The 121,896-nt window shown below is 51.2% G+C and overlaps 2 protein-coding genes and 2 long non-coding RNA genes across 8 annotated transcripts; 3 read left to right on the top strand and 1 right to left on the bottom strand.

Annotated features, from left to right (window-relative positions):
• Positions 1-4,383: 4,383 nt before the first annotated feature.
• NFIC (nuclear factor I C) lies at positions 4,384-95,809 on the top strand. 5 transcript variants are annotated; one of them, XM_083421676.1, is made up of 11 exons: positions 4,384-5,416; positions 35,394-35,925; positions 68,550-68,624; positions 70,306-70,380; positions 72,971-73,094; positions 73,945-74,069; positions 78,023-78,145; positions 79,103-79,287; positions 84,625-84,784; positions 88,090-88,169; positions 93,083-95,809. In XM_083421676.1, the coding sequence occupies exons 1-11, from the start codon at positions 5,414-5,416 to the stop codon at positions 93,098-93,100; spliced, it is 1,500 nt and encodes a 499-aa protein (XP_083277802.1). In that variant the 5' UTR covers positions 4,384-5,413; the 3' UTR covers positions 93,101-95,809. The 5 variants fall into 5 exon arrangements, with proteins under 5 accessions (XP_083277802.1, XP_083277804.1, XP_083277803.1 ...); XM_083421674.1 differs by lacking the exon at positions 4,384-5,416 and adding an exon at positions 11,903-12,106; XM_083421675.1 differs by lacking the exon at positions 4,384-5,416 and adding an exon at positions 25,831-25,981.
• Positions 10,114-11,660, bottom strand: LOC310668658. The gene is made up of 2 exons (XR_014506763.1): positions 11,583-11,660; positions 10,114-10,791 (listed from the first exon to the last, which is right to left on the bottom strand). It is a non-coding gene; the product is annotated as an uncharacterized lncRNA (long non-coding RNA).
• Positions 95,810-101,804: 5,995 nt separating the features above from the next.
• LOC310668646 lies at positions 101,805-105,447 on the top strand. The gene is made up of 2 exons (XR_014506749.1): positions 101,805-101,964; positions 101,996-105,447. It is a non-coding gene; the product is annotated as an uncharacterized lncRNA (long non-coding RNA).
• A 4,038-nt stretch (positions 105,448-109,485) lies between these two features.
• ABHD17A (abhydrolase domain containing 17A, depalmitoylase) lies at positions 109,486-120,547 on the top strand. Its single transcript, XM_083421872.1, has 5 exons — positions 109,486-109,866; positions 112,506-113,062; positions 115,681-115,875; positions 117,270-117,449; positions 119,375-120,547. The coding sequence occupies exons 2-5, from the start codon at positions 112,746-112,748 to the stop codon at positions 119,598-119,600; spliced, it is 918 nt and encodes a 305-aa protein (XP_083277998.1). The 5' UTR covers positions 109,486-109,866; positions 112,506-112,745; the 3' UTR covers positions 119,601-120,547.
• Positions 120,548-121,896: the final 1,349 nt, after the last annotated feature.

Genomic DNA, 121,896 nt, shown 5'->3' with positions numbered 1-121,896 from the left:
CAGATGACTTTGGGGTTGCGGCGCTCATCTCGCTCCATAGGCCGAGGGAGCTGGCGTTTGTCCGCAGACAGTTTTTCTGGGTCAAGTGGCCAGCATGACTAAGCCGCTTCTGGCGAACCAGAGCAGCTCACGGAAACACCATTTACCTTCCCGCCAGAGCGGTACCTATTTATCTACTTGTACTTGGAATCAGAAGAGCAGGCCTTTCAGGACCAGGGACAGCACCAAGATGACACTCACGTTGCTCTCTCTGAGAAGCTAAGTAGCCATTTTTTGGTGCTGATGGCTGTCAAGGTGGTGAGTCAAAACTGCTTAGGGACTCTATCTGGCCTGAAGCATCTGCTGCTAAGTAACCTCCAGCACACCTGCTTTCAGGTAGGGATTCAGGAGGGAACAGAAGCCCTTGTTGCAGAGTTCGGATTCCATCTCTCGGTGTGTCAAATGAGCGCAGCCCTAAGGCCACAGGTGAGCCTCGGTTGCTAAGGAACTCTGCACCTGTTGTGTTTGCTCTTCAACCTGTCTCTCCCCCCTGTTCCTCTCCTTTGTTCTCTTGCCTTCCCTTGTGTTCTGGTCCCAGCTGGCATCACGCCCCGTGACCTGCCTCTCTGCTCCTGCCCCTAGGAACTGCAAAAGAGAACATACCAGCTCTTACGAAGCTGGCCCCAGGCGAGCAGTGGCGTAGCGTGGGGGTGCAGGGGGGCCGGCCGCACCGGGCGCAACATCTGGGGGGGCGCGCTCGCAGCTCTCTGCCCCTACTAAAATCCACGGGTTAGGGGGCGCAAATTACTTGCCTTGCCCCGGGTGCTGACAACCCACGCTACGCCACTGCAGACGAGAGAACACAATCTGCCCGTTGCCCCTCTCTCCCCACACCTACAGAAACCAGGACAGTTATATAGGGGGTAGGGGGAGGCCTGACGGGGCTTTGGAGAGAGGGGTTTGCCACACAGACCGCAGCAAGGAGCAGTCAGAGGATGGGAGCACGGCGAGATTTCTGGACATCTTATTCTGATGGGTGAGGGCAGAGCATTCGAATGTTGACTTACGAAAACCAGAATGCCTCCATTGTTTTAATTGTTTAGGACAGTGCTTCAACTAAATCATAGAATTGTAGAGCTGGAAGGGCCCTCAGGGGTCATCCATCCCAACCCCCTTTGCAATGCAGGAATCTCAGCTAAAGCATCCATGAGAGATGGCCAATTCGCCCATAAGGCTGGGTTTCGCCAGCTGCTCTGGGTGGCTCCCAACAGAATATTAAAAACACGACAAATACATCAGACATTAAAAACTTCCCTAACACAGGGCTGCCTTCAGATGTCTCCTAAAGGTCAGGTAGTTGTTTATTTCCTTGACATCTGATGGGAGGGCGTTCCACAGGGCGGGAGCCACCACCAAGAAGGCCCTCTGCCTGGTTCACTGTAACTTGGCTTCTCGTAGTGAGGGAACCGCCAGAAGGCCCTCGGCGCTGGACCTCAGTGTCCGGGCAGAACGATTGGGGTGGAGACGCTCCTTCAGGGATACTAGGCCATTTAGGGCTTTTAAGGTCAGCACCAACACTTTGAATTGTGCTCCGAAACGTACTGGGAGCCAGTGTAGGTCTTTCAGGACCGGTGTTATGTGGTCCCGGCGGCCACTCCCAGTCACCAGTCTAGCTGCCGCATTCTGGATTAGTTACAGTTTTCGGGTCACCTTCAAAGGCAGCCCCACGGAGAGCGCATTGCAGTAGTCCAAGCGGGAGATAACTAGAGGATGCACCACTCTGGCCAGACAGTCTGCAGGCAGGGAGGGTCTCATCCTGCATACCAGATGGAGCTGGCCTGGGCACAGAACTGACCTGCGCCTCCATGGACAGCTGTGAGTCCAGAATGACTCCCAGGCTGCGCACCTGGTCCTTCAGGGGCACAGTCACCCCATTCAGGACCAGGGAGTCCCCCACACCTGCCCGCCTCCTGTCCCCCCAAAACAGTACTTCTGTCTTGTCAGGATTCAACCTCAATCTGTTAGCTGCCATCCATCCTCCAACCACCTCCAGACCGTCACACAGGACCTTCACCGCCTTCATGTACCACTGTAGTGGTCGCTCAGGGTGGGATGAGCTGTGGTCTCTGCGCCCGGATTTGCCAGCTTCCTGGAAGCTGCTTTTGGAAGACACACCTTGGCCCTTGTGTGCCGGGATAGATCACGTGTTGTCAACGAGTGCGTATTATAGAATCATAGAATCATAGAGTTGGAAGAGACCCCAAGGGCCATCGAGTCCAACCCCCTGCCAAGCAGGAAACACCATCAGAGCACTCCTGACATCTGGTTGTCAAGCCTCTGCTTAAAGACCTCCAAAGAAGGAGACTCCACCACACTCCTTGGCAGCAAATTCCACTGTCAAACAGCTCTTACTGTCAGGAAGTTCTTCCTAATGTTTAGGTGGAATCTTCTTTCTTGGAGTTTGGATCCATTGCTCCGTGTCCGCTTCTCTGGAGCAGCAGAAAACAACCTTTCTCCCTCCTCCATGTGACATCCTTTTATATATTTGAACATGGCTATCATATCACCCCTTAACCATATCGAGCCTAGGCGCTCTGCTTGTGTGTGTTTTTTAAACGGCGGACTCGCCAGAGGTGGTTTGAGGGTTGCAAAGGCCGGCTTGCTTGCGCTGTGGCCAGGCCAAAGATCTTCCACTTACCATTAAAATAAACCCATAGCCAAATGTGGGCAACCTTTGTGGTGTGGGTATGCGTGCCTAGACGTGTGTGTGTGTGTCTCTCTGTGTGTACATAAGTGAGAGAATGGGAGAGAGGGATTAAAATTAGCTTGTAAAAAAATCTAACGTGATTGTGTCGAGATTTCTGCTTCCCATGCGGCAGGGCGGGTGACGCTTTGAAGGATAACCACGTAGGTTTTTTAGCTGAGGCCAGCAATTTGAAAGTTCATGTTAAGTGGTTTGTGTCACCATAAATAAAACTGAAACTCTCCCTCCCTCCCTCCCTCCAGCCTTCCCTCCTCCTCCCTCTCTGCGTGGTTATTTTTTTAAATGAGGCTTTCCCCCCCAGACTGATCAGTGCGCAGGCCGTTTTAATCGAGATGCAAAATGGTTACCGAAACGATAAATATTTGCCCCTCTTGGTTTGCAAGGTTTTATTTATGTTGCCGCTACTGCAACGTTGCTCCTTTTGGGGGAGGGAAGAATTCATCTCCATAATTATTTTATTTTATTTTATTTATTATCTGTATAGGATGTGGCATAGTGGCTAGAGTGATTGACTAAGACCTCAGAGACCAGGGTTCGAATCTCCATAGGGCATGAAGTTTACTGGGTCCCCCCCCCCCCTTTGTTAATGGAGAAATCTGAGGACTCCCTTGGACAAAAAACAAGGACACCAGCCAGGAATACCAGAGCAAAACAGCAGCTAGTAGGCTTGGTCTTCATTGAAGACTGTCACAACAGGACTCCCACCTGCCACCAGGTGGAACAGGATGGAAGCCCCAAACAAAAGAGAACCCAAACTTTTATTAGCTGCTAATCCCCATGTTACACCCCCCAAACTACATCACTAATACATCACGGTTACATCATGAAAGGGGAGGTCTGGTGGCCGTAATCTGAGCATCCTGGACCCTGCCCCATGGTTCCCCTTGCCCTCCACCAAATACCCATCAAGTGGAGCAAAAGAGATATTTACATTTCCCTGTTTCATCTGGGTTTGTTATTTCTGGAATGGCTACCTGTCCGGCACTCAGGTATCAGGAGGCCAGGAATTATCCCTCAGGCAGAGGGGCTGCTGAGGAGCTGAGCTCACCTGTCTATAGGAATTTCTGAAGTTTTCTAGTGAGCCAGTACACAGATACATTGATCAGTGAATTCTTACATTTGGTATCGTGCAGCAAAGGCCCTTTGAATAGATAGTAAGAAACTGCGATGAAGTGTTTTGTGGGGACAAGTCACAAAAGCGATTGTGCTGATTTTGGTAGTGGGCTGCACGTGCGTGATATCTGCTGGAGGGGCAACCCCCCCAAAACCTATACATAACTTCCTGCAATACTTAAAATTTTTGCGGGGGGGGGGACAAGAGATTGGGGCCCTAAACTATAGCTTGTTTAGCATATTATGCGTAAATCCGGCCTTATCAAACCTCCTTGGTCCACCTTTGGGAACTAGAGGAAGAAATAGGGAGGGGGGGGTTAACTAGAGGGAGATTCTCTCAAATGCCATCTCCCTCTCTCGCATCCTGGCGCTGCCAGACTCCTCAAAGCCCCCCCTCCTCCTCCCCAGCCACGCGAGAAAGGGGCGGAGCCAGGGGCGGAGCCTAGCAGCCCAGGCAGGGAGGAGGGAGAGCGCGCGCGCAAGAGAGAAAAGGGAGGTCGGTCGTGGGTGCCGCCGCCGCCGCCGCTGCTGCTGGAGCCCTGCTCACCCAGGGAGGGAGCGGGTAGATAGATGTGAGGGTTCCCCTGCCCGCCTGCCAGCTGCCCATCCAGTCCCCCGCCCTCCTCACTCTCTCCGGATTTTCTTTGCAAAAAGCGAAAGGAATCTTGCTGATGCTGCGCCTGCTATTTTATTTCCCAACCCTGCCCCCAAATCTTGTTTTGATAAAAACACGAGGTTTGAACCAGGAAGCCAGCTATATATATAATCATAAGCAACAGAAAGAGAGAGCTTCTGATTCTATTATTATTATTATTATTATTATTAGCAGTAGTATTTTTAAATCTCCGCGCCCCCAGTGTGGCGTCCCATGAAAAGTGAGGTCTTTCTCCCCCACCCGCAAGACATTTTTGTTTTTACTGCTGCCCCGTCTCACCCGCTTCCACTGCGCCCCCCCCTTTATTAAGAACCCCCTCTGTGTGACTCTCTAGAGTTAACAACCACCAAGTCCTCAGCACCCCCCTCCCCTGTCTTCACAACCCAGGAAGGATTTTGGTGTGTGTGTGTGTCCCACCCTCGGCGATGTGACCTAGCAACTAAATAACACCCGGATTATTAATTTTTTAAAATTTATTTTACCAAAAAGAGAGAGTGAGAGAGTGAGGAGGGGGGAAGTGGGGCGAGAAACGATCACCTCCCCCACTTCACTGACATCTGGGAAGGGCCACGGCGCAGCGGGTTCGCCTGAGCTGGGACCTTAAAAGATGCTGCCGACCCAGCCGTTGAAGGCGCCTGGACAGAACTGACCCGACGTTGAAGGGAACGAAGATCCGTCCCCGCTTTTCGGGTTGTTGTTGTTATTATTTTTCCTCTCTCCAGGGAGGAGGTGAGGTTGTTCCCTTCCCTTCGCCCTCCGCAAATTAACAACAACAACAACAACAACTTGGTGGGACCTTAAAAATAAATAAATAAGCCCCTTCTCTCTCTGCCGCCGGCCGCCACCTTAGTTTCCTGTTGGCATTCAGCCGCTCTGCCGCCCTGGTCAATTTCGCTTGGGTGATGGTAAGTTTTTCGCGTCAGTTTCCAAATCCTTTATTTTTTTAAAAAATTATAATATTCCCCCCCCCCACACACACCCTGATTTCCTCGGTGGGGTGTGGCGGAGGAGCGGGTGGGTGGGCTGGAGAAGTTGATGGAGGTGGGGTTTGGGGGGGGGAGAGAGAGAAAGTGCAAGGCAGGTGGGCTTGGGGGGGGAATAGGGTGCTGGCGGTGGGGGGAGGGGAGAGCCTTGTTAGTATCAAAACAGAAAGGATCTTGGCACGATCAGGGTGGTTGGAAAAAGGGCATTACTCTGAGCTTTTGGGGATGCCCCGTTCCGGAAAGAGCGCGCCCCTATTCGGAAAGCCCCCGCCGCGTTTTGCCGTAGTGCCTTGCCTAGATGAAGACCACCCCCCCCCACCCCCATACCCGTCCTTGGTGCAAAGTGTCAGAGTTTAATGGGGGGGGGGGACTGGTGCGCAGAGGTGGAGAATGCAAAGCGCTATAAAGTCTGCGGAGTGTCCTACCTCTCCAAACCCGGTGCGCTTTTACGCATGGAATTGGGGAGGGGGGGAGAATGCGTAAGAATCTGCGATGGAGGAGGAGGAGGGGGGGAGAGAGACGGGGGAGTGTGTGTGGCAATCATCTCTCTCCCCCCCTCCCTTCCCTCCCCCCCCCACCCTCTCTCTTTCTCTTGGCAGCTAGCTCAGCAAACGGTAGATGTAGCGGAAAATGGCCGCTCTGGCGAAGGGGGCGGAGGAGGAAGGGAGCGGAGCTGAACTTGAACATGACGCCTAGCGGAGAGCAGGAGAGACCCGGAGAGAGGGAGAGGGAGACGCCGGGGCTTCTCTGGGCGCCGCTAACTGCTGCCTTTGGCCCCGATCCAGCTCTCGAGCTGAAGAGTGCCCCCTCCCTTTCCCCTCCAACCTTGGAAAGATCTCCCTCTCTCTCCAACGCCCTCTCTCCATCCTGCGAGTAAAAATTAACTGTCTCTCTCTCTCTCTCTCTCTCTGGCTAAGCGAGCTGGGCCCTGCGGCAGACTCGGCGAAGGCCGCTTCGTCAGCAGTAAGATCTTGAGCTCTGCGGAGCCCAAGGTGGACGGGAGAGCGAGAAAGGCGCGCGCGCGCGCGTGCACACACACACAGAGAGAGACACACACACACCGGCTGGGCTGCAGCCTTTGCAGCACCAGACCCGCTCCTCCGCCCGCCCCGCACGGGAAAAGAAAAGGAAAAAAATCCTCCTCGCTCTAACCTTTACCCTCCCCGGTCCATTTTCCTCCGCACACCCAACTCCAAGCCGGCTTCAGGTTCTAAAAATAGACCTCTTTCTTTTGAGTGCGGCGATCTAGCCTTGGGAAGCGAAGTCGCAGCGAGTTCAAAGGGGATTTCTCAAGCCTCTCCCCTCCCCACTTCGCGCCGCCTGGGTATTCCGCAGGGAGCCTTCGATCGAAGGCAACGATCGCTCGATTAATCGATGGCGATCGGTTTCTGTATCCCCGCGCTGCCCGCGCCTTCCTCGGATGAGCTCCGGGCTCCCCAGCCGACCCTCTCGCGCGTTTACTCTAAAGTAAAAGCTCTTTGGAACTCAAAGGGACTCACAACCCCCTAGGTAAAAGCGTGCCACCGCCGGCGGGCACTTCGTAGGAGTCTCGAGCTGTTTCGCTCAGGAGCAAAAGCTCCATTGCTGTCCGTGGGAGCTTACTCCCGAGTAAACACGTGCGAGTCGGATTTGCCCTGCAAAGCCAACTTTAAACTGGCTTTGCTCAACATTAAGCCGGCGGGCTGCTCAGAAGTCGACGGTCGTGCACCCATTTACCTGGAAGTAAGCCCCATGGGGCTTACTCGTGAGTAGGCACTATAGGGTTCCTTGTAGGGCCTACTCCCAGGCTAAAGTTCCAAACCAGCGGGGCTTCCTCGCGAGTAAATCTGCCTTTTGTCCCGAGTCAGGAAGTTTTTCCACGGGATGAGCCACGGTCTTGTAGAAGCTTGGAGGAATATTTATTTTTTTCAAAGGGCACGATCCTCATTCGCTTACCTGGAAACCTCATGGAACTGAATGGGGCTTGCTTCTGAGCAGACACGCTTAGGATCGGGGGGGGGGGAGCGCCGTGAAGTTTGCGAAGGGGAAAAGTGCCGCAGTTGGTCCGAATTCTTTCCTCCCGTCGCCTCCTCTTCCAATCGCACCTCATTCCTCCCCCCCCCAAAAAAAACCTCATCCCATATTCTTTGACTTTGAAGGAAATCTGGAATTTTACGTGGCTGTTCCCGACAGCCGCATAATAATATAATAATTCCCGTGCGGCAAGCGGGGAAACTCGCATGTCAACTCCCAAACTTTTCAGAATCCGGATTCCGTGTAACACCCTCCCCCCCCCAAAAAAAAAAATCGGAGTAAGAGAGAGGTGAAACGGGAGGGGGAGCAGAAGAAGGACGGAGGCCCCCATTAGTGATATAAAATTGGCTTTTGGAGTGGGGGCTAAACGCCAGCCGACGCCAAAAAAATAAAATACTTCGTCGTTTGCATTGTGGAGCAATAGTAATTGTAGGAGCTTATAACGGGAGGATGTAGGAAAATGTTGGAATGAACGTATGAATCACAGCCCTCTCGTTCCAAAGCACACACACCACTCAAACATTCCAGACAAACCACCCACATCAATTAACCGATATAGCGAATTATCGGCATGTTTGATAGTTCACGTGAACAGTGGTTGTCTGAATGCAAGTCTGCATCTCAGTAAATGGCGCATGAGGTGATAGGTCTCTGGTTGGAGGCCCTTACCTCTGCAAGACTGTAAAGCGGGGCTCCTCATACACGGCTGAAGGTCACCCATGCCCCAAAATAAAATGAATCCCTGCAGATAGAAATCTAGTTCCACAGGGACAGCCCTGTCTGTCAGTTGCAGCAAACGGGGGGGGGGGGGGACCTCAAAGACTGACAGTTTGACGGAGCCAGAGGCCTTGCAGCGGCCGGAGGCAGTGATTTCCTAGTCCCCCTCTTCCCCTTACCTTCCCCCGACCGCAGAATTATGGCTAAATTCTTAATGAAAGGCTACTATATAAATCATTCTCTCATATATGGCAGTCCTGTAAACAGAGTCGAAAGTCCAGCCCTGCGGATAAAACAACAACAACTCGATATTTCAGGGCTAGATGTCCCTTTTCATAATGAGAGAGAGAACTGTTTAAATTAACCAGGAATTTTTTTTTTACGCTTCTTCAGCGCAGCTATCCAATTGCGGCATTAGAAAGTTTCCCTCCGCTCCAGCAAGCCGCTAGCCCTCATTGTGAGCTCATTTTACGCTTCCTATTCACCCTCCTCCTTATTCTGCGCCGGTTTCAGAAGTAAACAGGGCCTGTGTTATTACCTCCAAGCGGATCCTTAACTTCCCAGGAGAGGCAGCGAACTCGCCACGCTTTGGGGAGTTCCCGAACCTCAGCCTTCCTTAAGAAGCCGACCTCAAGTCAGAAATCATGCGCCCTTTTCACGCGTAACGGAGAGCCGGGTTATGGTTCCATTTCTACAGAAACTCACACCCCTTTCTTAAAAAATAAAAACCCTTCCCCTTTCGCCCTTCTTTTTATTTTATTCGGCTTCCAACTGCCGACCATGTCCGGAACAAGAGTTCTTTTGTGGTTCGAGGAAAGTTTGGGAGCAGAGTTGATTTTTCTTCTCGAAACGCCAGGCAGAAAAGGAGCTGGGCCGCGTTTTATCTTTTCGGGGGATGGGGGAAGGAAATCTCAACCTCTATCCAGCCCTCCTCCAGGGTTTTTTTTTTTGAGGTGGTTTTGTTTTGTTTTTTGACACACCTCCCCTTTGCAAATAAGGAGGTGAAGTTGGCGTAGGAAACATATAGGTCTTGTGAAATCTGCAACTGGCGAAGGGAAATGAAGGAGATTGGAGGTGTGGGTTAAGTCAATCGCGCCTCTTTCGGGGATTGCGCCCTGGTGTGTGTGTTGTGTTGTGTTGTGTGTGTGTGTTGGTTTGGGACACACAGACTCTCTCTCTCTCTCTCTCTCTCTCTCTCTCTCACACACACACACACACACACACACAGAGATAGAATGAGTACCACCTTGGCCCTTCGACCCCGGGTGCCCTGCAGCGTGCATGGCTCTGGCACCGAAATTTGTGGGTACCTTGCCCCTTCGTGGGGAATTTTGTGGGCGCTCGGGGGTACCCGGAAGGTTAGCTCTTGCGCTGTGGTGAGCATTCCTAGCCGGTCTCTGAGAAATCTCTCTTTGTGATGTTCTCGACCCTTTGCAGACAGAACTCCCTTTCCAAAAGAATAGGGGGTCTCCTTGTTTGTTTATTTCTTTGCAGGGGGTGTCTCCCCTTGTCGTCCGACTTGCTCGCTTGCTCGGCCGCTTTGCAGCATCTACTAAAAGTGGTTTTCCAGGGAGCGAATCATTTCACTTTCTGTTGGGGTTGGGTCTCGACAGATCCCCAAAACTCATGGACGCCGCCTCCCACCCCACAGTCCCTAATTACATGGCCCGCCCCCCCTCCCAAAATCCACCAACAAGGGTGCCTACTCGGAAGTAAAGTCCCATTGAATTCAATTGGGGGGGGGGCTTACTCTTAAGCATATATGCAGCTGAAGGCCCCGTTGAACTGAATGCCCTTCTGAGCAGTTGGCCTGAAAGGCCGCGATCCTGCGCACATCTTCCTTACCTGGAAGTAAGGCCGGGGAGACTTCGGAGCAAACATGCCCAGGGTTATGTTGAGAAACATCCTGATTTTGTTGTTACTGTTACCAGAATCAAGAGCCTGCTGTTACATTATGATTTTTGTTGACGCTGGGGCGGGGGCAGAAGGGAATAGAGGTTAGGAGAGAGTTGTGACTTCTTTGCCGAGAGCTAAAAACTGGGCTGGGGGCGTTGGAGGAGAGAAAAACTACTTTAAGTTTGGAATTCCCTCCCCTTCAGATGATAGGTGTCTGTATATAAGCGCCCTTTCAGGAGGGAAGGCAATCGTGCGTTGCTCAGTCCTGACTTAGGAAACTTTGGGTACGCGCGCGCGTTTCGCTTCGCAAGGTGCGTGCGGAAGGTCGGTGGCAATAATGGGATTTTTTAAAAGGCGAGAGGGAGGGCGAGAGTGCTCCAGAATAGGAAGCGGCTTAGTTTATTCTTCTCGAATCCCATTTCCTCGCGAAAGGTGCGCGCGAGTGGGTAGTTTCCTGAGCTGAAAGCCTTGGAGACGCGATTCTTGCAGCGCGTCGTTCCCCTGTTCCGGCGATTCTCACCCGGATCTAGAGGGCTGCGGAGTCCAGCCAAGTTCTACTCGGAAGTAGAGCCTCTCAAAGGAATGGGGAGGTCCTCTTCTCTCGGTTGGAGGAACGCCGCGCACGCCTCACGCACCCCTTTCTCGGAGGACTTGATTCTGATTTCTAAACTCTCCAAAAAAACCCAAACCCAAACACTCGGAGAAACAACCGAGTTTCTTTTTGGGGAGTTTAGCTGTAAGGATCTATGCAAATCCAGATGATTTTAAAAAAGCAAACACCTTCTCTCATTCCAAAGTTTGCTCTTTTATTTCAAGACCCCTCCCAGAGGGATAATATGGGAGTTCTCTCCACCGCATCGAACTGAACATTTGGCTGATTATTATTATTATTATTATTATTATTATTATTATTATTAGCATCTCAGGCCTGTTTGCTTCACACCTTATGAAAATTCCCAAGTCTGCATCTCAGCCTTTTCTTTTCTTAAAAGTGGGTTTTTTTTGGGGGGGGGGGAAAGCTCCATCTCTTCCCCACGCTTCTTCCCTAGGATGCTAGTACAGCATTTATGGATTATTTTTTTTTAAAAAATCATATTATTTTAGCCCCCTCCCGGGTTGTGACCCTACCCCCCCCCTTTTAAAGCCGATAAATAAATATTTTTATTTTTTTAAAAAAACAAAAACTGTGGACTTTTCCTCTTTCCCCGGAGACGTTGCCGGAGTCGCATACGATCTCATTTCATTATATATATATTTTTAAATCGCCTGCGTAAAGGCGCGATCTTTGGGCACGTCTCCTCGCGAGGAGGAGGAGGAAGGCGCCCCCCCCCCGCGCGCGCCCCGGAGTTCGACACGACCTTTGCTCCTAGCTAAAACGTGGGTGCGGGATCGCAGCCTTCGGGTGTTTCCGTGGCGGCAGCTGCGATCCCCTACTTACCCACCCACCTACCTACCTACCTACCTATTATTATAGCTGTGAATTACCATTCCAGTTTTCCAGCTTTTTCTCAAAAAGCGGGAACGACGCCTTAACTTTTCACCAAAGCGCATTGCTGTGCGCGCTACGCGTAGGGTTGGGTACGATTGCCACCCCCTTCTAATTTATTTATTTTTTTTAAAAAAAGTTGGATTTATATATATATAATGCTTCTCTTTCGGGGCGTTAGGCGTGCTTTCCTCTCTCTCTCTCCCCCCCCCTCCACGCTCTCCCTGGTCCCACCCCCTCCCCTCGGACACCCTCCCCCTCGCCGTCTCCTCCCCTCCCCCCCCCCGCACCGATCTATCGCCGGGAAAGAGAGAGTGAGAGAGAGGGAGAGTGTGAGAGGGGGAAATTGTTCCAGCCTCCGAAATGACTCAGTAACTTTTACGCTTGGAGCTGCTTTCTCAAACCTCTCTCTTCTCCCCCCCCCCTCAAAAAAAACCCTCCTCAACGGTTTACTCCGCGACAGCTCTGAGATGTATTCTTCACCTCTCTGCCTCGCCCAGGTAATTAAGGCCTCTTTCCTCCCCCCCTTTTATCAGAGATCTCCTTTCCACCCCCCTCCTTCCTTCCTCCCTTCCTTCCTTTTTGCATTGCTAATTTGTATCGTTTGTAATTATTATTTTTTTTGGGGGGGGGGTTGGAATTGAAATCTGTTTCCTCTTCGCAGCTCGGTTCCTTTCACCCACCGTCCCCCTCTCAAAATCCTTTCTCTCCACCCCAACACCCCCCCACCGGAGAAAAGAGTTTTGTCCATTGCAGAAAATGCGCGGCGGGGCTGCGGGCTTGTGGCGCGCGCGCGCGCGGGGAGGGGGGGGGGGTTTGTTGGAGAGAGAGCGAGCGAAAGGCGCCCGATTTCTGTCAACCCCCCCCCTTCCCCACTTTGCAGGTCGATTGCAATAAGTTTCTATTTGCACCCTATCCTCCTAAACCACCCCCCCCCCCGGGAAGAAAAAACAACAACGCTCTCCTTCCCTCCTGGTTGTTGTGTTTTGATTAGAACTGCTGGCTTTTAGCAATGCGCGAGTCTGGGTCAGTATGAGATGTGGGGAGCGGGACACCCCCTAATCTGTACCCCATAGGCAGCATGGGCTAGTGGTCTGGTGACCGCAAGAACAGCCTCTCTTTCCACACTAGGGGGGTGGGATGGAGTGGGTGGCTAGGGTTTTTCGGTGTGGGAGAGGAGAAGCTTAATATCAACTGTTTCCCCAACTGTACACCAAGTTCTGATAAGTTGGCAAAGAGAGAGGGGTGTATGTGTGTCTGAGAGAGCATTTTTGCAAGAATGCCGAGGAGCGCATGAGTCCCAGTGTGCCGGAGTTTGCAAGGCTATTCCATGCCAGTGTGCGTAGGGGTTGATTCAGTGCGCGCACCGTGGGCTTGTAAGTGTCGGCGAGCCTTCGAGTGCCCCAGAGGTCTCGAAATCCACCCCAGTGCGCCGGAGCGAGTGTGCAAATGCGCCATGCGCTGCTGCCATAGCCCCCCCCCCGCATGGAAAGATGTGAACCTGCGCACATGGAAGTGAGAACACTCATGGGTGCCAGACGAGGCGGCGTGCAACAGCTCGGGCGTGCGAGTGTGCAAATGCGCCATGCGCTGGTGTCATAAGCCCCACATTCCTCCCTCCATAGAAGGATGTGCTCAGGAACCTGGGCACATGGAAGTGAGGATGCTTAAGTGTGCCAGACTAGAGAGAGGTGGCGTGGAAGAGCACGGCAGTCTGGCGCACGTGTCGCCCAGACGATAGTGTCCACGCAGGGCCCTCGTGCAAAGGCTGTGCTTCATGAAAGCGTGTGTGAGACAGCTGATTGCGCGCGAGGGGTGTGTGTTTGTTTGTGTGTGTGTGGCTTCCTTCCTGTGCCTACCCCCCACATGCCTGTGGCATCGATGTGCGCCGGCCACCGATCTGCAACGACACTGTTGCAGCACGAGGCATGAAATATTCACATGCCATGCTGTATATTTCATGGGAAAAGTCGCTGGTCGGGTTTTCCAGGCGTCATCAGAGCAAGCACAGTTTTTTACATTCCTGCTAATTTTTTGGGGGGGTCCCATTGCTTAGTTGTGAACACATTTCGGTGTCCCCACAAACCTGTCTTCCTGCAGTGCTCTCGTTGTGTTGCCAGTCATGGGATGTTGTGTGTTTTTTCTCGGCTGTTTGTTTTCCCTCTGTGTGTGTCAAAATCCACTGTGGAGTGCAGGTCTCCCTTTGCAAAGGACACAGTGTTCACCCTTCCCTCAACGTGGCCAGCTATAAAGTCTTTTTCCTGCATGCAAGTTTTCCTTAGCGGCAAAGCGTTGCCTTATGGGGGCCTGATATTATTGCGGGCTCCTTCCGACTTTTGCAGCGTACTCTCACGTCCCCTCCAGCGGGGCAGCCTCTCCCCCCTCCCTGATCGATTCTTGATATTTTATTTTAATTATTGAACACCTGGCCTCTCATGTAACGACTTCCTTGCTGCAAACTAAGGGTGATTCTTCTGATAAGTAACTCCTAAACAAAGCGGCGTCTCGCAAGAACCTTGGCATCCTTTTCTATCAAGGGCATGGATTTTATTTTATTTCTAAGTGCATTTGTTGTGTGTGTAGGAGGCGGACAAACTGATAGCAAACTCAAGGATTTTTCCTGCAGCGGGGAGCATTTTAATTAGGCTGCCCCCAAAACATAGAGAGGCGTTTAGAACAGACAAGGCCCATGTTGATACAAGCTGGCCTGAGCTTTTGATAGTAGATGTGCAAAGATGTGGCCCAGCCAAGTCAAAATTTGGCCCAGTTTCAATATTCCGTTATCAGAATTCTGGACTCCCTCTTTTTTTAAAAAAAATGTTTTCGAAAGCTTTGAGACTTAAATCTTGCCCATTGCTTGTAAATCCTTTTTGTTGGTTTTTTTAAAAAAAAACAGCTTGGTGTTCAAAGGCCTGTCCTTGAGATCGAATAAAATGCCTGGCTTTCCGAGTTTCAGAATAGAAAAAGTGAAAAATCTTGACTTCAATTTTCACCTTGGATCAAACACATGTGGGCCTGTGTAAAATATCAGCCAGTAGTTTCAAAACCCAGCCCTGTGAAGCGATTGCAGTCATGCTTCAAGATAGAGAGGTTCGTTCAGAGTTGTTGGTTTTTTAAGGGTTTTGTTAGTTCAAAACACCTATCCGTGTGGGAAGCTGCTCGCTGCAACCCTGTATGATGTAAAGCTCTCACTGGCGGAATGGGATGGGTAATTTTGCACCAGATATGGTTTGGTACATGGGACACGCTGTGGGTTAAACCACAGAGCCTAGGACTTGCTGATCAGAAGGTCAGCGGTTTGAATCCCCGCGACGGGGTGAGCTCCCGTTGCTCGGTCCCTGCTCCTGCCCACCTAGCAGTTCGAAAGCCCGTCAAAGTGCAAGTAGATAAATAGGTACCACTCCAGTGGGAAGGTAAACGGCGTTTCCATGCGCTGCTCTGGTTTGCCAGAAGCGGCTTAATCATGCTGGCCACATGACCCGGAAGCTGTACGCTGGCTCCCTCGGCCTGTAAAGCGAGATGAGCGCCGCAACCCCAGAGTCGGCCACGACTGGACCTAATGGTCAGGGGTCCCTTTACCCTTTACCTATCATGACGGATAACAGGGGCAGAGTAGGCTGCCCTGTGCAGAAGAGGGTACCCGTTGTATATCTGCATGAGTCTCTGCTCTAGATTGGCACTTCTTATTTTTAATCCAGGCAAAAACCAGCTCGCTGTGATGGTTAGGAAACAGCGAACCAAGCAGAACATTTTTTAAAAAATGAATATAACCGCCTTAAAGTCCCATATACATCGAATGATGTGGGGGCCATATTTGCAACGGAGGAATATTTACGTTTTTCAAGTTTGAAATGCGGAGATGCGCTGTGGATCACTTTCAGTTTCAACCGCGGGGGGTCCAAGGTGTGCGGTGTGGAGCCCAGGAGCCAATCGCCAAATAAAATATTTGAGGGGGCCAGCTCCCCCCAAAGTTGACCATAGCTGTCAACGTTTCCCTTTTTTAAGAGAAATTCCCTTATTCCAAATAGGATTCCTCGCAAGAAAAGGGAAAAGTTGACAGCTATGCAATTTCCCAGTACAGTGGTACCTCGGGTTAAGTACTTAATTTGTTCTGGAGGTCTGTTCTTAACCTGAAACTGTTCTTAACCTGAAGCACCACTTTAGCTAATGGGGCCTCCTGCTGCCGCCGCGTGATTTCTGTTCTCATCCTGAAGCAAAGTTCTTAACATGAGGTACTATTTCTGGGTTAGCGGAGTCTGTAACTTGAAGCGACTGTAACCCAAGGTACCACTGTAGTGATGTATGGAAGTGAGAGCTGGACCATGAAGAAGGCTGATGGCCGAAGAATGGATGCTTTTGAATTCTGGTGCTGGAGGAGACTCTTGAGAGTCCCATGGACTGCAAGAAGATCAAACCTCTCCATTCTGAAGGAAATCAGCCCTGAGTGCTCACTGGAAGGACAGATCCTGAAGCTGTGCAATAGCACAGTGTTTTGTGTTGTGTAGGCTCCTGTGATGTAAATAATGGGCCCCGTTTATTTCCTTGACGTCTGATGGGAGGGCGCCACCACCGAGAAGGCCCTCTGCCTGGTTCCCTGCAACCTCGCTTCTTGCAGGGAGGGAACCGCCAGAAGGCCCTCAGGAGATGGACCCAGGTGTCCGGGGTGGAGACGCTCCTTCAGGGATACTGGGCCGTTTAGGGCTTTCAAGGTCAGCACCAACACTTTGAATAGTGCTCGGAAACGTCCTGGGAGCCAATGTAGGTCTTTCAGGACCGGTGTTATGTGGTCTCGGAGGCCGCTCCCAGTCCCCAGTCTGGCTGCTGCATTCTGGATTAGTTGCAGTTTCGGGGTCACCTTCAAAGGGATCCCCACATAGAGCAAATTGTGGTAGTTATGAGCTTTAAAGACCTATACGGCTTAAGCCCAGGCTGTATGAAGAACTGTATTCTCCCGTATGAACCTGCCCTGGCTCTGAGATGTTTGGGGGTTCCCTTCTCTCGGTCCTGCCAACCTCACAGGCTCGCTTGGTTGGGGGTGCAAGACGGGGCCTTCTCTGTGGTGGCTCCTCCGAAACAACTTTGGAACTCGCTGCCGAGAGAAACCAGGCCAGCTCCCTCCTGGCTTTCCTCCCTCCGGCAAGCGAAGGCCTTCCTATTCCAACAGGTGCCGTTTTGAAAGGAAAGGGCTTTCAATAGTGTTCCCATGCTTCTATTACATGCATTTTAATAGATACTGTTTTAATTTTATTAGGGTTTAATGAATGACGTCCTTTTATAGGTTTGTAGCATTTCTGCATTTTTATCTGTGGCTGTTTTAACCTCCCTGAGTCCTGATCTGGGACGTGGAGGGGGAAGGCAGGATATAAATAAAATGATGATGGTGGTATTCATGTAATTAAATAGTAAAAAATGAAAATATTCCATGATGGTCAGTGAATGAGGGCACCTATTCTGAAGCCCATTGGAAGTTCAGGTGAGGTTCAGGTGATTTCCCGAGCCGATTTCTCTGTGTTTCATGCAGGAAGAGGAAGAGAGGGCCTCTGAGTGTGTACAGAGTGCATTGGCTCTGCCTCTCAAAGGAAAATGAATGCTGCTTTTAAAATCCCATTTTTCTAGGGAAACTCTCTTCTAAGACAGTGTTTATCTTAACAGCTGAATTTTTTTGAAGTACGTGCATTTTTGGATGTACACACACACACACACACACACACACACACACACACAGACCAACTCAATTTGGAGGCAATTTAAGGAATTCCCCCACCTCTGAGAATACCCAGAGAGCCACCTCCCCCTCCCACGCAACAGCCCAATAATTCCCAACTCAGGGTAACCAGGTCACAGGTATCCCTGAAGGAGCGTCTCCACCCGGGACACCGGGGTCCATCTCCCGAGGGCCTTCTGGGGGTTCCCTCCCTGCGAGAAGCGAGGTGGCAGGAAACCAGGCAGAGGGCCTTCTCGGTGGTGGCACCCTCCCATCAGATGTCAAGGAAACAAACAACTCTCTGACTTTTAGAAGACATCTGAAGGCAGCCCTGTACTGGTTTTAAATGTCTGACGTTTTTTGTTTTTAATCTGCTGGGAGCCGCCCAGAGTGGCTGGGGAAACCCGGCCAAATGGGTGGGGTATAAATAAACAATTATTATTATTTATTATTTTGCCGCTTTCTCTCTTTCCATCCCCGCTCCCCAACTTCCAATTGAGCGATTTTAAACCCTTGGCAAGGAGTTTGCGCAGGGAGATTTCTTGGGACGGGGACGTCTTCTCGCCTTCGGGAACGTCTGCCTTGCTGGCAAAGCCACAGCATCCAGGCCCCAAAATAGCCCTGGCACACTCGGTGCCACTCCTAGCCAGGACGACGCAGTGACCTGCTTGATTTCAGTCCAGGCTCTTGATGGCAAATTCTCTCTGTCTCTCTCTCTCTCCAGCAGTCTCTCAGCACCTTGGGACTTTCCCTTGCTCTCGTCTGGGCTCAGCCACCTCCTCCCTTGATGCCTCTTTTAGAAACCTAAGTCATGATTTTGCATTTCTTCCTGGCTTCCCCGACCTTCTGGTCTCCAAGTTCATTTGCTTGTTTACTCTCAGGGAAAAACAACAGCCCAGAGACACACATCCCCTCCAACGTTTCTCCCCTGAAAAGAGGGACGTCCAATTCCATCCCCTCCAACGTTTCTCCCCTGAAAATAGGGACGTCCTATTCCATCCCCTCCAACGTTTCTCCCGTGAAAATAGGGACGTCCTATTCCATCCCCTCCAACGTTTCTCCTCTGAAAATAGGGACGTCCTTTTCCATCCCCTCCAACGTTTCTCCCGTGAAAATAGGGACGTCCTATTCCATCCCCTCCAACGTTTCTCCTGTGAAAATAGGGACGTCCTATTCCATCCCCTCCAACGTTTCTCCCCTGAAAATTTTGTTGTTGTTTAGTTGTGTTCGACTCTTCGTGACCCCCTGGACCAGAGCACACCAGACCCTCCTGTCTTCCACTGCCTCCCGCAGTTTGGTCAAACTCATGTTGGCCACTTTGAGAACACTGTCCCACCATCTCGTCCTCCATGGTCCCCTTCTCCTTGTGCCCTCCATCTTTCCCAGCATCAGGGTCTTTTCCAGGGAGTCTTCTCTTCTCATGAGGTGGCCAAAGTCTTGGAGCCTCAGCTTCAGGATCTGTCCTTCCAGTGAGCACTCAGGGCTGATTTCCTTCCGAATGGAGAGGTTGGATCTTCTTGCAGTCCATGGGACTCTCAAGAGTCTCCTCCAGCACCAGAATTCAAAAGCATCCATTCTTCATGGATCACTGCCTTGCCATGGCGAAGGGGCTTGAATAACTCAGAGAAGCTATGAGCTACACCGTGCAGGGCTACCCAAGACGGACAGGTCATAGTGGAGAGTTTTGACCAAACGTGATCTACCTGGAGCAGGAACCGGTAAGCCACTCCAGTATCCCTGCCAAGGAAACTCCATGGAGAAAGACAACAGGCATATAAAAGTTATGACGCTGGAAGATGAGCCCCTCAGGTCGGAAGGCGTCCAACATGCTACTGAGGAAGAGCGGAGGACAAGTACAAGTAGATTCAGAGCTGATGAAGCGGCTGGGCCAAAGCCGAAAGGACGCTCAGTTGCGGATATGCCTGGAAGCAAAAGGAAAGTCCGATGCTGTAAAGAAAAATATTGCATAGGAAGCTACCAATATGAGTTTGACCAAACTGTGGGAGGCGGTGGAAGACAGGAGGGCCTGGTGTGCTCTGGTCCAGGGGGTCACGAAGAGGCGGACACGACTAAACGACGAAACAACAACAACATAACCAGAGTTCATTGAAGAACAGGAAACGGATGCGAATATTCGTTTCCTCCTTCCCCCTTGTTTTGCCCAATTTCGCTCTGTTTCCCCTCTCCATCCTCCCTAAAGGTAAAGGGACCCCTGACCATTAGGTCCAGTCGTGGCCGACTCTGGGGTTGTGGCCCTCATCTCGTGTTATTGGCCGAGGGAGCCGGCGTACAGCTTCCAGGACATGTGGCCAGCAGGACTCAGCCACTTCTGGCAAACCAGAGCAGCGCACGGAAACGCCGTTTACCTTCCCGCCAGAGTGGTACCTATTGATCTACTTGCACTTTGATGTGCTTTCGAACTGCTAGGTTGGCAGGAGCAGGGACCGAGCAACGGGAGCTCACCCCGTCATTGCGGGGATTCGAACCGCCGACCTTCTGATCGGCAAGTCCTAGGCTCTGTGGTTTAACCCACAGCGCCACCCGCGTCCCCTCCATCCTCCTTAGTAAGGGGTATTTAAGGTCAAGAGCAGGGCAGGCTGCTTTGAAGATCCTACCCCTCCCTTTCCTTTCCTAGTGAAAGTTGCGTCCAGGGCATCTGGTCAGCAGACGGGGAAGTCAGAAGAACGCAGTCCAAGCGGGAAGGAGCGAGGGAGGGAGAGAGAAGGGTATTTCCGAAGAAAGGGCCCAGTGTTTTCTTTGAACAATGCTCAGCAACAAGACTGGGGGAGGCTGGAAAGGAAAAAAAAGTTGTGCAATCTTATCTCTACCCTTCTCCTTTCTGCGCACACTCCCTCCCTCTCCATGCTTTGCAATCCCGCCCCGTAACTCCCGGGCCAAGTCAAGGATGCAATTATTTTTTATTTTCCTTTCGGCATGTGACGCTCTCCGAACAAATTGGGACTGCGAGAGGGAAGGGCCGAGGCAGCTCAAGAGGAAGAGGGGGGAAAACACGCCTTCAAAATCCAGAGGGGGTCTCTCCAGGTCATCCCTCTGCAGGGGAGCAGAGAATTTGGAAATTACGGAGGGGACACGGGTGGCGCTGTGGGTTAAACCACAGAGCCTAGAACTTGCCGATCAGAAGGTCGGTGGTTCAAATCCCCGCAATGACGGGGTGAGCTCCCGTTGCTCGGTCCCTGCTCCTGCCAACCTAGCAGTTCGAAAGCATGTCAAAGTGCAAGTAGATCAATAGGTACCACTCTGGCGGGGAGGTAAACGGCGTTTCCGTGCGCTGCTCTTGTTCGCCAGAAGTGGCTTAGTCCTGCTGGCCACATGACCCGGAAGCTGTACGCTGGCTCCCTCAGCCAGTAAAGCGAGATGAGCGCCGCAACCCCAGAGTCGGCCACGACTGGACCTAATGGTCAGCAGTCAGCGGTGGAGATCTCACTGTGCCATTGCACAACGGCTGTTGCTGATGTTTCCCCAAAATCTAGTCCCCTCCCTGTAACGTAAGACCCAGTTTTCTGCTGTAGTTTTGTCAGCGGGAATACCAGAAGCTGCCTTTTGTCCCGTGTCAGGTTGTCGGTTCCATCAAGTTTCAGGCAAGGAATCTCTCCCAGGATGCCGTTGGAGGTTGAATCCAGACATTCTGCCTGTAGAACACATGCTGTTCCGTTGAGCTAGGATCCTTGCTCTCCAGATAAAGTAAGATTAATAATAACAATAATTAACAAGACGAATAATTTATTATTTACACCCCGCCCATCTGGCTGGGTTTCCCCAGTCACTCTGGGCGGCTCCCAACAGAATATTAAAAACACGACGAAACATCCAACATTAAAAACTTCCCAATACAGGGCTGCCTTCAGATGTCTTCTTAAAGTCAGTTGTTTATTTCATTGACGTCTGATGGGCGGGCACCACCACCGAGAAGGCCCTCTGCCTGGTTCCCTGTAACCTCACTTCTCATAGGGAGGGAACCGCCAGAAGGCCCTCGGCGGTGGACTTCCGTGTCCGGGCTGAACGATGGGGGTGGAGACGCTCCTTCAGGGATACTGGGACGAGGCAGTGCAGGACGACAGAGGACGAGATGGTGGGACAGTGTTCTCAAAGCTACCAGCATGAGTTTGACCAAACTGCGGGAGGCAGTGGAAGACAGGAGTGCCTGGCGTGCTCTGGTCCAGGGGGTCACGAAGAGGTGGACACGACTAAACAACAAAATCCTGCCACCACTTGCTCGCCTCTTTCTCGTAAGTCCCAAATGCCTCTATCTTTCCTTGCAGGGGCGTCACTTTCAGTGTAGCCTGCCCTGCAGAGCTGTTGTGAGGTGGGCGATAAATACCGCAACAACTGGCTGGTTGGCAAGCTCACTGCCAGCATCTATGGACCAGCAGCAGTGCCAGGGTCAAGGATCCATAGTTTCTGGGATGTTTCTGTGCCACGAATCGATTTATTGGTTATCGAATTGCCCTCCCTCACCTTCTCATGATTCCTGCCCTTTCCGCCTCCTCCCGAAGACAGTCAGCATTCGAGAGGGAAACTGCTTGCGTCTGGGGTTTCTTTCTTGGTGCGTGCGGGTGTGGAGCGTGGGTAGAGGTTCGTAGAGCTGGAAGGGACCCTAGGGGTCATCTAGTCCAACCCCCGGAATACGCAGGGATATCCGCGAAAACGATTTACGAAAATGCAGGAATATGCTCTGTTCCGTACAGCTGAAACCTTGGCATTATCAGCACCTTGCTCTAACTGACTGAGCTATTTTTCCTCCCTCCAAACATACCGATAATAAAGTTATTATTCATGTAGGGAGCCGTGTTGGTCTGATGCAGTCAAAAGATATAAAAAATTTAAAAAGATTGCCCAGTAGCACCTTGTTGTCGTTGAGTCGTTTAGTGGTGTCCGCCTCTTTGTGACCCCCTGGACCAGAGCACGCCAGACACTCAGTGCTTTTGCGTTGCGGTTGCTGCAAACTGCAGGAGACGGTTTGCTTCAGCTGAGGTGTGCTGGTCTTGAGGGTTAACCGTGCAGCGAGGTCCGAGTCCAGTCCGAGGTCGAGGGTGCGGTATGGAGCCTGTCCGTCAAAGCTGAAGCTGGGAGTCAGGACAGCTCAGGAGCTCAGGCAGAAGAGCAGGACAGGGTGCAGGCAGGAACAAGCTACCAACAATGTTGCTCCCGCAACTTGGGACTGGGGCGGGCTGGCTTTTATCTGCCCCAAGGCATTAGGGCGGCCCCGATCCTCAGGTGACTTGCCTCTCCTGGCCTGGAGGCGAGCACTCCTCCTGCGAGAACCTAGTTCCCTCCGCCTCTCTGCCCTGAGCCTCTGCAGCTCAGGAGAGGCTGGAGGGTTACCGGACCCAGAGGCAACCTCCGCTTCCCCTGACGGGGCTGAGAGTGGAGCACCTGCAGGCAATGGGTCCTCCATCCCCTCAGGAGCCAGAGCAGACTCATCTGAGGATCCAGCACAGGTGAGGACCCTTCAGGCTCAAGCCCCAGCTCCGGCTCAGCTGGTTCTGGAGGCAGGGAATCCTGTGCAGGCTGGGATTCCTCAGGTTCAGCCTCCGAGTCCGAATCCCAGGCCATCACAGGAAGGCCCAGTTCTGAAGAAGCACTCCCCTTTCCCGGGAGAGAATGCCTCTTCGGAATAGAGGCATTCCTCCATCTCTTGCGTGCAGCCAGGAAATGTTCCTTAGAGCAGGGACAAGAGGTCCCCTCGCCCTGACCCTCCAGGGACACGCCAAGCTCCCTTCGCCCCCGACCGCCGGCGACGAGAACTTCCCCGTAGCGCCATTCGCACTGTGGACTCTGTGCGAGGAAGTCTACCTCCCCATGGAGGTTGGGGGAAGACAAGGGACCTGAGTGTACAGGCCGAAAGAAATCGAAAGATCCATCTGTCTCGAGACGGACTAATCTCTTTAGCAGGTCTGGGTTCTTATTTTTGGAAGGGAGTGGATTGAAAGAGACAAAGAGAGAGCTCTGACCTCATGGCTATAGATAGCCAATGTGTAGAAGGAGCTTTGCAGAAGTCCAGCTCCCTCCCTTTCCACCCGGATGCTTATGGGATGGAGTCACTGGACTGTGAGTGACGGCACAGGGCACCCACTCATGGGACGCAGCGTCAGAAACCCGGAATGGGAGGCGATAGACAAATAGAAGAGGAATGGAAGGGTTTGGAGGCAGCCGGGCCAAACGATGGCCACAAGCGTTGCCGGCTTGGGGGTTGTTAACGGGAAAATCCGAGGGCTCCCTTGGACAAAAAAACAAAGACACCAACCAGGATTGCTTGGAGCAAAACAGCAGCCTGTAGGCTTGGCCTTTATTGATCTGTTGCAACAGGGTGCTCCCCTCACCTGCAGGAGAGAGGAGGGACCCAGAAAAATGGCCCGCAAGGCCTTATAAAGACTTTTGAAATTGCCACCCTGTAGATCAAGACCACCCCCAGAAACATCAGACATACATCACAGAAGGGGTGTAACCTAAGACCACCCCTCAGATACATCACACCCACATCACAGAAAATGCGGTCTACAACAGAAAATTTGAATGTTGTTTTTCTCCTGTTGTTGTTTATCTTCTGTCTGGCAGGTTACTTGATTGGATTGCCTGGGGAGCCTGGCCAGTCTTTTGTAGTGATAAATACTTAGTTCCTGGGCCAGGTCACAGGCTCACACCCTATTCAAACACAGACATACCCTTAAGACAGGATTTGTGAGGAAAGAGACAATGGGGAGGCTTAACCACTTTGACTTTGCAGAGAAAAGATTTGGTCAGTTTAGGAATCAAATGGAGAGGTCTGATCTTCTTGCAGTCCATGGGACTCTCAAGAGTCTCCTCCAGCACCAGAATTCAAAAGCATCCATTCTTCGGCGATCAGCCTTCTTGATGGTCCAGCTCTCACTTCCATACATCGCTACTGGGAAAACCATAGCTTTGACTATACGGACCTTTGTTGGCAAGGTGATGTCTCTGCTTTTTAAGATGCTGTCCAGGTTTGTCATTGCTTTTCTCCCAAGAAGCAGGCATCTTTTAATTTCGGGACTGCTGTCACCATCTGCAGTGATCATGGAGCCCAAGAAAGTAATGGAGGCAGTGAGAGATTTTACTTTCTTGGGATGGACTAGACCATGTGGAAAATGAACATAATATTTCAGCTGCAGTTCATTCATTTTCAGCTTTGTAGTCTTGTTATTAAAAAAAGCACCTAGGCATTCCGTTGTTGCACCCATAACTTAGGTTCAAGGTGCCATTTAGCTCCTAGTTTTCATATCTCAGTTTCTAAGACTATCTCGGCCTCAGCCCAGTACACCTGAAAGAGCGTCTCCACCCCCATCATCCAGCACGGACACTGGGGTCCATCTCCCGAGGGCCTTCTGGCGGTTCCCTCCCTGCGAGAAGTGAGGTTACTGGGAACCAGGTGGAGGGCCTTCTTGGTGGTGGTGCCCTCTCATCAGATGTCAAGGAGATAAACAACTATCTGACTTTTAGAAGACATCTGAAGGCAGCCCTGTTTAGGGAAGTTTTTAATGTTTGATGTTTTAAAACTTTGTTGGAAGCCACCCAGAGTAGCTTGGGAGACCCAGCCAGATGGGTGGGGTATAAATAATAAATTATTATTATTATTAATTATTACAGTGGTACCTCGGGTTACAGACGCTTCAGGTTACAGACTCCACTAACCCGGAAATATTACCTCGGGTTAAGAACTTTGCTTCAGGATGAGAACAGAAATCGTGCGGCGGCGGCGGGAGGCCCCATTAGCCAAAGTGATGCTTCAGGTTAAGAACAATTTCAGGTTAAGAATGGACCTCCGGAACGAATTAAGTTCTTAACCCGAGGTACCACTGTATTTTCAATTTATATCCCCCCCCCTTTTTATTTCCCCTTCTCCCTCCGCTGTCTATTTGTCAGTATTTGTCGTATACTTTCTGATTCCCTTAAAATTAAGTTCTCAACCCGAGGTACCACTGTATAAGAATATTTAGAAAGCACAATGAGATGATTCGGAAGCCAAAATTATTATTATTATTATTATTATTATTATTATTATTATTATTATTATTATTATTACTGTTCAAGGCATCCCAAGGCGCCACGCTGGTTGAAAACCACTGCCTTAGGGCACCTTGGTGAGGACAAGACGCTAGATAGCTCCGTCGGTAGAGCACGAGACTCTTAACCTCCGGGTCGTGGGTTCGAGTCCTGCATCGCGGAAAAGAGGGGTTGGGCTAGATGACATTCAGGGTCCCTTCCACCTTGACGATTCTATGCTTCTATAACTAGCAGAGCCACTGGCTCCTCCTAGGTGCTTCCCCCCAGTTGCAACAGCCCCCAGCTGCATCTCAACCCTGAGTCTCTCCTCCTTTCCCTTCTCTCTCTCTTTCCCTCCTTCCTTGCCCCCCTCCATTTCCTCAGCTCCCTCTCATGTCGTGGGGGCAGGCGGACGTGCCCTTTTCAACTCCCGGAGACCTTTGCGGGAGGCCCTGGCAATCCCGCAGTGCCGTGCCAGCCAAACTCCGTCGCTTCCTTGGCAGAAAAGGACGGCAGGCTATTTTTAAATCCAGGAGCGAGAGAGAGAGGGGCGTTTTTCTCCTCCAGCCTGGGGTGTTTTCTCTTTTTGGGAAACCTCCTTGGGCGTCCCAGCTGGAGGGGGGCGATTGGGTGACAGATGGACCCTACGCGGGTGAGTAGGGCCGTTGAGGAGGGTGGGGAGATTTCAACCAGGACACAGAGATCCCTTATTATTTTCCCCTGCCCAAAACAAGGAAGTTGTTCTTCCTGATAGATTCCGCCCCCTCTCTGATTTGCTGGCCTCCTTGTGACTCTGATCTTGCCGACAATTCTCCCTCTGCAATCTCTTCTGAGATATTTTCCTTCCCGCTTTGACTGCCCCACCCCTCCTCAACCCCAGTGGGGTAGCGTGGGGGGTGCAGGGGGGGCCGACCACACCGGGCGCAACATCTTGGGGTTAGGGTTAGGGGGCGCAAATTACTTGCCTTGCCCCGGGTGCTGACAACCCACGCTACGCCACTGCTCAACCCTAGGAAAAGTTTGCAAACTGGATCTTTAGGGAACAAATTCACAAAATTTTAAAACTCCTCGTGCGCCCCATAGGCTGAACTTCGGCACCTGTCTCTAGCGCCGCGACGGTGGTCCTTTTTGAGCACGTGCAGAGTGATTTTTCCTGAGTCACGCAGATGGTTTCAACGCTTGTAGGCAGTGATATCTGATTCTGGCTGTCTCTGTGTGTGTCATCCGGCATGTGTCTCCGTGTGGCTGGGTCTGGGAGATACTCAATTTTGCATTTTAAACAGGAAGACAGCGGCACCTTGGTTCTCAAACTTAATCCGTTCCGCAAGTCTGTTCCAAAACCAAAGCGTTCCAAAACCAAGGCGCGCTGCTTTCCCATAGAAAGTCATGCAAAGCAGATTAACCCATTCCAGGCTTTTAAAAACAACCCCTAAAACAGCAATTTGACATGAACCGCTTCTGGCGCAACGGAACACCGTGACGGAAACCAGCGCGCACGGAAATGCCATTTACCTTCCCGCCGGAGTGGTACCCATTTATCTACTTGCACTTTGACGTGCTTTCAAACTGCTAGGTTGGCAGGAGCTGGGACCGAGCAATGGGAGCTCACCCTATCGCTGGAATCAAACCGCCGACCTTCCGATCGGCAAGCCCAAGAGGCTCAGTGGTTTAGACGCACCACCCACATCCCTCCTAGCAGTTCGAAAGCACACCAGTGCAAGTAGATAAATAGGTACCGCTGCGGCGGGAAGGTAAATGGCATTTCCGTGCGCTCTGGTTTCCATCATGCGCCAGAAGCGGTTTAGTCCTGCTGGCCACATGGAAAGCTGTCTGCAGACAAACGCCGGCTCCTTCGGCCTGAAGGAGAGATGAGCACCGCAACCCCATAGTCGCCTTTGACTGGACTCAACCGTCCGGGGTCCTTTACCTTTTAAATACCCGGCTGTGCGATATTGCTGAGGTGTGGCTGGGCGTGGGCAGAAGAAAAGAAGAGGAAAGCAAGTCTTTTCAACCACCAGCGATGTCTACGTCTCCTCCAGAAAGTATACCGTATTTTTTCCTCTAAGACTCACTTTTTCCCTCCTAAAAAGTAAGGGGAAATGTGTGTGCGTCTTATGGAGCGAATGCAGGCAGCGCAGCTATCCCAGAAGCCAGAACAGCAGGAGGGATTGCTGCTTTCACTGCGCAGCGATCCCTCTTGCTGTTCTGGCTTCTGAGATTCAGAATATTTTTTTTCTTGTTTTCCTCCTCCAAAAGCTAGGTGCGTCTTGTGGTCTGGTGCGTCTTACAGAGCGAAAAATACGGTTGTTTTAAAAATCCACCCAGGTGGAAATTTTACCCCTGAAAAGGAGGACGTGTCCGGGGAAAACGAGAACACATGGCAACCCTAGGCTGGGATTTAGAGGCCTCCAAACTGTGCAGCAAAGTGAGGGGCCGACTGCAGCCGCCATCGTGGCCCCTGACCTTTGGCATGCTGGTTTATGGGCGTCAGATGGGTGTGGGGTTTTTTGGGGGGGTATCCTAGCTTGGAGAAGGCTGCTGCCCACTGCCAAGCCGTCGCGGGGGCCGCTCCACGTTCCCTGATTGCCTGTGGGGCACCCGGCCATGGTCTCTCGAAAGCGGATTAGCTCGACGGCAGCATCTTTCTGGCGGGGCTAATCTGGCGGGAGGGAAAGTTGTCGGAGGGGCTGATCGGATTTCAAGCCCTGTCCTGGTTCATTGCTGATCTCCCCCCAACCCAACTCCCGTCGCCTAATCCCTGGGCTGAACCCAGATTGGCACAGACCGGAGAGAGCTTTTAAAAGCTTTCCACCGTCCTGGGAGACTAGGCTGTGGAGGTTTATGGCAAGGCATAACAGATTGAGGTTGAATCCTGACAAGACAGAAGTACTGTTTTTGGGGGACAGGAGGCGGGCAGGTGTGGGGGACTCCCTGGTCCTGAATAGGGTCACTGTGCCCCCGAAGGACTAGGTATGCAGCCTGGGGGTCATTTTGGACTCACAGCTGTCCATGGAGGCGCAGGTCAGTTCTGTGCCCAGGGCAGCTCCGTCTGGTACGCAGGATGAGACCCTCCTTGCCCGCAGATGGAATAGGACGTCCCTATTTTCACTGGAGAAATGTTGGAGGGAATGGAATAGGACGTCGCTATTTTCACGGGATAAACATTGGAGGGGATGGAATAGAACGTCCCTATTTTCAGGAGAAAACAAAACGAAAAGCACCGCAAATACAAAAACACAAAATAAAAAGCAAAAACAGACAGACCTCAGCGTAACGCTCAAATTGGAAGCGTAACACTCAAAACAGATCTATGGCTCTCAAATCGGAAGCGGAGCACGTTCGGCTTCCAAAAAAAGTTCGCAAACCGGAACGCTTCCTTCTGGCTTTGCAGCGTTTGGGTTCCGAGTTGTTTGAGTACCAAAGGCGTTTGAGAACCAAGGGACCCCTGTAAGGGTTAGCAACAGCTGGCGCAATCCTATGTCCCTTGCCACGGTTTGTGCTTTTGCGGCGTTCTTGTTTAGGTTACTTATTGTTACTTATCTCGGCGCCTTTCTTGGGCTAAGAATGCAAGGCCGCTGGGTTTTCCGTCTCAGGAAGGGGGTGCAGAATAGAGCCCAGGGCGCTTTGATGGTGCGTGGAGGTTTGGTGGCGGAGTGTGTGTGTGTGTGTGTGGACCTCCGTCGGGAGATTATCGAAGGCACAGATGTACACGTCGGCTAATGAATTACTCCCAGCGGAGACCTCACCTGGCTTGACCTCTGCTTAGACTGCGCCCCGGCAAGGGAGAGCTGTCCTCTCGTGACCTTGCCGCCGGGAACTGCAGCTTTTGTTGCATGACATCGCGGCCTCTTATCTCCCCAAACCGCCCCCCCTCCCAACCTTGAGCGAAGTGGGGGGGTGCGGGCAAGCAAGCAGGAAACACACAAATCCAAACCCGGGTACGTCGGCGGAAAGACGGGCCGACGTCTTGCGCAAATTAATATTCTTATCGCTGTTGGTTGTTTTACTGCCCTAAAGCCCCAGGGCGCAGCTTCGTTTGGGAAACTCGCCATTACCGGGAAACCCGGTGGCGTCTAATAAAATGTAGCAGAAGTTCATGCAGTTGCTTATGGGATGGTTTCATCGCCGGTCTTTTTGGACTGGGCCTGCTTTGAAAGAGGATTTGGGCAGATTCACAGAGGGAAAGGAATCTCAGTTGCTGGGAAGCGAAGGAGGGGAGAGGGTGAGGCCACACCTGGAATACCGTGCCCAGTTCTGGGTTCGAATCCTGATTGTGGGTTTGAGGGGCTTCTCGGCTGGCCACTGCGGAAACAGGAGGATGGGATAAGTGGGCCACAGGACTGCCCCTGAGCACGCGGGTGGCGCTGCGGTCTAAACCACGGACCCTATCCAAAGGTCGGTGGTTCGAATCCCCGCCATGGTGGTGAGCTCCAGTCGCTCTGTCCCAGCTCCTGCCAACCTAGCAGTTCGAAAGCATACTGGTGCAAGTAGATAAATAGGTACCACTGCAGTGGGAAGGTAAACAGCGTTTCCGTGCGCTCTGGCTTCCATCGTGCGGCAGAAGTGGTTCAGTCCTGCTGGCCACATGACCCGGAAAGCTGGCTGCGGACAAACGCCGGCTCCCTCGGCCTGAAAGTGAGATGAGTGCCGCAACCCCCTAGTTGCCTTTGACTGGACTTAACCATCCAGGGGCCGTTTTCCTTTTTTTACCTTATCAATGGACTTATTTAAGTTCTCTTAACCAAGCTCCAGGTTATCCTCTGAACTAGCCAGAGAATGGAAATAAGGCTTTCGTGATGTCTTGCCCCCCAATGGCAACTTTGTTGTTGTTGTTGTTTAGTCGTGTCCGCCTCTTCGTGACCCCCCTGGACCAGAGCACGCCAGGCCCTCCTGTCTTCCACTGCCTCCCGAAGTTTGGCCAAACTCATGCTGGTCGCTTCGAGAACACTGTCCCACCATCTCGTCCTCCGTCATCCCCTTCTCCTTGTGCCCTCCATCTTTCCCAACATCAGGGTCTTTTCCAGGGAGTCTTCTCTTCACCTGAGGTGGCCAAAGACTTGGAGCCTCAGCTTCAGGATCTGTCCTTCCAGTGAGCACTCAGGGCTGATTTCCTTCCGAATGGAGAGGTCCCTTCTAGCTTTAGAATTCCACGATTCTATGATCAGAGGAGGCATCTTAGCCAGAAATGTGAAGCAGAGCTGGCAAGGAGTGTGGTGACCGTAGGAGAGTCCCGAGGGCCGGCCAGAAAGGTGTGGAGGGCCACATTCACACACACACCCCGTCGAGGCCTCAGGTTTCTCAATGCTGAATTAATTCTCAATCAGGAAAACACACAAGCTGAGGGAGGGAAGGGAGGCATTTGGAAAAAATGGAGCAATGAATTCAAAGTTCTGGGAAAGGGTTAAGCGTGGCCCCCGCCACGGAAATGGCTTTTCCTCATCTAAAGGGGCTGCCAGGCTGTTTTTTCCCAGGGCAGGTAATATGAAACCGTGCAGCTGCCCTGCTAATTGGGAATGTCTATCCTTCAACCCTTTCTCGATGTCTTTGCCTTGCCCGACACAAGCCCCCTAGCAGTTACGGGGGGGGGGCAAAACCTGTCCATTTCAGTGGCTCATTTCGTCCCCCCCCCCAATCTTAATTTCCACTTCCCACGTTTCAGTTTGCAAATTTATTTGTCGTTGTTTTTTAATAAGGTCCCCGTGCAAATACGTCAGCGCCTCAGTGCAGGTTTATCGACACCTGTTTGCTGATTGTGCAAACAGCTGCATTTTTTGCAAAGCGATTTCCCCCACCAACATCCCACATTTGGGTACAAAGTTTCCTTTAATATATGCCGTTTTAGGCACGCTTAACCACAGTGCCTTGTGAGCTTGTAGGAGGGCCGTGAGGACAGAGGGCGTGAGGAGGAGGCAAGATTCGGAAGCACCCCTGCTAGACCATGCCTCTCTCGAACCTGCAACCTTGGCGTTCATCAGCACCACGCTCCAACCAACAGAGCTACCCGGGCCCACGAACTCTCGCCGCCTGGGTGTGGGGATATAAAAAATCGTGTGCATGTGTATTTGTGTAGAAACTAGCTTACTGCGCATGGGGGAAATTTGCATCTGTTTCTGTGCCAACTTACGCCTTCTGGACCCACCCGCCCACCAAGGCCATGAGGCCACTGGAAGGTTTTGCAAGAGGGTCTTCAGCCCCTAGGCTGATTAAACTTCCCCAGCTTGGTTAGATAGAGAGCAGAAAAAGGGAAATTATTTGGGGGGGGGGTGAGAGAGATGGAATCTGTAGTTACAGTGGTACCTTGGTTCTCGAACGGCTTGACTCCCGAGCAAATTGGCTCCCAAACACCGCAGACCCAGAAGTGAGTGTTCCGGTTTGCGAACGTTTTTTGGAAGCCGAACGTCCGACGTGGCTTCCGGTTGAGCGCCACTTGCCTTGATTTCCGAACGGTTTTGGGAGTCGAGCGGGCTCCCGGAACGGATTAAGTTCGAGAAACAAGGTACCGCTGCAAAAGGTAAAGGTAAAGGGACCCCTGACCATTAGGTCCAGTCGTGGCCGACTCTGGGGTTGCGGCGCTCATCTCGCTTTACTGGCCGAGGGAGCCAGCGTACAGCTTCCGGGTCATGTGGCCAGCAGGACTAAGCCGCTTCTGGCGAACCAGAGCAGCGCACGGAAATGCCGTTTACCTTCCCGCCGGAGCGGTACCTATTTATCTACTTGCACTTTGACGTGCTTTCGAACTGCTAGGTTGGCAGGAGCAGGGACTGAGCAACGGGAGCTCACCCCGTCATTGCGGGGATTCGAACTGCCGACCTTCTGATCGGCAAGCCCTAGGCTCTGTGGTTTAGACCACAGCGCCACCCGCGTCCCAGGTACAGCGGTAGTGATGTGCAATTCTGCAAATCCTGGGAGGTCCAGCAATCTGGGCGGCTTCCACTCTCGCCGGTGCCTCGGAGCGGATCGCTCCGTTTCCACCAGCCCTGCCAAAACCTCCTCCGCCACGGCAGGTCGGGAGAGCCGCAGGCCGTGGCGTACGAGTGGAAACTGGGGCTCTGTCGGCTGCCCAAATCTGCCGCCTGAAGCCGCAGGCTCTGGGTGGGGCACAGAGGATGAAGGGGGGGGGGAGAGAGAAACAACATTTCCAGTCAACCCGCGTGGAGCCAAATTTTCTTGGCAAGGCAACAGGGCGGGGCGTTGGGCTGCTTGGTTTTTGACCAAAAAGCTCAATTACTCGTAAGGGGAAGCAGATTTCAAATTGTAGCTGGAAGCTCTTCTGAAGCGGCTGCTTGTTCCGTCCCGTCCCGTCCCGTCCGTATCCTGCCTCCTCCTCCTTCTCACGAGCTCAAGGTCCCTCCCGTTCCCCGTTTTCTTTCCACAACGGCTCTACCGGGTAGGCCCAGCAGAAAGCAGGAAATTGCTCTTAACTCGCCGGCTGCAGCTGATGAACAGGAACACTGGCCTCCATTTTTATAGGGTCGCTGTGACCTGTCTAACTTGCAGAGCCGGTCTCTTGCAAATAGTGTTCCCCCAGCTGAAAAGACAAGGATAAAAATTCCTTAGCTATAAGCTATGAGTGTGGTACGCGGGTGGCGCTGTGGGTTAAACCCCAGAGCCTAGGACTTGCCGATCAAAAGGTCGGTGGTTTGAATCCCCGCAATGACGGGGTGCGCTCCCGTTGCTCGGTCCCTGCTCCTGCCAACCTAGCAGTTCGAAAGCACGTCAAAGTGCAAGTAGATAAATAGGTACTGCTCTGGCGGGAAGGTAAACAGCATTTCCGTGCGCTGCTCTGGTTAACCAAAAGCGGCTTAGTCCTGCTGGCCACATGACCCGGAAGCTGTATGCCGGCTCCCTCGGCCAGTAAAGTGAGATGAGCGCCGCAACCCCAGAGTCGGCCACGACAGGACCTAATGGTCAGGGGTCCCTTTACCTTTAAGGTAGTCTCTATGGGAGTATATTGTATTTAATTATGGGGTATCAGAGTTTTTAGGGGGCTAACCATTCTGGGATCACTGGGATAGCAGGCTTGTTGGTTTCTGATTGTCTGATTTTTTTCAATTTCATTGTTCTGTATGGGACAATGACGATAAAGATTATCGTATCGTATACAGAAGAGGCAATCCTTCCTGAGAGAGCCGAATGCCTCTTCTCAGCTCTGGCATGAATCCACGGGGTGTCCTTGTAAGAATGCCTCTATGCAGAAGAGGCAATCCTTTCCAAGAGAGGCGAATGCCTCTTCTCAGCTGAGGCATGAATCCACCAGGATGTCCTTGTAGGAATGCCTCTACGCAGAAGAGGCAATCCTTCATGAGAGAAGTGAATGCCTCTTCTTAGAGCGGGCGTGTATCTACCCAGATATGTTTGGTGGAATGCCTCTATGCAGAAGAGGCAATCCTTTCCGAGAGAGGAGAATGCCTCTTCTCAGCTGAGGCATAAATCCACCGGGCTGTCCTTGAAGGAATGCCTCTATGCAGAAGAGGCAATCCTTCATGAGAGAGGTGAATGCCTCTTCTTAGAGCGGGCGTGTATCTACCCAGATATCTACCCAGAAGAGCCAATCCTTTCCGAGAGAAGGGAATGCCTCTTCTCAGCTCTGGCATGAATCCACGGGGTGTCCTTGTAAGAATGCCTCTATGCAGAAGAGGCAATCCTTTCTGAGAGAAGAGAATGCCTCTTCTCAGATCAGGCATGAATCCACCGGGATGTGCTTGGTTGGAATGTCTCTATGCAGAAGAGGCAATCCTTTCTCTGATAGGCGAATGCCTCTTCTTAGACCAGGCATGAATCCACGGGATGTCCTTGAAGGAATTCCTCTACGCAGAAGAGGCAATCCTTTCCGAGAGAGGCGAATTCCTCTTCTCAGATCAGGCATGAATCTGCTGGGATGTGCTTGGAATGCCTCAACGCAGAAGAGGCAATCCTTTCCAAGAGAAGAGAATGCCTCTTCTCAGATCAGGCATGAATCCATGTGTTTGGAGGAATGCCTCTATTCAGAAGAGGCATTCTATGCTGGGCCCGGGGGGAGGTTACCATGGGGCGAGGTCCAGGACCTGAGTCGAGGGTTGGCAGACAGTCCTCCACGGGCGAAGCGGGGTCCAAAGCGAGGAGCTGGACAAGGACAGGAACTCTGGGGGAACCGGACTGGGTGCTGGCCAAAACAGCTCTTCAACGATGTTGCTCCCGCAACCTGGGACAGGCCTGACTGGCCTTTATCTCCTCTGAGGCCAGGGGCGGTCCCGGCCCCCAGGTGACCCGCCTCTCCTGGCCTTAAGGTGAGCACTCCTCCTGGGAGAAACCAGTTCCCTCCACCTCTCTGCCCTGAGCCTCTGCAGTTCAGGAGAGGCTGGAGGGTTACTGGACCCAGGGGGAGAGTCACCTTCCCCTGACAGGGCTGGTAGAGGCGCACCTGTAGGCAATGGGTCCTCAACCACCTCCGGAGCCAGAGTGGATTCCCCTGGTGCCTGCTCCTGAGGATCCGGCACAGGTGCAAGCGCTTCAGAATCAAGGCCCTGCCCCAGTTCAGCCAGCCCTGGAGGCGGGGACTCCTGTAGAGGCATCCCGGTGGATTCATGCCTGATCCAAGCTTATTTAGGTAGGTGCATGCCTGATCTGAGAAGAGGCATCCCCTTCTCTCGGAAAGGATTGCCTCCTCTGCGTACAGGCATTCCTCCAAACATATCTGGGTAGATACACGCCCGCTCTAAGAAGAGGCATTCACCTCTCTCATGAAGGATTGCCTCTTCTGCGTAGAGGCATTCCTACAAGGACATCCTGGTGGATTCATGCCTGAGCTGAGAAGAGGCATTCGCCTCTCTCGGAAAGGATTGCCTCTTCTGCGTAGAGGCATTCTTACAAGGACACCCTGTGGATTCATGCCAGAGCTGAGAAGAGGCATTCGGCTCTCTCAGGATGGATTGCCTCTTCTGTATACGATACTGTGCAGGCTGGGATTCCTCCGGTTCAGCCTCTGAATCGGATTCCCAGGCCATCACACCTTCCCTCTTGAGAGAACGCATGTGGGACTCCCTCTTGACAGCCTCTCTTTCTCTCTCTCTCTCTCTTCTCCCCAGGATGAGTTCCACCCCTTTATTGAGGCACTACTCCCCCACGTCCGGGCCTTTGCCTACACCTGGTTCAACCTCCAGGCCCGCAAGCGGAAGTACTTCAAGAAGCACGAGAAACGCATGACGAAGGACGAGGAGCGGGCGGTGAAGGATGAGCTGCTCAACGAGAAGCCTGAGGTGAAGCAGAAGTGGGCGTCCCGCTTGCTGGCCAAGCTGCGGAAGGACATCCGCCCGGAGTACCGGGAGGACTTTGTCCTTTCCATCACGGGGAAGAAGCCCTCCTGCTGCGTCCTCTCCAACCCCGACCAGAAGGGCAAGATGCGAAGGATCGACTGCCTCCGACAGGCCGACAAAGTCTGGCGGCTAGACCTGGTGATGGTCATTCTCTTCAAAGGCATCCCCCTGGAGAGCACCGACGGGGAGCGGCTGGTCAAGGCTGCCCAGTGCACCCACCCCATCCTCTGCGTCCAGCCTCACCACATCAGCGTCTCCGTCAAGGAACTGGACCTCTACCTGGCGTATTTCATCCGAGAGAGAGGTAAGGGGTCCGAGCCGGCAGGAAAGACTCGCTTCACGGCTCGGCGTCCGTGGGACTTCTTGTCACAAATGGAGGGGCAAATGGAGTTAAGGGAGGGCATTTCGTGGCGCCGGATTAAGGAAGGGGCATTTCGTGGTGGTGAAAGAAAGGAGGGCATTTCACAGTAGTGAATTAAGGGAGGGCATTTTGTAGTTGTGAATTAAGAGAGGGCGTTTCGTGGTTGTGAATTAAGAGAGGGCATTTTCCTGTTGTGAATTAACGGAGGGCGTTTCGTGGTTGTGTGTTAAGAGAGGGCGTTTCGTGGTTGTGTGTTAAGAGAGGGCGTTTCGTGGTTGTGAGTTAAGGGAGGGCGTTTCGTGGTTGTGAATTAAGGGAGGGCGTTTCGTGGTTGTGAGTTAAGGGAGGGCGTTTCGTGGTTGTGAGTTAAGGGAGGGCGTTTCGTGGTTGTGAGTTAAGGGAGGGCGTTTCGCGGTTGTGAGTTAAGGGAGGGCGTTTCGCGGTTGTGAGTTAAGAGAGGGCGTTTTGTGGTTGTGAGTTAAGGGAGGGCGTTTTGTGGTTGTGAGTTAAGGGAGGGCGTTTTGTGGTTGTGAGTTAAGGGAGGGCGTTTTGTGGTTGTGACTTAAGGGAGGGCGTTTCGTGGTTGTGACTTAAGGGAGGGCGTTTCGTGGTTGTGACTTAAGGGAGGGCGTTTCGTGGTTGTGAGTTAAGGGAGGGCGTTTCGCGGTTGTGAGTTAAGGGAGGGCGTTTCGCGGTTGTGAGTTAAGGGAGGGCGTTTCGCGGTTGTGAGTTAAGGGAGGGCGTTTCGCGGTTGTGAGTTAAGGGAGGGCGTTTCGCGGTTGTGAGTTAAGGGAGGGCGTTTCGCGGTTGTGAGTTAAGGGAGGGCGTTTCGCGGTTGTGAGTTAAGGGAGGGCGTTTCGCGGTTGTGAGTTAAGGGAGGGCGTTTCGCGGTTGTGAGTTAAGGGAGGGCGTTTCGCGGTTGTGAGTTAAGGGAGGGCGTTTCGCGGTTGTGAGTTAAGGGAGGGCGTTTCGCGGTTGTGAGTTAAGGGAGGGCGTTTCGCGGTTGTGAATTAAGGGAGGGCGTTTCGCGGTTGTGAATTAAGGGAGGGCGTTTCGCGGTTGTGAATTAAGGGAGGGCGTTTCGCGGTTGTGAATTAAGGGAGGGCGTTTCGCGGTTGTGAATTAAGGGAGGGCGTTTCGCGGTTGTGAATTAAGGGAGGGCGTTTCGCGGTTGTGAGTTAAGGGAGGGCGTTTCGCGGTTGTGAGTTAAGGGAGGGCGTTTCGCGGTTGTGAGTTAAGGGAGGGCGTTTCGCGGTTGTGAGTTAAGGGAGGGCGTTTCGCGGTTGTGAGTTAAGGGAGGGCGTTTCGCGGTTGTGAGTTAAGGGAGGGCGTTTCGCGGTTGTGAATTAAGGGAGGGCGTTTCGCGGTTGTGAATTAAGGGAGGGCGTTTCGCGGTTGTGAGTTAAGGGAGGGCGTTTCGCGGTTGTGAGTTAAGGGAGGGCGTTTCGCGGTTGTGAGTTAAGGGAGGGCGTTTCGCGGTTGTGAGTTAAGGGAGGGCGTTTCGCGGTTGTGAGTTAAGGGAGGGCGTTTCGCGGTTGTGAGTTAAGGGAGGGCGTTTCGCGGTTGTGAGTTAAGGGAGGGCGTTTCGCGGTTGTGAGTTAAGGGAGGGCGTTTCGCGGTTGTGAGTTAAGGGAGGGCGTTTCGCGGTTGTGAGTTAAGGGAGGGCGTTTCGCGGTTGTGAGTTAAGGGAGGGCGTTTCGCGGTTGTGAGTTAAGGGAGGGCGTTTCGCGGTTGTGAGTTAAGGGAGGGCGTTTCGCGGTTGTGAGTTAAGGGAGGGCGTTTCGCGGTTGTGAGTTAAGGGAGGGCGTTTCGCGGTTGTGAGTTAAGGGAGGGCGTTTCGCGGTTGTGAGTTAAGGGAGGGCGTTTCGTGGTTGTGAGTTAAGGGAGGGCGTTTCGTGGTTGTGAATTAAGGGAGGGCGTTTCGTGGTTGTGAATTAAGGGAGGGCGTTTCGTGGTTGTGAGTTAAGGGAGGGCGTTTCGTGGTTGTGAATTAAGGGAGGGGCATTTCATAGTTGTGAAAAGGCATTCCGTAGTCGTGAATCTGAGGAGGGCATTTCTTGGTCACAATTCAAAAGATCTCCTCTTGCAGTCATGAATTTTGTAGTCATTTTACAGTCATGAATCACAGGACAACCTTCCTTAGTTGCGAATTAAAGGATACGTTTTAGTCGTAAACTAAGGAACAACATTCCTTGGTCACAAACGAAGGGGCAGATGGATCGGTCTATTTTGGTTTTTCTTGGATCTTGTCCCCCCCGCCTGTCTCAGCATTGAGTTCGTCCCATTTCTGCTTGCAATACCAATTTAAAAATTCTGCGCTGGACTTTGCACAGATATTTGCAGGCGTTTCTCCTGGTACAGCGGTGGTCGTACCTTGCAGACATTTTACTTGCGCCAGTTCAGCTATATGACCGTAATACTGCCTCATGGGTGGGATCCTGGCTGCAGAGCACATTTTGAGGGATAACACTGTCTCGGCTGACCCCTTCATTTGGGAAAACTGCAATCTGGGGCTGCGTTGTGTTTTAAACATGGGCTGAATAACAGTGTACCATAAGGCTGGCATATTTCAAAAAGTAAAATTCCTGACAGCCCCCAAATTAACTGAGCTTTTCAACCACCAAAATTGTTGAGCTTTTTGGGGGAAATCTCCCCCCCCCCCCAAATAGTGGTTTTCAGCTTACGTCCAGGTTTCCTCTGACATTTTGCAGAATTCCCCCCCCCCAACGCTATTTTTACACCCGAAAACCAGGACATGTTGGGAATTTTCCAGACGTATGGCAAGCCTAAAGGTAAAGGTAAAAGGACCCCTGACCATTAGGTCCAGTCGTGGCCGACTCTGGGGTTGTGGCGCTCATCTCACTTTACTGGCCGAGGGAGCCGGCGTACAGCTTCTGGGTCATGTGGCCAGCAGGACTAAGCCACTTCTGGCAAACCAGAGCAGCGCACGGAAATGCCGTTTGCCTTCCCGCTGGAGCGGTGCCTATTTATCTACTTGCACTTTGAGGTGCTTTCGAACTGCTAGGTTGGCAGGAGCAGGGACCGAGCAACGGGAGCTCACCCCGTCATTGTGGGGATTCAAACCGCCGACCTTCTGATCGGCAAGTCCTAGGCTCTGTGGTTTCGATCACAGCTAGAATAAAGGTAAAGGGACCCTTGACCATTAGGTCCAGACACGGCCGACTCGGGTTGCAGGGCTCATCTCGCTTTACTGGCCGAGGGAGCCGGTGTACAGCTTCCAGGTCATGTGGCAAGCATGACTAAGCCGCTTCTGGCGAACCAGAGCAGCGCACGGAAACGCCGTTTACCTTCCCGCTGGAGTGGTACCTATTTATCTACTTGCACTTTGAGGTGCTTTTGAACTGCTAGGTTGGCAGGAGCAGGGACCGAGCAACGGGAGCAACGGGAGCAGGGACCGAGCAACGGGGGATTCAAACCACCGACCTTCTGATCGGCAAGTCCTAGGCTCTGTGGTTTAACCCACAGCACCATTCGCGTCCCTATGGCAAGCCTAGTGCAGCCCTAATCTAGCCATGCTAATAAATTGCCCCTCCTTGTATAAAAGCAGTATATCTGTCAATAGAAGAGGGGGAATGGACAAGAAAGGCATTTCTGAAAAGTAAGAGCTGTTTGACTGTGGGACGGAAGGTAGTTGCCGGCTCTTCTTCCTTCAAGGTTTTTAAGAGAGGTCAGATGGTCCCCTTTCAGGGATGCTCCGGCTGAGATTCCTGCATCCCAAAGGGGGTTGGATTGGATAGCCTCTAGGGGTCCCTTTCAACTCTGCAGTTCTGTGATTCCGAGGAAAACTGGCCCGAGAAGCAACCCGTTTTGCAGTTCCCTTATCCAGAAAGCAAATCATGTCTCGCTCTTTCTCCTGCCGGCGGTGAATATTAAGCACTGATAACTTTTAACCCAAAAAACTTAACTTTTAACCAAAAAGCAACAACAACGGGGGATAAAGTGAAGGGCGATCGCTGCACAGCACACAAAAAAATGTGTGGTTTTTTCCCCTCCTCTTGCTGCTTCCTGACCCTGACCTCAGCCTGTCTGGGTCCGCAGCCTTGAAATCACCTGATCTAATTGCTACCAAACTCCAGGCAGTAAAATCACAGCTGATAAGGCCTCTTGTCACTTTCGCTCTCTGGAGAAAGCAGCCCTCCCTCCTTTTCCATTTTAAGGTAGATTCTTCCCCGTTTAAGGCAGAACGGGGATTCGTTCTCGGTCTGCGGTTGCAAAAAGCGTGTGTCGTCCCCCTACAACCTAGAATTTCTTTGATTCTGTCTGAGTCTCCGACGGGCAACCCTGGTTTTTGAGTTAATTTGGAAAGGGGAGGCACGTTTCTGCCGGGGGCCGCACGCCGGGGGCCGGTGGACCGAGTCGCAAAAGTCTGCGGAGCCAGAAATGCAAGATTTCTAGTGGGTTAAACCACAGAGCCTAGGACTTGCCGGTCAGAAGGTCGGCGGTTCGAATCCCCGTGATTCTTTTGCTAATAATCCATTCCTTTGAGCCAGTTCAGTAGAATAGTAGATTGCTTTATGTGCGAGAAAATCTTTTGCCCCTCTTTCCTTTTTAAAAGGAAGATCTTCAGAAACCCTTCCTGCCGTTCTCAGCGATGATTCAGCCGATCTGTGCCACGCATTGCGAACCACGCTTTCCTCCCCCTCAAGAATCCTAGGAGACGTAGTTTGCTAAGGGCGCTGGGAACTGTAGCGTGGTTGCGGGGGGCGAACCACAGATCCCAGGATTCTTTGCAGGCGACGCATTTGCTTTAAACGCGCAACCTTCGTTTTTATCCGAAACCTTTTCACCTTAATGTATTCAGCAAGGCCCAGAGGATGGCGACTTTTCAAAGCCTGATAGTCCCGGACACACCTCCAGCCGCCCACTAGGCCTTGGGGGCTTGGGAGCGACTGCCGCAGTCCAAGAACTTTATCTGGATCTCTTGCTGGCTCCCTGGTCCTCCAGCTCAGCCGGCAGAGATTCTTGATCTCTGCCGGTCGTGGGTTCGAATCCCGGCCTGGCCAAACGATCCCTGCATTGCAGATTCTAGCATTCTAATTCAGAGTGAGAACTGTGGCTATCCCCCCCCCCCCCGCCTTTTGCCAGCACTGCATTTCACGGGCCCGACTTTGCGGGCTGTGTTTGTGGGGGTTTTTTTTGAGGGGTGGGGTGTCGGTTTGCGGGCGACGCATAGTTTTAAGATGCAGCTCCCGTTGTCTCTGGCATTATCAGTCTGGAGCAGTCTCAGCCGGTCTCTCGCCAGCCCTCCTTACGATATATGATAATGCTCTTGCTCTCTCTCTCCTTTCTCCTGCGTCAGCAAAATAAAAATTTTAAAGAAATAGATTCTCAGCCGATTTCTCTGCAACGGGCAACTCCAGCTGGTTAGAAAGATCTTTTGCATCTCAATTCTTTCCTGGGCTGGATTTTATTTTAAAAGGGGGGGGGGAGACAGAGGGTGTCTCTATCTCAAACCCCCCCCCCCTTTCCACAAGGGCAGTTTGGTCATTCCTCTTTGCTATTTTACTTGTTTATATTTTAGGGCTGATCACGCTCGTAGTGATAACGATAAATGCAGCTAGGTGGCACGCAGTAAAATAAAATACATTAGTCTGTAAAAAGGGGGGGAAAACCCACACTTTTTTTTAAGGGGATGTTTAAAAGAAGGCGGGACTGAACTTCCGGTGGCAGGTAGTTCCGCAGGGCAAAGCCTCATACTTCCACTAACAAAATGAATAGGGGCGGATGTCAGGTTCTGCACTTAGGAAGGAAGAACCTGATGAACACATATAGAATGGGCAACACCTGCCTGGCTAGCAACAACCCAATAGCCCCCCCCCCAAAAAAAGACACATTTTAAGGGGGCATAGGATGTAAATCAGGTCACTCAAGGGCCTGGTTAAACGTTTTTGCCTGGCCCCCAAAAGTGTATAATGAAGGCACCAGGCGAACTTCCCTGGGGAGAGAATTCCATAAACGGGGGAGCCACTGCAGAGAAGGCCCCGTTCTCGTGTTGCCACCCTCCGGACCTCTTGAGGCACACGAAGGAGGGCCTCATAAGGTGATTTTGGGGTCTGGGTAGGTTCTTATGGAAAGAGGCAGTCCTTGAGGACTTGCGGCCCTGAGCCGTTTAAGGCTTTATAGGTCAAAACCAGCACTTTGGATTGGGCCCGGAAACTAATCAGTAGCCAGTGCAGTCGGACCGGGATCGGTGTAATATGCTCAAACCGTCCGGTGAGCAACCTGGTTGCTGAATTCTGCACCGGCTGAAGTCTCTGAACCCTCTCCAGAGGCAGCCCTACGTAGAGTGCATTGCAGTAATCTAACCTTGAGGTTAACAGAGCATAGACAACAGTAGTTAGGCTATCCCTGGCCAGATAGGGGTGTAGCTGGGCCACCAGCTGAACCTGATGGAAGGCTATGTTCTGAATATCAATGGTTGTTAGGGACGCGGGTGGCGCTGTGGGTTAAACCACAGAGCCTAGGGCTTGCCGATCAGAAGGTCGGCGGTTCGAATCCCCACAATGACGGGGTGAGCTCCCGTTGCTCGGTCCCTGCTCCTGCCAACCTAGCAGTTCGAAAGCACGTCAAAGTGCAAGTAGATAAATAGGTACCGCTCTGGCGGGAAGGTAAACGGCGTTTCCGTGCGCTGCTCTGGTTCGCCAGAAGCGGCTCAGTCCTGCTGGCCACATGACCCGGAAGCCAGTAAAGCGAGATGAGCGCCGCAACCCCAGTGTCAGCTGCGACTGGACCTAATGGTCAGGGGTCCATTACCAATGGTTCTTAGCCACAGGAGGGGAGAAAATGCTATGGTACTGAGGTCCATGTGGGTTCCGATGGTCGCCGCAAGAGCAGGATGCGGGATGGGGCGTGCCGTCGCCCCGATCCACTGGGGTCCTCCTTGCAGGTTCAATACCGTCACCGTTCTTAATCTGGCGGGAGAACGCAGCGAATTCCATCGTGTCCTTCTCTTCCTCCTCCCTCCCTCTGCCGTTCAATATTCCCCCCTTTGGATTTTGGATCTGCAACCGCAGTGGGGGGAGGGGAAAGGGCCGGCGCGTGCGTGTGTCTATATACGTGTGCCCGGAGTTCCTTCCTTCCGCACGCCTTCGCCTCCTCCAGGACGGAGAGGTCGCGGCTGAAAGTCAAAAGCGTTGCAGCGTAATGGTAATCAATCTCCTGCCATCGATCAAATCATATTGCGCCTTTTGCTTAGTGCTTTGGCAAACAAGAAAAGGTTCTCCGTTGTAGGAGGTGGTTTATATTTTTCACGGGCGTGGAGCGGAGGGCGCTTGTGTTTCGTGGGGGGAGGTTTTTTGGAGAGAGAGAAAAAATGCTATTTTTAGAGATGCAGACTTGGCCACAAGGAGCCGGTCAAGAAGATTTTGACCTCCTTGCAGGCAATCTTGAAAGGATCGTCCAGCAAAAATGTGAGTCCTGACTGCTGGGAGGTGCTCCAGATCACTGTTGGAAGCTATGAGCCAAGCAAGCCAGCCTCTTGGCAATAATAATAATAATAATAATAATAATAATAATTTTTTATTTATACCCCAACCATCTGGCTGGGTTTCCCCAGCCACTCTGGGCGGCTTCCAACAAATCACTAAAATACAATAACCTATTAAACATTAAAAGCTTCCCTAAACAGGGCTGCCTTCAGGTGTCTTCTAAAAGTTTGGTAGTTGTTTTTCTCTTTGACATCTGACGGGAGGGCGTTCCACAGGGCGGGCGCCACCACCGAGAAGGCCCTCTGCCTGGTTCCCTGTAACTTGGCTTCTCACAGCGAAGGAACCGCCAGAAGGCCCTCAGCGCTGGACCTCAGTGTCCTGGCTGGACGGTGGAGGTGGAGATGCTCCTTCAGGTCTACTGGGCCGTTTAGGGCTTTAAAGGTCAGCACCAACACTTTGAATTGTGCTCGGAAACGTACTGGGAGCCAGTGTAGGTCTTTCAGGACCGGTGTTATGTGGTCCTGGCAGCCGCCCCCAGTCACCAGTCTAGCTGTCGCATTCTGGATTAGTTGTAGTTTCTGGTCACCTTCAAAGGGAGCCCCACGTAGAGCGCATTACAGTAGTCCAAGCGAGAGATAACTAGAGCATGCACCACTCTGGAGAGACAGTCTGTGTGCAGGGAGGGTCTCATCCTGCGTTAAACCATAAACAGAAGCCATCTTTCAGTAGCACGGGAAACCTCCATGTCTATGGATGAAATGTGGTCCTCTGGCCGTCCCTACCTGGCCTCAGAACTCTCCCAGGCCACACCCCTTTCCCCCAGGCCACACCCCCTTACTGGTCTTGCTTCTCTGGAGATGAGTGTGTGTACAAAGATAAAATTCGCACCCACTGCTCCGCCCCTTTCGGCAAACCGCTCCGCTAAGAGCCTCTTCCTAATCTGCCTGCTCACCTGCCTGCCTCCCTGTTGTTCATTACGCTGTGGTTGGCGCGGCCACCTACTGGCGGTCGCACAAACTGCAGCATGACGACAGCCTTAGGTTTATATTTATAGAGGAAGAAATATTTATATTTATAGAGGAAGAAAGTGCAGGTGCTTTTCATGCAGAAAGCCCCGCGGATATTTGGTGAGGGGTAGGAGGCAGACCTACGCTCACTTTTCTAGGTGGTGGCTGGTCCGATAGGGGAAATGGAGCACAGGAACACCCCCCCCTTCCAGCTCCTAGCCAATTTGATCTCTAGAATTCCCATCTTCTGGGAGAGGACTCAGTGGATCACGGCAGGAAGGGCAATGCAGTAGATTCTCTCCCTTGCGCGATGTACGATGCACTTAAACTCTCTCTCTCTCTCGCACACACATTCATGTTTTGCAAGCTTGTGGTCATGGCCCCCTCCCTTGCCCCATGCATTAGTAATAAGCTCAACATTGCAGACTGCGGTTACGGCTGATAGAAAAAACAAAAAAACCTCAGAGAAATTCAAGTTTCCCCGGGGCGAAGAGAGGTGACCCTTGTTCGCTCTCTTCCCCCTTTAGAATGTAGCCTGGAAGAGAATCGCAGAATTGCAGAGTCAGAAGGGACCCTGAGGGTCATCTATTCCAACCCTCTTCCGCCCCCCCCCAAAAGAGGGTTCCTGGGTGGTGTAGCTTGTTACGGGTGCTGAGAGCTGTGAGGGGGCGAGAAAGGAGAGCAAGGGGGGGTGGGCAATTTTGCTGACGGCACTCAGTCGCTCGTGGGCGAAATCACGAAGAAGGAATCTCCCCAAACTGCAATTCTGCGTGAAGAAGTGTAAAGTCCGGGCGAGAAATTGTAATTTCACCTCAACTAGCCAACCAGGAGGGATGCGGGTGGCACTGTTGGTTAAACCACAGAGCCTAGGGCTTGCCGATCAGAAGGTCGGCGGTTCGAATCCCCACAATGACGGGGTGAGCTCCCGTTGCTCGCTCCCTGCTCCTGCCCACCTAGCAGTTCAAAAGTGCAAGTAGATCAATAGGTACCGCTCCGGCGGGAAGGTAAACGGCATTTCCGTGCGCTGCTCTGGTTCACCAGAAGCGGCTTAGTCCTGCTGGCCACATGACCCGGAAGCTGTACGCCGGCTCCCTCGGCCAGTAAAGCGAGATGAGCGCCGCAACCCCAGAGTCGGCCACGACTGGACCTAATGGTCAGGGGTCCCTTTACCTTTCCACAGTGAAAACAAGGCTCAAGGCGGCTTGCTGGCAATCCTTCGGGGAGTCCTAGACGCCAAGGCCGCTCTGCTGCAGGGAACAGACAGATATTGGGGGTCCCCTCTAGCTCAGGCCAAAGGTGGGCTGCCCATATAGGCCAGCACTCTGTCCTCACACTGGCCAAAGCGACGAGCAGGAGGATTCGGACGCGAGAGCCCTGTCCCCTCTTGCGGAGCGAGGCACAGCCACCGTGGGTAAACCGGTGTGCCCCCCAGATTGTGTGGGTGCCCCCTCCCCTTATCCCCTTGAATTAAAGATGAGTTTTTGAGAGGGGGAGTCTGGGCTGCACCTGTCTCTCCCCGCCGGCCAGATCTCCCCAAGCTTTGGCAACCTCCCTGCCCCTCTAATGGGCTTTCAGTTCCCCGCTTGGCAGCGTGCCCCCCTTCCATTCGATGCCACGCTTGGTGGCAGCTGCCAGGACGGCCCCCCTCCCTCCCTCTCCCTCTCCCCCAGCCGCCGCCAAACCAGTCTCCTCCCCGCCCAAAATGCCGACGTTTCCCTGCCAAGAACTCCATTAGGGAAGCTCATTTCGCCTTGGCAAAGATGGGGATGCCAGTTTCTCGGGGCAGCCAGGAGGGCGCGTAAAAACGATTTCTCTCGGGGATCCGCTATCTGACACTGACAGCTGCGGGGGTTTCCCCCCACCTTTTCCTTTTTGGGTGGGGGGCCTGGAAAGGGGCGTCTGCACAGCCGAGACCTAAGAAGGGAGCCAGTTCTGTTGCGAGGGTTTTTTCCAGGCAAATAAGACCCACACAACCCGATATTTGACTTGCTTCGGGGTCAAGGTCTCCCGTGCAGGTGGTCTGAGTTCGAATCCTCGCCGGCATTTCCAGAAAGGCAAAGGCGCCCTGGGAGCGGCTGCCAGTCTGTGTCTGCAATACTGAGCTAGGTGGACCTAGGGGTCTCACTCTGCACCCTTCCTCTATCCCAAGATCACAGCCCATTAAATCATCCGGCAGCCAGTATTCTTACGGTAATTGGCCCCTTCAGCCACGCTGGCATTCTTAGGCTATTACCTTATTTTTATATGTAACTTTTTGTTTAATTTTCTGTTTTGCAATTTAAAGCACTCGCTTTACACCCTTCAGATATCAGTGGCTTCCTTCCTTCTTCATTTTGCATATCATAAATCCCTGCATATTTTACAAAAGCCATACCAATCGGGTTTCCGTTATTGCAGCCATCGAAACTTATTCGCGCTGCTGAGTTTATCTTAATGCTTCCGCAGTTTTCAAATATACACAATTTTCGCCCATATATTCAATAAACATTTTCCAGTCTTCTTTAATATGTTCTTTTTCTTCTCTTATATTCTGCGTATATTCCATCAGCTCAATTTGCCACCCTTCTTTGGTTGGGACCTCGCTCATTTTCCATTTTTGGGTTAACAAAACACAGGCCGCAGTAGTAGCATACATAAATAGCCTTTTCTGACACCTGGGAATTTCTGTCTGAATTATCCCCACCATCTGGGAGATGATCTATAATGAAATGAAAAAGGTACTTAAATATACCTTCCAGAAGAAACCAGAGGCCTTTCTCCTGGGCATGGTTGGCCAATTGGTGTTAAAGAAAGACAGAACTTTCTTTATGTATGCTACAACAGCAGCAAGAATACTCATCGCGAAGTATTGGAAGACACAAGAACTACCCACCCTGGAAGAATGGCAGATGAAGGTGATGGACTATATGGAATTGGCAGAAATGACTGGCAGAATCCGAGTCCAGGGAGAAGAGCTGGTGGAAGAAGATTGGAAGAAATTTAAAGACTTATCTACAGAAATATTGCAAAATTAACGAATGTTAGAATGATGTTGGATTGAGGTTAAGGGGCTTTTAAACCATTTTTCCAGTTCATTATGGATCATTTCCCAATACTCTTCTTAAATCCTTTCTGACCCGTGGACTGAGTCGCCCCAATTCTTTTTCTCCCTCGTTCATTTTCATATATATGTGTATATTCTCTTTAATTCCCACCATGCCTCTTAAAGCAATGTTTCCGAAACTTGGTTCTCCACCTGTTTCTGCACTACAACTCCCATCATGCCTAGCGAGCGGGACCAGGGATCATGGGAACTGTAGTCCAAAAAACCCCCAAACCTAAAAATCATAGAATTGCACGGTTGCAATGCAGGAATCGCAGCCGAAGAGTCACTAGAGTGGTTGTTCTTTTCCTGGGTAGTAAAGAAATCTACAGATTGCTGCTCCCGAAATTCTGCAACGAGACCGGCTTGACGCCGCTCAGAGGTGGCAGCGGTGCTTCTGCGGACTTAAATATTTTATAGAAGGCTTTTAAATGCTCTAAGTGCCGGATGGCTTTTTGGGCCTCGATCCAAATGGCGGGTGCTCTTCTGTGTCTTTGGTAGCAGAGAATCGGTTTCTATTTTCATGGGAGAAACGTTGGAGGGGGTGGAATAGGACGTCCCTATTTTCAGGGGAGAAACGTTGGAGGGGATGGAATAGGACGTCCCTATTTTCAGGGGAGAAACGTTGGAGGGGATGGAATAGGACGTCCCTATTTTCATTGGAGAAACGTTGGAGGGGATGGAATAGGACGTCCCTATTTCCAGGGGAGAAACGTTGGAGGGGATGGAATAGGACGTCCCTATTTCCACAGGAGAAACATTGGAAGGGATGTTTCATTTTCCAGAAATGGGTCTTCAGAAGCGTTTAATTCCTCTGACCATGTAGAGTGTAGCCCTTGCGGCTCGATAATCCTTTCCACCTCCAGGAATTTCCCCCCATCCTCTTCCGAAGCCGTCTAGGTTGGTCCCGTAGTTTAAAGCGGGACGTTTTCTTTTATCCATCCTGAAAACAATACGGCGGGCAGCCGGAGAGATAGACAGATATTGGGGCAGCTGCTATCTCTCAGTTCCCCTCTCTGGGAAGACTTTTGATAAATAAGCGGCATTTTCCGCCTCCCTAATTGCACAATTAACGGCGCGCGGTTTAATTCGCGTGGCCCCAACACAAAGGCCTCTCCTCTCTGTATATGTGTGTGTGTGTGTGCCTGCTTTAATTCCCTCCCTCTCTTGGCATGATAGAAGACCCCGCCCCACCCAAAAGGGAACCTGATGCCCACGGCTGGCACCATTTGACACCACTCTCTCCGACGCAGGCCGCCGTTGAGAGAGGCCCCAGAAGCTTGGCACCGGTGCCCGTCAGGGAAAACCCGACAACAGCTGTCGGCCTTGGCACCCCACAGATGAGGCCGCGCAGATGGCAGTGCCAGCCTTGGGCAGATGGGCGGCAGGTGGCGAGGCGACGCTCAGCCCCCCCCCCCAAAGCCAGCCCTGGAGAGGCTGAGAAAAGAGCCCCTCTCTTGTCTCTGTCCTGGAAGGAGAAAAAAAATCAAATTATCGCCAGATGGTGGCTGGGCAGTGTTGGCATCAGCCAACTGGCGAAGCAGAAAACAATGGCTGTGGGGGCTGTGTTTTTTCCCCCCATTGTGGAGGGTGGGTTTTGTTTGTTTGTGATGGGAGAGGGACCCCACTCCTTTTCAACGGGCGCAGATTGCAATTCCCAGACGCCTCTTAGTTTAGTGGGGGAGCGTCGAGAACGCAAGACGCTGGCATGGGTAAGGATAAAAAGCATAGCTGGTAGGTTTGGGGCAAATCTCTCTTCAACTCAGTGTGCTGTTGGCGATGCCGGGTTGACCTACGGAACTCTCCGCCACAAGGCGCTGAAATGGATGGAGAAGGGAATCGCCCCTGGGCTTGCTAAAATCTCTTGGCCGGCTGGAGAATTTGTTGTTGTTGTCATTTAGTCATGTCCGCCTCTTCGTGACCCCCTGGACCAGAGCACGCCAGCCACTCCCGTCTTCCACTGCCTCCCGCAGTTTGGTCAAACTCATGCTGGTAGCTTTGAGAACACTGTCCAATCATCTCGTCCTCTGTCGTCCCCTTCTCCTTGCGCCCTCCATCTTTCCCAGCATCAGGGTCTTTCCCAGGGAGTCTTCTCTTCTCATGAGGTGGCCAAAGTCTTGGAGCCTCAGCTTCAGGATCTGTCCTTCCCGTGAGCACTCAGGGCTGATTTCCTTAAGAATGGAGAGGTTTGATCTTCTTGCAGTCCATGGGACTCTCAAGAGTCTCCTCCAGCACCAGAATTCAAAAGCATCCATTCTTCGGCCATCAGCCTTCTTGATGGTCCAGCTCTCACTTCCATACATAGCACTACTGGAAAAACCAGACTTGAACTATACGGACCTTTGTTGGCAAAGTGATGTCTCTGCTTTTTAAGATGCTGTCTAGGTTTGTCATTGCTTTTCTCCCAAGAAGCAGGCGTCTTTTAATTCCGTGGCTGCTGTCACCATCTGGAGAATAGGATGGCAGAATTGGAATCAGGGGATGGCAGAGTTGTGAGGGGCCTTCCAAAGGACAACCCCATATGATGAAGGAATCCCTGATTGATTGATTGATTGATTGATTCCAGGGCTTTCTGCTCTGAGCTGCAGCTTCTCCTTAAAAAAAACAACAACACGGTTCTGAATAAAGGTCCGATTTAACTTGAAGCAGACGAATAGGGTCACAGAATTGTAGAGGTGGAAAGCGACCTCATCCATTCACACCCCCTACAATTAAGGAATCTTTTGCCCAGCGTCGGTACTCGAACCCGTGGCCTTGAGATTAAGATTCGCGTAGCTAGGATTTCAGGCAGGGGGCGACCTCAACAGTACCCAGAGATGCCATTGGGGTTATTATTAAAAGGAGTCTCCATTTTAAACTGTGTTTTTAACCTGTGCTTTAAATCGGTCCACCCCCCCCCAATATTATGCTTTTATTGTCATTTTACTGGTGTTAGCCGCCCTCTGGCCGGGGAGGGCGGGGTATAAATAAAAAAATGATATTATTATTATTTATTAAACTTATTCGTGGCTCGTCACTCAAAGATTTCGAAGCGACTTGCGGCAAGGGGGGGAATATTCCTGCGTTTTGCAGCGGGTGGGGCTAGATGGCCTTTGGGTGCCATCTCTGAAATCTATGGAAAATATATACAATACCATAGGGGTTTTAAAAGGGGGGGTGTCACATAATATTTTTTTTTAAAGCCTTCTGTGAGTATTTGGAGCAAAGGGTGAAATTCTAAACCGGCTCTGGGGGAGGAAAGGAAAAAGGGGGGAAATTCAGCTCCTCCTCTCTGCTTTTCCATTCCTCCTCGCCCTGGCCAGGAATGTGGGTCAGACCCGCCCAGGGAATGGGCTGGGGTTTGCCTGCGCCAGGGGTCAGGCGAGGACGAGGCGGGGCTGAAACGGAAGCACATTCGGGGCTTAAAGGCGCAGGGACCTCGCCTGGCCACGACTAAAAGACTAAACAACAACAAAGCAGGCATTGGGCAGTATCCAGTTAAGTTCTTTCCAGGCTAGGTCTTAAAGAACCTAGGCTCACAGAAGCTCATTGTCTCTGCCTCTTTGTCACCCTTCTGGGTTCACCTACTGCATCAGAAAAATCGCCAGATCAGGCACTCCTGCAGAGATGCAACAGGAACCTCCGCCGAGACGGAGTTACTGTATTTTTTGCTCTATAAGACTCACTTTTTCCCTCCTAAAAAGTAAGGGGAAATGTGTGTGCGTCTTATGGAGCGAATGCAGGCTGCGCAGCTATCCCAGAAGCCAGAACAGCAAGAGGGATCGCTGCTTTCAATGCGCAGCGATCCCTCTTGCTGTTCTGGCTTCTGAGATTCAGAATATTTTTTCCCTTGTTTTCCTCCTCCAAAAACTAGGTGCGTCTTGTGGTCTGGTGCGTCTTATGGAGCGAAAAATACGGTAATTCTCTTTGCACCTTTGCATTGGTGAAACACCCCACATATAGAACTGCATGTAAAAGCACCTCCCCTCACCGACACAGAAGCAGCGGCATAAGCGACATATACAGAGATGCACCGGGCACCCTCCTCTGTGGGCTTCTCTCTTTTTTTGCGGCTCGCAAAAAAAGTATTTAATCAAATGCAAGGGGTACAAATTGTTGTTGTTGTTGTTTAGTCGTTTAGTCATGTCCGCCTCTTCGTGACCCCCTGGACCAGAGCACGCCAGGCCCTCCTGTCTTCCACTGCCTCCCGCAGTTTGGTCAAACTCATGCTGGTCGCTTCGAGAACACTGTCCCACCATCTCGTCCTCTGTCGTCCCCTTCTCCTTGTGCCCTCCATCTTTCCCTACATCAGGGTCTTTTCAAGGGACTTTTCTCTTCTCATGAAGTGGCCAAAGTATTGGAGCCTCAGCTTCACGATCTGTCAGGAATATAATAGTAAACAGGAATATAATAATAAACAGTGAAATTGAAGATCAGCAAATCGCATCGTTTCCTGTTGTTTCCGTTTCTCCCTTGAAAATAGGGACGTCCTATTCCATCCCCTCCAAAATTTCTCCTGTGAAAATTGTTGTTGTTTAGTCTTGTCCGCCTCTTGGTGACCCCCTGGACCAGAGCATGCCAGGCACTCCTGTCTTCCACTGCCTCCCACATTTTGGTCAAACTCATGCTGGTAGCTTCGAGAACACTGTCCCACCATCTCGTCCTCCGTCGTCCCCTTCTCCTTGTGCCCTCCATCTTTCTCAACATCAGGGTCTTTTCCGGGGAGTCTTCTCTTCTCATGAGGTGGCCAAAGTCTTGGAGCCTCAGCTTCAGGATCTGTCCTTCCAGGGAGCACTCAGGGCTGATTTCCCTAAGAATGGAGAGGTTGGATCTTCTTGCAGTCCATGGGACTCTCAAGAGTCTCCTCCAGCACCAGAACTCAAAAGCATCCATTCTCCTGCCATCAGCCTTCTTGATGGTCCAGCTCTCACTTCCATACATCCCTACTGGGAAAACCAGAGCTTGAACTATATGGACCTTTGTTGGCAAGGTGATGTCTCTGCTTTTTAAGATGCTGTCTGAGGCAAGGACCAGCTTCTACAGCGTTGTGCCGGCACCCTCCTTTTGAAACATGCCTTTTCAGGGGCTCACGAGTATTTCATAAAACGCTGGCACCCCCCTGGCACCACCGGGGTGCGTGTGGAAATGCTAACCCTAAGATATTTCAGCCGCTGTTAAGGCACAGGAGCAAAGGCAAGGGGGGTAATTTGGCAACCGCCTTGACGCTGCCCTTCCTCTCACTCTTTCCACCCCCACCCCCCCGAAAGCTTCAGGCTCCATCGGCCAGACCAACTCTGGCAGATTCAGTCAGGATTTGCAGCAGGAACAAATTGTTTCACCCTGGCGATTATATAAGCGGCGGAGGCGATTATACAATCAGGGATCTTCCGGGTTTTATATAAAGGGCTGTTGTGTTCTCTGTGTGTGCTGAAACTCAGACTCTGTGGTCCTGGGAAATGTGTTTTGTGGGGGGTTATTTTTTTGCAGAGGGAGAGGGTTGTGCTTCTGCAAAAAAAGGGGGGCTGTTCCAATTTCATATATACATTTAAACACATGCACACACGTATTTCATTTCTACACACACACCCGTGCCGTCTGAATTGCTGCAGCCCGCAATACTTACCAACCTCGCACCCTCGTATTTTAAAACCTGAACTTCTGCTCAAACGAAGGAAGGGGGGGGGGAGGAAAAATCTTAATTTCCAGCAGCCCGGAGGGTGGGTGTGTTTTGCAACCTCTCCCCTGCCGGGCGTGTGGGATGCATTGTTAAAAAGTTTGCAGACTTCAGACTCGCTTGCTGGTTTTCCTAAAGAGCACACTCACACACGCTTCTTCAGAAATGGGGACGGACTTCTCTTCTGAGTTCTGTGCCTTCACTTTTTCAATCTTTTTTTAAAAAAAAATATTAAAGATTTTCTTGTGTTACAAGTTCGACAAAATTGGAGAAAAGTACAATTGGCAGAAACACTTTTTTCCCAGTCTTAAACCCCGTCTCCCAGATTTCAGCAGCGGTGAAATCCATTTCCTCTTTCTCTCTTTTTTTATATAATAATTTTTATTAATTTACAACAAAAAACAAATCATACAATAATTTAACATCCAAATTTTTACAAAATCTTTCTTTTCTGCACTTCCTTCAGCTTTTCCGTAAATCTTTCGTAGTCATTATTAGTTTACGCATTTCTTATATTTGTATTGTCATTATTTAAACCTTTCTTTTTCTATTCCCTTTAAACAATCCCTCTCGCGTTTCACAGTGCTTTTTAAAATCCCTCTAGCGTTATTTGTCCCTCACTTATACTCTCCAGATATGCCACAAATTTTCCCCAGTCTTCTGTGAATTTTTGGTCTCTTAAGTATCTAATTTTCCCAGTCATTTTATCCAACTCAGCATAGTCTAACAGCTTCCTTCTCCATTCTTCCATTGTCAGTATTTCCTGTTGTTTCCATTTCTGAAATCCATTTCCTGTTTCTCTCTCTCTTTTAATAGGACAGTTTGAAGGGACCACGTATGTAGGTTATCTATTCCGACAATCCCCGCCCCCCAATATAGGAATCTTTAGCCCAATGTGGGGTTCAAAACCACAGCTCTGAGATTAAGAGCCTTACGCTCTTATCTCAGCTGAATTTTCAAAAAAAAAAATGCATATTCGGTCTGCGAATCTTTTAACAAAAATTGTAAAAAGAAATCTCCCATGAAAATTCATAAAGCGTCGAATTACAGCACTCATATTTTGCATCCAGCTGAAATTTGGGAGCCCAAACCTCACAGCTGGTGGTGAGAAGGGGCATTAAGTTTGGGAGGGTCACAATTACCCCCTGAGCCTCAGTGGTGCTCACCTGTAAAATGGGCAACCTGGACAACAGAGGCTTCCTATGGGGCACAGATGGGGGAAATTGTGTCTCTACTGGGCTACACTTATAAATGCCAACTCCTCGAAAGATTCCATCAACGGTGTCTCCGAAAAATTCTACATATCACTTGGGAAGACAGGCGAATTAGTGCCAGTGTACTGGAAGAAGCAAAGATCTCCAGTGTCAAAGCAATGATTCTTCAACATCAACTTCGTTGGACTGTCCATGTTGTACGGATGCCTGATTATCATCTTCCAAAGCAACTGCTCTATTCCGAACTTAAAAATGGAAAGCATAATGCTGGTGGTCATCAAAAGAGGTTCAAAGACTATCTCAAGGCAAATTTGGGGTGTGGGTGGCGCTGTGGTCTAAACTACAGAGCCTAGGGCTTGCCAATCAGAAGGTCAGCAGTTCGAATCCCTGCAATGACGGGGTGAGCTCCCGTTGCTTGGTCCCTGCTCCTGCCCACCTAGCAGTTCGAAAGCACGTCAAAGTGCAAGTAGATAAATAGGTACCGCTCCGGTGGGAAGGTAAACGGCGTTTCCGTGCGCTGCTCTGGTTCGCCAGAAGCGGCTTAGTCCTGCTGGCCGCATGACCCGGAAGCTGTACGCCGGCTCCCTCGGCCAATAAAGCGAGATGAGCACCGCAACCCCAGAGTCGTCCGCAACTGTACCTAACGGTCAGGGGTCCCTTTATCTTTACCTTTAAGGCAAATTTTTACAAATGTAGTATAAACACCAACAATTGGGAAACACTGGCCTGTGAGCGCTCCAGTTAGAGAACAGCCAAAGGGGTCATGGGCTCAGGACACAAGGGAGAAACATGCTAAGAGGAAGGCATGATTGGCAAATCCACACCATGATCAACTCCCGCCCGGAAGCCTATGTCCCCACTGTGGAAGGACGTGTGGATCCAGAATTGGCCTCCACAATCACTTGCAGCCTCACGGTGAAAACCGTGTTTATGGAAGACAATCTTATTCGGCTATGGGGGATTGCCAAAGATGAAGAAGAACTCCCAGCAACCTTGACCACTGGGCTGGCAACATCTGGAGGGGCACAGAGGTTCCCCTACTTTTGGTTTGGCAGCTGTCAAGAGCCATGTGGCCGGCAGCCTCAGCATGGTGGCCGCAGACTTAGGTGGACATTGGGTTTTTGAATCGGGGGGAAATTCCTGGCTTGAGTAACTCCTGTCTTCTTCAACCCTAACATTCTTTTTTGAATCATAAAGTTGGAAGAGACCACCAGGGCCATCGAGTCCAACCCCCTGCCAAGCAGGAAACACCATCAGAGCACTCCTGACATATGGCTGTCAAGCCTCTGCTTAAAGACCTCCAAAGAAGGAGACTCCACCACACTCCTTGGCAGCAAATTCCACTGTCAAACAGCTCTTACTGTCAGGAAGTTCTTCCTAATGTTGAGGTGGAATCTTCTTTCTTGTAGTTTGGATCCATTGCTCCGTGTCTGCTTCTCTGGAGCAGCAGAAAACAACCTTTCTCCCTCCTCTATGTGACATCCTTTTATATATTTGAACATGGCTATCATATCACCCCTTAACCTCCTCTTCTCCAGGCTAAACATGCCCAGCTCCCTTAGCCGTTCCTCATAAGGCATCGTTTCCAGGCCCTTTTGCTTTCCTTCTCTTCCTCTTCTCCCTTTTGCATTCTCTTCCCCCCCTCTCCGCGGGGTGGGGGCCCTCCCCCAGCTAGCCGCCTCTGATGGGAACTGCGGCCTGTCGTAACCGTAATTGCTCGGGAAAACATCCAAGCCCAAGAGGTCTTTGAAGGGGGTAGGCAGCGAATCTGCAGAGAGTACGGCTACCGGCGGGTAGCCACAATGGCCGTTTTAGCCCCCCCTTCACCGCCTTTACTGCCAGAGGCCGTTGGGTGCCTATTTCTGAAGAAACCGCAAAATGAGAGAGTTGTTCTCAGGTCAGAAGACGGAGCAAGCTGGTTTCCTCCTCCGGAGGAGGGTAAGACTCGAACCCACGACTTCAAGCGACAAGGAAGGAGCTTCCGACTCCAGCATCCGGAAGGACTTTCTGACAGTGAGAGCTGATGGATGGTGGTGAATCTCCATCCTTGGAGGTTTTTAAGCAGAGGTGAAAGGGCATCTGTCGGGGATGCTTTGGCCAAGATTCCTGCATTCCGTGGGGTCAGACTAGATGCCTCTGGGGGTCCCTTCGAACTCTAAGATTCTACGATGCTACGAAAGCAAGAAAAACACCGTGAAAATTCGAAGGACGGTTGCCCCATCGGTCGTAATGCTGTAATTCTCCACCCGGAGAAAGATAAAAGGAGGAGACTGTTTTTGGGACTACAGTTCCCATGATCCCTCGTCCTGCTAGCTAGGCATGATGGGAGTTGTAGTGCAGAAACGGCTGGAGAACCAAGTTTCGGAAACATTGCTTTAAGAGGCATGGTGGGAATGAAAGAGAATATACACATATATATGAAAAAGAACGAGGGAGAAAAAGAATCAGGGGCGACTCAGTCCACGGGTCAGAAAGGATTTAAGAAGAGTATTGGGAAATGATCCATAATGAACTGGAAAAATGGTTTAAAAGTACTTTCCCCAAAAAATCCAGAGTCCTTTGTGTTGGGGATAATTCAGATGGAAATTCCCAGGTGTCAGAAAAGGCTATTTATGTATGCTGCTAATGCGGCCCGTGTTTTGTTAACCCAAAAATGGAAAACAAACGAGGTCCCAACCGAAGAAGGATGGCAAATTGAGCTGATGGAATATATGCAGCTTGCTTTAAGAGTCATTGTGGGAATCGAAGAGACTAATAATAATAATAATAATAATAATAATAATTTATACCCTGCCCATCTGGCTGGGTTTCCCCAGCCACTCTGGGTGGCTCCCAACAGAATATTAAAAATAGAATCAAACATTAAAAGCTTCCCTAAACTGTCAGGTGTCTTCTAAAAGTCATATAGTTGTTTATTTCCTTGACACCTGATGGGAGGGAGCCACCACCGAGAAGGCCCTCTGCCTGGTTCCCTGCCACCTCGCTTCTTGCAGGGAGGGAACCCCCAGAAGGCCCTCGGGAGAGGGACCCTGGTGTCCGGGCTGGACGATGGGGTTGGAGACCTTCAGGTATATGAAAACAATAATAATTTATTATTTATACCCCACCCATCTGGCTGGGTTTCCCCAGCCACTCTGGGCGGCTTCCAACACAACATTAACATAAAGTAATGCATCAAACATTAAAAACTCCCCTAAAAAGAACGAGGGAGCTAGAGAATTAGGGATCCCTGCAGGGATTAAAGGTAAAGGGACCCCTGACCATTAGGTCCAGTCGCGGCCGACTCTGGGGTTGCGGCGCTCATCTCACTTTACTGGCCGAGGGAGCTGGCGTACAGCTTCCGGATCATGTGGCCAGCAGGACTAAGCCGCTTCTGGCGAATCAGAGCAGCACATGGAAACGCCGTTTACCTTCCTGACAGAGTGGTACCTATTGATCTACTTGCACTTTGATGTGCTTTCGAACTTCTAGGTTGGCAGGAGCAGGGACCGAGCGACGGGAGCTCACCCCGTCATTGCGGGGATTCGAACCGCCGACCTTCTGATCAGCAAGCCCTAGGCTCTGTGGTTTAACCCACAGCGCCACCCAAACGCTCGAAGAGGTTTGTAGTCCTCAGGTTTGATATGCAACCAAACCGCAGGGCCTTTCCCCGTCCGGCCAATGGGGAGGGAACAGAGGCCTTTCTCGCCCTCGCTTTCCAAAGGGCCAGGATTCGAAGCAGCAGCAGCAGCCGGGGTGTGCGCAGTCCAGGCCAGCGCTTGAGGTTTTAAAATGCAGCTAGGTGTCTGGTGTTGCAAATGAGATGTTGAATCGATGGCTTCGATCCAGGTCACGAGAGTCAGGGCTGGGCTGGGCTGCTCTCATCTTTCTGAAGAAGAAAACAAGCTATCGATTTGCTTGGCTCAGCCGTTTCCTCCTTGCCTCCACACACACACACACACACACCCAAAAAGAACTTTTTGAGGGCTCCCTCGGTCAGGCTTAAGCCGTTCCTTGCCAGCTGCCGGGGGCATCTGCCCACAGCCGAAAAAATAATGGTATTGATTGTCAAAAGGAGCTAAGGAGCTAAGGGCAACCGGGTGCCTGTGAAAGCCCCCGAGAGCAGAATTTGAACTCAAGACCAGCTCTCGCCTCCTGCGGTTTCAAGCAGCTGGGGTCCGGGACTTGATCAAAGGGATCTTTGAAATTGTAATGGGGGCAGGGGGGGGGGAGAACTAGAAAATAGGAAGGAAGTGATGAGTGCTGGAAGGAAGGAGGAGGAAGGAAGAATGAACAGGGTGATGGTGGAAGATAACGAATGGATGTTCGATAACACAGTAGAGTCTCGCGACCAACAAGATCGTACTCAGGGTTGAGACACCTGTCCGTCTCAAGAGACAATGTAGTTTGCCTTTGGGCAGGTGTGGGGGACTCCCTGGTCCTGAATGGGGTCACTGTGCCCCCCGAAGGACCAGGTACGCAGCCTGGGGGTCATTTTGGACTCACAGCTGTCCATGGAGGCACAGGTCAGTATAATAATAATAATAATAATAATAATAATAATAATAATAATAATTCATTTATACCCCACCCATCTGGCTGGGTTTCCCCAGCCACTCTGGGCAGCTCCCAACTGAATATTAAAAACACGATAAAGCGTCAAACATTAAAAGCTTCCCTAAACAGGGCTACCTTCAGATGTCTTCTAAACATCAGATAGTTGTTTATTTACTTGACATCTGATGGGAGGGCGTTCCACAGGAAGGGCGCCACCCTCTGCCTGGTTCCCTGTAACCTCGTTTCTCACAGGGAGGGAACTGCCAGAAGGCCCTCAGGAGATGGGCCCAGGTGTCCGGGCAGAACGATGGGGGTGCAGGCGCTCCTTCAGGGATACTGGGACGTTTAGGACTTTGAAGGTCAGCACCAACCCTTTGAATTGTGTTCGGAAACGTACTGGGAGCCAACGCTCTCAGGACTGGTGTTATGTGGTCCCAGGGCTGCTCCCAGTCCCCAGTCTAGGTGCCTCATTCTGGATTAATTGCAGTTTCCAGGTCACCTTCCAAGGTAGCCCCACGTAGAGCGTATTGCAGTAGTCCAAGCGGGAGATAACTAGAGCATGCGCCACTCTGGCCAGACAGTCTGCGGGCAGTGAGGGTCTCATCCTACGTACCAGATGGAGCTGGTAGACAGCCATCCTGGACACAGAATTGACCTGCGCCTCCATGGACATCTGTGAGTCCAAAATGACTCCCAGGCTGCACACCTGGTCCTTCAGGGGCACAGTCACCCCATTCAGGACCAGGGAGTCCCCCACACCTGCCCGCCCCCTGTCCCCCCAAAACAGTCCTTCTGTCTTGTCAGGATTCAACCTCAATCCGTTAGCCGCCATCCATCCTCCAACCGCCTCCAGGCACTCACACAGGACCTTCACCGGTTCTGATTTAAAACACTCCTCAAGAGTAAACCCCATGAAGACCAATGACTCTTGAGTTAGTCCTTCCATTTTCTCGGATCTGCTCTGTGTACAGCTAGCGCCGGGGAGAAAACCCTCCCTCCAAACAATAATTTGCGCCGAGAAAAGCTACTTGGCCTCTCGATCCAGATAGCAACAGATTCGCTCTTCCGGCCAGCGAAGAATTCAAACGTCTACCGGGGAGGAGGGAGCCCGCCGGAGGCATGGCGATACTGCAGACATCAGAAGATTAAAGGGTCTTTAATGAATAAATGGAACATTTGCGTCGGGCTGGTGTAGACAGGGGGGCGAGCTCAGAAGGGCAGCGAGGGAGATATTCACAATAAGCACCTCTGGAGGAGGAAGAAGAAGAAGAAGAAGAAGAAGAAGAAGAAGAAGAAGAAGAAGAAGAAGAAGAGTTTGGATTTGATATCCCGCTTTATCACTACCCGAAGGAGTCTCAAAGCGGCTAACATTCTCCTTTCCCTTCCTCCCCCACAACAAACACTCTGTGAGGTGAGTGAGGCTGAGAGACTTCAGAGAAGTGTGACTGGCCCAAGGTCACCCAGCAGCTGCATGTGGAGGAGCGGAGACACAAACCCGGTTCCCCAGATTACAAGTCTACCGCTCTTAACCACTACACCACACTGGTGCAGCGAGGGAGAGATTCTACCCACCAGTTTGGAAACTGGTTAAGGGGCTTCCGTGTTAGTCTGGAGTCTGGATTTGGTTTCACGCACAGTCCGAAACAAACTGCTAAGGAGAGCCTTGCTGTATCGATCCATTTTTTTAAAAAAAGAAATAATTTATTTGGTTTTTCAGATTAAAATTTTCCAACATAAAAACAAGATTCCAGAGAATCTCCTGGACTTCCCTCCTGCCCTTTGTGGGTCATCATTCCTCCCCCCCCCCCCCCCGCATCTTTTAGGATAATCCAAACGCAGGTGGCGCTGTGGGTTAAACAACAGAGCCTCGGACTTGCCGATCAGAAGGTCAGCGGTTCGAATCCCCGCAATGACGGGCTGAGCTCCCGTTGCTCGGTCCCTGCTCCTGCCAACCTAGCAGTTCGAAAGCACATCAAAGTGCAAGTAGATAAATAGGTACCACTCTGGCGGGAAGGTAAACAGCATTTCCGTGCGCTGCTCTGGTTCGCCAGAAGCGGCTTAGTCCTGCTGGCCACATGACCCGGAAGCTGTACGCCGGCTCTCTCGGCCAATAAAGCGAGATGAGCGCCACAACCCCAGAGTCAGCCACGACTGGTCCTAACGGTCAGGGGTCCCTTTACCTTTACCTATATTACCAATAAAGAGTTTGTGAGCGTTTGCTCAAAACCTGCCCAGCGGTCCAGTTCACTTTCTTGTTCCTTTAAGCACTTCGTGAAAGGTTCCCATTCTTCTTTAACGTCACAGTTATCCTTGTCACGTAGGTTTATGCGTCAGTTTCGCCAATTCCGCATAATCCATCAGTTTCTCTTGCCGGTTTCCCGGAAGCTGTTAAGCCATGGAGGGCTGCCAACAAACGCAGAACAGGAAATGGGAAGCGCCTGAAAGAACACCCTTCGACATTTCTCTGATGAAAATAGGGACGTCCTATTCAGTCATCACCATAATAACAATCTTACTGTTTATACCCCACCCAACTGACTGGGTGTTCCCAAATCCTATAGTTGTAGTTATAATTTGTGGGTCACCATCTGATCTTATTCTGATCTTAATTTGAATTTAAGCTGTGTTTTAATCGATTGCTTGACTTTATGTTTTATGTTCTTTTTAGGGGGAGGGGGAAAACGGGGGAATGAGGATGATGTATTTTTGATCAATTATGTTGAAATCCCTAATAAAAAATATTTAATAATAATTTTTTAAAAAACAGCTTCCGGAAAATTGTATAAAAAACAACCCGGAACTTTTGCAAATGGGACGAGGAAGGGGAAAGCTCCTGCCCTGGGCCAAAGTGGAAAATTTAAGGTTAGATTGTGTTAAGATAAATTATAGAACAAAAAATTGAGAAAGATGGAAAGGATCTGCTGAAAAAGCTAATTGAACTAGAATACAAAAAAGGGAGGTGTGAGGAGGTCGATGAAGTCTGTCAAGACTGGCCCGTACGGGCAGGGGTACCTTTACCTTTACCTTTAAGGTATTGTTTTGTTTGTTATTTTTTTTTAATTGTTTCTTTCTTCTTTTTTCTGTAACTATTAAACCTCTAATAAATATTATTTTTAAAAAGAAAGAAAGAAAGAAAAGCTCCTGTTCTTTTTCTCTCCCTGCCTTTTCTCACTTAGTTCCCCGTGAGACGCTTTGCAACGGACCGCGCCTCTTTGCCAACACGTACCGGCCAGCGGCTCCGTTCCGGAACCGGAATGAAAAATATATCGAGAGAGAGGGTGTGTGTTTGTGTGCCGGTGCGGAGACAACCCTCCCCTATTCCTGAGCCCAACGGCCTGGCGGCCTTCCCTCTCTCTTGGCAGGCGATTTGCCTCTTTGCACAGAGAGGAATTCTCAAAAAAAAATATGTTAAAAGATGGCTGCCAAGTGGGGAAAGAACTTTTCGGAACGGCGGCGGGTCGCAGGGTGTCCTTTCGCTGCTTGCAAAATGGCTGCCTTTGCATGCGCCGTCGCGCACGAGAGAGGAGGAGGAGCTGCGGGGAGATAGCGGTTGGCATTTAGGACCGTCCGGGAAAAGGCTGGAGGCCTGGAACGAGACTCTTTTAAAAATAAATAAATATATATATATAAGCTGCAAGAGCCAAAATTCCGTGTCCAAAGTAAACAGCTGGCAAACTGTGTGTTCTTTTTGGTTAGAAGCCTCGTCTCTCTCTCTCTCTCTCTCTCTCTCTCTCTCTCTCTCTCTCTCTCTTTTCCACACACCCCCTTTCTCTTTCTCTCGTTTCCTCCCTCTTCTCCCTCCCTCGATTTAAAATAAATAAAATAAAATCCTATCCCCTCTCCTTTTGAGAGAATATGGAGCTAAGGGGAAAGAGAGAGGGAAGAAAACAAAATTAAAAAAAGAGAGAGATTTCCGTATGGTGGTTTGCCCACGTTGGCACACATTTTTAAAAAAGAAACAGCACTTTGGGTTATTTCGTCAGATTCTTGGGGGTCTTTGGAGTCAGTAGGGAATCGAGTTTGTCGACTGCAGCAATTGAGTTTAGGAAGTTTTCCCGTGGGGGTGTAGCAACCTTGACATTTTAACTTTAGGTTTGTTTTTGTGGCGGAGGGGCAAAGGCAAATTGGGAGGGGGTGTTCTTTTCCCTGCTGTCCACGTGGTCCATTCTCTCCCCGCCCCATCTCCGAGGTTTCGAACTCGGCACAAAATGGCCGTTGGTGGGGTGGGTGGGGTGTCGTGGGCTGGCAGGGAAGGGGGAGGCTACAAAATGGCCTCCCCCTGGCTGCCGACACTCGCCACGTGTTGGGGAGGTGTGTAAACACACACACACACCATTTTGCTTTCGAATCCCCCCCCGGCACAAAATTGTGCAAACACACACCAACCGTGTGTCTGCATGCAAACAAAATTCGCACAAACAAAATGGAGGGGAACGGGACGACCACCCCATAATTTCCAGCCAAGGAAAAGCATGCCACATGTTTCCAAAATAATTTTTTTGGGGGGAGGGGGTGCCATTTTGCGAAAGGGACGAACCGAAGGTGCAGATGCAAAACTGCACGCTGAACGGGACGTTCTCGGGTCCCCGTCCTCCCCGGTAACCCTTTCCGTACGACCGCGGGACGGATCCGGACGGAGAGGCTGCGAAACGGGACGCCCAGGGAGGCCTGTGGATTTTGGGAGCCCGAAAGGGAGCAAGCCTGAAAATCAGAGAGAGAGAGAGAGAGATGGAAAGAGATATGGGGAGGAGAAATTTTTTTGGCAGGGTGCTCTGGCGCCGGCCCAGTTCCCGAAGCCGGGAGCAAGCTGCGCAGATGAAAACAGGGGGCCAGGATTTTGAAGGGAGACTTCGGACAAACGCCACCGTTGGCAATTCTCCTGGACGGCTTATTCCACCCCTTGTCGTCGTCTTTTTTGGCTCATGGTACCCGGCTGGGCACGGCCTCCGCGTTTTATTAACCACAGCTGCGCTCGAGTCTGCCTGGCACTTGCGCCGCTCTGTGCAGGTGAGCGCCGTTTTGAAAACAGAAAAGAAATGGGAATCGGGCCCTGTTTCTCAGGGACAGCCCAGGATTCGCAGAAGCTGTCCCGGTTTCCAATCCGACCCCTGAAATGCCCCGCTAGTAATTTTGATACACACGCCAACGTTTGCATGTAAGACTCTAAGATTTGAATTGGGGCCGCCCGCTGTGTCTCTGCAGGAGTCCCCGATCTTGTTTGATGCATTACAGAATTTTAATATTTTTTGGGAAGCCGCCCAGAGTGGCTGGGGAAGCCCAGCCAGATGGGCGGGGTATAAATAATAAATTATTATTATTATTATTATTATTATTATTATTATTATTATTACAGTGGTGCCTCGCAAGACGAAATTAATTCGTTCTGCGAGTTTTTTCGTCTTGTGAATTTTTTCGTCTTGCGAAGCACCACTGTGCATTGACGGTTTCCCATAGGAATGCATTGGCGGTTTTTAAAAAAAGGCGCAAGACATTTTCGTCTTGCAAAGCAAGCCCATAGGGAAATCCGTCTTGCGAAGCAACTCAGAAAACGAAAAACTCTTTCGTCTTGCGAGTTTTTCGTCTTCCGAGGCATTCGTCTTGCGAGGTACCACTGTATTATTATTATTATTATTATTATTATTATTATTATTATTATTATTGCAATCAGGAGGCCCGCTCAGAACAGAAACTCATGCAGAGGCAATAGGCAAACCCTCCAAGCGTCCCTATTTTTCAGAGACAGCCCAGGATTCGCAGAAGCCGTCCCGGTTTCCGATCCAACCCCCGAAATGTCCCGCTTGTAGATTTCGATACACACGCACACACGCCAACATTTGCATTCATGTTTCAAGATGGCTGCTGCTGAAGGACTCTGAGATTTGAATTGGGTATGCCCGCCGTGTCTCTGCACGAGTCCCTGATCTTGCAATCAGAAAGCCTGCTCAGAACAGAAACTCATGCAGAAGCGATAGGCAAACACTCCAAGCGTCCCTATTTTTCAGGGACAGCCCCGGATTTACTGAAGGCGTCCCGGTTTCTGATCTGACCCCAGAGTGTCCCTTAGGCTGCCCCTATTTTAATCAGAGTAATGTTTGAAGGCGTGGAGTTATTTTTATTATATTCAACTGATAAAATATTTTTTAAAAAGAGGAAATAAGTAGCTATGGAACCCTGAGAAGATCTCCGTAGAAGGAAGGGTTTTTTGATGTTTGATGTTTTATTATGCTTTTATATGTGTTGGAAGCTGCCCAGAGTGGCTGGGGCAACACAGTCAGAGAAGGGGGGTATAAATAAGAAAAGGATGATGATGTTGGAATAGGTAAAGGTAAAGGGACCCCTGACCGTTAGGTCCAGTCGTGACCAACTCTGGGGTTGCGGCGCTCATCTTGCTTTACTGGCCGAGGGAGCCAGCGTACAGCTTCCGGGTCATGTGGCCAGCAGGACTAAGCCACTTCTGGCGAACCAGAGCAGCGCACGGAAACGCCGTTTACTTTCCCGCCGGAGTGGTACCTATTGATCTACTTGCACTACTTGCGCTTTTGAACTGCTAGGAGCAGGAGCAGGGACCGAGCAACAGGAGCTCACCCCGTCATTGCGGGGATTCGAACCGCCGACCTCCTGATCGGCAAGTCCTAGGCTCTGTGGTTTAACACACAGAATAGGACACCCCTATTTTCATTGGAGAAATGTGGGAGGGTATGGAAACGGACATCAGCGTTCGACAACCAAGGTCCCACTGTACTTCAAAGGTGATTATATACATAACTTTAAAAGATTAAAAACAAGGACAAACGGTTAAAAGCGACCACAGTGGTTCTCAAATGCCTTGGTACTCAAACAACTTGGAACTCAAACACTGCAAACCCAGAAGTAAGTGTTCCGGTTTGTAAACATTTTCCGGAAGCAGAATGTGCTCCGATTTGTTACGCTGAGGTCTGTTTTTGCTATTTATTTTGCGTTTTATTTTTGTGACTGTGTGGAACCCAGTTTGGCTACTGATGGATTGCTTGTGCGACTGCAGTACATTGTGTGTTGCTTTCATTTTATGGATCGACGTTCTCGCTAGATAGCGAAATCCATGTTCAATTGCTGTTTTAGGAGTTGTTTTTAAAAGTCCAAAACGGATTAATCCGTTTCTCATTCCTTTCTATGGGAAAGCAGCACGCCTTGGTTTTGGAAAGCTTTGGTTTCGGAATGGAATTTCCGGAACGGATTAAGTTTGAGAACCAAGGCACCACTGTATAAAGGAGGTAGCCTCAATTCATTGTGTTGTTGTTGAGTCGTTGAGCATGCCAGGCCCTCCTGTCTTCCACTGCCTCCCGCAGTTTGGTCAAACTCATGCTGGTAGCTTCGAGAACACTGTCCCACCATCTCGTCCTCCGTCGTCCCCTTCTCCTTGCGGCCTCCATCTTTCCCAACATCAGGGTCTTTTCCAGGGAGTCTTCTCTTCTCCTGAGGTGGCCAAAGTCTTGGAGCCTCAGCTTCAGGATCTGTCCTTCCAGTGAGCACTCAGGGCTGATTTCCTTCAGAATCGAGAGGTCTGATCTTCTTGCAGTCCATGGGACTCTCAAGAGTCTCCTCCAGCACCAACATTCATTGTGTACCATCAATAATTTTTAAGGATCTAGCAGGGTCTCAGCTGCCCCCTCTCCCCCCCCCCCACGGCCACATCTATGACACCCATGGAAAGAAAGACCCTGGTTCAAAAACCGACTCCTGGTTCAACGATCAGCAGGGAACGTGCGGATTTCTGCAGAAGGAAGAGGGGTTTTCATGTGGGGCGTTTTGTCTGTGGGTGGGGGGCCGAGAAAGAGCAGAGCCTGGGCAGGCAGAGCGGAGTAGGGGGGGGCGGTTGTCTAATCCAGGATGCTACTAGGAACCATTAGTGCTGAGCTCAGCGTCTGCTCTGCTGACGGCCCGGAGAGCCTGATTATTTTTAGATAAGATGGAAAGCCTGGAACGGGGAGCTCTGGGCTGCAGCCTGGCCGAGGCGTGAGCTGTGTCTCTGATGAAGGAGGGAGGAGGGGGCGGGCGAGCCGGGTGTGGGGAGGCGAGTTGCTGCAGTGGGCGAGTTTTTTCTCCCCACCTCTCTCTGCACGGAGAGTCCCCGTGGCTCTCCCTTCGAGGGAGGTCCGGTCCGGCGCACGCACACACACAAAAACTGCAGCAGAAAGTCACCCGGTTGCAACGCAATCTCACCCAAGCATTTAAGCCCAGGGTTTTCCAACCTTTTTTGGGCCCATGGCTCCCTTGAACTACAGTGGTACCTCAGGTTAAGTACTTAATTCGTTCCAGAGGTCCGTTCTTAACCTGAAACTGTTCTTAACCTGAAGCACCACTTTAGCAGATAAAGATGGTTGAATACAGTGGTACCTCGGGTTAAGTACTTAATTCGTTCCGGAGGTCCGTTCTAACCCTGAAACTGTTCTTAACCTGAAGCACCACTTTAGCAGATAAAGATGGTTGAATACAGTGGTACCTCGGGTTAAGTACTTAATTCGTTCCGGAGGTCCGTTCTTAACCTGAAACTGTTCTTAACCCAAAGCACCACTTTAGCTAATGGGGACTCCTGCTGCCGCCGCGCCGACGGAGCACGATTTCTGTTCTCATCCTGAAGCAAAGTACTTAAGCCAAGGTACTATTTCTGGGTTAGCGGAGTCTGTAACCTGAAGCGTATGTAACCTGAAGCGTATGTAACCAGAGGTTCCACTGTACATTTGTCTGTGGCACAACTGTGGGGCTCAGGAGCAGTGGCGTAGCGTGGGTTGTCAGCACCCGGGGCAAGGCAAGTAATTTGCGCCCCCTAACCCTAACCCCCAGATGTTGCGCCCGGTGCAGCCAGGCCCCCCTGCACCCCCCACGCTACGCCACTGCTCAGGAGCCCAGTTAGGTCCCCCCCTTCCCTGCAGAGCTGGCAGCCCCTCACTCTTTTTAGAACCCCCTCCCTTGTGGAGCGTTCCCTCGGCCTCCTCCTCTCCCTTTTCCACCTTGTTGCTTTCTCATCTTGGTCGGTGGAAAGATTGGACTGTCGGCTGCCCCGGATATAGAGTCCCGTCAAAGATCAGCCATTGAGGAGGCAGCTGATTCAGTCCGCATTTAACGCCAAGCTTATCTCGCTAAACCACAGAGCCTAGGACTTGCCGATCGGAAGGTCGGCGGTTCGAAACCCCGCAATGACGGGGAGAGCTCTGTACCCATTTATCTACTTGCACTTTGACGTGCTTTCGAACTGCTAGGTTGGCAGGAGCAGGGACCGAGCAACGGGAGCTCACCCCGTCATTGCGGGGATTCGAACCGCCGACTTTCTGATCGGCAAGCCCTAGGCTCTGTGGTTTAGACCAGTGTTCCCCAACCTTGGACCTCCAGCTGTTTTTGGACTACAACTCCCATCATCCTTGACCACTGGTCTTGCTAGCAAGGGATGGTGGGAGTTGTAGTCCAAAGACAGCTGGAGGCCCATGGGGAGCACTGGTTTAGACCACACGCCACCCGCATCCTGGTTTCTTTAAGCTAAAAAGTCCCAAATGCTGTTTTCGGATCTCTGAAGGGATTTCGACGTGAGGTAATCAGAGATATCATTATCCTGTTTGCAGTCGCAAAGCTCACGCCTCCATCTTTCCTTTCCAGATTCGGATCAAAGCAGTAGCCCTAGGACGGGAATCGGGTCTGACCAGGAGGACAGCAAGCCCATCATCACGCTGGGTGAGTCGAGGAATGCTCAGCGCACAAAAGTGGGAAGAGGAGAAACGTCTTATGTCCCTATAGCAGGGATGGGAGGAGAACGCCATGCCGTTGGACTACAACTTCCATCATTCCTGACCATTGGCCAAGCTGTCGGCTGGGGCTGATATGAGTTGGAGTCCCGCAAGCTGGAGACCCCCCATGCTCCCTGTTTTTCCTCTTCTTTCCTCAAGAGGGAATTCCTCTTCTAAACAGAGGCATCCCTCCGTCTCTCGCATGTAGTAAGGAAGCGGTACCTCTTAGGTCAGGTATGTGGGTATCTGAGGGCCTCTAGATGCTACAACTCCCATCATCCTTGCTCCCTGGCAATCCTGGCTACGGAAGCATCCCTGATTCTTAGGAGGGAATGCCTCTGCTAAACAGGGAGTACCTAAACAGAGATTATCTCCTCTAAACGGAGAATACCTCTTCTAAACAGGGAGTGATTCTTCTAGACAGAGGATTGCTCTTCTAAACAGAGAGTACCTCCTTTAAACAGAGAATACCTCCTCTAAACAGAGAATGCTTCTTCAAAACAGGGAGTGCTTCTTCTAAACAGAGGATACCTCCCCTAAACAGAGAATGCCTCCTCTGAACAGAGAATGCTTCCTCTAAACAGAGAATACCTCCTCTAAACAGAGAATACCTCCTCTAAATAGAGAATACTTCCTCTAAACAGGGAATACCTCCTCTAAACAGAGAATACCTCCTCTAAACAGAGAATACCTCCTCTAAACAGGGAATACCTCCCCTAAACAGAGAATATCTCCTCTAAACAGAGAATACCTCCCCTAAACAGAGAATACCTCCTCTAAACAGGGAATACCTCCTCTAAACAGAGAATACTTCCTCTAAACAGAGAATACTTCCTCTAAACAGAGAATACCTCCCCTGAACAGAGAATACCTCCTCTAAACAGAGAATACCTCCTCTGAACAGAGAATACCTCCTCTGAACAGAGAATACCTCCTCTAAACAGAGAATACTTTCTCTAAACAGAGAATACCTCCTCTGAACAGAGAATACCTCCTCTGAACAGAGAATACCTCCTCTAAACAGAGAATACCTCCTCTGAACAGAGAATACCTCCCCTGAACAGAGAATACCTCCTCTAAACAGAGAATACCTCCTCTAAACAGAGAATACCTCCTCTGAACAGAGAATACCTCCTCTGAACAGAGAATACCTCCTCTAAACAGAGAATACTTTCTCTAAACAGAGAATACCTCCTCTAAACAGAGAATACTTCCTCTAAACAGAGAATACCTCCTCTAAACAGAGAATACCTCCTCTAAACAGAGAATACCTCCTCTGAACAGAGAATACCTCCTCTGAACAGAGAATACCTCCCCTAAACAGAGAATACCTCCTCTGAACAGAGAATACTTCCTCTAAACAGAGAATACTTCCTCTAAACAGAGAATACCTCCTCTAAACAGAGAATACTTCCTCTAAACAGAGAATACCTCCCCTAAACAGAGAATACCTCCTCTGAACAAGGAGTGCTTCTTCTAAATAGGGAATGCCTCCTGTTTCATCCTGGCAATTTATTTCTTTTTAATAAAAAGGAAAACGAAGCATCTATTTTGTGCATCCCTGTTTCAATTCCTCCCGGGTCGTTATGCTCCCCGTGCTCAATTAATCTCTCCCCCTTTTTCCGCAGACGCGACAGATTTCCAAGAGAACTTCGTCACATCCGGGGTGTTCAGCGTCACGGAGCTGATCCAAGTTTCCCGGAGTGAGTAGGCCTCTTTTGGTTGCTTGTGGTATAGCTGGTCTTCGTGAAAACCTGGCCTGAGGTTCTGGTGTTCGTTTGTTTTTTGCATTGTGCCGGCACAGTAACTTTTGCACAAGCAGTCTTGCACTCTGCAGCTGCACGGTCATAATTGTGCAAGGAGGAATTGCTGCTCCCAGTCCGTGTCGACAAAACTGATTTGATTCCTGGCCGTGATTCAAGATGGCGTCCAATTTGGGCAGAACGAACTCCTTTGTTTTGCTTCTGCTCTTTTTTTATTTTGCTTTTAAGGGAATCAGAAAGTATACGAGCAGGAATTGACAAATAGACAGCTGAGGGAGAAGGGGAAAGAAAAGAGGGGGGGAATATATAAATTGAAAATAACATGGGGAGACCTAAGAAATGGGGTGTGAACCGGAAATAAATAATGCGACTTCCGGTTGGCAGTGCAATTAATGGCAGACGGGAGCTCTTTTTTGGAAAAAAAAACGGAAATAAATAATGCAATATAAAGCAATAAACGGGAAAGAACACCAACTTAATAGGCGGGAGCCAACTTAATGGGGAAATTGCATTACATTTGGTGTTGTTTGGTGCCGATTTGCTAAAAAACTGGAAAACTAATACAAATAATTTGGAAAGGAAGAAAAGGTTTGCGCCCAGTTCTGCCCAAACACTGGTGCAAAGCTGTCTGCTTGAGCCCAGGGGGCGTCCAGTCAGATTTGGTTGGAATCGTTGCAGTGGCAGGTTCGACCCGCCATCTTGATCCCAGTGAGATCCCGGAGGAAACGCGCACCTCGAACTCAGGACCCACCCAGCCGGGGACGAAAGTCTTCCTGTTTGTCAAACCGGAGGCCCCCCCCAACGCACAGCTTGTTGACCCCCATTCTCTCTTTTTTTAAACATAATTTTAATTTTTTATTGATGCAAAATTTTATTTTTTTGTTGACACAAATCCGTAACTTAAAGTACTGCTCAGAAAGAGCATCGTTTTCCTTCCCTCCTTCTTTCTGACTTCCACGTATCTTTAACGGGTTCGTCGCGGTCAGGGAACTGCCATCAGTGCCGGAGGGAGAGAGCAAAATCCAGAGGGATTCCGGAGAGCGTCCCGGGATTGGGAGAGGCAGCCCATCTTCTGGGGAAGAGAATCAGCGTAGCACCAGTGGAGAAGGGGGGCAGATGGGGGACGCGGCGAGGCGGTCCCATGACTCCTTGCCGGGGACCAGCGGGGAGAGTAGAGGTCCTCCGCTGCCTACGCCCTCCTTGCACAGAAGGCTTTCGCACAGAGAGAGTAGGAGGAGACTAGGCGTCAAAGAGCTTCTTTGCTGGAAGAAGTTTAAGAAACGCCCACTGACGGATTCTGCCAGCGATTGAGACAGCCACGGGTGAGTGGCTGTCCGGACAGAAAAGGTTCACTCAGGCGACCCAGCCAGGTGTTTGCACCGGCTTACGCACGAGCAACCCCTAGAACCATTACAGTCGCATTTCTGTAACCACATTATATCTTCTTTTAACATTCACCCTCTCATATGTAAATCAGCTCCTTAATTTCACGTCACCAAACCTTTCAAGCCAAGCCTACAAACGTTTTCAGATGTTTGCCATTTTCTTTCAAACAAATTCTAAATTTGCTCCAGTCCTTTTGAAATAGTTTGTCGCGCTGATTCCGGATCTTCCCCGTCAGCTTTGCCAACTCCACATACAGTGGTACCTCGGGTTACGGACGCTTCAGGTTACAGACTCCGCTAACCCAGAAATAGTACCTTGGGTTAAGAACTTTGCTTCAGGATAAGAAAAGAAATCATGCTCCAGCAGCGCGGCAGCAGCAGGAGGCCCCATTAGCTAAAGTGGTGCTTCTGTAGTGCCACTGTATTCTGCTCTGGTCAGACCTCACCTGGAGTACTGTGTCCAGTTCTGGGCACCACAGTTCAAGAAGGACACTGACAAACTGGAACGTGTCCAGAGGAGGGCAACCAAAATGGCCAAAGGCCTGGAAATGATGCCTTATGAGGAACGGCTAAGGGAGCTGGGCATGTTTAGCCTGGAGAAGAGGAGGTGAAGGGGTGATATGATAGCCATGTTCAAATATATAAAAGGATGTCACCTAGAGGAGGGAGAAAGGTTGTTTTCTGCTGCTCCAGAGAAGCGGACACGGAGCAATGGATCCAAACTACAAGAAAGAAGATTCCACCTAAACATTAGGAAGAACTTCCTGACAGTAAGAGCTGTTTGACAGTGGAATTTGCTGCCAAGGAGTGTGGTGGAGTCTCCTTCTTTGGAGGTCTTTAAGCAGAGGCTTGACAACCGTATGTCAGGAGTGCTCTGATGGTGTTTCCTGCTTGGCAGGGGGCTGGACTCAATGGCCCTTGTGGTCTCTTCCAACTCTATGATTCTAGGTTAAGAACAATTTCAGGTTAAGAACGGACCTCTGGAACGAATTAAGTACTTAACCCGAGGTACCACTGTATTCAACCATCTTTATCTGCAAACTTCCAGAGTTCCTGCTGCTTCCATCTCTGGGCCAAAAGTATTCTTGCAGCTGTTGTGGCGTACATAAACAAAGGTTGACCCCCTTTCTCTGCCTTCTCCGCAGCGCCGGTGGTGACGGGCACAGGGCCAAATTTCTCCCTTGGGGAGCTGCAGGGCCACCTGGCCTACGACTTGAACCCCTCGGGTACGGGCATGAGGAGGACGCTCCCCAGCACTTCCTCCAGCGGGTGAGTCCAGGCTTGGAGTTGTGGTGCTGTGTTCCCATCCTTTCATTGCCTTCCCTTGCTACCCCACAGACTTCTCCTAGTGAGCACCGCAACCCCACAGTCAGCCACGACTGGACCTAATGGTCAGGGGTCCCTTTACCTTTAACATGGGGATTAGTAAAGGTAAAGGGACCCCTGACCATTAGGTCCAGTCGTGGCCGACTCTGGGGTTGCAGCGCTCATCTCGTTTTATTGGCCGAGGGAGCCGGCATACAGCTTCCGGGTCATGTGGCCGGCAGGACTAAGCCGCTTCTGGCGAACCAGAGCAGCGCACGGAAACGCCGTTTACATTCCCACCGGAGCAGTGCCTCTTTATCTACTTGCACTTTGATGTGCTTTCGAACTGCTAGGTTGGCAGGAGCAGGGACCGAGCAACGGGAGCTCACCCCGTCATTGCGGGGATTCGAACCGCCGACCTTGTGATCGGCGAGTCCTAGGCTCTGTGGTTTAACCCACAGCGCCACCCACGTCCTGTCCCCAAAAGTATCTTTCTGCATTTGGCTGGTGGGGAAGGTCGGGGCAAGTCCTAGGCTCTGTGGTTTAACCCACAGCGCCACCCACGTCCCTAACCTGGGGATTAGCAGCTAATAAAAGTTTGGGTTCTCTTTTGTTTGGGGCTTCTATCTTGTTCCGCCTGGTGGCAGGTGGGAGTCCTGTCTCAACAGTCTTCAGTCAAGACCAAGCCTACTGGCTGCTGTTTTGCTCTGGTATTCCTGGCTGGTGTCCTTGTTTTTTTGTCCAAGGGAGCCCTCGGATTTCCCCGTTAACAACCCAAACCCTAACTTCTCTTCCCCCTTCTGCCTCACCTCAGGAGTAAACGTCATAAGTCTGGCTCGATGGAGGACGACTTGGACGGCAGCCCGGGGGGCGAATATTACACGTCGCCCAGTTCCCCCACGAGTAGCAGCCGAAATTGGACGGAAGACATGGAAGGGGGTAAGTCGGAGGGGAGCCAGGCCGCCCCCAAACCTTCAGGAAACCAAGCTTTTGTCCGGGGTTGCACCTTCCTGAGAAGAGGAGGCCAGTATAGATTTAGAACAGGGGTTTGCAGAAGGGCACAGTCCAGAGGCTGCAGAGTGGAGAAGCTGGGAAATATTGGGGGAGCAGTAGGAACGAATGAATCTTTATTTGCGTCAGCCGTCGGCCGCAGCAATAAAACAACAATACGATATACAAAGATTCAAAATAAGAAAGTCAATTATTTAGAATGCGTTTTGAATCAAGAGTCAAAGAGTGGACCTGATTCTGATCGCCGCAGCTAAAAGCCTTGCCACCTTTGTTGTCATCTGCTCATCTTGATCTGCCCAGAGAAAGGACACTGGGGCAGTGGCTGGGCGACCCAGAATGGACGATAAATGAGGGGTGATAATCTCATTCCTCGAGTCTTTATCAAGAGGGCAAGCCAGAAGAGCATGTGCCACCGATTCGGGACGGCCGTCTCCACAGGGACATAAGTGTTTTTCATGTGGAATCGGCAAATTCCATTCAGAAAATGGAGAAACGCCTTGGAAGCCTGTTATTGTTTAGTCGTTTAGTCGTGTCCGCCTCTTTGTGACCCCCTGGACCAGAGCACGCCAGGCCCTCCTGTCTTCCACTGCCTCCCGCAGTTTGGTCAAACTCATGCTGGTCCCTTCGAGAACACTGTCCCACCATCTCGTCCTCCGTCGTCCCCTTCTCCTTGTGCCCTCCATCTTTCCCAACATCAGGGTCTTTTCCAGGGAGTCTTCTCTTCTCCTGAGGTAGTCTTGGAGCCTCAGCTTCAGGATCTGTCCTTCCAGTGAGCACTCAGGGCTGATTTCCTTCAGAATGGATCAGTTGGATCTTCTTGCAGTCCATGGGACTCTCAAGAGTCTCCTCCAGCACCAGAACTCAAAAGCATCCATTCTTCGGCCATCAGCCTTCTTTATGGTGTTCGACTTCTGAGGCATGTTCAAAAACATTCTGGGTTTCCGGCGTCCGGGTTCTGAATCGTTCAGCTTCCAAGGCACTCGAAAAAGCGAGTTTCCGCTGTACAATTACTATTCCTAATCATTCAGATGCCGAATTATATAATTAGGTGGGTCTCACCCCCTGCATGCTAGAATGAATGGTTTCCTTTTTTTTTTTTTACTTAATTTCTGCGTTCCAAAATCTTATCCATCTCAATTAAAACCCATTCAAAAATTTATTATTCTTATTATTAGCTTGCAAAGCTATCCCCAACAGTATTGTTCAGCATTTGGCTGGTGGCGAAGCCCCAACATTCCCCTATTGTTAGCTTGCAAATCTATCCCCAAAATTAAAAGGCAAAGGGACCCCTGACCGTTAGGTCCAGTCGTGGCCGAATCTGGGGTTGCGGTACTCATCTCGCTTTACTGGCCGAGGGAGCCGGCGTACAGCTTCCGGGTCATGTGGCCAGCAGGACTAAGACGCTTCTGGCGAACCAGAGCAGCGCACGGAAACACCTTCCCACCGGAGCGATACCTATTTATCTACTTGCACTTTGAGGTGCTTTTGAACTGCTAGGTAGGCAGGATCAGGGACCGAGCAACGGGAGCTCACCCCGTCATTGCGGGGATTCGAGCTGCCGACCTGATCAGCAAGTCCTAGGCTCTGTGGTTTAACCCACAGCGCCTCCCACATCCCTTTCCTCCAGGTCTAAAGGTAAAGGGACCCCTGACCGTTAGGTACAGTCATGAACGACTCTGGGGTTGCGGCGCTCATCTTGCTTAACTGGCCGAGGGAGCCGGCGTACAGCTTCCGGGTATGTGGCCAGCAGGACTAAGCCGCTTCTGGCGAACCAGAGCAGCGCACGGAAACGCCGTTTACCTTCCCGCCGGAGCGGTACCCATTGATCTACTTGCACTTTGACGTGCTTTCGAACTGCTAGGTTGGCAGGAGCAGGGACCGAGCAACGGGAGCTCAACCCGTCATTGCGGTGATTCGAACCGCCGACCTTCTGATTGGCAAGCCCTAGGCTCTGTGGTTTAACCCACAGCGCCACCCGTGTCCTGTCCCCAAAAGTATCTTTGTGCATTTGGCTGGTGGGGAACGTCGGGGCTTCCCCACCCCTGTTCTCCCAGCCGGCCGTCGTTTCCCCTCCAGCGTGAGACGTGTTCGGATCCTCTGCGAGAAGAGCTTTATTTCAATCCCCGGACTGGATGTTCTGGTTGTAAAATCCTTCTCAATGAACGTCTGGGAGAGAGCTAAACCCTTTAGTGGCGCCGCGTAGAACGACTGCCCCAGATAAATCGCTGCCTGGAGGGCAGGGGCTAAGCCGAGAGGGGATTAACCCTCTCTCTGCCCTGTCTTCCACCCCGTTGCCAGAAGGACGTCGGAGACGGCAGGAGTTGCCAGCCTTCTTAAGCTCAGGGGCACGTGGCTGCCAGCCCTCTGGTCAGTTGGTCCCCTCTGCATGGTGTCACACACAGTGTCAGATTTACGTATAAAGGGGGGGGGAGTGATTTAGGAGCCCGGCCAGTGATGTCAAAGTTCTTCCACGTATTCATAAATATAATTTTTAAAAAAGATTTAAAATGGTATTCTGTGTGAGCCATCGCTTATGCACCATATTTTTCGCTGCATAAGACGCACCAGACCACAAGACGCACCTAGTTTTTGGAGGAGGAAAACAAGAAAAAAAATATTCTGAATCCCAGAAGCCAGAACAGCAAGAGGGATCGCTGCGCAGTGAAAGCAGCAATCCCTCTTGCTGTTCTGGCTTCTGGGATAGCTGCGCAGCCTGCATTCGCTCCATAAGACGCACACACATTTCCCCTTACTTTTCTGGAGGGGAAAAGTGAGTCTTATAGAGCAAAAAATACGGTATTTTCCATTTTTATATTGTCATATTATTCAGTGAACTGAGACCTGCAGGTTTGGGGCGGTATACAATTTTAATAAATCCTCATCCTCATCATTGATCTTGGGAGTTTTAAAAATTATTGGTCAGGCTTGCCCAAGACTCAGACAGAGCTGCGACAGGTAGGCTCTTTAATTCTCAAGGTCGTGGGTTTGAGCAAAAGATTTCTGTATTGCAAGGGGTTGCAGAATAGATTATCTTGAACGGTTCCTTCCAAACTCAACCGTTCTCTCCCATCTCCCCCAAGTGTCCTATTTTTCCAGGGACAGTCCCGGAATTACAGAAGCCGGTTTCTCTTCTGCCATTGAATGGTGGATGAGTTTTATGAATTAAATCAGAGCCGCACCTGATATTCAGTACTGGATTTACGTATAAGCTAAACAAGCTCTAGCTTAGAGTTCCGCTCTCTTGGGGATGTCCAAAAAAATTTAAAGAGGGAAAAACTGGATGCACATCTCCAAAATACAAGATAAAAAAACCAATAAAATAAAACCTACATACAGCGTTTTGTGTTGTGTAGGCTCCTAGGATGTAAGTCATGGTCCTCAGCTGCTAGCCTGCTCCCTAAAATATCACTGGTTTGCTCCGTTCTATATATAGGATGCCTACATTCTGAACGTGCAAATGGCTTTTACAAGTATTGAAGATATAGGGGGAAGAGAGAAATGTGAGCATAGGGGGCGTGATTAGAATACGGAGTTGATAAAGGAATGAAACCGTAGAAGGGGAGGAAGGGAAGTCGATGGTTGTGAATGTTATGGCTGTATTCATTGAAATGCAGAAAATTGTAATATAAATCAGGCGTAGGCAAACTCCAGCCCTCCAGATGTCTGGGACTAGGGTTCCCATCATCCCTGACCACTGGTCCTGTTTGTTAGGGATGATGGGAATTGTAGTCCCAAACAGGCCAGAGTTTGCCTATGCCTGGTATAAATAATAAAAATTAATAGGTGCCTTGGAAAGCACACTTAGAGGGCGCAAGGTGCAGAACTTAGGGGGCCTATTGGTGTAGATAAACACGTTGACTCTTCCTCAAATTCCTCCCCAGGGATTTCTCCGAAAAAGCCAGACATGGACAAGTCTCCCTTCAACAGTCCGTCTCCGCAAGATACTTCGCCCCGGCTGAGCAGTTTTACACAACACCACCGTCCCGTCATCGCCGTACACAGCGGTAGGTCGGGGGTCGCCAAGGAAGGGGGCAAAATAAGGCAGGAGAATTCTCCCTAAAGCTTGAATGTGCCGCTTTGGGTTCGTGTGTCTGTGTTGCAGGGGAGCCGCCTCATTTTGAAACCCCTCGCAAGTAGAAAAGTAACCGAGTCCTTGCACTGCTAGCTTTCTGCTTGCAGAGACTCTCAACATATACCGTATTTTTCGTCCTATAAGATGTGCCAGACCACAAGACGCAGCTAGTTTTTGGAGGAGGAAAACAAGGAAAAAAATATTCTGAATCCCAGAAGCCAGAACAGCAAGAGGGATCGCTGCGCAGCGAAAGCAGCAATCCCTCTGGCTGTTCTGGGATAGCTGCGCAGCCTGCATTCGCCCCATAAGACGCACACACATTTCCCCTTACTTTTTAGGAGGGAAAAAGTGAGTCTTATAGAGCGAAAAATACGGTATGTGATTCCTCAGCCCCAGCCGTCCAAATTGGCACAGCCCACCTCTTATTTTTTGACTCAAGTTGCTTCCGGCACAACTTTTAAAAGCCCTTCCTTTCTCCTAAGGATGTTCTCTCCACCGTTTCCGTCAGGTCCTGAATGGGGTAACTGTGCCCCTGAAGGACCAGGTGCGCAGCCTGGGAGTCATTTTAGCGGTTCCCTCCCTGCGAGAAGCCAAGTTACAGGGAACCAGGCAGAGGGCCTTCTCGGTAGTGGCACCCGCCCTGTGGAACGCCCTCCCTTCAGATGTCAAAGAGAACAACAGCTACCAGACTTTTAGAAGACATCTGAAGGCAGCCCTGTTTAGGGAAGCTTTTAATGTTTGATGTATTACAGTGTTTTAATATTTTTTTGGGAAGCTGCCCAGAGTGGCTGGGGAAGCCCAGCCAGATGGGCGGGGTATAAATAATAAAATATTATTATTATTATTATTATTATTATTATTATTATTATTATTAATTTGTCCCCTGCAGGTATCGCCCGAAGCCCTCACCCATCCTCTGCGCTACATTTCCCCACCACCTCGATTCTGCCCCAGACGGCCTCCACTTACTTCCAACACACAGCCATACGGTACCCGCCGCACCTGAACCCTCAAGACCCTCTGAAAGACCTCGTCTCGCTGGCCTGCGACCCGTCCAATCAGCAGCCGGGACCGGTAAGGAACCGCATATCTCGTCCCCGTGTGGTTTTGGGGTTCGGGGGAAGTCCTGGGACTTGCCAACTCGGTGCTCTCGCTCAACTCGCACTCCTCAAGCCCCTGTAGATACCACGATGCTGCCCCTCTCCCCTGCGCGGTTTTTCCTCGCCCTCTTGAGGACTAGCGGATTGTTTGGGCCGGGCTGCGGCGGTTTCTGAGCGGCCGTGTGTAGAAATGCGCATTACGCCAGGCAGAAACTTCCCAAACCTTTTGGAGGTCCCAGGTCGCAAGGTGGTTAGATTGGTCTCAACTAGCGGCAGGGCCTTTTCAGTACTGGCTCCGACTTGGTGGAACAAGAGACCAGGGCCCTGCGGGACTTGACATCTTTCCGCAGGGCCTGCAAGACAGAGCTGTTCTGCCTGGCCTTTGGTTTGGACTCAGTCTCAGGGAACGCAGTGGATGTAGCCTACCTTGATCTCAGCAAGGCATTTGACAAGGTGCCCCATGATATTCTTTTAAAGAAGCTGGTAAAATGCGGTCTTGACTATGCTACCACTCAGTGGATTTGTAATTGGCTGACTGACCGAACCCAAAGGGTGCTCATCAATGGTTCCTCTTCATCCTGGAGAAGAGTGACTAGTGGGGTGCCACAGGGTTCTGCCTTGGGCCCGGTCTTATTCAACATCTTTATCAACGACTTGGATGATGGACTCAAGGGCATCCTGATCAAATTTGCAGATGACACCAAACTGGGAGGGGTGGCTAACACCCCAGAGGACAGGATCACACTTCAAAACGACCTTGACAGATTAGAGAACTGGGCCAAAACAAACAAGATGAATTTTAACAGGGAGAAATGTAAAGTATTGCACTCGGGCAAAAAACAAATGAGAGGCACAAATACAAGATGGGTGACACCTGGCTTGAGAGCAGTACATGTGAAAAGGATCTAGGAGTCTTGGTTGACCACAAACTTGACATGAGCCAACAGTGTGACGCGGCAGCTAAAAAAGCCAATGCAATTCTGGGCTGCATCAATAGGAATATAGCATCTAGATCAAGGGAAGTAATAGTGCCACTGTATTCTGCTCTGGTCAGTCCTCACCTGGAGTACTGTGTCCAGTTCTGGGCACCAGAGTTCAAGAAGGACACTGACAAACTGGAACGTGTCCAGAGGAGGGCAACCAAAATGGTCAAAGGCCTGGAAACGATGCCTTATGAGGAACGGCTAAGGGAGCTGGGCATGTTTAGCCTGGAGAAGAGGAGGTGAAGGGGTGATATGATAGCCATGTTCAAATATATAAAAGGATGTCACCTAGAGGAGGGAGAAAGGTTGTTTTCTGCTGCTCCAGAGAAGCGGACACGGAGCAATGGATCCAAACTACAAGAAAGAAGATTCCACCTAAACATTAGGGAGAACTTCCTGACAGTAAGAGCTGTTCGACAGTGGAATTTGCTGCCAAGGAGTGTGGTGGAGTCTCCTTCTTTGGAGGTCTTTAAGCAGAGGCTTGACAACCATATGTCAGGAGTGCTCTGATGGTGTTTCCTGCTTGGCAGGGGGTTGGACTCGATGGCCCTGGTGGTCTCTTCCAACTCTATGATTCTATGATTCTATGGCCATGTTTATGGAAGGCAGTCGGCTATCGGTTCGATCGCAGCGAGATGGGGGAGCAGCATGGGGCGTGTTACGAGAGGGGGAAAGCCAGAGGCAGATTTTGGACTGCTTTGAAGCTGGGAATCTCCAGCAGTCTCCAAATCAAACTCTCCCTGCCTTCTGCAACCATCACACAAACACACACACACACACACACAGAGAGAGAGACGGGTCTGGCCGTCGATATGCATAACATATAAAGGCATCTTTGATGTGCATCATGCTTTGCTTCAAGGCTGCTCTCCACCCGGGTGGGCTCCCGGCTCCATCACCAGCAGGTGGTCCCATCAAAGGAGTACCTACCTACTGCTCAGGCTGCCTGCAGGGCAGCTGAGGGGGGGGGAATAGAGGAGGCCCGACCCCACATTCCAAAAACACACACTGCATTTACGAGCCAATGTTACCTGTGAAAAACTTTTGTTGTTTAGTGGTGTCCGCCTCTTCGTGACCCCCTGGACCAGAGCACGCCAGGGCCTCCTGTCTTCCACTGCCTCCCGCAGTTTGGTCAAACTCATGTTCGTAGCTTCGAGAACACTGTCCCACCATCTCGTCCTCTGTCTTCCCCTTCTCCTTGTGCCCTCCATCTTTCCCAACATCAGGGTCTTTTCCAGGGAGTCTTCTCTTCTCATGAGGGGGCCAAAGTCTTGGAGCCTCAGCTTCAGGATCTGTCCTTCCAGTGAGCACTCAGGGCTGATTTCCTTCCGAATGGAGAGGTTTGATCTTCTTGCAGTCCATGGGACTCTCCAGAGTCTCCTCCAGCACCAGAATTCAAAAGCATCCATTCTTCAGTGGTCAGCCTTCTTGATGGTCCAGCTCTCACTTCCATATTTGCTCCTGTTTTATTTCCTTGGGTATCGTCTCCCTGCATAGGGTTGAAGTACATCTGGATTTTCCTGGACATATCCGGAATACGGCACGTCCAGGGGAAATCCAGTCCATGTTTTTCCTCCCCCCTCCATTAAAATACAGGCGTGCCAAACGGAATCTGTTCCGGAAGTCCGAAAACGTTCGGCGACCGAGGCACGGCTTCCGATTGGCCACAGGAGCTTTCTGCGCACAATCGGAAGCCGTGGCGGACGTCCAGCTTCCGGAAATCGTCCACGAACCGGAACACTTTTCCTGGTTGGTGGCGTTTGGGAACCAAGGCGTTTGAGAACCAAGGTGTTTGAGAACCAAGACATTTGAGAACCAAGGCGTTTGAGAACCAAGGCGTTTGAGAACTGAGGTGTTTGAGAACCAAGGCGTTTGAGAACCAAGGTACCGCTGTATACAGGGGATAAATGTAAAAAGTTAAATTATATTTTGGGGGTTCGGATCAATAGTCAAATGGTGGGTCTTATTCTAATCGCTCCATTTAAAACCCTTGCAGCTTTTGCTATCTATCGCCTGTTCAGCTTGATCTGCCGAGGGAATGGAGACTGTAACGGTGGTTGGGAGACCCGGACTGGACAATAAAAGAGGGGTGATAACTTCGCTCCTCAAATCTTTGCAAAGATTGCAGGCTGGAAGAACGTGAGCCGTCGATTTCACGACTGCCATCTCCACAGGGACATAACCGTTTTTCCCACTGGGATTTTTTGGAATCGTCCCTTGAGGACAGCCGAGGGCGGTATATTCAGTCTTGCGAGAGTGAAAGCGTGTCTATATTTTGGAATTATTAAGTTATGCAAACAAGGCGGCACAGAGTCAAAACGTCTAGGTGGGGAATAGTCGTACCGTGGGCAGAATTTCCTTATTGTGGCCGAGTTGTTCTGTCGCTCGATATGGTTTTATTAAATTGCTTGCTTTACTAAAACCCACCGTGAGTAGCCGTCGTGGGGATAAACCACAGGAGTGCAGTTTTGGGTAAACTATTTTAGTCCCGGCGCTCTCTTGCGACTCTAGAGGTACAGTGGTGCCTCGCAAGACGAAAAGAATCCGTTCCGCGAGTCTCTTCGTCTCGCGGTTTTTTCGTCTTGCGAAGCAACTCCATTAGCGGATTAGCGCTATTAGCGGATTAGCGGCTATTAGCGGCTATTAAAGGCTTAAGGGATTAGCGGATTAGCTGCTAAAAGGCTATTAGCGGTTTAGCGGCTTAGAAAAAGGGGGTGGGGAGCGAAAAAAAACCGCAGGAACTCGCAAGACATTTTCGTCTTGCGAAGCAAGCCCATAGGAAATTCGTTTTGCGAAGCACCTCCAAAACGGAAAACCCTTTCGTCTAGCGGGTTTTCCGTCTTGCGAGGCATTCGTCTTGCGGGGCACCACTGTAGTAGATCAGACAGATCTGTATGTGTGTTTGTGAGAAAGTCCATGTAAGAAACTAGCCTACTGCATAAATTTGCATTTGTCACCCCGCCCATTTTGCCTCTGGCCCCGCCCACTAGCGGCATGTGGTTTCCCCCTGCCCTTCTCATAAATATGGGGGGGGGGGTCCACAGATCGCTCCCCTCCCTCGATCTTTATTCCAGCTTTTGCAACTTCACCCTACTGATCCTAAAATAAAATAAAAAACGATAAAATAAAGGAATGGGTTTTCAAATGCCGCAAAGCAAAGCTTAACAGTCCAGCAATAGCCTTATGCCTAAATTCCACCACCATCACCAAATAATAATAATAATAATAATAATAATAATAATAATAATAATATTTATACCTTGCTCATCTGGCTGGGCTTCCCCAGCCACTCTGGGCAGCTCCCAACAAAAATATAAAAGCACGATAAAACATCAGGCATTCAAAACTTCCCTAAACAGGGCTGCTTTGAGGTGTGTTCTAAAAGTCAGAAAGTTGTTTATTTCCTTGACATCTGAAGGGAGGGTGCCACCACCGAGAAGGCCCTCTACCTGGTTCCCTGTAACCTCACTTCTTGCAATGAGGAAACCACCAGAAGGCTCTTGGGAGATGGACCCAGGTGTCCGGGCTGAGCGATGGGGGTGGAGACGCTCCTTCGGGGATACTGGGCCATTTAGGGCTTTAAAGGTCAGCACCAACACTTTGAATTGTGCTCGGAAACGTCCTGCGAGCCAATGTAGGTCTTTCAGGATCGGGTTTATATGGTCCCAGAGGCCGCTCCCAGTCCGCAGTCTGGCTGCCGCATTCTGGATTAATTGCAGTTTCTGGGTCACCTTCAAGGGTAGCCCCACATAGAGCGCATGGCAGTAGTCCAAGCGGGAGATAACCAGAGCATGCACCACTCTGGCCAGACAGTCTGCGGGCAGGGAGGGTCTCATCCTGCGTACCAGACGGATCTGCCCTGGACACAGAATTGACCTGCGCCTCCATGAACAGCTGTGAGTCCAGAATGACCCCCAGGCTGCGCACTTGGTCCTTCGGGGGCACAGTCACCCCATTCAGGACCAGGGAGTCCCCCACACCTGCCCGCCCCCTGTCCCCCCAAAACAGTCCTTCTGTCTTGTCAGGATTCAACCTCAATCCGTTAGCCGCCATCCATCCCCCAACCGCCTCCAGGCACTCACACAGGACCTTCACTGGTTCTGATTTGAAAGAGAGGTAGTCTACCTCAAATTACCCACTGCGGGGGGGTCACAAATGGGGACGCCGCGTTGAGCTGGCCGAAATGCCTGTGTTCCCCAATCCTGCCCAGCCGCCGTCCCCGTTTTTTCTAAGTGGGGGGGTTCTCCACCGGGGGGCTCTTCTGAGGGCTCTGTTAACCAGCTTTGTGTCTCTTCTTTTGTTTTCCATCTTGTGTCCCCCCCCCCTAGTTAAATGGAGGTGGACAAGTGAAGGTTCCTGGGCATTACCTTCCCACCCAGATGTTGGCGCCGCCGCCCCCCCCGGGTCTGCCCCGCCTGGCAATCTCACCCGACACCAAACCCATCGCGACCACGTCTGAGGGAGGGACCACTTCGCCGACGTCTCCCAGTAAGCAAGCCTCAAAAACGCCCCCCCCAACCCGATCCCGCCTGCCCGCCCCCTCCCAAATGGCCCAGCAGCCATGCCCACCCATGCCCAATTCCACCCACCCCCCCAAACCCCCAAATCCAGACACGCTCACAGACCACAGTCTTGCGTTTCCATTTTTCGGATTTGGAGCGTGGCAGCATTTTTCATAGGAGGGGGCTGTTTTTTTTTCAGGGGCGGCGGCACCGACAGCAGCGGGGGAGACCTGGGTTCGAAACAGCGGCAGCCCCGACCTGCCGATGGGAAGGGCTTGGGCAAAGGGCCAGTTTAAAATAAGGTTACCAGGTTTTTTCTCAACGCATCCAGGACACTTTTTAACTTCAATAGGAATGATAGGATTTCGGCAGGGGGCTGATTTGCAAATCCGGGGACTGTCCCCGGGAAACGGGGATGTTTTGTAACCTTAGCAGCAGCCTTTGGCTATGTGCAATAAAACTGACTGACTGTAACCTTAGCTTAAAATGCACCTGTGGAAATCAAAACAGTGTCCCTTCTGGTGGTTTGCAACTGAATAGTTTGCGGCTAAATAGAAGCTTTGCGGCCCGTCGATCCGAAACAGCCTCTTGCAGACTCAGATCTAGCCAAAGGAGCATCTGTGTAATGAAGGACTTTCATTGATTAACAACAACAACAACAACAATCCCCCACCCATCTGGCTGGGTTTCCCCAGCCACACTGGGCAGCTCCCAACAGAATATTAAAAATAAAGGTAAAGGTAAAGGTACCCCTGCCCGTACGGGCCAGGCGTGTCCGACTCTAGGGTTGTGCGCCCATCTCACTTAAGAGGCCGGGGGCCAGTGCTTTCCGGAGACACTTCCGGGTCATGTAGCCAGCGTGACGAAGCTGCTCTGGCGAGCCAGCACCAGCACAGCACACGGAAACGCTGCTTACCTTCCCGCTATAAAGCGGTACCTATTTATCTACTTGCACTTAAGGGTGCTTTCGAACTGCTAGGTGGGCAGAAGCTGGGACCGAAAGACGGGAGCTCACCCCGCCGCAGGGATTCGAACCGCCGACCATGTGATCGGCAAGCCCTAGGCACTGAGGTTTTATCCACAGCGCCACCCGCGTCCCCCTAATATTAAAAATATTAAAAAATACCAAACATTAAAAACTTCCCTAAACAGGGCTGCTTTGAGGTGTCTTCTAAAAGTCAGAAAGCTGTTTATTTCCTTGACGTCTGATGGGAGGGTGCCACCACCGAGAAGGCCCTCTGCCTGGTTCCCTGTAACCTCGCTTCTCGCAGGGAGGGGACCGCCAGAAGGCCCTCGAGAGATGGACCCCGGTGTCCGGGCTCAATGATGGGGGTGGAGATGCTCCTTCAGGGATACTGGGCCGTTTAGGGCTTTCAAGGTCAGCGCCAACACTTTGAATTGTGCTCGGAAACGTCCCGGGTGCCAATGTTGTGTTTTGAAGCTGAGACACTGATCTAAATCTGTTTGCTTTGGACTGTGTGGATTCTGACTAAGTTGCCGTTTTGGGGGGCTAGGCGGTTAGAAGCTTGTAGTTTTCAAGACGACGTTTTGGTTCCTGAAATTCATTCCGGTTGTACAGATGAAATAATCGTGGGTAGAATTCTGCAGGGGGCGTTGCTAGCGTGGGAAAACAGGCAAGGTCCAAGGATCCGTATCCTGGCACCCAGGAATCTTCACTCGGTTGCAAAACGAGCCTGGCAAATTTCGAACTCTGCCTTGGGCCAGTCACGATCTTTTAGCCTGTACCACCTCGCAGGGTCGTGTGAGGATAGTAATGAGGAGCATGAACACCACATCGAGCTCTTTGAAAGATAGACGGGCTTGTTGTTTAGTCGTTTAGTGGTGTCCGCCTCTTTGTGACCTCCTGGACCAGAGCACGCCAGGCCCTCCTGTCTTCCACTGCCTCCCGCAGTTTGGTCAAACTCATGTTGGCCACTTTGAGAACACTGTCCCACCATCTCGTCCTTTGTCGTCCTCTTCTCCTTGCGCCCTCCATCTTTCCCAACATCAGGGTCTTTTCCAGAGAGTCTTCTCTTCTCCTGAGGTGGCCAAAGTCTTGGAGCCTCAGCTTCAGGATCTGTCCTTCCAGTGAGCACTCAGGGCTGATTTCCTTAATGATGGAGAGGTTGGATCTTCTTGCAGTCCATGGGACTCTCCAGAGTCTCCTCCAGCACCAGAATTCAAAAGCATCCATTCTTCGGCGATAGGGGGGCTACGGATGCAATTAAAAAAAGGGAGAGATAAAATAAAATTGTAGATTGGCACGCTTAAGAGCCTGGCGGGCAGAGGGGGCAGCAGCAAATATTTCTGCTGTGCCCTCAGGGCAACCGCAAGGACAAGGAAGGAAGGAAGGAAGGAAGGAAGGAAGGAAGGAAGGAAGGAAAGAAAGAAAGAAAAAGTTTGTGTAATGCCCTCTGCAGAGAGGCTGCTCTGGCGCCTTCATTACGCAAAGTTTCTCTCGTCGTTTTGTTGTTTTTCTTCCCTTGTTTTTATCTCTACTTCCGCCCACAATTTACTTTGACTGTTAATATATATAAATATATTATAAATAGGCTCCCCTTCTTCTATAACAAGTTCGCTCTCTTAATTTCGCCGTCCGCTTTTCCGTTTCTGCGCAGTCCGTCCCTTTCGGCATTCTGCAGCCTCTTAAATGTGGGAAGGGGGTGGGTTGTTGTTTTTCGTTTTAACTGTTTGCTTGTGGTTTTTATTTCGTATTTTGTCCTGTGAGCCGCTCTGAGATTTTGTGATGAGGGGGGCATATAAATTGAAGGAAGGAAGGAAAGATGGAAGGATGGAAGGAAGGAAGGAAGGAAGGAAGGAAGGGGGGAAGGAAGGAAGATACGAAGGAAGGAAGGAAGGAAGGAAGGAAGGAAGGAAGGAAGGAAGGAAGATACGAAGGAAGGAAGGGGAAAGGGGGAGGGAGGGAGGGAGGGAAGGAAGGAAGGAAGGAAGGAAGGAAGGATGGAAGGAAGGAAGGAAGATACGAAGGAAGGAAGGAAGGAAGGAAGGAAGGAAGGAAGGAAGGAAGGAAGGAGGAAAGGAGGGAAGGGGGAAAGGAAGGATGGAAGGAAGGAAGGAAGGAAGGAAGGAAGGAAGGAAGGAAGGAAGATAAGAAAGAAGGAAGGAAGGAAGGAAGGAAGGAAGGAAGGAAGGAAGGAAGGAAGATTATTCTGGGCGGTTTCCCCACGAATGGGTGGGAATTGGTGGCCGGGGGTTTGTTTTGCTTTTCTTTTCTAAACCTTTCTGTGTTCCCCCTCCTTTCTTCCTCCCCCCCCCCCTTCCCTTCCTCAGCCTACTCCGCCCCAGGCACACCCCCTGCGAACCGCTTCGTGGGACTAGGACGGGACCCTGGCAGCATCTATCAGGCGCAGGTGAGTCCGCCTCACTCTTCCTCGGGGTCACGGCGATGGAGGAATTCCTCTTCTCGGACCAGGGCTGGGGGAGACCTGCAGAGCTCTGAAGGTGACCCTTTGCTTTCTCCGTCCTCCCGCAGCCAGCTGGACCAGTGAGTGGTCAAGGATTGTAGGCAGGGGCATAGGAAGGGGGGACGGTCCGCCCCAGGTGCCCCCATGGAGGGGGGTGACAATTTATCAAGTAACAATTACTGCCCTACTAGGGCGGTTCATAGGGACGCAGGTGGCGCTGTGGGTTAAACCACAGAGCCTAGGGCTTGCCGATCAGAAAGGCGGTGGTTCGAATCCCCGCAATGACAGGGTGAGCTCCCGTTGCTCGGTCCCAGCTCCTGCCAACCTAGCAGTTCGAAAGCATACCAGTGCAAGTAGATAAATTGGTACCGCTCCGGCGGGAAGGTAAACAGCGTTTCCGTGCGCTGCTCTGGTTCGCCAGAAGCGGCTTAGTCCTGCTGGCCACATGACCCGGAAGCTGGACGCCGGCTCCCTCGGCCAGTAAAGCAAGATGTGCGCCGCAACCCCAGAGTCAGCCACGACTGGACCTAACGGTCAGGGGTCCCTTTACCTTTAGGGCGGTTCATAAAAAAAACTTTCTTTTTTAAATGCCTGCTCCAAAGGTCTTAACTTACTACGCTAGGGATTATTTAGCTCAGGCTTAGGCCAACTCCTAAGTTGACGGGACGCGGGTGGCGCTGTGGGTAAAAGCCTCAGCGCCTAGGGCTTGCCGATCGAAAGGTCGGCAGTTCGAATCCCCACGGCAGGGTGCGCTCCCGTTGCTCGGTCCCAGTGCCTGCCAAGCTAGCAGTTCGAAAGCACCCCCGGGGGCAAGTAGATAAATAGGGACCGCTTACTAACGGGAAGGTAAACAGCGTTTCGTGTGCGGCTCTGGCTCGCCAGATGCGGCTTTGTCACGCTTGCCACATGACCCGGAAGTGTCTTCGGACAGCGCTGGCCCCCGGCCTCTTGAGTGAGATGGGCGCACAACCCTGGAGTCTGTCAAGACTGGCCCGTACGGGCAGGGGTACCTTTACCTTTACTAGGCCAACTCCGGCCCTCCAGATGTTTGGGACTACAATTCCCATCATCCCTAACCACTGGTCCTGTTAGCTAGGGATGATGGGAATTGTAGTCCCAGACATCTGGAGGGCCAGAGTTGGCCTATGCCTAATATAGCTATTTGTCAACAGCGCTATTTCAGCAAATTCTTGCAGTTTGTCGGGGCTTCTTCCTTGCAACCCTTTGCCACCAAAGGAAACTCCAACGAAATTATCGGGGGAAACTTTCTGGCAGTAAGAGCTATTCAGCCGTGGGATGGAAGACTTCCTTGGAGGTCTTTAAGCAGAGTTTGAATGTTCCTCTGTCAGGGATGCTTTAGCTGAAATTCTTGCATTGCAAAGGGGGTGGAGATGGATGACCTCTAGGGGTCCCTTTGCAACTCTACAGTCCTTTGATTCAGGCCAGATAGCTAACTTGCGATTCTGAGACATCCAAAGGGGGAAAAAGCCGACAAGATGAATGCCTTTTCGCAAACTCGTTTCGCAAACAGACACATTTTGGGTGCTGCTTTCCCCTCAATTAATAATAATAATAATTCATGATAATAATAGATTTTTATTTATACCCCGCCCTTCCCGGTTCAAACACCAGGCTCACAACAAATTTAAAACAATTGTAAAAGCAGCATAAAACACAGCATAAAAACACGAATAACGATAAAATTCAAAGCTCAGGAATCAATTTAGGGGGAATCCATCTAATAAGCAAGGCTAGCTGGCTGAATTGGTCCTACTTGGGCCAGCGAGGAGGCCAGGGGAGAATTAGCTGTGGGGTCTCAGAGCGGGTAATCTTCATAAAAGGGAAATAAAAGATTTGACACGTGTTTGGTCGGGTGTCTGAAGAAGCGAACTGTGTGACCTTTTTCTCCCTCTGCAAAATCTTCTGCCTTCGTCAGGCAGGGAGACGAGGGTGAGATCCACTCGTTCGGCCCGCAAATCTCTCTTTTCACGCGCGTTTCTCCGTGCCGCAGTTGCAATGTCCCAGAGGGCATATATGTGTCTGCGTGTGTTTTGTGGGGGGGGGGTTGCGGGGGGAATTGACTGCAGAGGAGAGGCAGTGCGGAGACTGCGGGTGGCTGGCTAGGAAAGGAGGAGCGCGGAGGGGAAATCGCTCCCGCCAGCCAAGATCTGCTGAATCTGCAAAAAAAGAAAAAGGAGGGGAGGGGGAAAAGCTTGTTAGACGCAGTAGGAATTATTGCGCAGCCTCTCTCTCCACGCACAAACACCTCTAGCCAAGATGGCTTGCAGGTCATCGTAGAGTGCTAAGGGAACCCCAGAGGCCATCTATTCTAACCCCCTGCAATGCAGGAATCTCAGCTAAAGCCAGGGCTGGATGAGGCCCTAATTTCCTGAAAGGGACGCGGGTGGCGCTGTGGGTAAAACCTCAGTGCCTAGGACTTGCTGATCGTAAGGTCAGCGGTTCGAATCCCCGCGGCGGGGTGTGCTCCGGCTGTTCGGTCCCAGCTCCTGCCCACCTAGCAGTTCGAAAGCACCCTTAAGTGCAAGTAGATAAATAGGGACCGCTTACTAGCGGGAAGGTAAACGGCATTTCTGTGTGCTGCGCTGGTGCCGGCTCGCCAGAGCAGCTTCGTCACGCTGGCCACTTGACCCGGAACTGTCTCCGGACAGCGCTGGCCCCCGGCCTCTTGAGTGAGATGAGCGCACAACCCTAGAGTCGGTCACGACTGGCCCGTACGGGCAAGGGTACCTTTACCTTTACCTTTAATGGGGCCCTTTATATGTCCAGCTGTCCTTTGCCAACGACAAATGGCCGCTGTTTTTTGTGTTGAATAAATGCTATATGGTAATTGATGGATTATGGTAAACGGCGTTTCCGTGCGCTGCTTTGGTTCGCCAGAAGCGGCTTAGTCCTGCTGGCCACATGACCCGGAAGCTGAACGCCGGCTCCCTCGGCCAGTAAAGCGAGATGAGCGCCGCAACCCCAGAGTCGGCCACGACAGGACCTAATGGTCAGGGGTCCCTTTACCTTTAATTGATGGACCTAATAGGTATATCAAGCCATTTGCACATGCGGCCGTACGACCAGTCCATGCAGAATGTTGGCACCCTGTATATAGAAAGGAACAAACCAGTGATATTTTAGGGAGCAGGCTAGCAGGCCCATGACTTACATCACAGGAGCCTACACAACACAAAACACTGTTGCTGCATGTGGGTTTTATTCTATTTGTTTTTTATCTTATATTTTGGAAATGTACATACAGTTTCCCCCCTTTAAACTTTTTCAGGGCCCCCAAGAGAGCGGGGCCCTAAGCTAGAACTTGTTTAGCTTATACGTAAATCCGGCACGGCTTCACAGCTTTTATTTTACAGTGGTGGCGCTGTGGGTTAAACCACAGAGCCTAGGACTTGCCGATCAGAAGGTCGGCGGTTCGAATCCCCGCAAGGACGGGGTGAGCTCCCGTTGCTCGGTCCCTGCTCCTGCCAACCTAGCAGTTCGAAAGCACCTCAAAGTGCAAGCAGATAAATAGGTACCGCTCCGGCGGGAAGGTAAACGGCGTTTCTGTGCGCTGCTCTGGTTCTCCAGAAGCGGCTCAGTCCTGCTGGCCACATGATCCGGAAGCTGTACGCCGTCTCCCTCGGACAGTAAAGCGAGATGAGCGCCGCAACCCCAGAGTCGGCCACGATTGGACCTAATGGTCAGGGGTCCCTTTACCTTTACCTTACCTTGGTTTACAGCCATAATCTATTCTGAAGGTCCGTTTGCAAACGAAAACAGGTTGTAACCCAAGGCGCGCTTTCACCAATGGGGCCTCCCCCCCCAAATTGTCCATAATCCCAAAAGAAATGGGTTATTGAAGCTGAAATTCTCAGGACAGTGAATGCTGCAACCTGTAGAGACGTAATTTGGTGGTGGTGCAACCCCCTTCACTTCCACTGGGGAATATATTGAGGACTAGCGACTTGATTTAAAAATAAAACTAAAAAATGCTGAGTTTCTGGGGAAAGCAGACACTGGGCTCTGTGCTAAATTTCTGCACCTACTTCTTTCCATCGCAAACATACGAAGAGTGATCATTCCATGCCTGGTGCTTTAGCTTTTTCAGGGAAGTGAAATTCCCTTTCGGGGGGAATTCACCAACAAAAATTGTGATGGTCTAAGACGCTTCCTGGTTCCTTTGAGCAAAAACCCGTCCGCTTATTCCTGCATTGCAGGGGGCTGAACCAAAATGATCCCCAATATCTCTTTGAAAACTATAATTCTATGTCTGGAATAGCTCTAGCTAGAAACAGAGTCAAAAAGGCTGTGCTGCCACCTGCTGGCTATTTGCAAAAACTACACGCAGGTGGCGCTGTGGGTTAAACCACAGAACCTAGGACTTGCCGATCAGAAGGTCGGCGGTTCGAATCCCCGCAATGACGGGGTGAGCTCCCGTTGCTCGATCCCTGCTCCTGCCAACCTAGCAGTTCGAAAGCACGCCAGCGCAAGTAGATAAATAGGTACCGCTCTGGCAGGAAGGTAAATGGTGTTTCCGTGCGCTGCTCTGGTTCGCCAGGCTCAGTCCTGCTGGCCACATGACCCGGAAGCTGTACGCCGGCTCCCTCGGCCAATAAAGCGAGATGAGCGCCGCAACCCCAGAGTCAGCCACGACTGGACCTAATGGTCAGGGGTCCCTTTACCTTTAATATGCAAACCTTACTTTGCAGACGACCCCCAAAGTATCTGGTGAGCACTTTTGTTAGGTTATATTTGTGATAAATGTTGAAAATCAATAAAAAATAATGTGCAGTTTTTTGGGGGGGAAAATAATTTTATCTTCTTTCCCCTTTCTCTTTCTCTCCTGTCTTGCCCTCCAGTCCTGGTATTTAGGTTAACCGCAGCTTACATTCGGACCTTCATCTTCCTCACCCCCCTCACCCCCCCTTCCGGGCTTTGGGCTTCCTCCGAGGAGAACGAATCACCCCCACTCCCGACCCCCCCGGCTCAAACCTTGATGGCAGCGCGGAGAGAGGGGCGACGGCGGACTTGACTTCAGGAGTCCTTGGCGCCACGGGAAGAAGGTCCAAACTTTTGCAAAGTGTTTTAAAAACCGAACGAAGCAAAGACTCGCCTGCCCAGCCCGCAACCCCGTCAGACGAGTCTTGGGGGGCCAGAAATAAACACTACTTTGGATAAAGGACGTATTGCGCCTCACGGCCGCCCCGCCGGTTCCGTTCTCAAAAGGGATGTTATATGCAAAATGTTCCTGATCTTTTTTCTCCCCTTGGGAGTGAGGGGTGGAAAAGAGAGAGACTAGAGAGGGGGGGCGTAATTCCTGGCCTGCTGCCGCCCCCTCCAGCACCTTCCCACCCCCCACCTTGCTCCCCTTTTGTACAACGCCTTCCTTCTCCAGAGAAGACGACGGAGCACCGCGCACGACGGATCTCCGCGGCGCGTCGAGACGGTGGAGGTAGCAACTCCTCCTCCCGCGAGGGAGAAAAGCTGGACACCTTTTATGCTGCGTCTGCGGCCCCCAATCCCTCCCCCCCCTACAAAATAACCTGCGCTTTGCTTCCCCGTGGGGAGTGGTCCGCCCGCGACACCCACCGCATGACAGAGTGTTGGCGAGATTTCTTCGGCGGAAGAAGAACGGAGCGCGTTTCCGCAACTGCACTCTTTCCACCCCGCAAGCGGAATGCGCGTAAAAGCGAGTTCGGAAGATGCCATCTTCGGGAAAGGGGGTGGGACGGGTGGGGAGGGGGCCGGAGAAGACGAGGTTGGTCTGGCAAAAGGGGCTGTCGGTTGGGGGGTAGACCCGAGCCGCGTCCGCGCAGGCAGAGCCCAAATGCCTCACGCGCAAAAAACCCCACAACCCTTTGCAAACCTGAAGGGTTGGACTTCTTCCAATACTGGGCAGGGGGTTGGATACGGCCGTACGCTGTGTTTAAACAGCACCCCACCCCAATTTCCCGCATGGTACCGGAGGTCTGTCTCGAACCCTTGCCTTAAAGTTGGACGTGAGGCCGAGAGAATGGGTTCCCTGGCCGGCCACCCTGCTCTCTTACGGGGAGCGGGTTTGCGGCCGGGGTGGGGGTCCGCGTCTCCCCTCAAGCCTCCACCTTTGCCCACCTTAGCAAAACCCCTTTGGGAGGTAGGTTTGGGAAAGGTAACGTGCCGGCGGGTTTGCGTACATTTGACCGCGTCCCCGGCTCGGGGGCTTGGGGAGGGATGTGAGCGAGCTGGTGGCATCCCCCCTCCACGTCCCCCCCGCAAAGAAAACCCCCCAGCCCTTGTGTACAAAGAACTATGCATGTTATAGTTAAACCAGCTATGTCGGGGGGGGGGGGCGTGGATGTCGGCGAGGCCACGGACGGGACTGCTAATACGGATTGCACATTATTATTGTTGTAGGAAATGCACTTTGAAAAGGAGAAAGGAAGGTGGGAGCGGGAGGGGGAGTTTATTTGGGGGGGGGAACGAGGTGAGGAAGGCTGTCTCCCCCTAGTGCTTTTTTGTTATTCTCTGAGGGGGGGTGCTGTCAAGAGGAGACCACCAGGGAGGCACAGAACAGGGCCTTATCGGAGCGAGTCTTTCAGGAGAAAATAGCTAAATCCAGCAGACGGGTGGGGAGGCCATACCTTATCCCACAGTTGCCCCCTCCCTCTAGGACTCAATTTATCCTTTCCCTCCCCACTCCTGCCTTCCCCCCCCCCGCAAGCCCCAGGCGGTGGAGCCCAGAAGCCATCTCTGACTGGTACAAGTGCCTACATTTTAACGCGCCAGTCGTCCTCTCCGGGTTATGGAGAAAGCGGCGGCGACCGCGGGCGCAGGCCCCGATCCGGGCCGAGCTGAACTTGTAGTGCTCCGAGAGAGCGTCGTTTCGATAGCGCCTCGCGCCCCAACCACCACCCTCTTTTCCTAGCAAACACCAAAGCTTTAAAACACCACGGACCTGATCTCCTCCCGTCGTTCGCAGAACCGTAGAATTGCTGAGCTGGGAGGGGGTCGCCCCCTTTCCCCAGGGTCTCCTGAGTCCAACCGGCTGCAACGCAGACATCGCAACGGAAGCGTCCGCGACCGAGGGCCGTGCAAGAGTCCGTGCGGCGCTGCCGACGCCAGAGTTTTTTGCAAGGTCTGGCGGCACCGCCTTTGCTTCAGACGGGTCCCTCTCCTCTTCAGCAAAAGCGAGGATCCTTCAAAACGATCCCCGGAGAGTTTCCCTCTGTGTGTTCAAAAGCGATCAAGGCTCCAGGGAGGGACGTGTGAGGTGCTGAGGGCATTGCGGCCCTCATCCAGCAGCGACCCGTCCAAGCAGACCAGCCGGAACGACCACATGGCGCGCCGAGAAAGGAGAAGGAGGTTTTGGAAGCCGCCGAACCGCAGTCCCTAGTCGCCGGGAGTTTGGGACCATCTGCAAGGCTGCAGGTTTTTAAACCCCCAGAAGTCTCGAATCTGTTCCCGTCTCCTAGCTTAAAGATCTGAAATGTGAGACGTGTTGTTTCTGGTTTTTATATGTTTGGGGTTGTTGTTTTTTACCCAAACCGGTTTGTGGTGCACCCGATCTCCTTTGCCCAGGAGTCTCTGAGCCTTCAGATGTACAAAAAGAGTTGTGAGTTTTTGAGAAAAGGCACGGACTTCTCCAGCGCAGCTCCTTCGGACGAAACAGCAGCGGTTTTGGGGGACCTTTGACCTGGTCTCTCCCAGGAGGACTTTCCCCCATTCCCGGGGGTCTTCTGTCTTCAGCCCAGCTTCGCGGCCTGAAAGATTGGGGCCGCAGTGCCTGCCGCCCCTCTGAATGATGCTTCCAACGACGACGTCGCTCGCGACTTATCCTCAGGGGCTGTGGCTTCTCCGCCCACCTGGGGCTTGCGTTTGCATATGCAAAAACCCACCTGCCCCCTCCTGCCCCTCCTCCGAGGCCATGGGGGGAGGGGGAGACACTTTGCTAGGTAACCCCAAGGCCCTCACCTCCCATGGGCAGTGTTTGGCGGAAAGGGAGGGCAGTTCCCAGCGACTTGTTTACATCTCTGCACCTTTATATGATGAGAAATGTTGACGCCAGGTTTCACCAGTAGTGGGTGGGAGCGCCCCACAACCCCGTCCCCTCCCTCCGGAAAAAAACCACAAAAAACCATGGGCTTTCTCCAAGCTGAAATTAAACCACAAACCTGGTTTCCTTCCCATGGGGGTGGTTATTATTTTTTAAAACGGAAATCGTAAAGCGTATATTTGCAATTCCGGAAGGATCCGAGAGAGATTTTTTTAAACCCTTTGCCACTATAGACTGCATGGTGCTTTCGGAACAGGAACTCATGTGACCTAGCTCAACCAATCAGCTGGCTGAGAATGCGTGCATGGCAAGAATACATAAGCCCCGCCCCCTTCTCGCCTTCCCCCAAAAAAACTTGGCTCCGCCTCTCCGATGAGGAACAAAACGGGGGGGGAGAAGAAACCCATCGCTCCCTTCCCTCCTCGCCCCCCCTCCCCGCCCGAATTTGCACGAGAGAAAAAAAACGAAAAAACGAAAAAAAAACGAGAGAAAGATGTTTTATACCACATAATGTGCCTTGCCTTCTACAGAAAAGAAAAATGTATTAACTTTAATGAGATTTAATGCACAGATCTGTTTGCATGCTTTTGATGCGTGTATGGGGTAGGGGGGAGGAGAAAGGGGGGGGTATGCAGGGTGGGTGGGGGGGAATTATTGCCTTTTTAAAAAAAATAAAATCAGCATTACGGACGGGGTCGCGCGAGGGCAAATTGCAATGGAGGAAATGAAGCGAGGGTTTTCGGTTGTTGTTTTTTAATTCTTTTTGTGTTGATCCCGAAGTTTCTGGAAGAGGCTGCCGGGGGGCCGAGATGGCTTTGAGGGGGTTCGGTTTTCTGGGCTTGTGCAAAAGGGTGGGGCATGTTTTGCGCACATGGGTTCGAATTGGCGCAGGTGCCTCTTCTCCCCGTGAGCAAACGCACACGCTCCGTTGTCCTTATAGAGGGTTGCAGCACCCCATAAATGCCCCTGGGTGGAAGGAGAGGGCTGGAGACGGTCACACTCGCCCAACCCCACCTCTTCGACTCAACAGGTTTGGCGGCTTTGTGCCTTCCCCACAACCCGCCTCGCCTGTTTAAGCGGAGGCAACTGTGGCGTCGACAAGGGGGTGAAACGGGACCGCTCTAGAACCGCTTTCAGCCCTCGCGGGCCACACAGTCCCTTCTTAACTCCTGGGATCATCGAATCGGAAGGGACCCCACGAGGTCATCCAGCCCACCCACCCCCGTAGCACGGGACTCGAATCCACAACCCCGAGATTCGACGTCTCGCGGTCTGCCGGCGGAGCTCGCTTTGGGCGTTTGTAGCATGTACAGAGCTCCGCTGGGACTCCTTTGATTGCCAGCGGTCCGTTTTTTTTGGGGGGGGGGGTCGTCACGCATTTCAAAGCGATTGATTTCTCAGAGGCGGTTAAAGCACCTTTGTGCTGGGAGTCTCACCAAGTCAGAGTCCAGCGTGTCTTTAAAAAAAGCAAACGAACCCCAAGACATGAGAGGCTGTTAGCTGTTTCCCCTTAAGTCCTGTTTGCACTGGCTTGGCCTCAACAAATCATAGTATTGTACAGTTGGAAAGGGCACCTCAAAGGTCCTGTATTCCAGCCCCCTGCAAGGCAGGGATCGCAGCTAATAATAATAGTAATAGTAGTAATAATAATTTTATTATTTGCACGATGCCCCATCTGGCTGGGTTGCCCCAGCCCCTGCGGCCGTCTTGAAACAAAATATTAAAAACACTCTAAAACGTCAAAAACGTTCCAGGCCACGCAACTTCGATTAAAAAATCCTACAAGGAAGAAGAGTCGTTTCTGAGGCCGTTGCCCTGTCTTAACAGCTCTTGTCATTTCTCCGAAAGAAAGTTGGGGCTCTCTGTGCCAGGGTCTGTCTAGACCAAACTTTTTCCAGGAGGCCGCCCCTTTCATCCCATAATAAGCTCATCTCCTGCGCCTGCCCTATAAAAAAAGCATTCGAATAAGCGATTTGCAGGAGCGTAACAACAGAATAAAATTCAAAACGGCCGCCATTAATTCCACACTTACGCCAAATCCGATCGAAACTATTTGTATTTTTTTGCTCTATAAGACTCACTTTTCCCCTCCTAAAAAGTAAGGGGAAATGTGTGTGCGTCTTATGGTGCGAATGCAGGCTGCGCAGCTACCCCAGAAGCCAGAACAGCAAGAGGGATTCCTGCTTTCGCTGCGCAGCGATCCCTCTTGTTCTGGCTTCTGAGATTCAGAATATTTTTTTTCTTGTTTCCCTCCTCCAAAAACTAGGTGCGTCTTGTGGTCTGGTGCGTCTTATAGAGTGAAAAATACGGTAGTTTAATTAACTCAGCAAAGCGAATGAACAGTACAGTCTTAACTTGAGTTACTGGCGTTTCAGGTTGCGTTTTTTTCGGGTTACGGACCTGCCGAAACCCGGAAGTACCGGAACAGGTTACTTCCAGGTTCCGGGAGTCGCGCATGCGCAGAAGCGCTAAATGGCTCTTTGCTCATGCGCAGAAGCGCCGAAACGCAACCCGCGCAGACGCGACGCTGCAGGTTGCGAAAGTGCATCCCGTACGGATCACGTTTGCAGCCTGAGCATCCACTGTATTGGTTTTTCGGGCCCCTCAACTGCCCCTTGCCCCCCTCCAGAATCTCACTGCCCTCCAACGGGGAACTACGAGCTTCGGGAAGGGCTGGCCTGTAGCAACCCCCCCAAAATACTTGTCAACAGCATTTGCAACATTATCACCCCAGATTGCCCCCCCCCGGGCACCCCAAAAACGGGACCAGCCCGTCCCTTGCTGTTCGTCAGATAGATTGATTCTGCCGCTAGAGGTTCTGCTTCACCATCACTGTTGCAAAAAAAACAAGCCCTTTTAAAATACCCGGTGGGTGTGCTTTTTTTGGAGGGGGGGGAGAAGCTGGTGTTCTAAGACTGTAGACATCACCCACCCTCCCACCCGCGAGAGACGGACAATGAGAATTTGAATCCTGCGCCGCCACCCGCCAGTTGGTGCCAACATGGGGCGGCAGAGGTGATTTCCGCCCTGGCTGCGGTTCCACGTCTTCCAGTTACGAACGCAAATGAAAAATGGGGAGAGGGTTTTCCCCAATATGCGGCGCTCCCCTGTAGGTAATTTCTTAATTATCAGCAGCAATGAAATTAAATCGCCTTGGATGAGTTGGGCTAGGCTTGAATTTTGCAAATCTTGACTTCTTTCTAATAGATCAAAGTTGACAAGTGTGGCAGAGAAGGACTTTTGGGGTGTTTTTGGGGGGGGAATGTCCTCCCCCCCCTTGCCCCCGCTTGCAAGGAATCCCCGGAGATCTTATTCCAGCCCCAACTTTCTCTTTCCCCTTGCATTCAGCATTCGGTCTCTGGAGTAGATTGAGGGAGCGTCAGACGTAGGTGTGTGGATGTTTCGAAATGGGGCGAGGTGCGAGAAAATACTGTGAGGTTCTAGGTTTTTTGGGGGGGGGTTGTTTGTTTCAACAGAAAGGTCTTTGCATGCTCTGGGTTGCAAACAGGCCAGCTAACTCCTCCAGCGTTTGAGAGCAGGAGGGCGCTTGCCGTCTCTCTGAGCGAGTCTCTTCCGGCTTGCCTGTTCTTCCAGTCCCTTGTTGGTGGGGTTGGTCTGTGCCTGCAATTCTGCTTTGGGCTGGTGAGAACACAAGAGGCACGCGCCGGATCAGGTCCCAGCCCTGCTCTCGACTGGCCTGTCCTTGGTGGGAGTGAGGCGACGTCATCCATTCAGAGCCCAGGCTTGGCAGAATTGAATTCTTTCCTAAGGATGAGCCGTGTCTGGTTCAGTGACTCATGCAGAGAGAGAACAGTAGACTCCTCTGAAGACTGCTTTGAGCACCCTGAAACCAAGCAGCCGAGGGCATGGTTTTTTCAGGTGGGTTTTGTTTTGAAAAGTTGGTATCAAAGGTAGGGACGCAGAGATAGCCTACCTCTTCCTTGTCGGTGCCTGGGGGAAAGACAGGGGGGTTTGGGGGGGTACAGCAGGGGGGATTAATGAACAGTAGCAGAATCAACTCCATAGGCACATTTTAACCTAAAAGTTATAACCCAGGGAATCACCATCCCGGCAGGCCTATGGAGATGTGTGGTTGCGACTGATTTGCGCCCATTAAATCCTATGGGTCTTCTCTGAGGTTCCAACTCTGTTTTCCCCCAACGCTAGAATCCTTCCATCCTATATCGCCCACCCCACCATCGTCCCCACAAAACCTGCATCTTAAAAATGGAACTTTGTGAGTGTGGGGCGTTGGGCGCGAGAAAAGTTCGTCCTTTTTTAACTCGCCGGCTTTCTGCAGTTTCGCTCGCTTTCGTTCGGTTGAGCAGGTGGGGTGGTGACTGCGGTTTGAACGCTTTATAAAAAGGGGGGCGGGATTTTTTGCAGCAGCTGGCTTCCGGGAAAGCTCTGAGCAGTGAGGTCTTTCCCGACATCCCAGAATGCTACCTACTCAGGCTGCAAAACCTCAGAGCGCCCTTCCTTGTTTGGAGACCCCAAGAAATTAAAAAATTCTGGAAGGAACGCAGTCTAGGACCTGTGGGTCGAATTTGACCTGCCTGGACTCATCATGAGATCAGGTGATTGACATGTCAATAGCCTCGCACACTTATCAAATTTAGCTCCAAATTTAGCTCTCTGCAGCAGATAACTATTTACACCCATGAAAATTGGCACGCCGTTGAATCCAAGGGATGGATAAAAAAATTGGTTCAGCTCGCATTTAACTGCAGAGCTATCACATTCGCCCTCGCCGAAGGAAAACTGAAACACACCCGCTTTTTGAAATTTGCATCAATCTGAATTTTTCAATGAGGTTCTCTGGCCAAAGAACATTTGCAAAAATAAATAAATAATGCATTGAACGAGGAGGGGAACAGTTCGCGAAAATGTGCACGACAGTCAAAAACCGCATGTGGAAATTGTGTTCGTTGGGAGAAATTTGCATGGGGAAAATGCCGGCGAATTTTCGCGAGGGCTTTATTTTTGGCGAATTGCTGCGGAAAGTGGAGAACGGAATCTAAGACTGGGGGAAACGTCGACGGTGACGTCAATGCGTTTTCAGGTTAAGAATGTATTCTGTAGGCAGGATAGGCAGCCAGCACGTTTGCAAAGCTAAGCAGGGTCCGGTGTGGTTTCAAACTGGATGGGGGACCGCGTGTTGGGATTCTGGCATTGCAGAGGCCCCTTCTAACTGTAGCAGCCAACTCCTAGGGGCCAAGGTCCCTTCGGGGTCACCAATAAACTGAGGGGACCGCCTCTCTCCAAAGGTTGATGGGCATTGCCATTCAAATCTTGCGTCTTGCGATCAGTTGTGCGATCGGTTATATTTTCTTGCCCTTCCCCAATATTTTATTCAAGTTGGCAACCCAGCTTCCAGCTCTGATTCTGTAATTGTACTGGATCCATCTACACCCACCCCAAAATGCTAAAAAAGTTCACCTACTACTTATTATTATTATTCTTATTATTAAGCACTTAATTTTGGTCTGTTGGTTTATCGACCAGCAACTGATGGAAGAGGGATCTAAAATAAAATAAACGAAAGCACCTTATTTACTGAACACAGGCCAGGCACCCACCCCAGATCTGTGGGGCAGGGTGCTTCCACTTCTTCCCCCAAGGCGGCGCCGCTGGAGACGGAACGTCCTGCCTGCCAACCTCCCACTAATCTGCACGATTCGCACTCGCAGCCCCAGAAAGGACAGCTTTGTGTCACTTGCGGGGACTTGTGGCCGCCCAGGTGTCTCTGAACTGCAACTCCTGTCTGCCCTGACCATTAGGCCATACTGCCTGGGGGACTGTTGGGAAGTTGGGGCCAGTGGAGTCCTCCCATCCTTTGCCACAAATCTACAGGCTGCAAATGGGAGTTTCTCCGCAGAGCAGAGGCTCGGGCGTAAACGCAGAAGCTTCACAGAGGTGAAGATCTGACCCTGGCAGGCCGTGGCCTTTAACCTTTCCCTCCGTGTTTCCTGTTCGGCCGCTGCCCCAAAAAGAAATCGTAGGCAAAATGTAAATACAGCTGGAGATTGCCGGGGATTGAACCTGCAACCTTTTGCATGCAAAGCTATTGGCTTCTCCTAAAAACAACACAATATTCTAGTCCTCATTGCCCTGGGTGAAGGGTTGGTTTAAGTAGAAAGCTGCTTTATACTGAGTTGGGCCCCCTGGGCAGCCTACACTGGCTTGCAGCAGCTGTCCAGTATTTTGGAAAGCTTTTCCCAGCCCTGCTGGGAGCTGCCGTTGGGAATCGAACCCGGAATCTTATGCAGGCACTGTGCCCCTGAGCTGAGACCCAGAAAACAGGGCCTCTAATCCTGAATAGCCCCACCTCCTGAGTTGGCGGAAGAGGGGGAAATTGAGGCGGTTTGCGCCAAAAGTCTCCCCGCCTTTTAAAAATAATAATGAGGCGTTTGGGTGCATTTCCACGAAGACAAATAAAAACCACAGATCAAGAGCCTTGCAGCAACCGCACCTATGCAACCCCGTCGCAACTGCTGCACTTACGGATTTATTTCTGCCACCCCCGGGTGGGAACAGGCGCTCTTAAGAGAGGAGGACAGATGTGCAATTGTTCCAAGGCAGAAAACTTTTCTCAAAAAGGATAGGGAGGAAGGGTTGAAGCTGCGGGAACCGTAAACGAAATTGGGAACTAAATTAGGGCGTGCCGAGAGAGGTGTCTCTTTGTAGGACGAGCGGCGTCGCCCAGAGGCGATTTCCGACTCGCCCCAGGCGAGCTGCCGTCGGAGGAGCAGCTCTGCCGACAATCAGGGAGGCGAGGGAGGAGGGAGGCTGCGGGTTGGAGAGAAGGAAACCCCGGGGTGTTTTTTGGGGGGGTATCCGTCCTGCTCCCCCATAAGATGTGTGTGGGGTGCTATGGCCTTCCGACAGCTCCTGGATTATTGAATTGCACCCTCCATGCCATCTGGCTAGGGAGGTTGAGGCTGTGAGAGTCCGGCCACAAAAGGAAGTGTGCTGGTGCCGTAGGTTTCCGTGAGGCGTGGTCTGAGTCCAGTCCGAGGTCGAGGGAGCAGTATTGAGGCCGTCCGTCAAAGCTGAAGCTGGGTCCAAGGCAGGGAGTTGGGCGAGGTCAGGGGATCCGGCAGGACAGGGTGCAGGCAGGAACTGGCTAGTGACAATGTTGCTCCTGCAACTTGGGGCTGGCTGGCTTTTATCTGCCCCGAGGCATAGGGTGGCCCCGATCCTCAGGTGACTCGCCTCTCCTGGCCTGGAGGCGAGCACTCCTCCTGCGGGAACTTAGTTCCCCTCTGCCCTGAGCCTCTGCAGCTCAGGAGAGGCTGGAGGGTTACCGGACCCAGCGGCAACCTCAGCTTCCTCTGACGGGGCTGAGAGTGGAGCACCTGCAGGCAATGGGTCCTCCATCACCTCAGGAGCCAGAGCAGACTCACCTGCGGACCCAGCACAGGTGAGGACCCTTCAGGCTCAAGCCCCAGCCCCGGCTCAGCTGGTTCTGGAGGTGGGGACTCCTGTGCAGGCTGGGATTCCTCAGGTTCAGCCTCCGATCCCAGGCCTTCACAGGAAGGCCCAGTTCTGAAGAAGCACTCCCCTTTCCCGGGAGAGAATGCCTCTTCGGAATAGAGGCATTCCTCCATCTCTTGCGTGCAGCCGGGAAATGTTCCTTAGAGCAGGGACAAGAGGTCCCCTCGCCCTGACCCTCCAGGGACACGCCAAGCTCCCTTCGCCCCCGACCGTCGGCGACGAGAACTTCCCCGTAGCGCCATTCGCACTGTGGACTCTGTGCGAGGAAGTCTACTCCCACTTCTATGCAAGGCACACTTTCGGGGGCGCCCTCCTGCCTTCCTCATGCACTACATATTTTTTATACTTTGGGGGCAGTTGTTTGAAGGGCCCCACGGGGGCAGAGAAATCATGTACAGAATATTGTATTTACCTTTATGGTGCTACGCCGGAAACGGGGGCGTTCTTGGCACCTGGGTGACGCGGCAACTCGCGTCCGACGCGTCTCCCTGGGTGTCTCCACCCTCCCACCCAAAATCGCTTCCCGGCCCCCGACAAGGCGATTTCGTTAAAGCGATAGGTCTTTCCCCCTTCTCCCCCTTTTCTTTCTTTTAAATGGCCGGAGGGGCAAAGGGCATGGACGTCTAAACTGACAATCCTTCCTTGAAAGCCAGGATAATCTCGCAATTTGGCCGGGGTGGGGAGCACTGTGTATATATATCTATATCTTTTTTAAAAAAGAAGACTTCTTTTGCAATATAATTTTATTAAATTGCTGCTTCTCTCTGTTTTGTTTTGGAAAGGAAAAACACACACACACAAACACCAGCTTCTTTTAACTTGCACATTTGTGGATTTGAGGTGGGGGGCGCTCCCCCCCCCACAAGATGGTGGGGGAGGGGGGTTGCCCCGAGGGGAAATTAAGAAGCGGTGGGTTTTGAGTCGATTTAGGGTTTTCCGTTGTCCTCAAAAGGTCTGAGATGGTGTTGTAGCAGGGGGAGACACTGTAAGCGTTCCCCCGGAAAAATATTGGCGAGCTGATAGAAGCTGCCGTTTGACGACGGCTTGTAGGATGAGACTATGTTCCAGCAACAACCCCCAGCTTCCCCCCCCCAGTTTATTTCAGAAGAGACCCAGAAGAGCCTTATCCCTAGATTTCTCCCAGCTTTCTTGCAAAACGAGCCGCTTCCAAACTGATTCAGCCTCCTTTTCCGCCTCTGACGGAACCGCTCTGAATCCGGTTTAGCCGAGGTCGCTGAACAAAAGACGTGGGAGCGGGAGGGAGGTGCCGCCATCGCGGTCGGAATCCGGATTGAAACCGGATTAAGCGTGGGCGTGACATTCGCCCTCCGGCAGCAGTCGGAGGAGCGGCTGCTTAACCGCTCTGTCGATCGCTGCGCCCGTTTCCCCGAACCCTGAGAGTTTGGGGGAAGTTGTTATCTGTGGGGGCTGCCTTTGGAAATAAGGTGTGTATTGGGATCAGTCGTGGTTTGTTTGCTTTTCCTGGCATCGCCCTTTCTGCTCACACACACAGGCTTCCCTATCCTGTCTCAAACCTACAAGGTTGTGGCGTGTGCTGTGATTTTCTGGGCCCATAACCTGTCGCCGGACAATAATACGGCAAGGACAATAACTGTATACTCGCGCCAAGGAAACAAAAGCCAGCAGCATTCTGGAATACCAAAAATATAATTTATGCTGTGCCTATGAAATTTACTGCTGGATTGTGTTTCATTGAGCCCTAATCACCTATTTACCCCGGGTAATTTTTGCTCTTGTAAATTTGTGGCGTTGCTATCCCCACACACACTAGTATGAAAGGGGCCCAAATTCAATACTGGATGGAGAGATTTGGCACCCCCCTCATTCTACTCCCCTCCTGGCTGATGCAGTGCTGTCAGGATTGGCCGAGGGGTAGATCAAGTGGGCGGGGCTTGGTTGAGGGGAGGAGCCAGTGGGCGGGGCTAAGTTGGTTGGCATGCCCACTCGCCCCTATTATGAGTTCGGTCTGATTCAGGAAAACTTGCAGATGGCTGACTACACAAAACACATTCTCAGAAATCGCACCTATACAAATGAAAGTTATTAACTGTCCTTGACTACAAATAAAACAACGATTTGACATGGATGTGATTTGCAGCCGTCGAAGGGACAGGGAAGGGAATTAATTTGGTTCGCTTTTCAATGCAATCAGCCCAACATCTTGGGGTCCTTCGAAATCCGAGCGTCCACAAACTTTGCAGTGTGGTTCTGCAAGCGCCGCCCTGCAAATGTTGCCGTATTTCAAGTTGTTGAGCTACTAATCCCGTCATTGGAATTCCGGGGAAATCCTGTAGATATAATGCACTATATCAATTATCTATCGGGGGGAAATGCATGGTTGAGGCAAAATTACCTACAAAGCAACTACAGGGGTACCTCAGTTAAAGAACAGTCCGGTTCAAGAACGATTTGGTTTACAGACTCCGCAGAACCAGAAATAGTGTCTTGGTTTACCTTGGTCTAAGAACGGAATCCGAAGAGTGGAAGGGCACCGGCGGCGGGAGGCCTCATTAGGGAAAGTGCTCCTCAGTTTAAGAACGGTTTCGGTTTAAGAACGGACTTCTGGAACGGATTAAGTTCGTAAACCGAGGTACCACTGTATATTAACGGGAGCGGATTTTTCTGCGGGTTTTTTTAAAGCAAACAGATGCCAAAATCGAATCAAGCAGACTGGATTTAAGATAGGGGGAGTGAGAAACTAAGAGGAAACCAAGACTTGACCAATTTACCGGCCCGTACCGCTTTTCCCGACAGCACTGCACAGCCGGGATGTCGCCGTCCCCAAAACCTTGAGCCACACTTTTCCGTTTGTGAAGTTTTATCCTTTTGTGTTCATGTCCCCTGTTGTCATTGCGTAGTCTGGAAGAGGAGGAGGAGGAAGAGGAAGGGAACATTGGGGTGGGGTGGGGAGATAACCGAGGCAAGAATGTTTCTCAGAGCCGGGCCAAGATCCAGCTGGCGACAATTCTCATTTCCTTCAATCTTTTATTTCCGCCGATCCCCTCTTTTCCGTATATCTGACCGGAAGTTCGTTTCCTTCCCCTGACGATGACACGCAAACACACTTCTGCCGTTTATATTTTACAGATGTCGCAATAATAGTTTACTCTCTCGCTTGCTGCTTGCTAAGTTAACACACATATACACAGTGTTGTCCACGCCGGGAAGAGCGAACTGAGACCGTTTCCCGGCTAAAGAGGAACTGGATCTGGCCTCAGGGGCGTTCTGTCTACACCACAGCCTTAAACTGGTTTAGCGGCCGGCCTTTCTCTGTTGGGAACGGTGGGTTGCACAGAACCCGACTCAGAGTAGATGTGTTGGAAAGTTGCATCTGGGAACCCGTTGTGTCGAGCCCACCCTTTCGTTCTTCAAGGGGTCTACTCTGAGCGCAATGAACTCTCGAGCCCGGCCCTGACATGCTGCAAGCAGGGATCGTCAACCCACAGTTCCCAGGCGCTAAACTACAGTTCCCGAGGTTCGTTGGGCGGTTGGGGTTTGTGTGGAGGTGTCGCTATACAGCATAAACGTACCCGAGGGAACGAAATAATCGGCTGCAACACAGATCTCGGTCCGTCAACACAGCAATCTGCAATTCATCCCTCTCTCATTTCAGCCGGGCTCAGTGGCGTAGCGTGGGTTGTCAGCACCCGGGGCAAGGCAAGTAATTTGTGCCCCCTAACCCGTGGATTTGCGCCCCCTAACCCTAACCCCCAGATGTTGCGCCCGGTGCGGCCGGCCCCCCCTGCACCCCCCACGCTACGCCACTGGCCGGGCTCACCATGGCCTCCCCATTCACTCACACGCACACACAGGCTTGCTTTTCTCCAGTGCTTTTCACAATATTTGATTCTAGCATTCGTCATACGCGTACTGTTTTTTGTTTTTGTTTTTTAGCCAATGCACTTTTCTTCCTTGTTTTTTATTTTAAATGTACCATTATCCGAAAGCCGGCTCTGGTTTTCGTTCCTTTTCTCTCCCTCCCCCCCCCGCCCACCCCCCACCCCCTATGCAAAAGGAAAATAAAAAAATAAAATTCCAAAAGGACAATTTAAAAAAAAAAATGAGAAAAAAATAAGAAAAAGGTTGGAAAAAAAATAAGAAAAAAGTTGCAAAAAATGAGAAAAAAATGTATAAAAATTAAATAAGCTATGCTTTCAACTCTCTCGCAGCCTCTTGTGTCTTTTGTATATAAGGTATATATATATAGCTTTTACAGAGTTAAAGCCTACAGGTCCAATTGTGGTCCACTATCGCCATCTGCTGGCCAAACAGGGTTAGTGTTGGGCCCTGGCTTTCAAAAGCAAAGAAGGGCTAAAAGCTTCACCGGTTGGATTTGCACCTGTCCGGCAGCCGCAAAGGAGAAAAAGAGATATGATAGCTGTTTTCAAACATCTGAAGAACTGTCACGTGGAAGGTGGAACGAGCTCGTTTTCTTCTGCTCCCGAAGGTAGGACTCGAACCCATGGCTTCAAGTTACAGAAAAAGGAGATCCCGACTACACATCAGCCGCTCTGAGAGGCAGCTTTCCACAAATATTAAAAAACATAATAATACACATTAAAAGGCTTCCCTATACAGGGGTTAGGGATGTGGGTGGTGCTGTGGGTTAAACCACAGAGTTTAGGGCTTGCCGATCAGAAGGTCGGCGGTTTGAATCCCCGCAAGGACGGGGTGAGCTCCCATTGTTCGGTCCCTGCTCCTGCCAACCTAGCAGTTCGAAAGCACGTCAAAGTGCAAGTAGATAAATAGGCACCGCTCTGGCAGGAAGGTAAACGGCATTTCTGTGCGCTGCTCTGGTTCGCCAGAAGCGGCTTTGAGAACACTGTCCCACCATCTCGTCCTCTGTCGTCCCCTTCTCCTTGTGCCCTCCATCTTTCCCAACATCAGGGTCTTTTCCAGGGAGTCTTCTCTTCTCCTGAGGTGGCCAAAGTCTTGGAGCCTCAGCTTCAGGATCTGTCCTCCCAGTGAGCACTCAGGGCTGATTTCCTTCCGAATGGACAGGTTTGTCTTCTTGCAGTCCATGGGACTCTCCAGAGTCTCCTCCAGCACCAGAATTCAAAAGCATCCATTCTTCGGCGATCAGCCTCCTTTATGGTCCAGCTCTCACTTCTATACATCACGACTGGGAAAACCAGAGCTTTGGCTATACGGACCTTTGTTGGCAAGGTGATGTCTCTGCTTTTTAAGGTTTTAGAGTGAGTTTTTTCCTTGGCTCAGGGTGGGGGTGGCATAACTCCATACCCTCCAAAAGAAAATAGGAAAAGCAGGACATTCTGGGATCAAATCAGAAACTGGGGTGCTTTCAGTAAATCCAGGACTGCTCCTGGAAAACAGGGACACTTGGAGGGTCTGGGATGAACCGTCGCTCCCCTGTCCAGGATAATGGGGATTAACTAAGAACAGGGACTCATACAGAGGCGCACATTTATACTGAGTCAGGCAACTGTCCACCTAGCATTGCGCACACGCAGCCGCTCTCCATAGAGTCACGCAAAGAGTCCTTCCTGGGGATGCCCGTCTGCAAGCGAAACCTGGGGGGGGGCCTCTTGGGCCTTTCCCCGCGAGAAAATGACTCATGAAGAGGCGCGTCGGGCCACCCCTTGCGCGGCGCGGCGCTTGGGGAAGCCTTTCCCCAGCGTGGCAACCGTTTTCTCCCGTGCCGGGCGGAGGAGGCCTCGCTCCACCTCCGGCCCCTCCTGCCGCCCCGTCGTCATTTCCAGTGCGGCTGTCGCTGCTGTCACATCCGCCTCCTCGGGAGGAGGAGGAGGAGCAGGAGGCGCCGAAGGGGAGGCGCAGACGAGCAGCGAGCCAGCGCCAGCCGCGTCTCCGAGTTCCAGGCCCCGGGCGCGTAATGCGGAGCGCGGCGGGGGCCGGTTGCAGCGCCCGGGCGGGGGCCCGGAGGCGGCGGATCGGGGCCTGGCCGGTGCTGGGCGGCTAGATCCGAGCAGCTGCTGCCGGGAGAGGAGGGAGGAAGCCAGCCAGACGGAGGGAGAGAAAGAGAATTGACGCGCAAGAGACGCCAGCTGCCGTGCGCCAAAGCGCGCTTTGGAGAGACCCCCGTCGGGACTTGGAGAGGGACGCGCGGCGGCGAGGGTGATTATCCGGGCGAGGCGGGGGCGGAGGGGGCGTCACTTGTCCTTAGGATCCCGCGGCGGATAGAGACGGGAGGGTGCAGGGAGGGGAGTCCGTGGCGGCGGCGAGCCCGATCCGGGTTGTTTCCTTTCGCTTTGCGCGCGCCTCCCTCCCCGAGGAGTGGAGAACATCGGTGCGCCTTCGGGCCTCCCTTCTCCCCCGAGGTGCGCTGCCTTTAGGGACCTCCTCGCCAGTCGGCCTGGCGGCTCCAACCGAGCGCGCTGTTGCCGACGCGGACGGGCAGCGGCTCCCCGGGGTTTCGGGCAGGGAACGGGCTCCCTCTTTCCACCCCACCAGCCCTTCCTGGATGCAAGAACAAGATGCCAGTCCTCAAGGATCTGGGGTAAGGGTAGATTGAAGCCGAGAAGCTGCCTTCTGCAGTGGGCCCCAATCCCTCAGTATTGCCGGAACTGGCTGGCAGCAGCTGTCCAGGGGCTTCAAGACTGAACCCGGGAGGTCGCCTTCTTAAATCTTCTCAATGCCGCCTCCCCCCCCTTTTTTTTTGCAGAGCACTAAGGTGTTTAGGCGGTATGTCTACCAGATGCTTCAGCACTGGTAAACCCACCGAAAGGTCCATTGATTTCAGTAGGTCTCCGAGGAGGAGGAGGAGAACCTAGTTGGGAACTGTTATCTTCTCTCGTATTTGGGGGATGTGTGTTTGTTTTGCAAACTTCGACCCTTTCCAGAGCGCGTGCACACACACAGTAGAGCAGTCCGGGTGTCTGCACCTTTACCTGTTTACTCTGAAGTCAGCCCCCCTCCCTCCTGAGTTGCGTGCCCCACCTCTCCCCCCCCCCCCAGAGATACATCTGGCAGAGTTAAATACTTAACGGCCGATGATGTCATTATTGTTTTTCCATAGCACACCGTTTGACAGGGCTGTTCATCCTGGAAAGGGAAAAAAAACCTTGTCCAATCCACAGATGGCTCTGCAGCGCCTATATATATATATATATATATATATATATATATATATATATATGGAATTTGTAGTTAAGGGAACCGGCTTGGCGGCCTTTGCCCTGGACTGTGGAAAACGTCTGTGAATATATCTATATACAGTGGTACCTTGGTTCTCAAAGATTTGGTTTCCTGCGCGAAAACCAATGTCCCCACTGTGGAAGGATGTGTGGATCCAGAATTGGCCTCCACCGTCACTTACAGACTCATTGTTAAAACCGTGTTTATGGAAGACAATCTTACTCGGCTAGGAGTGATCACTAAAGAAGAAGAAGGTTCTCAAACTTCATCCGTTCCAAAACCAAAGCGTTCCAAAACCAAGGCACGCTTCCCCATAGAAAGTCATGCAAAAGGGATTAATCCGTTCCAGACTTTTAAAAACAACCCTTAAAACAGCAGTTCAACATGAATGTTACTATCTAACGAGACCACTGATCCATAAAATGAAAGCAATAAACAATGTACTGTACTATAAAATAAATAAGACAGTATTGTAGATGATAAAAATTAAAATTATCCCCCCCCTTTACCTGCACTGATGATGGTCATTGTTTGGATGGGGGGCTTTTATCCATTTCTGCAGTCACACAATCGATCCATCAGTAGTTTAACTGGGTTCCACAGTCACAGAAACAAATGAATTGAAAACCCTTTTATTTCAAATGGGTTCTTTGTGGGGCCTGCCTGGTGTTTTTACACGAGTAGAATGTGTCCTTTTATTTAGAATGCATCTCTGGGTTATTTGCGGGGCATAGGAATTCGTTCATTATTTTCCCCCCCAAAATGTAGTCTGGCCCCCCACAAGGTCTGCGGGACAGTGGACCGGCCCCCTGCTGAAAAAGTTTACTGACCTCTCATCCAGCCCAACCCTTTGCAGTGCAGGGGGAAATCCGTACCCCGTTAAAACGATGGAGTCCCTGTGGTTGTTTCTAACGGTCCTTTCCTTCTGTTCCCCATTTTTTTCTTTCTCTCTTTTTTTTCCAAATTCTTTTTTTATTGGTTTTCACAATATTATAAACAAACAAACACACAAGACAAACAAACATAAATCATAGCCTTATTGAAAATTACACTTATTGACTTTGTTAAGTGACTTCCTTGCTTCCCATTGGTTGAATTTCATTGCGTGTCCTTTTAATGGTTTCCCAAATCCCAATTCTTACGAAATTTAACTTAAACGTTAACATCCTTAAATCTTCACCTTATGGAATTAAACATATTAGCTCATCACTTCACAGAAATAAAATCCTAAGCCAATTAAGTATCTGCAAGCTGTTTTCAGTTAACTTAACAAATTTAACTTGTTGTTGTTGAGTCGTTTAGTCGTGTCCGCCTCTTTGTGACCCCCTGGACCAGAGCACGCCAGGCCCTCCTGTCTTCCACTGCCTCCCGCAGTTTGGTCAAACTCATGCTGGCAGCTTCGAGAACACCGTCCCACCATCTCATCCTCTGTCGTCCCCCTCTCCTTGCACCCTCCATCTTTCCCAACATCAGGGTCTTTTCCAGGGAGTCTTCTCTTCTCCTGAGGTGGCCAAAGTCTTGGAGCCTCAGCTTCAGGATCTGTCCTTCCAGTGAGCACTCAACCACAAATTTAACTAGATAATCATTAAATTTAATCCACTCACTCTTTTTATTTTTAGGACTCTGCAGAGGGAAACGGACGCTCAGCCAGGAGACATTGGAACGCAGCCGTTGTACGCCGGAATGCGCGAGAATCCTCCCATAGTTCTTCGGAGTGAGCATGTCATAAAGGCTTCCTCCATCCGGCGGGAAGCTAAAACATTTCCCTAAGCGCCCTCACCTTCACTGCTTCCCTCCGGCCCGAGACTTCTGCGAGTGTCCCCCCCAAAAAAAACCTTATTCCTGCCCCGCCAGCCACCATGAACGGCCTGACGGTCAGCGAACTCTGCTGCCTTTTCTGTTGTCCGCCTTGTCCCGGGCGCATCGCCGCCAAACTGGCTTTCCTGCCCCCTGAGCCGACGTACACCATCGTCCCCGAACCGGATCCCGTTGCGGGGGGGCCCGGAAGCGCCTCCCCCCGAGGAGGAGCCATGACCCGCTGGAAGCTGCACCTGGGGGATCGAGCGGATTTCCAGTACGCCCAGCGGGAATTGGACACCATTGAGGTGTTCCTCACCAAGAGCAGCCGGGGAAACCGCGTGGGGTGTATGTACGTCCGATGTGTACCTGGTGCCAGGTGAGACTGCGTTTATTCCACCCTGTTTCGCTTTTCATTTCTTTGCCACCTTTCCGTCTTTCTGCTGCCGTTATTCATTGCGAAACAGACAACACCGGACAGACCAAAACAATACCGCAATGACAACTAATAATAATAATAATACAGTGGTACCTCAGGTTACAAGGGAGGCGGGTGGCGCTGTGGGTTAAACCACAGAGCCTAGGGCTTGCCGATCGGAAGGTCGGCGGTTCGAATCCCCGTGACGGAGAGAGCTCCTGTTGCTCGGTCCCAGCTCCTGCTGACCTAGCACTTCGAAAGCACATCAAAGTGCAAGTAGATAAATAGGTACCACTCCGGCGGCGTTTCCGTGCACTGCTGTGGTTCGCCAGAAGCGGCTTAGTCATGCTGGCCACATGACCCGGAAGCTCCCTCGGCCAGTAAAGCGAGATGAGTGCCACAGCCCCAGAGTCGGTCACAACTGGACCTAATGGTCAGGGGTCCTTTACCTTACCTCGGGTTACCTACGCTTCAGGTTACATACTCTGCTAACCCAGAAATAGCACCTTGGGTTAATAACTTTGCTTCAGGATAAGAACAGAAATTGTGCTCTGGCGGCGTGGCGGCAGCAGGAGGCCCCATTAGCTAAAGTGGCTGATGGGAAAATCAGAGAGCCAGTATGGTGTAGGGGTTAGAGTGACTTACTGGGAACTGAGAGACCCGGGTTCAAATCTCCTCTTGGCCCTGAAGCTCACTGGGGGTGCCTTTGGGCCCGTCACTGCCTTTCCGCCTGACCTAGTGAGGTTACAGGGAACCAGGCAGAGGGCCTTCTCGGTGGTGGCGCCCTCCCGCCAGATGTCAAGGAAATAAGCAACTTTCTGACTTTCAGAAGACATCTGAAGGCAGCCCTGTTTAGGGAAGTTTTTAATGTTTGATCGTGTTTTTAATATTCTGTTGGGAGCCACAGAAGGGGGGCAGTGTTGCCGTATGGGGGGATTGCCGTAACCTGGGTCTCTGCGGAGATTTTGCCGGCTCGGCCACGGACTGCCTGCTGGGGAGAAGAAGGGAGGGCGGGGGCCAGGAAGGAGCCACAAGACAGATGTTAGCACCACAGCTGTTTCCGCTGTGGACGAGGGCGTTTCCCCGATTTGGAATTTCCTGTCCGCTTTGCAACGGATACCAGGATCCGTTCATCCGGTTTGCTGCAAACTGTTAAAAATAAGAGACCTCCTTGCTGGCAAAAGACCTGAATATCACCAGGCCTGCTGCGAAATAACTCTGTTTTATGGCGACAAGGACAAGACGGGCTGTGATGGTCGATGGACGGCTGCTGATTTTAAACTCTGGGACATAGATTTTTAGTGGAAGGAAACACTATTTTTACAACGGAAATGAGTTTATAGGGAGCTTTCTGTTTCGCCTACTGCGGTAGTGCCAGGAATTTTGGTGAGGCCCCCCCAAAAAAGTTGTTGAGCTTGCTTTTTGGGGGAGAAAGCGCCCCCAAAATGTTGTCATCTGTCCTCAGGATTTACGTATAAGCTAAACAAGTTATAGCTTAGGGCCCCATTCTCTTGGGGACCCAAAAAAAATTAAAGGGGAAAAAACTGGATGTATATTTCCAAAATATAATGAAGAAAACAAATAAAAAAAACCTACATCCAGCAACAGTGTTTTGTGTTGTGTAGGCTCCTCTGATGTAAGTCATGGGCCCCGCCTGCTCCCTAAAATATCCCTGGTTTGCTCCTTTCTAAATATAGGGTGGGATGTGGGTGGTGCTGTGGGTTAAACCACAGAGCCTAGGACTTGCCAATCCGAAGGTCGGTGGTTCGAATCCCCGCAACAGGGTGAGCTCCCGTTGCTCGGTCCCTGCTCCTGCCAACCTAGCAGTTCGAAAGCACCTCAAAGTGCAAGTAGATAAATAGGTACCGCTCTGGCGGGAAGGTAGACGGTGTTTCCGTGTGCTGCTCTGGTTTGCCAGAAGCTGCTTAGTCCTGTTCAGGGGTCCCTTTACCTTTACCTTTTATATATAGGGTGCCTACATTTTGCATGTACTGGTTGCAGGGCAACATGGGCAAATGGCTTGAGATACCGATTAGGTCCATAAATGACCATATAGCATCTAGCCAAAGGTAAAGGGACCCCTGACCATTAGGTCCAGTCGTGGCTGACTCTGGGGTTGCGGCACTCATCTCGCTTTACTGGCCGAGGGAGACAGCTTCCGGGTCATGTGGCCGGCAGGACTAAGCCGCTTCTGGCGAACCAGAGCAGCACACGGAAACGCCGTTCACCTTCCCGCCGGAGCGGTACCTATTTATCTCCTTGCACTTTGACGTGCTTTTGAACTGCTAGGTTGGCAGGAGCCGGGACCGAGCAACGGGAGCTCACCCCGTCGTTGCGGGGATTCGAACCGCCGACCTTCTGATCGGCAAGTCCTAGGCTCTGTGGTTTAACCCACAGCACCACCCGCATCCCCTATACAGCATCTATTCAACACAAAAAAACAGCGACCATTTGTTGTTGACAAAGGACAGCTGGACATAGAAAGGGCCCCATGACCTTCAGGAGCTGAGGGCCTCATCGAAACGAAATCCAACCGTGCACATGAAAGACATTCTCTTCCATCTCTCCTTCCCTTGCAGGTTCACGGTCCTGTTTTCACACGGCAACGCTGTGGACCTGGGCCAGATGTGCAGCTTCTACATCAGCCTGGGCACCCGCATCAGTTGCAACATCTTCTCCTACGACTACTCCGGGTACGGCGTCAGCACGGGGAAGCCCTCCGAGAAGAATCTCTATGCCGACGTCGACGCTGCTTGGCAAGCACTGCGCACCCGGTGAGCGTGGGAGCGAGGGTGCCCTCTTTAAGTCAGTTGTTAGCTCGCCATTCATCAGTGGGCTAAACCACCGAGCCTCTGGGGCTTGCTGATCGGAAGGTCGGGGGTTCGAATCCCCGCAATGACGGGCTGAACTCCCGTTGCTCGGTCCCTGCTCCTGCCCACCTACCAGTTCAAAAGCACCTCAAAGTGCAAGTAGATAAATAGGTACCGCTCCGGCGGGAAGGTAAACGGTGTTTCCGTGCTCTGCTCTGGTTCGCCAGAAGCGGCTTAGTCCTGCTGGCCACATGACCCGGAAGCTGGACGCCGGCTCCCTCGGCCAGTAAAGCGAGATGAGCGCCGCAAGCCCAGAGTCGGTCACGACTGGACCTAATGGTCAGGGGTCCCTTTACCTTTGACGGGCTGAGCTCCCGTTGCTCGGTCCCTGCTCCTGCCAACCTAGCAGTTTGAAAGCACACCAGTGCAAGTAGATAAATAGGTACCACTCCGGCGGGAAGGTAAATGCTATTTCCGATCAGATGTCAAGGAAATAAACAACGATCTGACTTTTGGAAGACATTTGAAGGCAGCCCTGTTTAGGGAAGCTGTCAATGTTTTGATGTTTTACTCTGTTTCTGTATATTATTATTATTATTATTATTGTTATAATACCTTGTACATCTGGAGGGTTACAGCATATGTTAAAACACCAAATATTAAAAAATTCCAGATGCAGGGTTGCCTTAAGGTGTCTTCTTAAAGTTGTGCAGTTCTTTATCTCCTTGGCATCTGAAGGGAGGGCTTTCCACAGGGCAGGTGCCACCACCGAGAAGGCCCTCTGCGTGGTTATCTCACTTCTCGCAGGGATGGAACTGCCAGAAGGCCCTCGGAGCTGGACCTCCATGTCCGGGCTATACAATGGGGATGGAGACGCTCCTTCAGGGATACAGGGCCATTTAGGGATTTAAACGTGAGCACCAACACTTTGAATTGTGCTCAAAAACGTACTGGGAGCCAATGTAGGTCTTTCAAGACTGGTGTTATGTGGTCTTGGCAGCCGCTCCTAGTCCCCAGTCTAGCTGCCGCATTCTGGATTAGTTGCAGTTTCCGGGTCACCTTCAAAGGTAGCACCACGGACAGCGCATTGCAGTAGTCCAAGCGGGAGATAACCAGAGCATGCACCACTCTGGCGAGACAGTCTGTGGGCAGGGAGGGTCTCATCCTGCGTACCGAATGGAAACAGAACTGACCTGCGCCTCCATGGACAGCTGTGAGTCCAAAATGACCCCAGGCTGCTCACCTGGTCCTTCGGGGGCACAGTCGCCCCATTCAGGAGTGTGCTCAATAATTATTGTTGTTGAAACTGAAGTTGGCTTTGCTCTCTCTCTCTCTCTCCTTCCCTGCCTTCCTTCCAGATACGGGATCAGTCCCGAGAACATCATCTTGTACGGACAGAGCATCGGGACGGTGCCCACTGTCGATCTGGCCTCTCGCTATGAGTGTGCGGCTGTGATCCTGCACTCACCGTTGACTTCGGGGATGCGTGTCGCCTTCCCGGAAACCAAGAAGACCTACTGTTTCGACGCTTTCCCCAAGTAAGGCTGCTGAGGGTGTCTGTGTCTGGCATTTTGGGTTGGGTGCTTCCATCTGCTGCCAAATTAGGAAGGTGGGCGGGGCCAAGGGGGCCTGTCCGTCACCGGACGTCACCCTCGCAGTCCCGACCAAGATGAAGCCAATTAGAACAACAGCGCTAGGTTGGAAATGGTTAAAGGTAAGTCTGCGACCAGAAGGAGGAGGCATATCAGGAAGAGTGGATTAAATTTAATGATTACCGTTTTTTTCGCTCTATAAGACGCACCAGACCACAAGACGCAAGGAGGAGAACAAGAAAAAAAATATTCTGAATCTCAGAAGCCAGAACAGCAAGAGGGAGCGCTGCGCAGCGAAAGCAGCGATCCCTCTTGCTGTTCTGGCTTCTGGGATAGCTGCCCAGCCTGCATTCGCTCCATAAGACGCACACACATTTCCCCTTACTTTTTAGGAGGGAAAAAGTGAGTCTTATAGAGTCTTATAGAGTTAAATTTGTAAAGTTAAATTAACTGAAAACAGCTTGCAGATACTTAATTGGTTTAGGATTTTATTTATGTTAAGGGATGAATCAGTATGTTTAATTTCATAATGTTAAGATCTAAGGATGTTAATGTTTAAGTTAAATTTTGTAGGAACTGTGATTTGGAAAACCGTTAAAAGGCTATGCAATGAAATTCAACCAAGGGGTTTGTAATTTTCAAAAAGGCTATGATTTATGTTTGTTTGTCTTATGTGTTTGTTTATAATGTTGTGAAAACAAAAAAAAAATGGGGGAAAAAAGAAAATGGTAAAAAGTAAAGGGACCCCTGACCATTAGGTCCAGTCGTGGCCGACTCTGGGGTTGCAGTGGTCATCTCGCTTTATTGGCTGAGGAAGCAGGCGTACAGCTTCCGGGTTATGTGGCCAGCAGGACCAAGCCGCTTCTGACGAACCAGAGCAGCGCACAGAAACACCGTTTACCTTCCCGCTCGAGTGGTACCTATTTATCTACTTGCACTTTGATGTGCTTTCGAACTGCTAGGTGGGCAGGAGCAGGGACCGAGCAACGGGAGCTCACCCCGTCATTGCGGGGATTCGAACCGCTGACCTTCTGATCGGCAAGTCCTAGGCTTTGTGGTTTAACCCACAGCGCCACCCGCATCTTGAAAATGGTTAAAAAGTCATTAAACTTTAATAGAATTTTTTAAAACTTAAAAAACAAAAACCAGATGTGTTGAAATAGGAATAGTAAAACGAGCACTCTTTAAAAGGAGCCAGTACCCGAAAGCCTGCTGGGTGGAAGGACAAGGAGGGAGCCAGTTTGGCTTCTCTAGGGAGGGAGTTGTAAAGTTTGGGAGCAGCCAGCACTGAAAAGGCCCTGTCCCGCAATCTCACCAGGTGTGCCTGTGTAGCTGGCGGGAGTTTCAGTGGCCTCCTCTGAAGATCACAAAACCAGGGCAGGTCCGTTGGGAGGGGGGAAGAGATTTAAAAAATAGTAAGAATCAGGGCCTTGTTTCATCCAGAACTCAGTTTAAAAAAACTATGGTTTAAAAATCCATGTTTTTTTAAAAACAACAACACCTATGGTTTAAAAAGCCATGGTTTAAAAAAAACCTATGGTTTAAAAACCATGGTGGTGGTTGTTTTTAAAAAGCCATGGTTTAAAAAAACCATATGGTTTAAAAACCATGGTTGTTGTTGTTGTTTTTAAAAGGCATGGTTTTTAAAAACCATGGTGGTGGTTGTTTTTAAAAAGCCGTGGTTTAAAATAACCCACCATGGTTTAAATAACAATGGTTATTTAAATAACCATGGTTTTTTAAAAAAGGGAATCCCCACCATGGTTTAAATAACCATGGTTCACAAAACCCCTACCATGGTTTAAAAAAACCATGGTTAATGTTACGGGGCGAACCAGGCCAATAAGTCATGTTCTTTTCCTCTTCCGCAGCATCGACAAAGTCTCCCGGATCACCTCCCCGGTCCTCTTCATCCACGGCACGGAGGACGAGGTCATTGACTTCTCCCACGGCTTGGCCCTCTACGAGCGCTGCCCGAAGGCCGTCGAGCCGCTGTGGGTCGAGGGCGCCGGCCACAACGACATCGAACTATACAGCCAGTACCTGGAGCGCCTGCGCAAGTTCATTTCGCACGACCTGGCCAGCCAGAACAACTGACAACCGCCCGTCTCGTTTCTCGCCCTCTCCTCCGGCCGCGGCGCGCGCACCTCGGTTCGGAGGATGGCGAGGGGCTCGTGGCTTTAGGGCGCTGTTACGGGCACCAGTCCCCTGCCCACCAAAGCGGGAGAGGAGTCCTCCGTTACAGAGGGGCGCCAGTCTCGGGTGTCTCTCGGGGGCATTTCCTCTGACACCAGGAGCCGCTCGCTCGCCCCCCGCTGCCATCTCTGACGTCAACGCCTCCCGCCCCGGCAACGCGCCGAGCCGCCCCTCTCTGCGCCTGCAGACTAGCTGTCTCCGCACATCGCTGTCCTTTTTTTTACAAAAAAATACGTCGACGATGCCTCCATCGAGACTACGCTGCCACCACGACATCCCATTTTCTCGAATCCTTCTTTTCGTAACTCTCGGCGAGTCCCAGAGATAGCAATAAGCCTTGGGGGAAGGGGGAAGGTGGGGCGGGATAACCCTGGCTCTGCCCCGAGGGCACAGTGTGGGGTGGGGCGCCAAAATGCATGACGGCCAAAGCGGTCCGCTCTGCCTCCGCTGCCCGTCACGCAGCGCCACCTAGAGGCCGGAGGACCTCCGTTACAGATTCTCCTGCGCAGCGGCGGATGGAGTTTTCGCCAGGATACGCCGGAGCGAAGACCCTGGTTGTGGAGTACAAGCTGTCTGATCTACGCAGGATGAAGCGGCTTGGTGGGAATCAGAGAGACAGCTTGCCTGTTCCGTCCACAAACTCCCGGATCCTATTGTTTGAATATCCCCGCTGTATCCGGATACCCCCATGTGTTTGAGCCAGAATTCATTTAATTCCAAGTAACACAGGGAATCTTTTTCGTGTGTGTGTTTTCGGGGGGGGGGGGGGGGGAGAGGAGGGAGTTTCGGGGAAGCCTCCCACCCGTTCGTTTTTGAAAACAAAGAGGAATAAAAGTTTGGAAGACCCAGGTTTGTCTCCAGAGAAATGTTGTTGGGTGTGTCTTGCGGGGTTCAGGAGCATGGCTGGAACTGGGTGTGTTGGGGTACCTGAAAAAAATTCCACATTCCTCTCTCCTGTAAGATCTGCACCATCTCTTTTTTATGATTTTTATTAATTTACAACAAAACAAAGCAAAACATACATTGTTTTCACATTCAAATTTTCCCAAATCTTTCTTTCTGGACTTCCTTCAGCTTTTCCGTAAATCTTTCGTAGTCATTATTAATTTACGCATTTCCTTTTTTTTATATTGCCATTATTTAAATCTTTTTCCTCTATTTCCTTTTAACAATACCTCTGGCGTTTTCACAGTGCTCTTTTAAAACCCTCTAGCGTTATTTGACCTTCACTTATACTCTCCAGATATTCAACAAATTTTCCCCAGTCTTCTGTAAACTTTTGGTCTCTTAAATATCTAATCTTCCCAGTCATCTTATCCAATTCAGCATAGTCTAACAACTTCGATCTCCAGTCTTCTATTGTCGGTATTTCCTGTTGTTTCCATTTCTGAGCCAGTAACACCCTTGCAGCCATCACTGCGTATTGGAAAAACTTATTATCCTTTCTCTTAATCTCTTTTCCTAAAATACCTAACAGAAAGACCTCTGGCTTCTTTGTAAAAGTATATAGATCTGCACCATCTCAAAACACGCTTCGCTACATCTTCTGCGATGGATTGGGTCCAGGAGAGTCGCTTGCCTGTTGCTTGCAAAATGTTGCTAAGAAACTCACCTGCAACAGAACCGTGTCTATATGTGCACAACTTCTGCCGTACTCTGTTAAGAATGATAATTTTATTCTTCGTACTCTGTCCATCTGGCTGGGTTTCCCCAGGCAATCTGTGTGGCTTCCAGCATATACAGAAACATATTAAAACATCAACCATTAAAAGCTTCCCTAAAGAGCGCTGCCTTCAGATGTCTTCTAAAAGCCAGATAGTTGTTTATTTCCTTGAGATCTGATGGGAGGGTGCCACCACCGAGAAGGCCCTCTGCCAGGTTCCCTGTAACCTTGCTTCTCGCAGGGAGGGAACCGCCAGAAGGCCCTTGGAGCTGGACATCCGTGTCCGGGTAGAATGATGGGGGTGGAGACGCTCCTTCAGGGATACTGGGCCGTTTAGGGCTTTCAAGGTCAGCACCAACACTTTGAATTGTGCTTGGAAACGTCCTGGGAGCCAGTGTAGGTCTTTCAGGACCAGTGTTATGTGGTCTCGGCAGCCGCTCCCAGTCCCAAGTCTAGCTGCCGCATTCTGGATTAATTGCAGTTTCCGCGTCACCTTCAAAGGCAGCCCCACGGAGAGTGCATGGCAGTAGTCCA

Source organism: Podarcis tiliguerta (genome assembly GCF_965153285.1).
Source record: "Podarcis tiliguerta genome assembly, chromosome: 18".
Classification (NCBI taxonomy): domain Eukaryota; kingdom Metazoa; phylum Chordata; class Lepidosauria; order Squamata; family Lacertidae; genus Podarcis; species Podarcis tiliguerta.
Note: the sequence above shows the minus strand (reverse complement) of the source record. Positions and strands in the feature narration are given on the sequence as shown.

Bases quoted from the DNA above. Each gene is read 5' to 3' on its own strand.
- NFIC (XM_083421674.1), top strand. From the start codon at position 12,077: ATGTATTCTTCACCTCTCTGCCTCGCCCAG. The intron at 35,926-68,549 runs GTAAGGGGTCCG...TTTCCTTTCCAG, and splicing joins GTATTTCATCCGAGAGAGAG to ATTCGGATCAAAGCAGTAGC. The intron at 74,070-78,022 runs GTAAGTCGGAGG...ATTCCTCCCCAG, and splicing joins GACGGAAGACATGGAAGGGG to GGATTTCTCCGAAAAAGCCA.
- ABHD17A (XM_083421872.1), top strand. From the start codon at position 112,746: ATGAACGGCCTGACGGTCAGCGAACTCTGCTGCCTTTTCTGTTGTCCG. The intron at 113,063-115,680 runs GTGAGACTGCGT...CTTCCCTTGCAG, and splicing joins CGATGTGTACCTGGTGCCAG to GTTCACGGTCCTGTTTTCAC. The intron at 117,450-119,374 runs GTAAGGCTGCTG...CCTCTTCCGCAG, and splicing joins TGTTTCGACGCTTTCCCCAA to CATCGACAAAGTCTCCCGGA.